The sequence below is a fragment of the Xyrauchen texanus genome, chromosome 31 (genome assembly GCF_025860055.1).
Source record: "Xyrauchen texanus isolate HMW12.3.18 chromosome 31, RBS_HiC_50CHRs, whole genome shotgun sequence".
Lineage (NCBI taxonomy): Eukaryota > Metazoa > Chordata > Actinopteri > Cypriniformes > Catostomidae > Xyrauchen > Xyrauchen texanus.
In genome coordinates this window covers 9,068,857-9,191,124 of record NC_068306.1, presented here as the reverse complement: position 1 = coordinate 9,191,124, position 122,268 = coordinate 9,068,857, and the positions used below count along the sequence as shown (strand labels likewise).

The 122,268-nt window shown below is 40.2% G+C and overlaps 1 protein-coding gene across 8 annotated transcripts; it reads left to right on the top strand.

Annotated features, from left to right (window-relative positions):
• Positions 1-5,188: 5,188 nt before the first annotated feature.
• LOC127624790 (tyrosine-protein phosphatase non-receptor type 13-like) lies at positions 5,189-109,691 on the top strand. Of its 8 annotated transcripts, none has more exons than XM_052099678.1 (48): positions 5,189-5,514; positions 25,954-26,073; positions 37,206-37,372; positions 37,723-37,788; positions 38,106-38,291; positions 41,190-41,283; positions 45,400-45,960; positions 57,237-57,329; positions 57,576-57,666; positions 61,930-62,128; positions 62,267-62,341; positions 62,857-63,031; positions 65,703-65,853; positions 66,437-66,575; positions 67,979-68,131; positions 68,420-68,602; positions 68,996-69,158; positions 69,256-69,622; positions 71,293-71,399; positions 74,718-74,807; positions 75,279-75,386; positions 76,428-76,538; positions 76,795-77,228; positions 78,962-79,090; positions 79,969-80,062; positions 81,055-81,140; positions 81,920-82,088; positions 82,277-82,491; positions 83,392-83,490; positions 84,965-85,329; positions 86,696-86,849; positions 87,008-87,163; positions 88,652-88,823; positions 89,817-90,027; positions 90,251-90,336; positions 99,016-99,077; positions 99,419-99,574; positions 99,680-99,839; positions 100,892-100,981; positions 101,098-101,204; positions 101,980-102,032; positions 105,105-105,202; positions 105,806-105,954; positions 106,120-106,210; positions 106,352-106,689; positions 106,933-107,148; positions 108,420-108,482; positions 109,021-109,691. In XM_052099678.1, the coding sequence occupies exons 2-48, from the start codon at positions 25,959-25,961 to the stop codon at positions 109,096-109,098; spliced, it is 7,425 nt and encodes a 2,474-aa protein (XP_051955638.1). In that variant the 5' UTR covers positions 5,189-5,514; positions 25,954-25,958; the 3' UTR covers positions 109,099-109,691. The 8 variants fall into 8 exon arrangements, with proteins under 8 accessions (XP_051955638.1, XP_051955637.1, XP_051955633.1 ...); XM_052099677.1 differs by having other exon boundaries at positions 78,962-79,105; XM_052099673.1 differs by having other exon boundaries at positions 78,962-79,105; positions 90,248-90,336.
• The last annotated feature ends 12,577 nt before the right edge of the window (positions 109,692-122,268 follow it).

Genomic DNA, 122,268 nt, shown 5'->3' with positions numbered 1-122,268 from the left:
AGATGTTTGTAATGCAAGACATAAGTACAGATCTTTCTTCTTGAATGGGTAAAGACAGAAATCTAAAAATAAAAAAATTAAAATCAGCAGTAAAGTCTGACAACAATACTAGTATCATAATTCATCCTTCTTCAGCTCAAATCATGCAAAAACACAATTTTTCAGGATGGTTCAGCTAATCCGCATGCATGTTTCCAAGTAAACTGGCAATGTTACTTTAAAAAAAAGTGATGGCTCTTTAGGGTGAAAATTCAATTCAGAGAGCAGCCATATTCAGCATTAAGATTTCTTCATTCATAGGTGTACCAGTGGCCTACCTCTCTTATGTGATTTGCAAAAGCTTTGGGAATCAGTTTCATGAATCATTGAAGCGAATATGCCCAAAAGAACAATTCATTCGCAAATGAAACACCACTATGTGCCAGTGCTGTGTAATGTGCAAGCTGAGAATAATAGTGAATTTAAATGCAATAAATCTAAACAGAAAGTGAAATTTGGATTTCTATATGTTAGATTTCCTTGTAATGGATTTGATTTCTTAACTACAAAGTCTCTAAGCCAAGTTGTCATTCATAGAGAGCCGCAAATAGAATGACTGCCAGCCCCAATTCTCAGCTAAGCTGTCATTGTTACAAACGTTTCGGGCAATGTCAAGTGGCAGAACATGCTGAATTTGCAAGGTGCCCTGGGTTCCTTTCTCACAATTACAGTCCTTGTCCCTGTGAGTAAATTGCTGGGATCATACCCCTCCTTATTTGGGACTGTATGTCCAACAGGCTACGCATAACAATGTCCTAACCCCAGTTTTAGTCCCGCCCCTCTCTTCCCTCCCAAACTGGGGCCTCATAGAGACACAGTGCCTTTCAACTATGTTGTAGTTGCATAGTAAATGCAACCAAAGATGTATTAAACCTACAATAGGTTTGATGATGCAACAAGCTAAGTTCGCATCCAGACATCTTTAAATATTGACATTGATGGAACATTGTTAGTTCGTGTGATTTACCTGAGAATGATCTTGTTCCACACTGAAAATCAAGAGCATTTGAGAAAATCTTTACATAATATAATTACGGAAATTATTTTTTATGGTAAAAAGTTATTTGTCTGGTCACTTATTGAATGATCCCACATAACTAAGTTTAATTAATTAACACTTTAATTGTTTCATTTAAATTTTTCAGATGCAATATTTGCTTTGAACACTAAAAGAGCTGTTTTAAGGTCTGTAGACTGGCTCATAAAAGGCTTTCAGTGTTATCAATGAAAATCAAATACATATGATTGGTGTCGGTGAAAAACAGATCGCTTCTTCTTGCGTTTTTGGTGAGTCACATTCTTTATGCCTATCGCCCCCTACTGGGCAGGGAGAAACTTTTCAAGAAAGAAAAAGGACTTAAATATTGATCTGTTTCTCACCCACACCTATCACATCACTTAAGAAAATAGGGATTAAAACACTGGAGTCATATGGGTTACTTTTATGATGCCTTTATGTGCTTTTTGGAGCATAACATTTTGGCTCCCATTCACTTGCATTGTATGCACCTAGAGAGCATTCTTCTAAAAATCATAATTTGTGTTCAGCAGAAGAAAGAAAGTCATGCACATCTGGGATGGTTTGAGAGTGAGTAATTGATGATACAATTTACTTTTTGGGGTGAACTATGCTTTTAATGTATTTACGTTGATTTAGTTATAATATGGCACTTTTCCACTGCACGTTACGGTTCGACTCGCCTCAACTCTACTCGTTTACTTTTCTGAGCTTGCATTTCCACTGCAGTTTAGTGCCGCATCAACGTGGGTGGGATTATAGGCTGATCGTCATAGTTGTGCCGCCTCTACTGCCGTGACATCATCATAAACACGACACAATCTGACCAATACAATAACACGACTGCTAGCTGTTAGCTACTAGCTCATTGTGCTGCATAAAGCAGTTGTTGCATGGTGATTTTTACACAAGTGTAACAGTTAAATTGGCCTGGTTGTTTTTGAAGAAAGCTTCCAGTAGCTTGTCAACTAAATAAAGCGAAGCTTTCAAGCAGAGTATAGAGTTAACGTAACAAAACGTACCATCCTCCATCGTGGCTGCGTCCAGGGCACTCTCCCTCCCATTGCTCGATGGTTTAGATAGCATCCATTTGGTCGAACCACTTCCACATTTCCTTGATGGTTCTGTAGTCACTTTTAAACGTTTGTATTTTTACTTTTCCCTACACTGTTGGTAGGTCTGGAGAGACTTTTAGTTTCAGCTCATCGCTAATGAGTGGACCGTCTGCACCGCGTTTATGGACCACGGCGTGATTTTGCGCACAGCCATTTTTTTTCACAATCCGAAAGTAGCTTGAACAAATGATACTGTTATCGCTGTTACTATCTTTAAAATTAGCGGGTTGATGTCACGTATCGGAAATCCAGTGACGATTCTGGTAGTGGTGATTCGCCCTAACCAATCATTGATCTGCAGGATTTTGACGTCACATTTAGTACCGTGCAGTGGAAAAGCCCCATTAAATAATATGTTTGACTTGACTTAACAGGTTTTATTCAAATCATCAACATAACAATCAAATGAATTAGATTACACTTACTAAAGTTATTTTTACGGGCCAAATTAGGTACAAATATTTCCTTATGATACAGACCTTAAAGATGGTTTTCTTTGTACAGTCTACAGTAAACCATAAATGTAATGTAAACTCTGTGGATAAACTGTTTATCTGAAAACTGCTGCATGGAAATGCATTTTAAACCTTCTGGAATTCAGCTTCTTATGTATGAATCAGATGTATAGGATCAGACAGATTTAGTTCTATTTAGCTACTGACTCCTTCTATGTCTGTAGAGAAGAAAATTACAACATTTAGTTGGTATAGAGCAACACATAGTCCCCCAGTCTCAGAAACATGAAGTATTTATATTGTTTTGTAGAGGAGAGTGGTCTCTCTGGGGCTGACTGTTTTACTCAGTGGCCACAGAGGTGTAGCAAAAGTGCAAGGGGAAGCATATTTGCAAAACCATGGCAAACAATTACCAAACCCACCAATCTAGTCTGTCTCCCCTCCTCCCCCTTTTCCTTTCCGGCATCCCCACAGAGGTTTTAATGGCTTGGTTGTGAGCCAGGAGCGTTCCTGCTGAAATGCCCTGTAGGTACAGACTACCAAAGCCCTGACTGGACAAATGCAAGCCCACTGTCAGTCATGATTAAGTCGTGGTAGATCATTTTTAGACACCATAAACAAAGATAACTGAAAAGAATGTCGCTATCTCTTTTTAAATTTAGGACAAAATTACAAAACTTCTTGCTGATGCCAAATGTTTTTTATGGGCAGTACCATACACTTCCTGTCCTATATTCTTCATCCAATTCTTCCTAATCCAGCTGCTCAGGGCCTCTTGCTCTATCCAACAACCACCTCTTTTGCCCCACTTTATGGAGGTGGGCACATCCAGCCCAAAAACAAAAATCTAGAGGTTTGTTTTAAAATAGCACTCATTCTGTCTTAAAGTTCTGGAAGAAGAAAATGTTAATCCAGTAGCACAGCACCTGGCTTGGAGTGACATTTAGTTCATTCGTACCCTGCTATTTGTGGCTTGAAACTTGTTTTTTTCCTTCATTAGTCACATGAGCGGTGCTAACTCTGTTTCTCTAACACAAGCATACTTCCTGTTTCGTCTTGCCCCTAAAATTATCATAAACTAGACCCAGAGGTGTCTACTCATGTCCATTAGGCCCTTATATGTTTGATAGCATATACAGTATCGGTGTGTCTTTGCACCTGTGACCAACATGTGAAGGTATTCAGGAATGTTTTAATAAAACAATAAAGGTAAAAGCAAGATGGATGCAACAATTTATATCCTCTCCTACTCGCAGGAGTCAGATACAGTCTTGTTTGGGGTTCCCTGCAGCCCTAGGTTCTGTAAAGTAGGAACCTCGCTCAAATTTAAAGAAAGACTTCCATGTTCAAAAAAAGGCACAGGGTGAGGAGACTGAAGGGAGGTGAGATTGAGGGTTTGGGAGGGGGAATTTTGAGGTTTGAGATCTAAACTCTCAATCCTGAGTTGCTCTCAGGAAACAGACTGCAAGCAATAGTGTGCATGACTGACCCCTGAACCAAATTTCAAGCAAATTTTGCATGACAGTAGCTACTAACACTGAAGGTATTATAGTATAAAATCAAGTATATATATATATATATATATATATATATATATATATATATATATATATATATATATATATATATATATATGGCCTTTCATTTTAGATCTTGATTTTTAAATGCAGAATTAGTTTTTTTGACTGCAGTTATCTCTTATAATTTTTTATGCACAACACAGATTTGTGCAATTGGTATGTGATGGTGCCTTATGTGCATGAGGATCATAAACAAATAAGGTTTTGTGAGGGGATTAACATAAGAAATCTTTTGACAAATCTAGTTTAAAACATATGCGTCAAGTTCATAGAAATGTAATGTTTGTATTTTGGTTTTACATATTTCTCCAAAAAATTAATAGCATTTATTTTTTTACAAATAAATAAATAAATAATGGCTCTAAAAGTTTCAAATTGTGTAATAATACTTTACTTGCTCCTTGAATATATACACAAAAATGTATGTTCATACACATTTATTTTCATGGTAAATAAATACAATATATATAAAACTTATACATAATAATACAAAAAAAATAATCAAATTACTTCTGCCAACATTACATTTTTCAAAATTTCTTTCAATAATTGTATAGATTGATGGATTTTTACTGTCCCCAGACGGTTACACCACTTGACTTAGACATTTTTAATTTAAGCCCCAATAAAAAATTAAAAATATTAAAATAAAAATATTAAAAAATTAATAAATAACTGAGAAATTGAGGACCTAAAAATCCGGAATAAAAAATGGGCGTCACGTCATTGACCCATATAATAAAAATTTAAATTGACCTAGTTTTTGTGAACTGTTTATTTATTTATTTATTTTGCCACATCGTAACAACTTTTCGTGGTATTTTCCTCCCAGTCGAGGATAGTTTCTATAGAGACGCTTCATGTTGCTGGCGTGACGGTTCCTGCTCCGTTGCAAAGTAACCAATGAGCGACAGGAGTGTGGGTGTCTGGTTACTCCCCCTCTCTCAGCGAGCAGGAGGGCGCATAGACGGATAGATAGACTGCACCTCTCCGGCTGGAAGTGTGAATCGGCTTCCCGAAGGAACCAAAGACGCGCTGTTTGTTTTCAGATGCGTAAAAGACCCTTTCTGTTTGCAAACTACCTGCAGTTTCTACGCGTAAAAGGAAAGGAACCGCGGGCTTGATTTGTTTACGGAGATTATGGACTTTACGGACGAGGGAGGTCTTATGAACTAAAACCTGTTGCCAGTTCGACCCGAGCTGGTTTACCATTTCAGGTTTGCTGTGGATATGATGCTGGCTGCCCGCTTGCGCACTGGCTGGTAGTTGGAGCGAAGCTTGTGATCTGTACTCCACTTATTTGAGAGGTAAGTTTATGTTTTTTGTCGATATGCAAATGTTTTGCAAAGTTTACCAGCTTTTATAGTGGTCTATATAAACAGCGCAAATAGCTTTGCATTGGCCATGAGGCACCGAACTCTTGGTTAAGGGCAGGTTTATGTAGGAGATCTGGCTGAAATACGGCTGTTATGCGAACTTTAGTTACGTTTTATGTATCTGATCTGATTGTTATTTATCTGATTATTATCTGAAAAGAAAAAAGAGGGCTAACCTATGAGACATAAAGTAACAAAATAGCTTTAATGAGTTGAACGTAACCGCAGGTGTTACTTGGAACTGATGGAGGGCCTTGGTCTGCTTGTGGGGACTCTTTGGATGTTTTGGTGTATTTTCACATACAGTTTAACTGCTGGATGCCAAATTAACAATGTTACAGTGACATACTTTTTGTTCATATTAATTGCACATAATTATCTGGGCTTTGTTATTGATTTGGCCTGACCCCCCCCCCAAACAAATAACATAACAATGTCTAAGTCTCATGTGGTAGACATGTACAGTCATTGATGCCTAATGCATGCCTGTTTGGTGGGAGGTTTAAAAGCATAGGGTTTAAAAGGAAGTTGCATGTGCTCATCCACCAAAGATTATTTATTTCACTTTAACATTCAGTTTTTTCACTTTAACAATAAAGTACCATAAAAGGCCATGGCTTTTGAAAATTAAGATCCAAAGTATACTTTTAAGTACCTTGGAGGACAAAACACTTTAATACGGTTAATACATGGTCTTGGGCAGCCTGGAAATATCAGGGTTTTTAAAATCGTGTTTTCTAGGCCCTGAAAAGTCATTGACGTTTCTATAGGTTCTATAGGTATTTTTTCCTAGTTTTCCTCCGCTCTAAAATAGTCCATTATTTCAATCTATTAATTCCAAGGATTCATCCAGTTGTTATAACTGAGTGAAAACATCATGGAAATTAATTGGTCAAAACGTGTTGGAACCCTACATTTAATACCATTAAAATCATCAAAATTCCATGGTATTGCCATCTGATGCTATCACTGTACTATGGTACTTTTATAGCACCATGGTACTTTTTATATGGGTTAGTAAGATGCTTTACTCCACTTTAGATCCTAATGGTGACAAGTTCATGAGTTTGGGGAACAAGCAGCTTCATCTTCAGACATATTCTGTTATGCGTTTATTTTCAAGAACCCTCATTTGAGAGCTCAAACTTGTAATTTTAAGTTTGTTTACATCCCATGGTGCCACTCCTGATCTAATTACAGCCGGAACTGTCTCGTTCCAACAAACTTGAGTAGTTCTTATGAAATTGTACTGTGTGGTTTGCAGTTAACAGAATTAGTTTGAAAGCAGAAGGCCGATGTTCCTTTCTGACATTGATGGTGTCTGATTCAGCCCGCCATCCTTATAGGGGCTGCTACAATTCCTTGTTTTCATTCCTGCGGTGGTCTGAAGGTTTGTTTTATCCTCTGCGCTGAGCTCAATGGATCTTTTGTTTCATTTCTCCATTGCAGCTCATGGCCTTGCACCCATGCACTGCTTACATCTGGGTTGTTCAAATCTGGCTCGGTAATCTTGCACGCCCAATCTCTCAAAGCAAAAGAGCTGAGCTTGGATCAGTGTTCCCATGTCCAATCCGAGGTTAAAATTTTGTGCAAAAGATGAGTTGATTTAAACGTTGAGACACTTCAAATGGAAATTCTGTCTGTTTACCACAAGCCTAGGTTGAATCAAATGTGAGTGGTGCTTGCATGTACAAAACTTGTTGCTGCTATGCTAGGGTGTTGTTGTTGGTTGCCGAAGCATTGCTGTGCAGTTGCAGAGTTGTTTCTAGGCTGTTGCTAGGGTGTTACTAAGGCATATCTAGGTTGATCTAGGTGGTTGCTTACTAGCCCAAGTCGAAAGAGCCAACCTCAAGTCTTTATCATATTCTGGCTCCTTAAAGGGATAGTTCACACCCAAATTTTACTCAACCTCATGCCATCCCAAATGTGTGTGACTTTCTATCTTCAGCAGAAAACATTTGAAGAAAAATAGCTCATCTCAGTAGGTCCTTAAAATGCAAGTGGATGGTGATCAGACCATTTGAAGCTCCAAAAACCACAGACAGTCTGCATAAACATCATCCATACTACTTCCATACCCATTTGCGACCGAGCTTGAACTTCCTGGCTGATGACTTGAGATTTTGCTTCAATATATACACATAATTGTCCTTGCTCATGATGCCATCTGTTTTGTGAAGTGCACCAGTCCCTCCAGCAGTAAAGCATCCCCACAACATGATGCTGCCCCCCCCTCGCTTCACTGTTGAGATGGTGTTCTTTGGCTTGCAAGCCTCATCATTCTTCCTCCAAATGATGGTCATTATGGCCAAACAGATACATTTTTGTTTCATCAGACCAGAGGACATTTCTCCAAAAAGTAAGATCTTTGTCCCCATGTGCACTTGGAAACAGTAGTCTGGCTTTTTATGGCAGTTTTGGAGTGGTGGCTTCTTCCTTGCTGAGCAGCCTTTCAGGTTATGTTGATGTAGAACTTGTTTTACTGTGGATATAGATACTTGTCTACCTGTATCCTCCAGCATCTTCACAAGGTCCTTTGCTGTTGTTTTGGAATTGATTTGCACTTTTCGCACAAACTACGTTCATCTCTAGGAGACAGAATGCATCTCCTTGCTGAGCGGCATGATGGCTGTGTGGTCCCAAGGTGTTTATACTTGCGTACTATTGTTTGTACAGATGAACTTGGTACCTTCAGGCATTTGGAAATTGCTCCCAAGGATGAACCAGACTTGTGGAGGTCTACACATTTCTTTTTCTGAGGTCTATATATATATATATATATATATATATATATATATATATATATATATATATATATGTTCATACTTTCCACAAAATCTGTTTTAATAATTATTTAATATCAGGACTACCGATTAATGTATAGATTAGTGGTAATTTATTCAGGCATTTTATTTGTGTCAAAACAGAAATAGAACTACATGTAATTAAAATCGGTCTTGCAAATTTGTTATTGATCACTTTAACTTTCAACCAAAAAAATAAACATCAGTATTGGTTACACAAGTAATATTGGTCAATCTAAAGTCTTCATGTTTTTTTACACTCTCGAATAAGAATATTTCCTGCTCGTCCTCTTTAGGCGAAGGTCTCACTCACTGGGTTGAGTAACAAGTTGAACGGAAGTCTCAGTTTTGATGGTTGCCTGGATCAGCCCCACCCTCACACCTTTGATGCTAATTCTTTCTCCCTCGGTGTGTTAATTTGTTCTGGTCTTTTTCCACTGAGGAAATTCCATCTTGCCTGTACCACTGTTCACAGCGCTTTAACACCGCAGATGCAGACAGCTCTTTAGTTTGGCTAAATTCACTCTTCTTTTTGACATACTTTGCTCAACTCAGCTTTAAAAGTGCATTTTCTATCTTTTTATCCTGCTTTGTGCTTAATCTACATCTGGGAAACTGTTCTGAAAAGCAGTTTTATCTACAAATCTAAAGACAGATTTAGTTTTGTTGGGGCTGATGGCTTCTCGAAAAAGTGTTTTGCTTTTAAATTATCTTTTGGTGTATATATAAAAGCATATCTAATGTGTGCATGGAATGCTCAAAATGTTTTATTAAGCTTTTGGCAAGAATATTTAGATGACAGAGACAATATTATTTTACAAATACAGTTTTAATTTAATTAAAAATATTTTGTATGTAATCCATGATAGTGTGTAAGCAGCATTATGTATACCTAACATTATTCCATAATTTCAGCATAGCAAATTATTAGCTTTGGTATCACTATCGCCCTGTTCTAGGCTGTTTTTGTTTAAATTCCATAATATAGCACTTTTTAATAACAGTGCTACATTTGAAATGTTTTGAATATGACTTTAAAGTAATATTAATAATAATAATAATAATAATAAAACTTTCAGAACTGAATCATGAACTCGTGAACCAAACTAATTTGTGAGATGAGTGAACCGTTACACTCCATTTTTTAATGACAAAAACTGTACATATAAAAGATTTAGCGAATTAGGTATGCTTTTTTCAACTTGGTCTCATACAATGAACATTTCTATAAATACTTTTTTGCAAACTGACTTTTATGTGCTGAATTCTACGTTTTGTTGCAATTTCCTGGTGAAATAAAATTTGAATGCTTCTATTACAGGCTCACCTACAATTACAAAAGTATTCCAGTGTGATTAGCTGGTTGGTAAAGGGAAAGGATCTCTGTTTTGTGACTACCTATAATTTCTTTTAAGATCACTATTGGCTAGGTGAAAGTTTTAGGTTAGGGACAGTGTTTGAAAATTAACACCCGCCAACCTGCCAAATGCGGGTGAAAAACGGCAGTGGCGGGAAACTGCATCACTCTTACTAGCCACTTTAGCGTGTGATATTTTTAGTTCTTTTTTTCTGCATAGAAAAATCTATGAATGTCGGGTGACTTGGAGCCGCTGCCGAAGCAAATGGTATTTACAATATGGTAAATGGTAAATATTAATTTAGTTCATTATAAAACTAAAATGTAATAAAAAATGGATGACAAATAATAAAGAAAAGGAACCAAAAAGTGCCAAACATAGATGGGAACTCCATCAATACTGTTTAAAAAGCATCCCAGGGTGATACCTCAAGAAGTTGGTTGAGAAAATGTCAAGAGTTTTGGATTTTGTATAGTCACAACATAAATGGAACTATGGGAATTATGTTATTCCATGGTTTTGATGACTTTACTATTATTCTAAAATGTGAAACATTTTTATAATAATAATAATGTATGTCTGTCTGTCTAACCCTAACCTACCTACAGTACTGTGCAAAAGTCTTGGGCACATAAGATGTTTTACAAAAGCATTTGTCTTAAAATGGTTATTTATATCTCCAGCTTTAGTGTATCAATAGGAAATACAAATGTTAGACTCCCAAATATTACTTTTGCAAATAGAAAGATTAGAATAGAAGAACAGGGAGCCCTGCAACAGATGTTGGCCCCCACAAAGCCCCCCAATAAACATAATGTCAGTCTGAGATTACATAAATAGACAGAAGCAATTCGCTCATTAAAACCTCCATCTAATATTACCCCTAAAAACCTTGTCGGATTGACCTTGGCTTTCTTACTTAGTGGAAAAAAACAATGCAAAGCAATTTTAAAAATAAATAAATTAAAACACTTTTGATGCATGATTTTTGAAAGCAGAATTTAGCTGCATGTTTTTGATGTCCCTGCAATTCTGTTTTGGGGTATTTTGCCTTTTTGTATGACATTTTTGAGTTTTTCCATGGTGGAAACTGATTTAAAATGGGATGGTACAAGTTCCATCGCAGTGTATTCAAGTCAAACCAGCCTGTTGTCTGGGATGCAGTTTATACCTTTGGCCTAGGCTCAGCACGTGGCAGTTATTAGTGTATATGACCCTGAGAAGCAGCAGCAAATGTGCTGCTTTATACTAGGGATGCACCGAAATGAAAATTCTGGGCCGAAACCGAAAATCCAGGATGCACTTGGCCGAAAACCGAAACTGAAACCGAAATTTTTACCTATTTAAAAAAAAAAAAAAAATGTTGTGTATAATTGTATTAATTTTATACTTTTTCATTAATTTCATGAATTTAATTAATCTGAATTGAAAAACTACAAACCAATAAAATAAATCACACTTTTATTGAAAGTAGCACACCAAAATTGGACAAAAAATATATTAAAACTATATTAAATATTCTTCTTCTTTCAGTTCTGTAAAAATCAAATTTTACAGATTTTATTAACAATTATCCAAATAATGTAAAGTTTTAGAAAACTATTCTATGCAAAACAAGAGTCAAGTAATGAACTTAGATAACGTCTTTCAAAAAGTTTAAATATGCAACAGTAATTTTAATTAAAACAAAAAGGCAGAACACAGAATGGCAGAGGGCCTCTATTCCACTGATCTATATCTATCTATAATATATAATTATATATATATATAGATCAGTGCTCTATTCTGTTTATGTAAACGTATGTACACTTTAAGTGAAAATGATTGTGCAAAACAACAGTGCAAAACAGCAGTAGTTGAACTAAATCCAACCTCAACTGTAAATGACAGATATATCCTCAAGTGAAGAACAAGTGTAATGTAATTAATCATATTGGACCGCTTTCTATTTAAGAACAAGTGACAGGTTTCTCTTCAAGAACAAAAGTTGCTAAACGTTCTGACAGTCTCTCCTGTCAGAAAGCTCATCAAGAACATGAGATGCTGCACTGAACAGTCTCTCACTCTCTGTGCTGGTGCTTGGGCAGATAAATACCTGTGCGCAATCCGCGCAAGCAAAGGAAAGCGGTGTTTGTTTATGGGACCGTAGTCAAGGGGATTGTCGCTTCTGGCGTAGTTCAGCTATACGTCTCAAATTGTGTTGTAGCTGCGCTAGTTGTGACATTTTCCTGTAGAATCTCTTGCTGTATTCTGTATATATATATCTTGAAAGTTCTGCTGAACAAACACTGCAGATCGCAAATTTGATGTCCTTATCAGAAACTTTGAAGAATTTCCACACTGCTGACATGATCGGCCTTTGTTTGGTAGCGCTGTGATAAGGGCTAGATTGATCCAGATTGAAATCTGAGCACTGAGGGGCGGGGCGAGGAGGTATATATTTTCGGCTCATATTTTCGGCCTTTTTTCTCTTTCGGCCGAAAACCGAAAGTACTGAAAGTGCCGAAATTTCGGTGCATCCCTACTTTATACCAGAGGCCTCTGGTTTTCTCCAGGGCTCAAATCAGAAGCTTAATTACTGATTACACCATTCGGAGAAGGAAAAAAAATCCTCTGTAGAAGCCGAAATCCCCACTGATCTGGGATCAGAGTCCTCTGTGAATTTCAAGTGATAACATAACAAAAAAATATCACAAAACTGATCAAATTAAAGTTAAAAGATAGATCACGCAAATGTTTTTATGGTGAAATGAGTTGCAATTAATGTTGGTTGGTAATGCTGGAGATTGAGGCAAGGCAATATGAATATATTCATATTCACAATACATTCGCAAAGATCCATCAGGTGATGTACATGGGGGATATTTCAATAATTTGTATTTGGCCATTAAGGTTTCTAAAGAACATACACTTGAGTATATAATAAAACCACCTGCCTAATATTGTGTAGGTCCCCCTCGTGCCGCCAAAACAGTGCCAACCTGCATCTCAGAATAGCATTCTGAGATTATAATCTTCTCACTACAATTGTACAGAGAGGTTATCTGAGTTACCGTAGACTTGGTAAGTTCAAACCAGTCTGGCCATTCTCTGCTGACCGCTCTCATCAACAAGGCATTTCCATATGCAGAACTGCCGCTCACGGGATGTTTTTATTTTTTTGCACCATTCGGAGTAAACTCTAGAGACTGACTCTAGAACAATTCCCTGTAACTTTTAACTGTCTTCTCTAATGATAAAATGTTTTTATATAAATAAAAGTAATATCATATACTGTCTGCAAATATGCACATATCTCATGAAAATGTAATAAACCAACCTCACACAACTTGAGCAGATCCAGCATCCAGCATGTATTCTAACAGTCTCTCCTCAACAGTTCCCTGTAACTTTTCTAATGATAAAAGGCAAATATCAATAAAACTTGTAATATATACAGTTTGCAAATATACATTTAGCTAAGTTTCTTAGAGCCTGCTTCCGCTACGGAGGTACAATGAAAATAAGGTGATATTCAAACTCTTCAGAGACCAATTTCCTTGAGTTCCTTGAGTTAAGCCATTAACTGATTAGGCAACAAAGTAGCAAGTCAGCTGCCTACGTTTTCGGATGCAGCCCAAGGTAAAAGGGCTTCACGTGTGCTATAAGTAAATGTCTTATTCACTATATATGTACAATTGGTTTGTTCCTCAGTTTTTTGAGAAAATGCAATTGCAAACGTGGACATGCCATCCCATGATTGCTGGTCTACTGTGTGTACTGTTATTTCCTTCTTCCTAATATATTAACAATTTCTTCATGTGCAAATAAATAACTAAAGTTTGATGACTAAACCGAAATTTTAAGAAACCGCTACCTACCATTTAAAATACAATATAATTATTTTTTTGTGTGTGTGAAATTGAGTACATGCAGTGCTATATAAGAGTTTATTATAATTCTTTAGTAATTTTATGTTTATTATTTACTATCGGCCACCCTGATATCTGGATATCGGCATCGGCCATTAAAAAACCCATCTCGGTCGACCACTTATACATTATATATATATATATATATATATATATATATATATATATATATATATATATATATATATATATATATATTAGCCTAATAATTAGATATTTTGCCCAGCCCTAGTGGAGAGCTCGAAGGCGGGAAGACAATCAGAGAAAAGGAGATGACGTTTGGCATAGCCCTGGTCCCCATAGCAACCCTGCTATTACTGGAAGTTAAGACTTTATGGCTTGGGATGAGCATAGCTTTGATAGACAAGGGAACATAAAATCATGATGAACTTGCATAAGAAAAGTGATGACTAAAAGAAACTAACAATAGAGGGCAGGTCTCTACAAGTAGTGGAATACAATAGGTAAAAAGGAGTTTACTTTGTGAAAGTGTATGTTTTGTTTTCACTGTGCAGTAATAAAAACATGTGGCTCAATGTGACAGTGCTTTACAGAGTCGCTATGAGTGTAGATGACATAAAAGCAATGGCCCGAGGTTCCATTGTTATCAACTTCAAGTTGCTATGATAGCCAACAACTTTACAAGTTGAGCCTGAACTAATTTTTACTTCAACTAACACTTAAAATGGTTGTGGCTCTCCATCTGGGTGGTAGTTTTTACACTGCTTTTTATCAAGACCAGAACCGGCAATCAGAACCCAGTGGATAGTCAGAAAAACTGGGGATAAATCTAGTCTGTTTTTGGCGCTAAAACTTTGCTAACATAATAAGAGGACCCCAGGGAAATAAATTCAATAATAAACAGATTGATTGGATGACCACTTTAAGTGGAGGAAGCACCATTACATAATAAAAAAAAGTCCTGCTTTATGCCATGCAAGCTTTTAAGTATGAAAGCTTGATAGAATTGTAAAAGTTTTCTGTTCCGATACCTGAACTATTAGTATCAACCGATATGTTTTTTTCGTAAAGCTTCACAATGTAAATTTTGGCCCTCTAGCGGTTATAAAATAAAACTGCATGTGCCTTGCGTAAGAACGTTGTTTTGGTTGAGGTTCGGCTTTGCACCTCTGCGCGGATGAATGTGGTTCGAGACACCGGCATACCCATGAATACAGGACATCATATCAGAGTGAATGGACAAATAAATAACGAAAGAAAGAAAAGACGGAAAACATGTAATCTGAGCTGGTAAGTGCCATATCTTATGCTGTTGTTTTGACTTATTGGAAACATTGATGTTTTGAAGTAAATTACGTTACAAAAGTTAGGCAATGTTTGTTAACATTAGACACAATGATTGCTAGTCTGATAATGTCAAACGTTGTAAAGATATTCTGGCCAAATAGACCATGGGAGTAACTAATTTATAGATTGTCATTGTTACCGACAAGTGGTCAACATCATTTCAAGACTCACATGTCCTTGGCAAGCCTTGGACTATAGGATTTAGTTATATAAATGATTGCGTTATAAAGAAAAATACATTATAATTATTGTATTTCACTACACACACACACACACACACACACACACACACACACACACACACACACACACATACACACAGACGTGTGTGATTACACAATTATACATAAAACATATCAATAAAATATCTTGCCTGTTGAGTAAGAAAAAAGCCATCTCTGGGTCGCTTTTAAATCCTTTCAGATCTCAGAGTTGAACCTCTGAAAAGCCAAGCAGATGTTGATTCAGGTTTCATTACGAACTCTGTCGCTTTCACTTTTTGCTTGTAAACTCTGCTCTGTTTGGATTTCTTTGCTTTTACAAAGTGATTCCCTGGAGGTTTGCTGTTTTGAATGATCCATGGTAAATTTTTCTCATTCATTGTGACAACAAATTTTCAGCTTCAGCTAATGCCACACATGTGCTTCAGTAGCCGGATCTTATTTTCACTGTGTATGGATATGACATCGTCATATGGGGGAATGGCGTATGTATGCAATTTACCGCGGAATCCGTCCCGACAGCTCTAATGTATTTTTAATATTATATCATTATTGTAGGTTTATCAAAGTGTATTTGGGTAAAGACATGGTTTGGAAAAAGGGTTTTTGTTGCACGGATCTCATTAATTACATGTAGTTATTTTTTTAACCAAAAAAGTTACATAGTGTAGCGTTAATGAGTTTAGAACATCTATAATTCACTGTGTGGAACTGATAAGGAGAACTCTTTGTGTAAAGAAACAAAAACCTCTAACAATACGTTATCAGATCTTTCTCTATGTGTTATTAATTTATTTCATTTTAGCTTTATTGGTATATCAATCCACTTTTCAATCACACAGTAATTTTTGGAACCCAATTAGTTTTTATTGTAATTTCTAGTAATAATATAAATTTGACTTGGTTGTAATTTCTTAAGGCTTTTATTTTGAAAGTCTGGTTCTGAGCGATTACAGAAGTCTGTGTTTGAGTGTTTGTTTGTAGAGTAATATGCTTCTCATTCAACATCTGGTTAAATGCCTGTAATGTGTTGTTCTCAATGCATGTTATAGGAAGACTGAACTTTTAATCTCTGAGATGGAGTTTTTGTGGAGCGGCCACATAGTGCGTTGAGCAGCGCATCACAAGCCTCTGCGCGTGTTTGTGTGTGTGTTGGCAGAGTGGCTCTCGGTCAGTTAAGCATGGTGCCAGATACTTAGCTGTGCATGCTGACTGTATATTTTTTATTAAACACAGCCTTTTGCAATTTACAAAGCTTTTGGATTACTCTAAGAGCCTGAATAAAATGCAAGAGTTATATGGACTACTTTAATGGTGATTTAAAGGTTATTTATGTCATTATTTGAGCTTGACATCAACGTCGATGACCAACATGCAGTATCGGATTTTGATCGGTCTCGTCAAGATCCGGGTAAAAATGTCAGTATCGGATCCGATACCGATCCAGGTATCAAATCGGTGCCATCCCTACTTTTAAGGTTTCTAGCTATGATCTGTTTTTGGAAATTGCATGTTTGAGGCATTCTAGACTCTCAAGTTTTCCTTATTTTAACAGTGAGAGACGGGAGAAAGGTAGAGGGTCGAGGATTCTGGGAGTTTGGAGCGTTTCTCTGCTTTCTCCTGGCAAAAGCATCCCCAGAAAGATTTTCGGCTCATCTTACTGGCATTGGACTGTTTTTAGAATTACTGATGATTTAACTGGGTCCAACCACAAATTAATGTTATGAGAAAATTCAGCAACCTCTCAATCGGGCTTTGGTGTTTCATTGGGAACTGTTACCCCTGTGCTTTTTTTGTGTTTGATTGCTTCTAGTGTTTTATCCCTGAATGTGTGTTCTGCCAAGTTCTGCAATCGAATGGAAAATACAGCCTGAAATGATGACTCCTGTCTCAGGCATTTATGGGGAAAACAGAGCGCTTGTATCATCTGGAAAACTATTTTAAACAAGCACTGTTCAAGTATCTCTTTAGCCCTCTCTTTATTTGTCTAAGCACTTGCAAAGTCACAGTCTAGCTCCTAAGTTAGGTGTTCAACACCCAGAAAGTTTCTTTTAAGTAAAGGGTAGTCACCCGGGCGTGGGGAGTGGAACGGATATCTAGTTTCAAGGATTAGCCTTTTTTAAATTGGTCACAACTGTGCCCAGGAAAAGCCTGACCATGCACTTTTGTTTTTGTTTCCATATTTAATTTGGGGCTCGGGGAATAAATTGGCCCAAACCTCCTGTCCATTGCCGTTCATGGGCTTAAAGTGTCTTATTCTAAACGGGCACTTTGAATTAAGCCTCGACCATACAGTGTATGGAAAGGAAGCTAAGCTGCAAAAATAGGTCCTTAAGAAATCATCACGTATTGACGTCACGACCGTGAGTGCATTAACATGTAACCGCCCATGTTTACATAGCAATGCCAATCAGTATTAAGCTACTTGACTGGGGTTTTGTTTCTCATTACACACGCAAAGAAGTTAGCCAATCATAGCAAAGCTTGTGTAGTCTTAAAGGGACAGTAGCAAAAAAAATGTCTCTGACATTCACATGCAACCTTTTATTCCCACTACTTGCAGTCGTTATGAACTGTCATTTTGCTCTCAAAGGATTTTATTAATTACAGGTGCACTCAGTAATTATTGTATTTGTGCCATCTTGGACTTACAGTGACACCTTGTGGTGTGGATGCAGCATAACTCAAAATCAAGTTTTCAGTTTCAGATGCCATTGTAAAATTTTGTATTCACAGTCAGCCATAATTCCTTTAATCAATCAATTAAATTGTCAAATAACAGGACGGTTACTGAGATTAAGCGAGTAGTATTCAGCTGGTCTTGTGATTCTAAAATGGTAGCCCCCATGTGCGGACCCTCTCCATGTAGAATAAACTGCATCTAGAGTTTTAATTTCATTTGAGTGGGCATGATTTTATACATATGTTTCTAAGTGACAGGTAATTTCTTTAAAAGTACAAGTTTTTTAATGGGATAAAAACTACCGACTGTGCCTTTAAGGGAGAAGCTACCAAAGGTCACCTCAGTCTGACATTACTCTGTGAGATTTTGTTAGACTTCCAAATATTACTCTTGCAAATAGAAAAAGATTAGAATAGAAGAACAGGGAGCCCTGCAATCGATGTCATGGCCCGCACAAATTCACACCAAATTATTGATTTATGTTTTTTTATGTTTATTGGACTTTTGTATGACATTAAGTGATAAATGAAAACTATTTATGGCATTATTTTTGAAGACATCCTCACTATGCAACATTTTTCACAAGTGCCTAAAACATTTTTGCACAGTACTGTATCACTTGGTCGCATCGGATCCAAAAACGTTGCTTCCGTAGATGGTGCTACTCTCCATCGTCTATTGTCTGTTTGTTTGATGCAGTAAAAAGGCAGCTAGAGGGTGAAATATCAGCATGTAAAACTAAATTATGACTTTTTTGATACCATACAATTTACTAATATTATAAATGGACTTCAGGGACAAAAAAATATACTAGGCAAAATATACAAAATTGTAGAATAAGGCCCCTTTTAATGTAATTTTACATGCCTGGGTGTTACAGAGCTTGAAGGGGTGTTGTTGTTTCTTACTTTTTGGTTGTTTGGATCTAAAAACAAAACCCCAAAAAACAAAAACAGGCTTTTCTTCCTTCTCTTGAAACTTCTTTTTAACCAGAGATACAAGGTTTCTCCTTGCATTGATTACATGCCACTCAACCCAACATTCCTTAGCAATCTCATGCATTCTACTGCTAGTTGATTTATTTTTTTAGGGCTGGGTATCGGCACAGATGCCCTGATTCGATTCAATTTCGATTCACAAGATCTCAACTTGATTCTCAATTTGATTAATTAGACATTGAAAATTCAGTACTACTAATTGGAGAGATGTTTCTAAAGCTGTACATGGAACACCACTTTAATAATAAATAAGTGTGCAGTGTTTCCTACAGGATTCTGAGTAGCAGGGGGAGACCTATAGACTGCCCCCTCAAATTTTAAATATATGTATGTATGTATGCGTGTGTGTGTGTGTGTGTGTGTGTGTGTGTGTGTGTATATATATATATATATATGTATATGTATATATATGTGTGTGTGTATATATATATATATATATAATATATACTCACACACACACATACATATGTATATATATATGTGTGTTTGTGTGTATGTGTGTGTGTGTATATATATATATATATATATATATATATATATATATATATATATATATATATATATATATATATGTGTGTGTGTGTATATATACAGTGAGGAAAATAAGTATTTGCACACCCTGCTATTTTGCAAGTTCTCCCACTTGGAAATCATGGAGGGGTCTGAAATTGCCATCGTAGGTGCATGTCCACTGTGAGAGACATAATCTAAAAAAAAAATCCAGAAATCACAATATATGATTTTTTAACTATTTATTTGTATGATACAGCTGCAAATAAGTATTTGAACACCTGTCTATCAGCTAGAATTCTGACCCTCAAAGACCTGTTAGTCTACCTTTAAAATGTCCACCTCCACTCCATTTATTATCCTAAATTAGATGCACCTGTTTGAGGTCGTTAGCTGCATAAAGACACCTGTCCACCCCATACAATCAGTAAGAATCCAACTACTAACATGGCCAAGACCAAAGAGCTGTCCAAAGACACTAGAGACAAAATTGTACACCTCCACAAGGCTGGAAAGGGCTACGGGGAAATTGCCAAGCAGCTTGGTGAAAAAAGGTCCACTGTTGGAGCAATCATTAGAAAATGGAAGAAGCTAAACATGACTGTCAATCTCCCTCGGACTGGGGCTCCATGCAAGATCTCACCTCGTGGGGTCTCAATGATCCTAAGAAAGGTGAGAAATCAGCCCAGAACTACACGGGAGGAGCTGGTCAATGACCTGAAAAGAGCTGGGACCACCGTTTCCAAGGTTACTGTTGGTAATACACTAAGGCGTCATGGTTTGAAATCATGCATGGCACGGAAGGTTCCCCTGCTTGAACCAGCACATGTCAAGGCCCGTCTTAAGTTTGCCAATGACCATTTGGATGATCCAGAGGAGTCATGGGAGAAAGTCATGTGGTCAGATGAGACCAAAATAGAACTTTTTGGTCATAATTCCACTAACCGTGTTTGGAGGAAGAAGAATGATGAGTACCATCCCAAGAACACCATCCCTACTGTGAAGCATGGGGGTGGTAGCATCATGCTTTGGGGGTGTTTTTCTGCACATGGGACAGGGTGACTGCACTGTATTAAGGAGAGGATGACTGGGGCCATGTATTGCGAGATTTTGGGGAACAACCTCCTTCCCTCAGTTAGAGCATTGAAGATGGGTCGAGGCTGGGTCTTCCAACATGACAATGACCCGAAGCACACAGCCAGGATAACCAAGGAGTGGCTCTGTAAGAAGCATATCAAGGTTCTGGCATGGCCTAGCCAGTCTCCAGACCTAAACCCAATAGAGAATCTTTGGAGGGAGCTCAAACTCCGTGTTTCTCAGCGACAGCCCAGAAACCTGACTGATCTAGAGAAGATCTGTGTGGAGGAGTGGGCCAAAATCCCTCCTGCAGTGTGTGCAAACCTGGTGAAAAACTACAGGAAGCGTTTGACCTCTGTAATTGCAAACAAAGGCTACTGTACCAAATATTAACATTGATTTTCTCAGGTGTTCAAATACTTATTTGCAGCTGTATCATACAAATAAATAGTTAAAAAATCATACATTGTGATTTCTGGATTTTTAGATTATGTCTCTCACAGTGGACATGCACCTCACGATGACAATTTCAGACCCCTCCATGATTTCTAAGTGGGAGAACTTGCAAAATAGCAGGGTGTTCAAATACTTATTTTCCTCACTGTATATATATATATATATACACTCACACACACACATACATATGTATATATATGTGTGTGTGTGTGTGTGTGTATATATGTATATATGTATGTTTACGTGTATGTGTATATATGTATACGTGTATGTATGTATGTATGTACAGTGGGTACGGAAAGTATTCAGACCCCCTTAAATTTTTCACTCTTTGTTATATTGCAGCCATTTGCTAAAATCATTTAAGTTCATTTTTTTTTCCTCATTATTGTACACACAGCACCCCATATTGACAGAAAAACACAGAATTGTTGACATTTTTGCACATTTATTAAAAAAGAAAAACTGAAATATCACATGGTCCTAAGTATTCAGACCCTTTGCTGTGACACTCATATATTTAACTCAGGTGCTGTCCATTTCTTCTGATCATCCTTGAGATGGTTCTACACATTCAATTGAGTCCAGCTGTGTTTGATTATACTGATTGGACTTGATTAGGAAAGCCACACACCTGTCTATATAAGACCTTACAGCTCACAGTGCATGTCAGAGCAAATGAGAATCATGAGGTCAAAGGAACTGCCTGAAGAGCTCAGAGACAGAATTGTGGCAAGGCACAGATCAGGCCAAGGTTACAAAAAAATTTCTGCTGCCCTTAAGGTTCATAAGAGCACAGTGGCCTCCTTAATCCTTAAATGGAAGACGTTTGGGACGACCAGAACCCTTCCTAGAGCTGGCCGTCCGGCCAAACTGAGCTATCGGGGGAGAAGAGCCTTGGTGAGAGAGGTAAAGAAGAACCCAAAGATCACTGTGGCTGAGCTCCAGAGATGCAGTCGGGAGATGGTTGTAGTAAGTCAACCATCACTGCAGCCATCCACCAGTCGGGGCTTTATGGCAGAGTGGCCCGACGGAAGCCTCTCCTCAGTACAAGACACATGAAAGCCCGCATGGAGTTTGCTAAAAAACACCTGAAGGACTCCAAGATGGTGATAAATAAGATTCTCTGGTCTGATGAGACCAAGATAGAACTTTTTGTCCTTAATTCTAAGCGGTATGTGTGGAGAAAACCAGGCACTGCTCATCACCTGTCCAATACAGTCTCAACAGTGAAGCATGGTGGTGGCAGCATCATGCTGTGGGGGTGTTTTTCAGCTGCAGGGACAGGACGACTGGTTGCAATCGAGGGAAAGATGAATGTGGCCAAGTACAGGGATATCCTGGGCGAAAACCTTCTCCAGAGTGCTCTAGACCTCAGACTGGGCGAAGGTTCACCTTCCAACAAGACAATGACCCTAAGCACACCGCTAAAATAACGAAGGAGTGGCTTCACAACAACTCCGTGACTGTTCTTGAATGGCCCAGCCAGAGCCCTGACTTAAACCCAATTGAGCATCTCTGGAGAGACCTGAAAATGGCTGTCCACCAGCGTTTACCATCCAACCTGACAGAACTGGAGAGGATCTGCAAGGAGGAATGGCAGAGGATACCCAAATCCAGATGTGAAAAACTTGTTGCATCTTTCCCAAAAAGACTCATGGCTGTATTAGATCAAAAGGGTGCTTCTACTAAATACTGAACAAAGGGTCTGAATACTTAGGACCATGTGATATTTCAGTTTTTCTTTTTTAATAAATGTGCAAAAATGTCAACAATTCTGTGTTTTTCTGTCAATATGGGGTGCTGTGTGTACAATAATGAGGAAAAAAAATGAACTTAAATGATTTTAGCAAATGGCTGCAATATAACAAAGAGTGAAAAATTTAAGGGGTCTGAATACTTTCCGTACCCACTGTATGTATATATTCGTATATATGTGTGTGTGTGTGTGTGTGTGTGTGTGTGTGTGTGTATATATATATGTATATATATGTACATGTGTTAGTGTGTGTATATATATATATATATATATATATATATATATATATATATATATATATATATATATATATATATATATATATATATATATATGTATGTGTGTGTGTGTGTGTGTATATATGTGTGTATATATATGAATGTAATTACAGCAGATTCAAGATTCTACTTATTTATTATAATCTTACAGTGAAGACCACAAGTAATGAGTCATTTTAAAGCTACTAAAATATCCTAAAATATTTTCTCGTTTTCTTGTTATTGTTGTTTTATTATTATAAATCACATGCTTGACAGCGACAGAGCTGTAATTACACATCATTTAAATATTTTGAAACAACTCAGCCTTTTTTCTGCACTGTTTACTTTAGAAATAACTATTTATTTTTATTTTAAGCATTTTTGAGCATTCTTGCGTGAATCCACATCGCAAGCACTCTTGGAACACACACGCACACGCGCGTACACACGCACACAACTGCTGACTACAGAGCCAAGGAAAAGTTGGATGTTGTCAACATGTGCTACACAGACAGATTTAGCTGTTGCACACTCCATGTTTATATCCACTTCTCCCGCTTCTCCCCAACTGGGAAGAAGGATGTCAGACCGCCTGAGAGTTGTGGACACCTGGGCTGCAGGATTCATGTTAATCAGACCCAGTAAACAAAGATCGATCCACTGCTTTTCAGGATCGATATTGAACGGAGTATAGATTTATGAAAATTAATGGGCACATTGCAACCGGCCTACCCTGGGCCGTGTTCTCAGCTGGATTTTTAAAAGGAAAGTTCACCACATAAAAACAATTCTATTCGTATTTACAGTACTCACTTGAAAGTGAGTAAATGATGACAGAATTTTCAAATTTTGTTGTGAACTGTCCCTATTAGGAATGTGTAGATTAGTGGAATACAAGCGTACTACATATTGCATAGTTTAAGCTACATCATTGCAAACTGCAGTATGCTAGCTACATTGTCACATGGCCTCAGTAGGTTGCATATGTAATTCAGCAAGCAGGACCAAGTTGAAATCTCAGGAATAAATATGTTTCTTTTGTAAAAATGACAACATTTTGTATTCTGATAAAATAAGAGAAAAAAAGTCAAAAATGGTATGAGACAGCTTGTATTGCTTTTGGTTCATTTGTCATATTGGAGATGTCGAGTACATTGCATAGGGTTTACAGTTATCCATGCAGTGCATTCTGTTATATGTATACTGTGCACATTATACTTGGTAGGTACTGTAGAATGCAATTAATATATTCTTACACATGCTCTCCCCTGATCAGTGGCTGAATACATACTGGTGGGAATGACCCAGTGCTCCACAGCACCCTGAAAGATGGGGGAAAACATTCCTCTTAGAGACTGTGTTTCGAATAACAAAAGCTGAGGAAAACAATCTGCAGACGACAGCTTGCCACACTACGGCTAATGAGGCATACTGGAGGGGTCTGGGACACTTTACTCCCCTCATATCCCTCTTTCAGAGAGTTTCACATACCCAGTGTGCATTCCTGCATAAATATATGCTTATTGGTGGTGCTTTTTGTGGCTAATGTGGAATGGCCCACTCTAATTGTTTGTTACTGAGTATCTTTGATGGATTCTGATTACCAGATCTGTTTTGTATTGGTTTTGCTCACTTCAAACAATCTTTAGCTTTATTTTCTGTTGGTATTTTGCACAAATAATCTCTCCTTTTAAATGCTAAAAGCAGTCCTCCCCTTAATCATGGAAAGGATTTTGTAGTCACATGGATGCTTTTTTATTTTCATGATGTTCACTATTTGCTTTTAAAAGCTGTGGTGCAGTGGTTAGTGCATGCACTCTAAATAGGTTGAGCTTTGGTGCTCATGCAGGCGTCTCAGGTTCGAGTCCAGCTTGCAGCATATTCTAATATAATTCATCCTCTCTAGTGGTTTGAGACTAAATGTTGTATTACAACTAGGGATGAACCAATATGTGTTGATACCAATATCTGATTGTGTAACAACATCTGCCAATAAAGTTTGTTTAGTTATTTTATGCTATGTTGTTTCAGTTAACTGATAATTGATTGCATCACTTCTTACCAATTGCCAACTCACAAAACTGAATTATGATGTCCCTTTTCAGCTGAAGCAGCCAACGGTTTAGCTTTGACAAACTCGACATATTTCTTGCTGTGCCGAGCTTTAAGTTGAGTAATCGAAATTTTAGCAGTGCAAAGCCTACCAGTTGCTACTCTGCTGTTATTGTCACCCAATTCAAAGTTTTACACACAGCACGAGTTGTAGGCTAATTGTCTGACACGTTTTTCTGCCCCCTAAATAATCCGCCTTGATCATCAGCTGTTTTTATACAATTGGCAGATGTCTGATAGTGCAGATAATTGCTTTTATCATCTGATACCGATGTTTGGCCAGTGTAATTATGCATCTCTACACTGCATATTTATCAAATGAGGAATGTGGGACCCCCCAAAATTGCTTATGATCCCTGATTTATCAATGACAACTCACAGACATACCCCTCTTTTCTGTGCATATGCAGGCTGCCTGAAAAGTCTGACTCCACAGTTCAATTGAGATGTCACACACAGGTATTTAGGTAGCCCCACCTAATGCCCGTTCAAAAGTAATCCTTTAAATCCTGGGCTTCCCCTGTGTCTCTAGCCTCACATCATGCTACGATTTCCAGAGTTTTATGGCTCTTTGTCACTACAGCTGTGGCAGCAGTGTAGAGGTTTGGACATAATGATGAACAATTTCAACACAAGGAGTGTAACTAACCCAACAATGACAATAAGACCTGACACAACTTGAACAGAGTGCTTGATTTGTTGTTACATTATGGGAATGCTGGACACTTTCCACATCTGAACACTCACAATTACCTACCAGTAATTGTATTGCTTTTTAAGTGTGAATTGTGTTTTTTCCGTATTTGAAATCCTGAGAGATGTTCAGAGACCTCATACATATGCCTCTGTTTCATGTACAGTGCTGAGTACTGAGATTGTATGAATAACACGGATGTCTTTTGTCACTCCACAGGCACCATGCATGTGTCTTTGGCTGAGGCTCTGCAGGTTAGAGGAGGGCCACTAAAGGAGGAGGAGGTGTGGGCCGTGCTGAACCAGAGCGCTGAGACCCTCCATGAACTCCTCCGCAGAGGTAAACCACCATCCTGGCTCGCACCGCAGTGATAACTCCTACGTGCCCCAAGGGTTTGGCTCAGAACTTGAGGCCTTGGGATGGGCGATACAATCAGAGACCTTGGATTACAGTCCGATATCTTTTGGAGTGTGAACAAAATGTTTATAAAACACGACCAGAAGTATTGAGCCTTTTAGACTGCTCAAAATATGCAGGGTTTGGTTATGAAATGACTATCTGGCTTCCTTTTGTATAGGACATAGGGTTATATAAATGTAACCTTTATTCATGTGCCAATATACTTTGTGTAATTTGTTGCAGTGGCTCAAAAACTGGCTTGGAAACATTTAAGAACCTTCTAACTAGTTTTGACACGCACAGATTTCTGGTAAATTTCTAAACACAAGATCAGTCAACATGAACACAATGGAGTGCCAGAGTTGCCACCACACCACCCGTCTTTGCAGAAACATCGCTTTCTTTCTTTTAAAAATAAGTTAAAAACTAGATAAAATATAAAGCCTGAATTCCTTTCACAAAATTCATCATAAAATACAATAACATAGGGTTATCAGTGCCTAGTATGACCACAGATATCTCTGATAGTGCACCATGAATGCAGAATGTAAACATGACAAATTACACATTATCTACTGGATATATTGGCCTATATTACTTTTGAAACTACAGCTTATTTTGCTAATCTATTGTTGATTATAATCAAAGAATGAGGCATGTAGTCATTGATAACACATTTTAAAGTCCCATTAGTTTATGTTTTTCATGTAATCTGTTGCTTGGACCGCATGTGTCCAAATGTTTGCAAACAGTCTACATTGCTCAGCTGTTTCAATCTTCTTTCTAGCTCTGAACGAAGAACAAAGAAGAATTTTGTTGTTAGTGTATTGGAGCCTTGAGGCTCTGGTCTAAAATCTAGAGAGCCCCCTCTGGAGGCAGCATTTCAATGCATCATAGGCATGCTCCTGACATGAAGGTTGTTCCAAAAAGTAGTTTGCATAATTATGCTGCCTTCTAAAATACCTTCTTTTCACTAAATAGGCAGCATCGCTAACGTCCTTTGGGGAGAAGTCAGTTCCCTTGCATTGTGGTAAAAAAATCTAAGATGGTGGATGAAGCAAGATAAATGTCTATTATAAATATAAATGTACTAATGCATAGTTAATCAAATTATTAAAATCATTAAAAAAATACTGTTTTAACCAATATTAGTGCTTGCTATGTATCTGTGTGCAGTTTAGAATATCATGTCATAAGCTTAGCAACATACTAATGCCAAACTCTTTTGAAATCTATTAAAGAGATAGGTCACCCAAAAATGAAAATTCTCTCATTATTTACTCAACCTCGTGACATCCCAGGTGTGTATGACTTTCTTTCTTCACCAGAACACATTTAAAGAAAATTAGAAAGGTATCTTGGCTCAGTAGGTCCTAAAAATTCAAGTGGATTGTGATCCAATTTTTGAAGCTCAAAAAAATCACAGTCAGCATATACATCATCCATACAAATCCAGTTGTTAAATGAAAAGCAACATGATTACTTTTGGTGCAAAAAAGATACATATTTATGTACTTTTTTTTTTACTCTAAATCATGCTTCCGTTCTGCAGCGGTGTGACGTAATCGCATTGCCGTTTGAAATGCACGAGAACTGACACAAGTGCGTCACAGAGAGTAGAGTAGCACTGTTTACACGTGAGGAGGAGGAATGCTGTACTGTAGCTTGGTTGGTTTTAGTTTAGATCTGTATTGATCTGTTTCTTTACTCACAATGGTGCATTAGTGTGAGTGGAGAACGTGAGATTACCTCTGTATCTTGGCAACGTGAATAAGTCACATGAGAGACCACTTTAAGTTAACTCCACCCTCTCGTGAAGCTCGCCGGAAACGATGATTTAGAGTTAAAAAGTACTTACCATTGAAGTCAGAAGTTTATATGCACTTAAGTTGAAGTCATTAAAAAAACTAAATGTAATCACTCCACAAATTTCCTATTAGCAAACTGTAATCGTTTAGGACATCTTCTTGGTGCATGACATGAGTAATTTTTACAACAATTGTTTACAGACAGATTGTTTCACATTTAATTGACTATATCACAATTTCAATGGGTCAGAGGATTACATTCAATAAGTTAACTGTGCCGTTAAGTAGCTTGGAAAATTCCAGAAAATTATGTCAAGCCTTTAGACTCTTTGATAGGTGGTGTACTAAACTGACCTACCTTCAAACTCAGTGCCTCTTTGTTTGACATCATGGGAAAATCAAAATAAATCAGCCAAGACCTCAGAAAAAATTGTGGACCTCCACAAGTCTGGTTCATTCTTGGGAGCTATTTCCAAGGTACCGCGTTCATCTGTACAAACAATATTACACAAGTATAAACGCCATGCTACCACACAGCCATCATACCGCTCAGGAAGGAGACACGTTCTGTCTCCTAGAGATTAATGTAGTTTGGTGCGAAAAGTGAAAATCAATCCCAGAACAACAGCAAAGGACCTTTTGAAGATGCTGGAGGAAACGGGTAGACGAGTATCTAGATCCACAGGAAAACGTGTCCTATATTGACATAACTTGAAAGACTGCTCAGCAAGGAAGAAACCACTGCTCCAAAACCACCATAAAAAAACAGACTACAGTATGTAAGTGCACATGGGGACAAAGATCTAACTTTTTGGAGAAATTTACTCTGGTCTGATCAAACAAAAATTTAACTTTTTGGTAATAATGACAATCGTTATATTTGGAGGAAAAAGGGTGAGGCTTGCAAGCCGAAGAACACCATCCCAACAGTGAAGCATGGGGGTGGCAGCATCATGTTTTGGGGGTGCTTTGCTGCAGGAGGGAGTTGTGTACTTCTCAAAATAGATGGCATCATGAGGAAGGAAAATTTTATGTGGATATATTGAAGCATCATCTTAAGACATTAGCCAAGAAGTTAAAGCTTGGTTGCAAATGGGTCTTCCAAATGGACAACGACACCAGCATACCTTCAAAGTTGGGGCAAAATGGCTCAAGGACAACAAAGTCAAGGAATTGGAGATGCCTTCACAAATCCCTGATCTCAATCTGATGGAAATGTGTGGTCCGAACTGAAAAAGCATGTGCAAGCAAGAAGGACTACAAACCTGACTCCGTCACATTAGTTCTGTCTGGAGGAATGGGACAAAATTCCATCAACTTATTGTGAGAAGCTTGTGGAAGGCTACGCAAAAAAAATAAAACGTTTGACCCAAGTTAAACAATTTAAAGGCAATGCTACCAAATACTAACAATGTGTATTTAAACGTCTGACCCACTGAGAATGTGATGAAAGAAATAAAGTCAGAAAAAAAATAATTCTCAACAAATTTTCTGACATTTCACATTCTTAAAATAAAGTAGTGATCCTAACTGACCTAAGACAGGGAATGTTTTCTACGATCAAATATCAGGACTTGTGAAAAACTGAGTTTAATTGTTTTAGGCTATGGTGTACAAGTATGTAAAGTTCTGACTTCAACTGTAAATATGTATCTTTTTTCGCACTAAAAGTGATAGCATTTCTTTAGAAGACGTTCATTTTAACACTGGAGTCATTTCGATGATGTTTATGTTGACTGTCTGAGCTAAGATATTTTTCTAAGTTTCTACAAATGTGTTAAAGAACTGGTGAATAAATTACACTGGTCAATAACGAACATCATACACACCTGGGATATCATGAGGGTGAGTAAATAATGATCAAATTACAATTTTTGGGTGAACTATCCCTTTAAGATTTGAGTTTCCTGTGCGCTGTTTGTGTGACACATGGAGTTACTGCCTTTGTAAAGAGTTACATATTGGTCACTCTTTAGGTTCCATTTCAGTTATGATGCTGCCTTAGAAGTAGACCGCAAGGCAGGTCACATATATTTTTTGGTACAGGGCCTTCATCCTTTCTCTGCATGTAGCCTGATTTCTGCAGCTCTGAGGATTATTGCGATGATGTGTTTATGATGCCGTAATCATCTAGATCTCTGCTGAACCTAGTCATTTCTGTTGCCAAGTAACATGCAGGGAATATTACTTAATTTTGAATACGTTTAAAGATCGTCTGACCTTGTACGTGTCAAAACATTAGTATTATGCCTTCCAGATTGCTTTTTGTTTTCCTGGCTGTTTTAAATTAGTGGAATATTCAATGTTTGCATTCCGTTTAGTCTATTATTGAAGTGGTCTGTATCGATGACAATCTCTGTCACTCTCTGTCAGATTTTTTTCCTTGTTCTCCTGGTTTCTCTGGTTCGGTCAGGTTGTAGCATTTTCTGTTTGCTTTATGCTAAATTTTCTTTTCTTTTTCCTCATGTCATAATTACAGCCCTTCTTGTCATTTTCGGCAAGTTAAATGATTTGCTGTTGAGTAAGTCTTTATTTGACATTTCAGAGGTATCCATTAGCAATTAATTTACTCTTCATTACCAATCTGTTGATTTTAAAAGGCCACATTTCTTGTACCAATCTTGTTTCATGACAGTATGACACAAATGTACCTAGCTACAATTTCTATCAAAATACCAAGAGTATAATTTGCTATGGCAAGCATCACTATTACTAGTCCTTATACTTGGGGTTAAGGATTTGAACAAATCTCCAACCAAAGAAATACAGTGCAGTGTGTTACTTGTGTCCCACACTATTTGTGCTAGATATGTTAATGATACTTCAAATCATGCGGTTTGTTGAGGCGTTCCGATCAAACTTACAATGCATTCTAGTCAATGTTAAATATCCCATAGATTTGCGGGGACTCAAGCCATATCTAAGGACTGAAGTATCATAGAGAGATAGAAGTGGGCTCTTTTGACTTAAGCCAGAAAGCAGCCACCTAGAAACCACCCAGTACATCCTATCAACACCCTAGCAACCACCCAGAACATCTCAGCAACCACTTAGCAACATGCTAACAACTCATAACAACTTAGAAACCTCACTGGGGAGCACTGCTCACTTCTTCAGTGTGAAATTTGAAAATCATTTCATTTATCTTAGCAATAACTGTTGTAACCATGTTATTGTGGCAGAAACCATGGCTAATTTGGTAATTTTTGTACCCCTAGTCACAAAATATGTGGCATGCAACAACATAAAAAACCCACCATGCCTAAAAGCCAATGCAGTTACCTTACAAAAATGTGGAAAATATTTTACTATGCCCACATTTACTCTATTGTCCTTAACATGCGAATGGTTCAAAACCATTGCAACCCTTCCGACTGTATCACAAGCCACAGCAGTGACGTTATCCCTTGGTTTGACTTGACTCTTTGCTTAAATGGGTTATTCAATCAATATGTGCGTGTTTAGCATTCTCTTCAACCAATTCACACTTGTTTAAGAGTGATTAGAATATATCTACATCCTCCTCTAGAGCTGGCAATGACCATAAATAGCACCAGTCTGTTTCAAAGAAGTGTGCTGGTGCAGATAAAACATTCTATCTCTGTCTCTGGAGAGAAGGGTGACACTTCAGTGACATTTATGGGAAGGCTTACTCAGCCTTATGTCTGTCCGCTGTCTCACAGTAAGACTGTGTGAGCTAGTGTTGTGTGTCACCGCTGTGAACAAAAGCCTCTTTATTATCCCTGCGGCCGGTTTCCTAAAGAGCAGCTTGGTGGGCAGTTAGGGGCATTTTGAGATGTTGCCAGCTCTTCTCAACCTGAGGTCTGTTGCCCAAGAGTTGCCGTTTACATCCAAATGCAAAGATCTTAAGTTTCAAGACTAGATGTGGAGGAAAAATTTAGATTTCCAAACATCTCAACTGTCTTTCTCACAGTTAGTAGACAATTCTCATTCTGTCAACCTTCCAGACAACTACTGTACCCTTATTCATCAGACCTGGCCTTTTGTTTTCAGGGTCGGGAGAATGATGATGATAAAGATGATGTAGTCGCTTCGGTATGCATTTGCAGAAGGAAGCGTGACTATCTTGGTCTCACAGTAGCTTGTTATCTGGCCTTGAGCTGCTCTAGGGGAAAACTCATTGGCAAAGGTCCCTCTTGACAATTTTTGCAGAAATTCTGCACCCTGGACTGGAGTCATGGGATGTGACTTAAAGTCAGCAAATGATTTCATTCATTTAAAAAGTCTGAGCACATATATTTAAGAAATCCCAAGCTTGCATTTGAAATCATAACCATTGTGTTGGTCATTGCCTCAAGTTTGTAAAGCAATGAGATTTACAATTTTGGAAAGCAAATCCACTTGCAAAACTAGGTTCGGGCGCTGTATCAGAAATGTACAATATATTTGATTGTATTTGTTGCCTATATTGTTAACCAACATTGTAAATATTGCTATGATTTTAATTCTGCCATTTAAGTTTTGTAAAGAAATAAAAAACCAGTTCAAATAATATGAATTCAAGATAGGTATTACATGTCATCAAAAGCTTAAAAAATAGATATTGTTTTAGCCATGTCGCCCAGCCATAGGCAATAAAAATCTAGGCTAAATTTGATTGTGGTTTTTCAATGTATAATACGTGTGTAACACTGTTAAGGATGGGCAAGGAGGAGGCGAGAACCGGCTTGTCAACATAAATCATAATTTAATGAAAACTCAAACCAAAAGCACAAACATAAACACACACATGATGGACATGCCCGTAACTCTCTCTCTCTCGAACCATCATCACCGGCCGCCTTTATCCCTCGCGCGCCTCCTCCAACCCCAGGCGAACTGGAGTCAAACCTTCGACCCCCAGCGGGCAGAACGCCCCTCCGCTTTTCTGGCAGAAAATGGGGACACTCCTCCGCCCCTAGGAACGGGCCTACCGCTCCCGGCGGTCGGAGTGTTTCTTCCCTCCTACCCTCGCGGATGGCGGTCTCCCTCGGCGGCCGTTCCCCGCATCCGGGCGGTCGGGCTACTCCGTCACCCGGCAGATGGCAGCGGCGCTCCCCTGGGTGGACGGCAGTGTCGAGGACTCTGCAACGGGCATCCCTCCTCCTTCCTGGGTTTCGGCACCAATGTAACACAGTTAAAGATGGGCAAGGAGGAGGCGAGAACCGGCTTGTCAATATAAATCATAATTTAATGACAACTCAAACCAAAAGCACAAAAACATAAACACACACATGATGGACATGCCCGTAATTCTCTCTCTCTCGAACCATCGTCACCGGCCACCTTTATCGCTCGCGCGCCTCATCAGGCCGATTGGGGACCGGGCATGTGATATTCCGACCCGGCCCCGCCCCCCTCCGCTCCACAACGTGAATTATAATAAAATGGTAGGCCCTTTAAAGTATTAGCAAGGTTATTTATTATGGTATTCATTATGCAAAATGTCCATGTCTTGCTTGGTTTAAAAATAGGTATTTAGGTCATTGGTTGGTAGTACTTGCCCAATAATCTTGACCATCTAAAATAAACAGATACTAAGTAAATAAACATACTCAGTCACTAGACAGAAATCTGGTCATATTTACACATTTGACCCCATAATTATCATTACCATAACACTTCTGGGCATTTTACTTTTACTATTCCCATTGTTGTGAATGATGATTCTTATTACCGTAACATATATTATTCCACATATTACAGTTAAAGATATGCTATTTTACATTGATTTTGTAAATTAAAATCGGTGCAAATGAAGGGAAGTACTACAGTACTTTGATTTATAAATGCATAATTCAAATATTATATAATTTTTTCACTTTGCTGTAATAAAAATATCACAATGACCATCTTATTTTGCATTAAAGTAATGCAAATTGGGAGATAAATGTGCACAACTCTCATGAATATAATTTCATAATGTAAAAAACCTTAATAGCCTTAAAAGTAGGCTTCATTTTCTATATGCAAAATATATTTTCCAATTTGCTTCTTTTGATTTGGGAGTAAAATAGGACATTTTCTTAAAAGGTTTCATGACAATCACCCACATGTTTGATAGAAGTTTGCTGGAACTCGAATCTGTCAATCCAAGCACAGAAAACTGGGAAAAACATTTTTTTGCAGTTTGCAATCTTATTTTTGTGTAGCTACATGTTGTGAACTTATGAACTACAGCTGGTCTAGTCTCTGATGGATCAGATAAAGGCTTATCAGATGCTCTGAGATATTTCTGACCGTGCTTCAGCATCCCACTAGAAGACACCATGTCATAGCACACCAACTCCTCAAGCTTTTTTAGCAATTATTGCTGTACGAGGCAAGAAAGTGAAATCTAGAGATGTGATCTGTGTGCGATGTGGCATGGAGATTATTTTAATATAGTTTTTGGAATAGCCACTGTGCTCCAACCCAGAACAAGAACACTCACTGCTAGATTTTTTTACAATAAGGTCCAACCTTGGTCAGACGGTTTCCACAGGAAACGTGTGTTTACTTTGGGGATTCCAGTGCTTTATAGCATTGCCGCTTGAATTTAGTTTCTTCATGTGTTTTTGTTTTGTTTTGTTTTGTTCTTTGTGTTCTCTTGAACACTTTTTGACAATATACAAATGCATTTTTGTTATTTACTGAGCACATTGCACAGATTATTTAACAAAGACATAATTGTGGATATACCAGAGGCTTAAACAAAGTGATGACTGGGATTACTGTATATGCTATTAATATTAGATAGATGATGAATGTCAATATTATAGATGCTGTTTACTTTCAAAAACTTAATTTAAAACCCCTAACCCTAGGTATTAAACTTGGCTGCACTTTAAATGTTAGAACTTGCTCAGAAGCAATTCCACATTTCCACTAAATGACAATATGGAGTGGATGATTCATCTCTGTACAGCTGCTTCAGCCACAACCGCAGGGCCGTGTTCACTTAAAGAACTCAGCTGAACTGCAAAAGCCCCATTGTTTTGCTTCTGCAGTTCAAAAGAAGAGGAAAAAAAGAAAACTGCAAAAAAGACAAATATACTGTCGTGAACCATCTTTTCAAAGAAAATCCCAGTGGCCTCGTTGTTCAAGGAAATTGCACTCTTTCACAGAGAAATGTAGGTCTTTAGTACGTGCAAATGAAAAGAATGTGATTTCTGCCACCAAATCTCTCAAGAGTTCTTTCATTCCTGAAACGTGTGTAGTCAGATCGTGCTGTACTCGTGTCGAGGAAATGATCTTAGTCCAATGCCATGAGCTACCTAACTAGTCTAGTAACTTTCCCATGCCTGAGCGTGGGAAACTAGTAATGGTACTTGTAATGGTACTTGTAATGGTACTTGTAATGGTACTTGTGCAGATTTGCTAAATGCAACCTAGCCAAATGTTGGAAACTTACACCTTGTCTACACCAGACACGAGCGTCTCATCGCGTCAAAAACAACAGAACTCCATTATAATCAATGATGCCACCTACACTGGAAGCATCCGTTGCGGCGGTTCTGTCGCACTGACGATAAACGGGTGTTGAGTTCCATTTTGTGCTTCATCCGCTGGCGCTACTACACCAATTAAATGGTTTAACCTGTTGATATGCAATTTCCCCACACTCGGGAGTGACGTCACTCTGCATACATTTAACATATAATTTACCATCTATAAATGTAGTTAATGTTAACAACTTCTACATATTTTCAAAGGTCTAAGGGTTCAACATTGATATCCGTTCTCTGTTTCAATGATAGCAATGCTCCAGAAACAGCATTTAGTTATTTGTGCCAGGAGTACAAATGCAAACATGAAATATCAAAACGGGACTTCATACCTTTGAATCCAGTTCAACACACTTGGGTCAATTGTCCATGTCAAGCGTTCATTGAAAAACATCTAATAGCACTTTTTGTCCATAAAAGTGATCAATCTGGGTAATATTGATTATATTCTCCATTGTTTACATGAAAAGAATTGAAAGAATTACCCTTTGTCATCGTTCTTCAAAAAACTATGCAATCTGAGCAACATTCATGTTGTAAAACTGTATATTATCTTATATTAAACTAATTGAGCCTGTCTCCAGTCTATTTTTAAAAATGCGCTGTAGTTTTATTCAGAATAGCCAAGCAATTTTCAGAGGAAAAGCTCGCAGGAACCACATTTTTTGTTAATCATCTTCTTTAGACTTGTAGCTTTGAGAACATTGCATTTCTGGGTTGTCTTGGCACTTTTATTATTGTATTTTTAGATTATAAAAACATGCTCAGCACAAAATATTTCCATTACTATAAACTTCAGCTTCTCTAACTTTATAAAATACAACATATATTAATTCTGAAACTTGGGAAATAAAGCCCAAAGTGTCTTCTTTCAAAAGATACTACTGTGTTCATACAACCATTTAAGTTCAGTTATGCCATTTTCATGGTTTGTGCTCAAAAAGGGGGGGGCAACAGGTTAAGATGTTTGTGTTGACGCATCCAGTGTGGACCGCTTCAAGCTGTTGATGCGAAATGCAATGTTCCAAATGCAAATAGCACACTTGAAATGAACTCTGGACCTTTTATCTGCTCCTTGTAAATGGGATAATGAGGGAATAACACACACCTGGCCATGGAACAGCTGAGCAGCCAATTGTCCCATTACTTTTGGTCCCTTAAAAAGTGGGAGGCACATATACAAACTGTTGTAATTCCTACACCGTTCACCTGATTTGGATGTAAATACCCTCAAATTAAAGCTGAACGTCTGCAGTTAAAGCACATCTTGTTCGTTTCATTTCAAATCCATTGTGGTGGTGTATAGAGCCAAAAAGATTAGAATTGTGTCGATGTCCCAATATTTATGGACCTGACTGTATATGTGATTACATTCTGATATTTAAAATGCATTATTTTGGCCTTCGAATAAAGCATTAAAAAGACAATACAAAAAGTGGCTTTTTAAGGCAATATATTGTTTATTCCATATTACTGAACACAAGCCAATCATTGGCCTACAGTCCATAACAATCCATTTTATTATAATGACTTTTCTAAGGATGCATTGCTGTACACCTGCTTAGCTTATTTGTTTATATAAAACTAAATTGTATGTTTGTAATATGGGCAAACTGGGTTTTTGGTACAGTACACCGACATTTATTTAGAGTGTACTAAGCATGATTCAAACTGAGTGTGAACCATATTTAAATCAGTCTGTTTTCTCACTTTACACCAAGACTTAATGGTATTATTACGTTTATTTAGTGAGTTTTTTGTAATTCATCCTCCACAGATCCATCTGCGTTGGGTTTCATCATCTCTCCATGGTCACTGTTGCTCATGCCTTCCGGAAACATATCGTTCACTGATGAGAACGTTACTCAGAAGGATCTGAGGGCTTTTACTGCCCCAGAGGTGCTGGATGGCCACAATCTCTCCTCACTTTCTGATATGGAAAAGGTACAGTGTGGATTTTGATGATCTGGGGACAAGCTATGCATAAAGTGTATGTTTAGAAGAAGCTTTTCAGTGCTTGTGTGTTCTTTTTAATGGGATGTTCAACAGAGTTGTACTTCACGTTACAGACTATTTGAGCAATAAAATGTGATCTCGGTATTCGCTGATTTTTTTTAAATAGCCATTTATTAATTTACATTTATATTTAATCTACAGATAATAAGCCCCAAGTCATTATGAAAAGGCTGCCTGTTGATTTACTGTCTTATTGGGGATTTGAAATATTAAATGCAATCATTAGCTATTCTTTATTTTACGTGCCATAACATCTCAATTTGTTTTTTTTAACTTAGATGCACATGTATTCACTCGGCATGACACTGTTTTGGGGGGCTGACTACGAGATTCCCCAGAGTCAGGTGAGTCCTTCGGGAAATGAAAACGGATTGTTCACACAAAAACGCAAATTGTGTCATAATTCACTCATCCTCATGTTGTTTCAGACCTGCATGACTTTGTAAAACACCAAAGGGCCTGTTAGGCAGAATAACAGTCACTATTTACTTTCATTGCATGACTAAAAAATATATATATAAGGCAAGTGAATGGTGACTGAGGCTCCTTTTGTATCTAAAGATGAATTTTCATTTTTGGGAGAACTATACCTTTAAAGGTTTAGCAACTTTCTTTTACGGTCTCAATGGTCTTTTTACTGACCTTAATGTGTTTGTTTTAGCCAATGAAACTAGGCGAACACCTAAACAGCATTCTGCTCAAAATGTGTGATGATTCGACTCTCTCCCGACTATCCATACGCTCAGTTCTGGATACCTGCAGCACTCACATCCGCAGCTCCAACTGTGATCCTTCGTTTTCCTACATCAGAAGACTTGTGAGGCTCGTTCTTGGCAGCCTCTCTCAGGTACATGTCTTCATTTTCATGATCTATTGCTTTGTTTCCTTTGACTTTCCTTTTTTCCCCATTTGTTTTTGATGATGTACTATTTTAAGTCATTCTAAGGCACTTCCTCCAACGTCCGGTGGTTTAAATGAATCATGTTTTCTCAAACCGTTTTCGAAGATTGTATTTTTTTTTTTTTTAAGATTTATGTTTAGCCTTTAAAATGGCAGGGCCCAGTTGCAAGAAGCCCCTGGTCACCATTCACTTTCATTGTAGCTTGGACATTCTGTTAAATATCTCCTTTTGTGTTCTTTTTGTTTGTCATCCAACAATCATCCATGCAATTATCTAATCAGCCAATCGCGTTGCAGCAGTGCAGTGCATAAAGTCATGCAGATACGTGTCAGGAACTTCAGTTAATGTTCACATCAACCATCAGAATGGGGAAAAAGTGTGATTTGGACCGTGGCATGATTGTTGGTGCCAGATGGGCTGGTTTAAGTATTTCTGTAACTGCTGATCTCCTGGGATTTTCACACAGAACAGTCTCTAGAATTTACACCGAATGCTGCCAAAAACAAAAAACATCCAGTGAGTGGCAGTTCTGTGGATGGAAATGTCTTGTTGATGAGAAAGGTCAACAGAGAATGACCAGACTGTTTCGAACTGACAAAGTCTATGGTAACTCAGATAACCACTCTGTACAATTGTGCTGAGAAGAATATAATCTCAGAATGCTATTCTGAAATGTGGGTTGGCACAGTTTTGGCAGCACAAGGGAGACCTACACAATATTAGGCAGGTCTATCTATCTATCTGTCTGTCTATCTGTCTGTCTATCTGTCTGTCTATCTGTCTGTCTATCTGTCTGTCTATCTGTATGTCTGTCTGTATCTGTTGGTCGGTTTGTCTGTCTGTCTGTGTCATGTATTGAAAAGCTAATTTTCAATACATATCCTTTTAAGATTCAGTTTTCATAATTTAACTTTTATGAAAAAAGGTTGTGCATATGAGCTGATATCACTTCTGTAACAGCTTTATCTTTTGTTTTAAGTCTGTAGATTTGACTGCACACAGCAGCTAAATCATTTACATAAATGCATTCGAGTGAATAAGACACTATAGTGAATAAAATGTGCTCACCCAAAAGTTGCTGATTCATGTTTTGGAGAAGAGTGTAACCGAACTATGCCAGACAAGCTTAAACCTGCACGCTCTTAAGGAACTTGTCCACGGATCGCTTGACGACCACTAATGCTGTTGCACGTGCTGAGTGTTGTTAAACTCACCGCTGAGTTATGCGCATAGAGCGCTCTGATATTTGGAAGGTCATATAAAAGTGATTGACTGGTCTTATCAAATCACTGACTTATATTTAATAAAGACATCATATTGCATCTTACCGGGAGACTCTGGGAAGTCGTGGTACGCAAGATAAACTACCGGTACTCTGTAGACTAAATTAGAGAAGTACAGGTACTGCGTACCGATGAGTACCCGCCCACTTCAAGCACCGACTTAACCTGAGTATTTGTACTTTCACCCACTCACTCACTGTCCCTTGCTCCAGCCTTTTAAATATTTGTATTGTTCATGATATAAGACCTTTACAGTATAACATTTTACCACAAACATATAAACACACTGTTTCTATTAACTAAAGTGCCTCTGCTCCGCCTAGCCCTATAAAAGAGCTTTCAATTTAAAAGGTAGTTAATAGTCTTTCCTGTGCTTGTTTTCTTGCATTCCTGTTCCTCTGTGGTATGCTCCCAGTAGCTTAATTACAAAGTGGTACTTAATGATCATATTGCCAGGAACAGACCTCTCTTGTGCCTTATTTTCTACATAACATACCTTTTTTATTTTTTTCCTTTCCCACACTGGGGATGTAAATGTCAAGTAGTCCATCTTGTGATTATTGATGACCTGGGGTTTTCCTAAATGATGACAGCATTTTAATTATTGGGTGAGCTATACCTTAAAGGGGACCTATTATGCAAAATTCACTTTTACATTGTGTTTGTACATAAATGTGAGTCGGCAATGTGTGTACACAACCACTCTACAATGTTAAAAAGTCCACCCACTCCTCTTTCTTATATTTCTATTAATCAAAATCAGTGTGTCAAAATGATTGGTTTGACACAAGTGATGTCACGTTAGAGCTGGCCTCGCCCACGACTGGTGACTGACTCCACTTTATTATCATAGATCCTCCCCTGAGTGATCTACACACAGTCCGCCATTTTTTTCCGCACTTGAGCAGATACAGTGAGAACAATAATGTCTCGGCTTTGTAAGCGTCATAAGAGTCTTCATGTACTCCCAGCATCAGAGCCACTGAAGTAATGGACAGGTTTTGTTTTTGAAGGAAATGTGCCCCAAAACATACAAAAATGTGTGTATGTTTGTGCAAATCATTTTACACCGGACTGCTTTGTGAATAAGTGTCAATATAAAGCAGGAAATTTGATTCTCAAGCATGGATTGGTACCAACTGTTTTATCTTGAACTAATCCTGAAGATGTAAGTATCGCACTTAATAGTTTGTGAATGTTTGCAAATCGCCTTTCCGAATCGTGATTCGTTAGCTGATTCCACGGCTAATGCAGCTGAAGTTACCATTGTCTCTGATTGTATTCACGGAGACCAGTCGGGGGCGGGGAGCAGCAGCTCATTTGCATTTAAAGGAACACACACACAAAATCAGCATTTTTTTTAAATTTTTATTCCACCCAAAAAGAGGCATTTACAACATGGTATAATAAATGATCCGTGGGGTATTTTGAGCTGAAACTTCACATACCCATTCTGGGGACACCTAAGACTTGTAAAATGGGGCATAATAGGTCTACTTTAAGCTGTGACTACCTCTGTCGATTTGTGTCTCTCTTATTCTCTCTATTTGTATGTGTTTAGCTGGACGGTCTTCTGTCTCAAACTGAAAAAGAATCCCTTCCTGAGCGAAGTAAAGAGATCCGTGAACGTCTACGAGGGAAAGGCCTGCCAGCTGGTAACTACACACACACACACACACACACACACACACACACACACACACACACACACATAAAACTTTTGGTATTGTTAGATGTGAAATAAGACATAATGCAATTCCTTATAGCAGCCAGGGGTTTCCCTTTCCTGGTGGGGAGTTTATCCCAAAAAATTTTTGTTGTCTTTGCGTCAACCATACACTTAGAGTCCCTGTTAATAAACGTGAACTTTTCAGTGTGATTATGTTACCTTATAATGCTGCTGATGATTGTTTGAAAACCATAAAGTGCACTGATTCATGCTGACTCATATTTCACCATTGGTCCAGTTCTGAAGCAAGTGACTCAGAATGTAAACAAAGCAGGGTTCAGTACTGACATGATTCTGATTTGGATCTTCAGGGGTCAGTTCTTGTCAGATCAGAAGAAATAAAAGATCCCTCCCTGTCACAGGAGACGAGTCAGAACAGCACCAGCAACAGTGCATGAAAGTGCAAAACTGAAACTAAAGATTGCTAGAGGAGTTTTCCGATTATCATGAGATTTCAGGATCTAGGGAAATGTTTTTGAGATTTTGTGATTTGTACTTTTTTATAGAGGTTCTGGAGAATTGCTTTATCAAATACCACAAATGTGCTGATTTTGTAGACTTTGGCTGTGTTTGGAATAGCATTCTTCTCGTACTAGTTCTGCATTATGCAGTGTGTACAGTATGTTGCTCACAGCATGGAAATGTCTCTGTACATGAACTAGCCAGTGTGAAATAGATGTTCTATTGCCTAAAGTGACCATAGATTTTGTAGAATGTAGATGTTTTTAGTTGTTTTGTAGTTAATTTACTATTCTGGAGTTAAATTGTTTCCTTCACGTCCAGTGTTTTTAAGAGCTGATTTTAATTTTCTAAAAAAAAAAAACACTTGATATTAGCATTACACACCTTACAGAGATGGCAAATAGTTTGTTGACAATTAAGGTTGTCTGAGATCATAAAACGTAGAAATTAAGATTTATTTATTTTTTTTTAACATGTGCCAAGTTCGTAAAAATATTATATTTATATCCATGTTGGTTTCATATATATATATATAGCTACTTGATAGTTGGTTACACCACATAAATTAGATTTATTGGTGAATTTGTTTTTATATTTACAACATTTAATATTAATATTCAATATATCTAAATATTGAGCTAAAATGTAATAATTATTATTTAATAGTACATATTAATAATAATAAAAGATTATGCCAAAATTTCAAGAATTTCAACTTTCAACTAGACTTTAATTAATTTATTATTATTATTATTAAAATGTTAGCACTTTAGTCTTGTTAGCACTAGACGTTTTTTACTTAAAAATATAAAATTACTTTAAAAGTCGGAAATTGAAAACTTGTTCATAGTAGTGTGAGGTGTAGAGTAATTGGCTTGTGTGAATTGCATTTTAAATACTTTATAAATAACTTAATAGATCAGGACAAAAAATTAATAAATCATAAAATTGACCAAAATAAGAATAATAACTTTATTTTTATAGAATGTTTTAACAATTTAGTGCAAAGTGCTTCACTAAAGTACAACACAAGGTAAAAACTGAAATTCAAAAAGCAATAAGCAATAATGTATTTTAGACTTAAAATACAGATATCTAACGGCTGAATGGCACTCCAGAGGCACTAAACCCATAGCTAGATAAGCCTAGAATAGAATATATTGAAAGATATCAAACTTCATATAACTAATACATTTCAAATGTCACTATTGACATCAATGACAGCAATTCATAGCTTGGGATGCCTGATACTACAGTTATTACTTTTCTGCTGAGGTTTGATTCCATCTGTATGAAGACATACAAATAAACCTGTGTGAAATGAGTCACCATTTAAGCAGGCTTGTCTTCTCCCATCATGACCCCAAAGTGTTGCCAGATACCACAGCATGAAAACAAAGTTTTCTACAGAACACACTTTAAAAAAAACCCTGAGAAATATCCATGACTGATTGATGCCATGCCACAGTTACATAAGCAGCCAATTTTTTTGTTTTGCGTGAAGAACTGCTGTAGCACCAATGAAACCACTGGGAAGATTCGGTCATATTTTCCAAAATGAAACGCTCTGGTTTTGGTTTGTGGTGATGCTTGTCTAGTTTCAGTTCAGACTCTTATGCTCACTGTGCTTTTGAAAGTGTCCTGGAAAAGAGGGCAAGACAGAGAAATGGATAGGGAGGTGGAAAGTTGGGTGGAATGTTTGAACCAGCAATGGCAGACTTTGGTCCGCCGCATAATAAAGTAGTTCCATGCACAAATGCATGTTGCTATATGGCCCAAAATCAGCACTGCTGTGATTACCTGTGGCCGAATCACAGCAGTGCTAATGTAGGGCCATATCGCACTCTTTGCTCGTGTGATATTGCTTAAATATATATATATAATTTTTTTAATTTAAAACTTTCCCCAATTTGGCATGCCCAATTCCCCAAGGCTTGAAATTGTACCAGCTTTGTCTTTGCCTCTACGATATACTAAACTTTTTCTTGGAACCCAAGAGGAAAGGTCACTTGTCAAGTGGTCCATTGCTTAAACAGTCCCTGAAGACTAAAACATGTGGAACATTCAAGTCTTTCTGACTGACAAGGACTGGAATTGGCGTGGCTAAAAAGCATGTCGCTGGGAGCTCGGGGTGAAATCAGAGCGGTTTTAGAGAATATCGTAAACACTAGAAGACATCTATTTTCCCTCTTTTCTTGCAGCCATTTAGGGTTCATTTTAATCTCAGACCCAGACAAGGGGATCCAATAAAATGCTCCTCGAAGACAACACTGTTAACAACAAGTATTCAAAAAATATATCACATGTCAGAGCACTAAAATCATTATTCAGTATATCATAAATATCCAATCAGGTGCTACTATATTATTAATGCCATTTAATCGAGAGATATTTAATGAAGATGTTTGATTTACACCTTGTCTTGTAACTCGTGCTATTACCGAGATGCCTATGCCTGTCGGAGACCGAGAAGCTACCGCCATGAACGATAATAAGGACTGTTTCACAGCTCGTGCTGTTTTCATATTTGCCATACCTCTCCCACTGCATCGTTCTTAACTGCTGAATCAAGTTTGTTGTATTACAACACAATGCCAGTATTTCCCACCCTCCGTGATGCCATAACAGTGCTGCTGAAGTCTTAAAGGAGCCGCATGTCTTTTGCAACATGAACAATCGGTTTATTCGATCGGCCAAATTACCAATCACCGATCGAGTCATAGGACGTGAATATCGTCCAATGCCGATCGATCGGAGGCTCCCTAGTGCTTACCCATGCAACAGTCACCACTGTGATTCTAGGGTGTTGTGGGTGGTTGCCAGGATGTTTTGTAATGTGGCTACTCTGGTGTTTGGTTGTTGTAGGTGTTTGATGGTTTAACTTGCCCAACAGTTAGAAAGACAGACAGACAAATATATGATTACTTTTACATTTTTTACAGTTGGCCCATTTCAACCTTTGAGAACAGTCTAAAGGTATGTGCCAAGTTTGGTGGATGTAGATTGAGAGCTTTAGGAGGAGTTAAAATTGATCATTTTGGTCTTTGTTTGGGGATTTTTTTAAAAACATAATCAGCCTAACACTGTGTCCTAAATCAAGGCATAATCCACACTTGGCCAAAATGGAGTTGTTTTGAACTGGCTAGTTAGACCCTGGCTTAATGTATTTTTAACTAGTGAGAAGACGACTTTAATGTACTGTTATGAGAAGGATTTTGGACTAATGAGAGTTCACAGTGTGCGGACAGGGCTTCCCGGTGCAACAATGATGAAATAGAAACCAAACCATCTATAGAATGTACTGTAGCTTCTTATCGTTGCAGCTGGTTAGGGAAAAAAATTTGATTAACATGGAAAAGCACACATTTTATTGTGTGTCATGCTGTTGCGTTGCATCTGGTTAGGACATGCTTTGATGTGTTGAAGAGTATGTTACAAGCAAACATAATAATATTCAAGCTAAAAAAGTCAACTAGATTCATACTTCACTTTTTATGCAAATTCACATGCTGTATATTCAACCCTTACATTTTTTTTTTACCTTAGAGTGACTTTTTGGTACTTGTGTTTTTCATCCTAGGACGAAGTGCAGCCCATCGTGTGTTGGAGCGTTATCGAGCCCGGACCCAGGAGCAGGCAAACCTGAACCGTGGACTCAGCCGCTCTATGGGCTCTCTCTCTATCCAGGACATTGTTAGAGCGGACGTGGGTCTCTCTCAGTACCCCTCATCAGAGTACCAAGCAGGGTCCGACACCTCAGCCAAAGTTTACCACCAACGTCAACAACAACTTCAGCAACAACGCGGCCGACCCAAGGAAGTGGACCAGCGTTCTCTCCCCCATCAAAGAAACAAGAGCTGGGCTTCCTCAGCAGACCTGGCCTTCCTCGACCCACATATGCTCCGGTTTGGGGCCCTGGATGATGCCCGAAGAGGCAGCAGTGCTTTGACTACTCACTCAGCTGGTAGACATAAGTCTTCAACAAGGGACCAAGACTCTCGTTACTCTGAGTTTGGAAGCCTGGATGTATGGAAAGTCCATCACAACTCGAGCCAGCCTGTGGGGTCGCCGTTCAACAGTGCTTACGACCAGATCAAGGAGAAGCATAAGAAACTGCAGGCGCTCAAACAGGCCATGGATGGTGAGTACTGATTTAGTTTTGGATAGACAAATTATTTTGAAGTCTGGTGTACATTGCAAATTATTCTGACAATGAGCTGCCCACTTAGAAAGGAAAATATAAATATAAAATGAACAAGCACAGATTATTTTGTGTTGTTTTAGGCGAAAGTATAGTTTTTCTGCATGCCGTTACGTCAAGCATGCTAACCTTTCAAAGTATACTGGTTTGACTTTGAGCCTGTATGTAAGCATGCAGAGCTTGCACACTACAACTGCATTGTGATACTCCTTTAGTACAGTCACACCAGGTTCATGCTCAGATAGCACACAAAGAGGCTGTCCGTGTGCTTAGATAAACTGGGCTGCATGCAGACAGTCCGCGGTGGACAAAAGTTTTGTAGCAGAGACTATAGGTAGACCGATATATCAGTTTTACCGATAAAACTGATATATAAATTTGACGATAGTTGCTTTTTGGAACTATAGGTTATAGTGGTCAACCAATAAATCGCCGCTATTCTGACTTTTTTAATTATCTGCATCTATCAATTTTCCGGTTTAGCCCATTTTTTTTCTTTCTTCTTTTTTCTTGAGGGTGCCAAAAATCGCTTGCTTGCATGTGAAGCAACTGAGACATGTAAACGACTAAACATGCCCTCACGTTACTACAGTAATAGACCGGTGCGTAACACAGTGTCATTTAAACTGTCCGCATATCAGAGCCGCGGCAGCCGCATTTGAGCTCATAATGCTAAAGTGTTCACCTGTTTAATTCTCCCTCTCTCTCCGCAACAGTTCCATGTAACATTTAACTGTCTTGTCTAATGATAAAAAGGCAAATATCAATAAAACTAATATCATATACTGTCTGCAAATATGCGCATATCTCATCTGAACAGATGTAATAAATAGGGATGCACCAATCCAATACCTGGATCAGTATCGGCTCCGATACTGAAGCTTTTAGACAGATCGGGTATCGGTCCGACGAGCCCGAACCAAATCCGATACTGTGTGTAAGTCATGTTTGTTACTGTCAAGCTCCAAAAATGACATAAAACAACCGTTAAAACACCATTCAAGCAGTTCATATGACTTGTGTATTTTATTCAAAGCCACTTGAAGACGTGTGATAGCTCTGTGAATCACAAAAGGCTGGGTTTAATAAGTAAATATAGTATGCGCAGTGCCAGCACGTTAATGAGTGGCGCTGCTCTGTTTACACACACACACACACACACACACACACACACACACACACACGCCTATTTTTTGTCTAATATTTGAGCGCTACTCAAAAACAGCATTTCATATGTAGATGCTCAATAGTTCGGTTCACTTATAATATGCATTTTTGAACTACACCGGAGGTGCATTTTACCAGAATTTGATTAAGAAGTGAATTAAACTACTGTGAACTGGCCTACAAACAGGCACATACAGGACTTCCTGGAAAGTTTAGAATGTCAAAATAAAAGCGTGAGGGTTTAAAAAGTGCACAATTTAAATATATTACTTTTGTATTTAAAATTAAAAGTCAATAGTAAAAAAAATATTAATAACCAACAACTTGAGCAGATCCAGCATCCTGGACGTCTGCTGTTTATGGAGGTACGATGAAAATAAGGTGCTTTTCAAACTGTTCGGAGACCAGTTTCCTTAAGAGTTCCATTCATTCAAAACAGAGGTCAGTTAAGCCATGAACTGATTAGGTATCAAGTCTGCTGCCTACGTTTTCGGATGCAGCCCAAGGTAAAAGCACTTCACGTGTGCTATAAGTAAATGTCTTATTCACTATGCACTGTATGAACGATTGGTTTTATTCTGTATTTTTTTTAGAAAATGTGATTGCCAACGTAGACATATTGCCAACAGAGCCAGTATTGACACTATTCCTATTAACCCCTTTTTAGTCCATGATAAATTAAGCCTGTAGCTTAACATAGTGCTATGAAAGTTACAGAAACAAATTCCACTCCAAAGTATTTTGTTCTTCAGGCTTCAAGCCAAATGTTAAATCGAAGTTGAAGTGACAGCTAAAACCATGCTTGACATAATGTAAAAATACACATCTTGCAGCATTAAAGTGAGGTGTGTATATCAATACATGTGTGTGGGAGTGAATTTTAAAGTTATGAATGGGTTTTGCGTGGTTTCTACACATACCGTGTGTTGCCAGGTTCTTTATGACTCAATCTGGCTGAGGGCACCAGATTCCTTGAACCAAGTGGAGAGATGGATAATTCTAGCCCTTCAAAGATCACATACTTTTGAAAGCTTTTTACTCTCTCTCTCTCTTTGGTGCTTTCACACCATTTCCCATTTGCATTTCATTCAAAACTTTCCACTGCTCTCACATCTATTGTCCTTCTGTCACCCTATGTGTATCTTTGTTTCTATGTTTATCAGTGGCTTATTGCCTCCTTAAAAACCACATGAAATGGCTTGATGAGGACAGTTTGCTTATCATTGTTGTGAAACGGGAAGTTGGACACCCTTATCATGAGAACCATGATTTGATACTTGCTTTTGCTTTTTAGAGGCACATGACTTTCTCATTCTAGAGAGCATTTTATTAGAAAAATGTATTGCATATGCCATGAGTGCAAGATGAGTTATCATTATGGTGATTGGATAATTTTCCTTGAGAACATGTTTTCAACTGTTAAGTGTACATTAGCATACAGATGTTTCCAAAGCTAACATACATGGACTAAAAGCCACAAAACTCAAATTTAGATTTCCTGGGGTCTTGAACAGAGTTTGAATTCTTCAAACTTTTATGCAGTCATATGTGCGACATTCACGTGCCCTTCACCTGGCCTCCATCTGGATGGAGTGAAGCTTCTCTTCGTAATAATAAACCCGGCCTGGCCCAAACTGAGCCCACAAGCTGTGTGGCTGCTATTTTTACCACAGCCTGTGCTCAGAACCAAAAACATTATTTTCCCAGTTCGTCCAGCTTTGCTTGGACTCATTGATCCATTAAGCAGTTCTGTCTGGGGCTGTTGTTTTTACAGGGGTCATGACATTACTTTTTTATTATTTTAGCATGTTCCTTGAGGTTCACTTATGTTAGTAAAGTTTTTTGCACAAAAAACAATCATACATTTGTTAAACACCCTTCACCCTTTTTGTAAAAAGTGATATGATAGGTGTGGGTGAGAAACAGATCAATATTCAAGTTATCTTTTGCTAGAAACAAGTGATATGCGTGAAGAATGTGAATCACCAAAAGCACAAGTAGAAGAATTTGAAAAGTTAAAGTTAAAGTTAAAGTGGATACTGACTGAGCAGGGAGGAGTATTATTAGTAAAAAATGACTTCTATATTGATCTGTTTCTCACCCACACCTATCATATCACTTTTGAAGACATGGATTAAACCACTGGAGATTTATGGATTAATTTTATGCTGATTTATGTGATTTTTAAAGATTCAAACTTTTGGCACCCATTCACTTGCATTGTATGGGCCAAAAGAGCTGAAAAAGTCTTCGAAAAATCTTCATTTGTGTTCAGCAGAAGAAAGTAAGTCATACACATCTGGGATGGCATAAGGGTGAGTAAATGATGACAGAATTAAACATTTTGGGTGAACTATTCCTTTAAGTTAGACTTTCAAGAAAACAAGGATTTTTTTAAGTGGATTAAATTGCTGTCTGTCTGTCCACTCTTGAAATCGTGAGTCACACATATTTCCCTGAGAATAACGGGCTGCATTGGCCACAATCATGAAAAGATGGAATGACCAACTCCATTAGAGCAGAAGCCACCATGTATGATGGCATAGAGCGCATACTTTCATTGTTTTGGTGGCTGTTTTATCTGCAAAATGAAGGTAATTGAACACAGACTATTTATAGAGGCACAGAAATATGTTGTTCGGTTTCCTCAGAACACACAGATACCCTTGAATGGTCATCATTTGGTTAAGATACATTTTTCTCCCATGTTATTGTTACGGTGTCTACCAGCTGGGGCTAACTTGTTCATGCTAACTAGTCAAAATTTGACCCCATATTTGTTTTTATATTTTTAGTCGGACATTTATGAGTAGAATTGCACATGGTTTTGTGATTTGGATTCTTAGGAAGCCTGGAGGGTTAGATTGTGACAACATATCCAAGTAACATAAGGAATGGATAAGACCAGAAAGGGATTATTTCATGTTAATGCTCTGTCCATCTGTTTGGATTACTTTTATGGATGGTCTCTCACCCTGTAGGTCAGTAGGCTATGTGGATCTAAAGGCTTTTTCCAAGCACGTCTCCCACGTTCCGCTAGAGGCTGTGTAGATTTTTCCTACATCTCTTTTAATGTAATTCACACATTCTATGAAATCAGCCACAAAATTCCACAGGTTTTCATTGTATGGAGTATTTATTTTGTGTTAACATGAATTGTGAATTGTCATGATCTTATCTATTAATGGTCTCGTTGTTGATATTACATTTACATTTACATTTATGTATTTGGCAGACGCTTTTATCCAAAGTGACTTACAGAGCCCTTATTACAGGGACAATCCCACCAGAGCAACCTGGAGTTAAGTGCCTTGCTCAAGGACACAATGGTGGTGGCTGTGGGGATCGAACCAGCAACCTTCTGATTACCAGTTATGTGCTTTAGTCCACTACACCACCACCACTTCTATATTAGATATATCTGATCAGATATTAATCTCTTTCTCAAATCACACATATGCATAATCTGCATTTCCTGTAGCATCTGAGGAGTTGTACTTCCTAGGATCAATTTCAGAGGTATTTGCTTAGCTGTTTTACCAACAATTTATCAACGAATTTCTCGAAATTTGCTCTGATCTCTTTCACTGAGGTACAGAAAGACTGTCACCAGTGGCCTGTGAAAGTCATTTTTGGAACTCTTGTTTTGAGTGCAAAACAAAGCAAGTTTTCTCACGACACTGTAAACTAGCATCTCTTTTTTTGAATGTAATGGATGTCAAGATTTTTATACTGAATAATGATTTAAATGCTGGGTTGTTTCTCAGAAACCTAGCTTACGTCTTCAGAAGACTTGTAATATGATGCACGAGTTGCACTGACTGCGTTTAGGGTACTTTTGGTTCCCCCTTTTAAACGTTTTTTTTTTTTTAATCTTGAAAGTGACTGATTTTTGTATTTAAGGTTGAACTGTTCCTTTAACACCAGAAGATCTAATGATAAAAGAAAATTGTGAGAAAGTCTTTGTGCTGTTCCTGGCTTCTTAAAGGCACAGTAGCACCAACTGCATGTTTAATTCTAAGGGCTAGTGAGTAGATGGAAAATGTTCATGAAAAACAGAATATTGACTTCATTAACACTTCTAATTGGACATTTATAAAATAAAATAAATAATACATGATATATCCCTATAAGACCGTGTTTGTGGTTCATTACAGGCTATGTGACTATGAAACAATAGAGCAAAATAAAAGAGAAGGCATAGATTTGAAAAGTATCTCAGAGGGGGTGTTTGCTGAAAAACCACTGACCCTGAGGCTGTTTGTCTTTTACATTTGATCAATAATTGAAAGAATAAGACAATAAAGCACACAGATGAAACACAAACCTGCATGTAGCCAGTTTAAAAATGCTGTGCTGATACATATTTTGCTTGACACCCTCTAGCAACACATCTAGAGCATCTCATGGCATCTCACTACATGCATATTTAAGTACTGTCAGGAAGCACAACAGATTTGACTTAATCTTAAAACCATTTAAAACCACTGCTTTACTGGGCAAAACAAAGCAGCTTTAGTCATCAGAGCTTCTGTGTTTTCTGGCCCCCTAAGAGCTAATTATAAAGATGAAATAAACAGGGCATTCCTTCCTGTTTCTGTGAATCAGGCTGAAATTATAATACTGTACCTCATTAATCCCTTGTTCTTTCTCTTTTTCCTGTTTTAAGTGGAAATCTATTTGCATTTATGACTTTCAGTGGATATAATCACCAACGTTTTTCTCCTAACTGTCCTAGGCCTCTGAACATCAAGATCAGAGGAGCAGGGCTGGATTATGAGGCCATAATCTGGCCAATGAGGCCATATGGGCAATTGGGCACATGCCCAGGGGCACCACGTCCAGGGGGCACCAAGCGACAGCATTTTATTATCTTCGGTCCATTATTATTTAAATGGTTATACATTTTTTTCAGTATAATTAAAAAGAGGTCCAGAGGTCCGTAACGTTGCAGAAACAGCGAGTAGACGGTGCTGTCATGTGGTAACTGTTAAGCGCTGGCCAGGAAGGGCCAATCACAGTCATTTATTATTACAAGGTGAGGATGTTTATAAATGCTTTCCTTGATACTGCTGAGGCAGATTTCTATTCACAGGTATGAATCCTTGCAATTATACATTTTTATTAAAAATCACTATGCAGTGTTAAAATGGCTCCAATGAGAATTTTTTTTCCTGAGATTTCAAAGAACAATTACTGGAGAGAGATTAGGAATATGAGGAAGTGTTGACGAGAATGTTGGATTGGGAAAAGGAAAATGCTTGTCCCAACTTGTCCCAAGTTGCTCCCAATGGCAGGCTAGTGCCTTGCATGGCAGCTCTGCCGCCATTGGTGTATGAGTGTGTGTGTGAATGGGTGATTGGGACACAGTGTAAAGTGCTTTGGTAACCTCTAAGGTTAAAGCACTATATAAGTGCAGACCATTTACCATTTGTTTTTATTCCGTGGCACACAGAAATGATGTTTGGCCGAACAGCCAGACTTGTCTTTAGCAGACAATAAAAGTGAATGGACACTGTCTGGGGGTGGTCCAGCTTCAAAAGTGCAGAGGAACCATTACAGTACCATAAAAGTAGTCCATAGGACTCATTTCATTTTTCATTACTGCATCTTTATACCTCAACATTTGTACTATGTCTCATAATTGCGTCTTGATATTTGACAATTATGACTTTCTCGTAATTGTGATCTTGTATCTCGCAATAGGTCCATTTCTCGTAACTGCATCTTAATATCTCACAATAATGACTTGTATCTTGTAATTTGCAACCTTGTCTCACAATTGTGATTTTCTCGTTATTCCGTCTATATATCTCAAAATGGTGACTATTTCTCGTAAATGCGTTTTTATATTTCACAATTGTGACTTTGTAATTCCGTCTATATTTCTCACAATTATGACTTTTTATCTATGTAATCTCAATGCCATATTATTATTATTCCAAGACAGGATCAAGGCACCATATCTTTGTGTTTTTGTTGCACAAAAGCAGGAAAAACCTTTGGGGTAAACTATCACTTTAAGGCTACATAAAGGAAATTAATTTGGTTTTATTGAGTTAACAAGGTAACTAAGAACAAGTTCTTGTGTGTGAATTAATTTTTCTGAACATTTCTACTAAAATGGACTTAACAGAGGATGAATTGATGCAAACTCAAAGACATGGGATTCTTCATGAACTACTGTCTGAAGCATGGCCTCAGGATGGAGTTCACCAAAATGACCTGCCATAAGCTTCCAGCCAGACTATAATATCATCTTGGTCAAAGGAGGGACAACACTCTCTTAAACTTCATAGAAAATGAATTATCCACTAACAAAAGCCTTCATCGGCCAAACTCAATGGACAATGCATCTACATGTATTTCCTCAGTTAATTCGGAATGACTTCAAGGACTTTAACACTAAAACTTCCAGTTCATACAAAATCATTTTGTTTAACCATTGACCCACAACACTTACTTAGTTTACTAATTTTAATCACTAATAGTTCTAAACCATAAATAACTAATATTGGCATTGTATTCATTCATTTTCTGTTATAGCATAATTTCAGGTACAGCTGCTTTGAAACACCGTCTGTAGTGAAAAGCGCTATGAAAATAAATTTGACTTGACTTGACAGATCAACATTATTGACCACATTTCAAAGAGTACAGGGTTCACTGCTGAGGTGTCAACAAAATGATTGCACCTTTGTTTGACAGATCACAAGGTTTCTCTTCCATCACTATCTTTCAGCTTGTGGTTGGCATCAGTCCAGAGGCATTTTCTCTTTAGCTCACATCTGCAAAGTGCCGTGAAACGCAGCAGGAAGTTGATTTGCATGACAGGACGTAATCTGTACACACTGTCCTGCTCCCTAATGCACTCCGTTTCTGCAGTCACAGATGTATTTACTACATTAAGAGCTGTATAATGAATTACTGCATCTGAACAGAGAGAAATCACACATGCAGACGTTGTATAATGCGGCTGTTCCCAACTTGCCCTCGGAGGCTTTGAGTAGACGTGCTCTCACACCTACAATATTGTAGATGTTACCACAGGCCAGTTTGATAATTGTGTGTGTGTGTGTGTGTGTGTGTGTGTGTGTGTGTGTGTGTGTGTGAGTGACTCAGTGCCTGCTAAACTCCCACTTGGCTCTGATAACTGCACTGCGTGGGCAGCATTTTCCATTGTAACCTTGGCAGAATTTGTGTGCATGTTTGTTTTTGTGTTTTGCTTGGTGTGTGTGTGTGTGTGTGTACTGGTTGTTAACTCCATTTTCCTTTGACACCAGGTCATTTTCTTGCTCGCTGGGTTTTTGTAAAGATATAATGTGGGGTAAAAGTGTAGAGCATGATGCTAGCAACACCAAAGTTATGGGCTCGATTGTCAGAGAGCACATTTTCTGATTCAGGAACTATAGTATAAAATTAAATTTGCTTTGGATAAAACCATATTGGACATGCATAAATGTAAATCCCTTGAACCCTGTCAAAAGCATATCCTAGAAGAAGCCTTTTTTATGATTTAAGATTTTATTCTCTTTCTCCTAGTCACAAAAATCATCGCATGGTTGGATTTGTTTTCTGTAATACAGTGAAATTGACTATATTACACCAAGGAAAATCTAATTAGAATCATCATTAAGAATAATGGGATTAACCAGCACTAAAACATTAAAAAGTCTGGATATAATATGGTATTGGGAATATTTTTGAAGGGGAATGTGCTTAAATGTAATGAAAATAATTTTCAGTGTAAAAAAGATCCTAAAATAGGCTTCAATTTATTTATGCAAAACATATTTGGGGGTGAAATGTGACATGGACATGTTCTCATGAGATTCAAATTTTTGGAGTTCTGTACCCCTCAACTGTATCAAGATAAAATAATTTACCTAATTTCTTGAAAGCACAATGATGGTATGGGCCAAGAATGCTTTTTGTTTAATTTTATTTACCCTTTTGCTTAAGCCAGTGGTTTTGTTGGACTGGTGTACTTCTCGGTTCACTGAATTGATCAAACTGTTTAGGGGGCGGCTGTGGCTCAGGTGGTAGAGCGGTTTGTCCACTAATCGCAGGGTTGGTGGTTTGATTCCCGGCCCACATGACTCCACATGCCGAAGTGTCCTTGGGCAAGACACTGAACCCCAAGTTGCTCCCAATGGCAGGCTAGTCCCTTGCATGGCAGCTCTGCCATCATTGGTGTGTGAGTGTATGTGAATGGGTGAACGAGACGCAGAGTAAAGCGCTTTGAATATCACTAAGGTTAAGAAGATGCTAAATAAGTGCAGACCATTTACGCATCTTTCAGCATTTCGTTTTGGGACCGTTTCAGAAAAGGACAATTGCTAATGTTACTTCAAACTATTGTAAATATTGGATTTCTTGGCATAGCTGGCATTGTTTGAAGTTTCACTTGAGGCTGATCATGAGGCAAAAGCTTTGTCTCATGATTGTTGAACTGCCTTTCGAAACTCCTGGCTTGAGAAATCCTCCAAGAATGCTGTTTATGCCAAATATGCAGCACTGAGAGATCGAGGCGCATGGACTGGATTTTCTGGTCCTGACAAACTTGTTAAATGGTGAACAGAGGTAGCACGCCACACACGTGGGATGCTGTCATGTCCATAGTTTGAATAGTGATGTAATGCGCATACACTTGTGTAAAGCAATGATTCAGTGTTTCCTGCCTGAGCTTTGTCTGGAAATGCAAACGCCTCGAATATTTGAATAAGAACACGTACAAGCAGTGACTATTTTTGAAGGATAAAACCTCAGACCAACAAAATGCACATTAAAAAAAAGTTTATATTTTTAGGGCTTACAATAAATAAAAATAATGAATTTTGAATTGATTCATTTTTTTTTTTTTTTTTTTGATAATGTGCTTTAACAATTTAGTCTTTTAAGGGCTTTATAAGTTAAAATATATTCTTTTACTTAAAAAAAATATATATATATATATATATATATATATATATATATATATATATATATATATATATATATATATATATATATATATATATATATATGAAAAATATATTTATTTTGTAATTTTTTACATGTAATTTTATTGTTAATTTATCATTTAATTTTATTATTATTATTATTAATCATCATTTATTATAAGCCAAGCTATTATTCTCATGCTTTTATATGATTAATATAATATGTATTATATATATTATAGTGTGTGTGTGTGTGTGTGTGTGTGTGTGTGTGTGTGTGTGTGTGTGTGTATTTGATGTGAAGTCTTTAATTGTAAAGGTATCTTATTTGAAAATCGAGCACACTGAGGGATTAAAGGACTTCCATGTGTTACTGGTACATTTCCCTGGCATTTTTTTTTATCTGGAGACCTACAGGGGAGTATTAAAAGTTCAGGTCTTAGCATATAGAAGCACTGGACTCTTGCCCCATAATAGATGGGTTGAAAGTTACAGTAGTTTGACCCTCTTAAACCTCTTAAAAAGAGCTGTATGCTAGAATGCTAATCTGTCCAAATACTTTCAACATTTGATCAGTTGACCAATCTCATTTCTGGCTGAAGAACTGGAATCCAATCATATTTGGGGTTTCAACTGATTTAAGTAAGGTTTTATTGATAAGCTTTAAAAAAAGTGCTGTTATTTTATTTCACCCAAATGACTTTGGACATCTCTTACTTGCATTTTTGGATCGTAAAACATGACATATTTATGAACATGATTTGCATACAGTGTTTTCATACCAAACCAGCACATGATTCAGTACTGAGTATCAGGAAACCCTTTAAACATTCTCCTGGAAAGTTTCTTAACACCGTTTTCAACATCAGTGTTATCAGTGTTTTTTGAAGGCAATAAAAGGATTTTTTTTTGTAACACATGGTGAGGGAAGACCTGTCCCTGATTTGGTCATAAAATGAGAAAAAATTCACAGATTAACTCTTTTTAATGCTGTATGCTATTGTGGTATAATGGCCTGCAGTGAGTTCTTAAACCCAAACAATATTGATTTATTTCTTTGCATTTACATATCTTATATATATTTATATTGTTAATATCTATTCTCAGATCCCCTGCATACTCACAGAAGATATCACAGCGACTACAGTTCCTCCAGCGAAAGTCCCTCTGTGACATCATCAGACCCTGATTATAGACAAGGTTGGTGTGCTGATGACCTCATCAATCTGTTTCGGTATTTTCAAACACACCAGGTGTATAAACCTCTCTCCATATGTTATTAACCAATAACAGCATTTGTGAATGAGATCATATGTATCAACAGTTCAAACGAAAGCGGGCAAAAACATTTTTAAAGATATGTTGTGCTGTGCATGTTACTGTACTGCGGATGGCACATTCTACAGGGTCTCGCTCTGTTTTTCTCTGTCTCTTCTGTAAACACAGCTAAGAAGCCTGAAGATACGAGACGGTACAGCTCACAGGTCGGACTGGTGGAGCATGATGCAGTGTCACTCAACAGTGCACAGAGACACCGGTAAACTGACACTCTTCCCATGATTTTTCCTGCATTGTGCCGATCAATTGTGCATGCACAGGTTGTTTTAAGTAAGGACCCCTTTTTGTGATCTTTTGTGCTTTCGGACCCCAGCCAAGGTTAATAATCATATAAACCCTGCCTGAGTTAATTTCCTCTCAACCTGTTTGAGTTTAGTCCTGGTTACACGAACTGCAGCTGTGTGGGGGATTTCTTAGCTATACTTTGGAGACAAAAGTGTCCCTACATATTTGCCATATCTGACAAAACATCCCTGTGGAGACACCCTTAAAGCTGAAAATCATTATAAAGTCTGATGTAATTCGAATGAGCTGTATATAAATAACTATAGAAGTCTATGGTATGGCCTCATGAAGAATGCTTGCAGCGTCTGTTGCTCGTTGTATGGGGGAAATGAATAGAATTGCTCAATTAATAGGATGTTTGGTTTCTGGCAGTGAAAATGTGAGCATTTAAATATGTCCATATACCACCTACATTATCATAAGAGCAGTAAATGTCTACTGTGAACTACTTGGCACTTTGCTTTGTTTCTCTCTCTCTTCACATTGGGATGCTTCACCCAAAAATGTTAATTCTCTCATCATTTACTCACTCTCATGCCATCCCGGATGTATAAGACTTTCTTTCTTCAGCAGAACACAAACAAAGATTTTCAGATGATCTTGGCTTTGTTGGTAAATACAATGCATGTGAATGGTGACCAGGCTTTTGTAGCTCCAAAACAGTGAGAAACAGAACAAAATGTAAGTATTTTTTTTACTCTAAATCTCCACTTTAACTTTCACTTTCAGATTTGAAAGTGATATTAAACAGGCAACACATGCAGGTTTCAGATGTAAAAGTGAAAGTGAAGATTTAGAATAAAAAAGGACTTAAATATTGATCTGTTTCTCACCTACACCTATTATATTGCTTCTGAAGATATGGATTTAACCACTGGAGTCTTATGGATTGCTTTTATTTTTCCTTTATGTGATTTTTGGAGCTACACATTTCTGGTCACATTCACTTGGAGTGTGAGGACCTACAGAGCTGAAATATTCGTATAAAAACCTTTGTTTGCGTTCTGCCGAAGAAAAAAAATGATACTAATTTGGGATACATGAGGGCGAGTAAATCATGAGAGAATTTTCATTTTAGTTGAACTATCGCTTTAACTGCTTTTACAGTGATCTCCTGGCAACATTTGTCACATTCAACCTCACTTAATCCCTGACAAATTAACAAAGCATTTACAAAATGTTCCACAAATTAGTGTTGATAGTGCAAATTCTCCCATCTCATGTGTTTTAGTCAGTGTCTCTTAACTCCCCCTGCTGGACAAATAGATGCACTACCCACCACAATATTTCCCTGCAGTAAATGTTATGTGATCATGGCAATGGTTGCCAAGTGCTGGTAGTGTTTCAAGGAAGCTTTAGGGTTGGGGTTTGTGTATCTGATTCCCAGAGGATGCCCAGAGCTGCTGCTTTTCCAGATTAGTATAATATATGTCGGTTAAATGTTTTTAATCATCCATATATTTTAAATTCAAGAGACTCTTGTCACATTATTTTGTGTTTTTGGTGCTGATGCCAAAAGAAATAAAACTTTATAAAGACATTGAGGGATGACTACATTTTATATATATATATATATATATACACACACACACACACAACATTAAAACAACCGGCCTAAAATTGTGTAAGTCCCCCTTGTGCCAACCCACATTTCAGAATAGCATTCTGAGATGATATTCTTCTCACCACAATTGTACAGAACGGTTATCCGAGTTACCGTAGGCTTTGTCGGTTCAAACCAGTCTAGCCATTCTCTGATGACCTCTCTCATCAACAAGACATTTCCATCCACAGAACTGCCGCTTACTGGATGTTTTTTGTTTTTGGCGCTATTCGGAGTAAATTCTAGAGACTGTTGTGTGTAAGAGTCCCAGGAGATCAGCAGTTCACAGCAGAACACATTTTTAACCCATTCTGATGGTTGATGTGAACATTAACTGAAACTCCTGACCCATATCTGAGTGATTTTATGCACTGCATAAAATATATATATATGTACATATACATACATGCATACACATATATATATATATATATATATATATATATATATATATATATATATATATATATATACACAGTCAGGTCCATAAATATTGGGACATCGACACATTTCTAATCTTTTTGGCTCTATACACCACCACAATGGATTTGAAATGAAACGATCAAGATGTGCTTTAACTGCAGACTTTCAGCTTTAATTTGAGGGTATTTACATCCAAATCAGGTGAACGGTGTAGGAATTACAACAGTTTATATATGTGCCTTCCACTTTTTAAGGGACCAAAAGTAATGGGACAGATTAACAATCATAAATCAAACTTTCACTTTTTAATACTTGGTTGCAAATCCTTTGCAGTCAATTACAGCCTGAAGTCTGGAACGCATAGACATCACCAGATGCTGGGTTTCATCCCTGGTGATGCTCTGCCAGGCCTCTTCTGCAACTGTCTTCAGTTCCTGCTTGTTCTTGGGGATTTTCCCTTCAGTTTTGTCTTCAGCAAGTGAAGTGCATGCTCAATCGGATTCAGGTCAGGTGATTGACTTGGCCATTGCATAACATTCCACTTCTTTCTCTTAAAAAACTCTTTGGTTGCTTTCGCAGTATGCTTCGGGTCATTGTCCATCTGTACTGTGAAGCGCCGTCCAATGAGTTCTGAAGCATTTGGCTGAATATGAGCAGATAATATTGTCCGAAACACTTCAGAATTCATCCTGCTGCTTTTGTCAGCAGTCACATCATCAATAAATAGAGAACCAGTTCCATTGGCAGCCATACATGCCCATGCCATGACACTACCACCACCATGCTTCACTGATGAGGTGGTATGCTTTGGATCATGAGCAGTTCCTTTCCTTCTCCATACTCTTCTCTTCCCATCACTCTGGTACAAGTTGATCTTTGTCTCATCTGTCCATAGGATGTTGTTCCAGAACTGTGAAGGCTTTTTTAGATGTTGTTTGGCAAACTCTAATCTGGCCTTCCTGTTTTTGAGGCTCACCAACGGTTTACATCTTGTGGTGAACCATCTGTATTCACTCTGGTGAAGTCTTCTCTTGATTGTTGACTTTGACACACATACACCTACCTCCTGGAGAGTGTTCTTGATCTGGCCAACTGTTGTGAAGGGTGTTTTCTTCACCAGGGAAAGAATACTTCGATCATCCACCACAGTTGTTTTCCGTGGTCTTCTGGGTCTTTTGGTGTTGCTGAGCTCACCGGTGCGTTCTTTCTTTTTAAGAATGTTCCAAACAGTTGATTTGGCCACACCTAATGTTTTTGCTATCTCTCTGATGGGTTTGTTTTGATTTTTCAGCCTAATGATGGCTTGCTTCACTGATAGTAACAGCTCTTTGGATCTCATATTGAGAGTTGACTGCAACAGATTCCAAATGCAAATAGCACACTTGAAATGAACTCTGGACCTTTTATCTGCTCCTTGTAAATGGGAAAATGAGGGAATAACACACACCTGGCCATGGAACAGCTGAGCAGCCAATTGTCCCATTACTTTTGGTCCCTTAAAAAGTGGGAGGCACATATACAAACTGTTGTAATTCCTACACCGTTCACCTGATTTGGATGTAAATACCCTCAAATTAAAGCTGAAAGTCTGCAGTTAAAGCACATCTTGATCGTTTCATTTCAAATCCATTGTGGTGGTGTATAGAGCCAAAAAGATTAGAATTGTGTCGATGTCCCAATATTTATGGACCTGACTGTACATGTATATGTGTATATATACGGTAACTTGGATAACCATTCTGTACAATTGTGGTGAGAAGAATATCATCTCAGAATGCTATTCTGAAATGTGGGTTGGCACGAGGGGGACTTACACAATTTTAGGCTGGTTGTTTTAATGTTGTGTGTGTGTGTGTGTGTGTGTGTGTGTGTGTGTGTGTGTGTGTGTGTGTGTGTGTGTGTGTGTGTGTGTGTGTGTAATAGCATAATTTATTTAGGATTTATTTGTCCTGGGATATATTTATACTATTTTTCATTTTTGCTTCATAATGGATAAGCTAATGTTGATGTATGTAACTTTTACAAATAGATCAACATATTATCCAAAAATGAAAAGTGCTGTAAAAGTATTGTTACTTTGTCCAATTACAATAAAACATGTACCAGATTATAGCACATGACAAGCAATTTCCTTCTCTGCCTTGTGTTCAGGCTGTTTGAAGCTGGTCAGGACGAGCTGTCGGGCACAGAACTTCTGATCCAGCCAGAGGAAGAGATGCACAGGCTCCAGGCCCGGCTTTCCCGGGCCTCCGTTTATCCTGAAGAAGACCGCAGAACCTCCTTGCTGGACCTGGTGGAACCCCTCCGTAGAAGTTCGTTGGATGCAGGCCTCCATCCACGCAAAGCTAAAGTAATCCAGTTCCACTGAATTCACTTTGACTTCACATAATACATGTTACAGTGTGAATGACACAAATATTATATGAATGTGGAAGCACTTTGAATTGTTTTACATGTATGTTTAACAATGTATTTGTTGTTGATGTAGAATTTCTTGGGCCCTGAGTTTGTGAAGATGAGCAGTGAGCCATGCGTTCTTCTAAAATTGCCTTCATCAATAACGGTGAGACCTTGTAAAAAATGAATTCTCATACGGAATTTTTTTATTTATCCCCTTTTTTCCCCAATTTGGAATGCCCAATTCCCACTACTTAGTATGTCCTCATGGTGGCGCCGTTACTCACTTCAATCCTGGTGGTGGAGGACAAGTCTCAGTTGCCTCCGCTTCTGAGACAGTCAATCCACGCATCTTATCACGTGGCTCGTTGTGCATGACACCGCAGAGACTCAAAGCATGTGGAGACTCATGCTACTCTCCGCGATCCACACGCAACTTACCACGTGCCACATTGAGAGCGAGAACCACTTATCGGTACCACGAGGAGATTAGCAGCCATGTGACCTGGCTGGAGTCACTCAGCACACCCTGGACTCGAACTATCGACTCCAGGGGTGGTAGTCAGCGTCAATACTCGCTGAGCCACCAGGCCTCCTGGACAATGGCTGTCTTAAATATTTAGCTGTGTATTGCTACATCTCTGTACAGGTATGTGTTCAATTATCTTTGCGTTTTGTCAGAATAAACATGGAAAGGTGGAGGAGAGTCTGAGGAAGGTGGGGGTGGTCTTACTGAATGGTCAGAAGTTGGAGCTCTGCTGTGACGTGAAGGCTGTTTGTAAGGACGTATTGGACATGGTCGTAGCTCACATCGGCCTGGTGGAACACCACCTTTTCGGCCTCGCCTACCTTAAAGGTGCATAAAACCCTTTCCTTCGAAAAATACTGTTGAACACAAACAAACCAGCTTAGAATTGTGTTGAAAAACTCTTTACAAAGCAGAAAGGTATTGTCTGTTGGGAGAAGTGTTGTTTCCTAACAGTAGAATGACAAAGCTACAGTAAAATTATTTAAATGATTTTAGTTTGAATTTACTTCACACAAGTTACAGTGTGAATACAGAGGAATTCTGAGTAATAAAGTGCACTTTCCAGTGAAAAATTGGAGGTGTGTAGTTTCCTATGGGTAGGATGACAGAGCTAAAGTAATCTGATTCAAATGAATTCAGTTTGAATCCACTTTAAGCAAGTTACAGTGTGAATGCAGAGTAATTGAGAGTAAAAGAGTATTGATTAACACTAAAAAGCAAAAGTATCTTGTTTTTAGGAGGAGTGTAGCTTCCTTTGGGTTGGTGACAGAGCTACATTAATCTGGTTCAACTGAATTCAGTTTGAATCCACTTTAAGCAAGTTACAGTGTGAATGCAGAGTAATTGAGAGTAAAAGAGTATTGATAAACACTAAAAAGCACAAGTATCTTGTTTTTAGGAGGAGTGTAGCTTCCTTTGGGTTGGTGACCTAGCTACATTAATCTGATTCAACTGAATTCAGTTTGAATCCACTTTAAGCAAGTTACAGTGTGAATGCAGAGTAATTGAGAGTAAAAGAGTATTGATAAACACTAAAAAGCACAAGTATCTTGTTTTTAGGAGGAGTGCAGCTTCCTTTGGGTTGGTGACAGAGCTACATTAATCTGATTCAACTGAATTCAGTTTGAATCCACTTTAAGCAAGTTACAGTGTGAATGCAGAGTAATTGAGAGTAAAAGAGTATTGATAAACACTAAAAAGCACAAGTATCTTGTTTTTAGGAGGAGTGCAGCTTCCTTTGGGTTGGTGACAGAGCTACATTAATCTGATTCAACTGAATTCAGTTTGAATCCACTTTAAGCAAGTTACAGTGTGAATGCAGAGTAATTGAGAGTAAAAGAGTATTGATAAACACTAAAAAGCACAAGTATCTTGTTTTTAGGAGGAGTGCAGCTTCCTTTGGGTTGGTGACAGAGCTACATTAATCTGATTCAACTGAATTCAGTTTGAATCCACTTTAAGCAAGTTACAGTGTGAATGCAGAGTAATTGAGAGTAAAAGAGTATTGATAAACACTAAAAAGCACAAGTATCTTGTTTTTAGGAGGAGTGCAGCTTCCTTTGGGTTGGTGACAGAGCTACATTAATCTGGTTCAACTGAGCTCAGTTTGAATTCACTTTACTCAAGTTACAGTGTGAATGCAGAGTAATTCGGAGGAAGAAATTGCACTTTATGTAGCATAAATATGGGAGATTTGGGAGATGTGTAGTTTCTTGGGTGGAATGGCAAAGTTAAAGTAATCTGATTTAACTGAATTCAGTTTGAAATGACTACGCCAGTTACAGTGCATATACAGAACAATCTAGTGTAGTGAACGCTTTACCAAGCACCGATAACTTGTTTTTTGGGAGTAGTGTAGTTTCCTATGGATGGCATGACAAAGTTATATAATTCAACTAAATTCAGTTTGACTTTAGACAGATTACAGAGTGAAATCAGGGTTATTCAAAAGTAATACAGTATTAAAAAATGTTATCAAGCTATATGTATATGTAACAAACCTAAAGTAATCTGATTCAACTGAATCGATAAGGTGTATAGTATTCGGCTGTTCATGTAATCTAGCCATATGACAAGATTTATCATCTCATTTAAATCTACAAAATGTAACCACAATTATCAAAAGTTAGGGCTGTCAATCGATTACATTTTTTATCGAATTAATTACATGATTAACATGATTAATTAATTGCGATTAATCGCATATAAAAATATTTGCTGAGAAAGCCCTTCATATAACAATAATTCAATATGTAATGATGAAATAATTATACATATTTATCTTTAAATATAAAAAAATGTACTACCATATTATTGAACATAAGTCAATCATTGGCAACAGTTCACAGCAATCCATTTGGAAAGTGAATTTGTTAATCAGTTTGAGATTTATTACGAGGGCTTGTTTAAGGACCCGTCAATTTCAACAAGCGTCAGACATGCTTGTGTAGCGTCTCGGGTGCGTTGAATCATAAACATACATTTTTAGGTCACTGTGTCCAGTTAAATATAGTTTAATGCTTAGAACACATCTTGAGATCGCTTAGTTCGCATTTGCGCTCCAAGTGTTTTGAACGCAAGAACGTAACGCATGTTTGTGTTGTTCTGCTGCTGAAGGTTGTTTTGTTCACTGTATAAACTGCACGTTACCCACACAGCTGAAATTTCCCTTACTGCCCTCTGGAGTAAACAGGTGGTACTACATCCTTGCATTTCTCATTTATTGCAGCTTATGTAATGGTACCTGTTCCAGTTAAACAGTACAGTGCTATTTGATTACAAAACAATGCAATAACAGAATAAATAATTCTGTTGTTTCCTCTCTGACACGCTGCTCCTCCATGACTCCGCTCTAATGGACATGGACAGTTTGTGTCCATAGATAGTTCAAGTCCACTGACTCATCCTTCCCAAGCCTTCAGCACCAATTCAGAGGCTGTTTTGCTTGTTATGATGTCTTTAACTCTTATAATCAGTTTGTCCATTTTCTTTTCTTTAGATGACGAGTTCTTTTTTGTCGATCCCGATGCCAAACTTTCAAAAGTGGCGCCTGACGGTTGGAAGGACGATCCTAAAAAAAGGAAAACAGATGTCAATTTGAATTTGTTTCTGCGTATCAAGTTCTTTCTAGATGACGCCAATCTGATACAGTAAGTGCACCTGCAGTGTTCACTCACACATGTCCAAACATGTGCTGGAGTTCAGCTTCATGTTTGATTTGCTAATTTATCTGCCTTAGAATCCAGCTAGTTTTGCACTGCAAAAGAGGAATCATTTTTAGACTTAAAGGAATAGTCAACGCAATTTTTACTCATCTTCGTGTTGTTCCAAACCAGAATGACCTTAGCTGTTTTCAGTGTAATGAGAGTTGATAGACTCACTTTAAAGCTTAAAAAGGACCTGAAAATGTCATAAAAGTAGTCCATGCAAATCGTGCGTCATATTCCAAGTCTTTTGAAGACATATGATACGTTTTTGTTTAAAAAAACAAATTTTAAACCCACAATTTAATTTATTTTACTGTGAATTCAGATAAGTACAGAAAATATTGACTTCCACCAAAGCTCTCGCACATTTATGAATGCATGAGAGATGCTCATTGTAAATAAAAACAAACAAACAAACAAACAAACACAAAATCCTTTAAGTGTATTTCAGGCATGCAGAGTGCAATAGGACATCTGTAAATGTATCTTTGAGTTAACCCAAATGAATCAATGTTATTTTGCGTAGGCATGCAATGACCAAACACCAGTACTACTTGCAGTTGCGCAAAGATATCCTAGAGGAGCGGGTGCGCTGTGACCTGGAAAATGCCATTATCTTGGCGTCTCTGGCACTGCAGGCAGAGTTTGGAGACTATCAGCCTGAGGTACAACTAACATCTGAAAATATGTTTATTTTTTCACTTCTTTTACTTTTTAGGAAATCGATGTAAAGATGGGCTGTCAATCGATTAAAATTTTTAATCGATTTAATTAAATGGTGTTCCGATTAATTAATCACATTTAATCGCATATACAAATATTTGCTGAGAAAGCCCCTCATGTAACAATAATTCAATATATATTGATGAAATAATTATACATAGTTATCTTTAAATATTAAGTTGTTTAAGGACCTGTCAGTTTATACCTGCATCAGTCAGCGTCTCGGGTGCGTTGTTTCATAAACATATATTTTTAGGTCACTGTTTCAAGTTAAATATAGTTTAATAATTAGAACACGTCTTGAGATCCCTTAGTTTGAATTTTCACTCCTTCAAGTGTTTTGAATGCAAGAATGTGACGCATGTTTGTGTTGTTGCTGCTGCTGAAGGTTGTTTTATTCACTGTATAAATTGCGCGTTGCCCACACAGCTGAAGTTTCACTTACTGCCCTCTGGAGTAAACAGGTGGTACTACAAGCTTGCATTTCTCAGGAATCTAACTTAATTCCATCCAGGGGCATTGCGATTATTTGCGTACATTTTTTTTATGCGTTATTTTTAATAAAATTAATTGCACTGTATTAACGCGTTAAATCGACAGCCCTAATTGAAACTTTACCGCCTCTTTTCTTCTTTACCTTTAATTTTTTACATTTTCTCCTGGTTAATGTCTGGTCGAAAGCGAGGAAGGAGCTTGTTTACATATTTGTTTATTTGGAATTTAGACGAACTCTTCGTATTTTTTATTTTAATTTTTTTAGCAGTTCAGCCTCTTACAATGGGTTATTGTATACTTAGGGCAGTGGTGGCTCAGCGGTTAAGGCTCTGGGTTACTGACCAGAAGGTCAGGGGTTCAAGCCCCAACACCACCAAGACACCACTGTTGGGCCCTTGAGCAAGGCCCTTGAACCTATCTGCTCCAGGGGCGCCGTATCATGGCTGACCCTGCACTCTGACCCCAGCTTAGCTGGGATATGTGAAAAATAAATAATTTCACCATGTATATGCAGAAATGTATGTAAAATGTGTGACAATTGATCAATTTATTTTTTATTTATTTTTCTATTCTTTGTGATTCTTCCTGTTTGTAAATATGATTTTATTTTGACAATATATAGTAAAGAAATGGCAAATGTGACTTTTTGGTCTCGCCCCTTGAGAGTTTATTTGTATTTATTTTTGTAATACGTTTAACAAAAGTATAATTTACTGTATAAAAATAGTATAACAATAGGAAGTATGATCTTTGTGCAACAGAAAGTACAATATTTCCTCTTAAAATACTAAATCAGATTTTAAAGCACCTTCTTTCCAAAGTACATGTTTTCTCCTCCATGTTTTGTCAGCTCCACGGAAAGACATATTTCCGGACAGAGTACTACCTCCCCGCCTCAGTGCTGGATAAGATTGATCAGACCACCATTAAAGAAGAGCTGCCCAAACTCCACAGCACATACTACAACACCTTGGAGGAAGAAGCTGAGCTGGAGTTCCTAAAGGTCAGGAACAACCAAAACATTTATCTATACAATTAAACATTATGTTGCAGATACTTCAAAAATAGCAGTCTTGATTACAGCTTTTAAGATGTGGCTATTTGATTAGCAAGACCATACTTTGTTCTTTGACATTTCTTGCTGTTTTTTCCCCTCAAGAGAAGTACAATGAGTTGTCAGCTATTGTGTAATAAGCTGCGATTTGCTCCTGTTCATGACACCAGATTTGGTATCCTAATTGCAGTTGTTGTAGTCTTCATGTGATTAGATCTATTTCATTGCTGTGAAAAGGTGAGCCAGCGGCTGACGGAATATGGAGTACACTTCCATCGTGTGCTTCCAGAGAAGAGGTCCCAGACTGGCATCATGCTGGGCATGTACTCCAAGGGTGTCCTCATCTTTGAGGTCCTGAATGGAAATCGAACCCCTGTGTTACGGTTCCCCTGGAGGGATACCAAGAAGATCTCTTTTAATGTAAGATGTTCAAATGTGCATATTGTATTCGATTAAACAATGTTTTCAAGATTTACACATTTCAATTTCATAACAAAGTTACATCAAAATAAATCGTGTAATGTTCAAATATTTCGTTTTTTTATTTGATTAAATATTACGCAATTCAATTCGATGGAGTTTTGTTATGAATTTGAAATGCGTAAATCGTAAGATTAGTTTTTTTTTTTGAGCATATGTTGGGTAAAATGGTCACAAAGCTGTGCTAGAAGATTCTGACCCTGAAATTCAGGATTTACATCTTTTAGAAGCTTCATTTTCCACAGAAAAAAGGGGAAAAAAGACAGCGATCCTCAGCTTTAAGTAGTTTCTCATGGAGTATTTTCTTTGTGTATGTGTGCTTCTATATGGCAGAAAAAGAAGATTTGCTTGCAGAACACTTCGGATGGGATAAAACACCTGTTTCAGACAGACACTCAGAAGACCTGCCAATATTTGCTGCAGCTCTGCTCGGCTCAGTACAAATTCCATCTGCACATGAAGGCCAGACAGAACAACCAAGAACTGCAGGACTTGGGTGAGGGACAATCGGGACAGGAACCAGAAATAGAGATACATAGTTTTTAAGTGATCCGTATTTATTTGCAATTATATTCTCACTGTCTTCCCTCCAGAGAACTCTCCTATAAGCAGTCTGCAGTACACCGATGGGATGGGTGCTATCAGTCTGTCCCCCGGCACTGACCCCGAACTCTACAAGAGGATCTCATATGCTGAGATGTCCCTCAGCAAGGGCTTATCGAGTCGGATCTATGTCCCAACTGACCCGTCCTATCCCGGGTACAACATCAGCTCTAATGCCAGGATGATGAGTCGTTCCCATCATAATCTGGGTCAGCTGCTTGAGCCACCAGAGCACAGGATGATGCCTTTTAGTAGCCAAACACAGAGCGGCATAGGCCGATCCCAAGTGCTCGCAACATCACACCAGCGTGCCAGCTCTGACACCGACTCCATCGCGGTCAACAGACAGCAGGAGAGGTGAGAGATACAATTGGAAGACATGTTTATCAAAACAAATACCCAGTTGTAATCAGATCCCTGTCTCACTTTCCTACACTGCTGCAGTTTGTTTTCTAAAGCCTTTCCACTGGCTCACTGTCTTGCTCGCATGTCTGTGTTGCTCTATCAGTCTGGCACTGAGCTGCTCTGGGCCAACCGCAGTCATCAGATCTCAAGAGAGACAGACTTTGCGTAAATGTTTGTGTGTGTGTGTGTGTGCGCGCGCAAGAATAATAAAACTAAGTTCACACATGCTTGCAAACATTTTTTTATCCTTCAGTGTGAAGATAATTTGATTGTTTTGCTCTTTGTGGTGTAATGCACAGTCAGCACAACTGTGGTCTTGCAATTAAAATAAGTCTTAATAAAGCAGATTGCAATCAGATTATGATTTTATGAATTGTGTTTAGTTTTTGTTCTTAAAGTCAACATGAAATACCGTTTGTGATTTATTTTCAGATTGAAACAGGATATATATATATATATATATATATAATCCATTGAGATTTGAATATTAAAGGGATAGTTCACCCAAAAATGTCATAATTTACTCGCCCTCATGTCATTCCAGGTGTGTATCGTTTTTTTTTTTTGGTTCTGCTGAACACAAATAAAGATTTTTAGAAGAATATTTCAGCTCTGTAGGTTCAAAGCAAGTGAATGGTGGCCAGAACTTTGAAGCTCCAAAAAGCATATAAAGGCAGCATAAAATAATCCATATGACTCCAGTGGTTAAATCCATGTCTTCAGAATTGATATGATAGTTGTGGGAGAGAAACAGATCAACATTTAAGTAATTTTTTATTATTAATTCTCCTCTCTGCCCTGGTGGTGATACGCAAAAAGAAAGCTAATCGCCAAAAACAAAAGAATGTAAAAAGTGAAAGTGGAGATTGATAGTAAAAAATACATAAATATTGATCTTTTTATCACCCTGTTCATTTTTCTTTTTGTGTTTTTGGCGATTCACATTCTTCATACAGATTACCACCTACTGGTCAGGGAGAAGAATTTGTAATAAAAATGGATCTACTGATTTGTCTTTCACCTACACTTATCATATTGCTTCTGAAGATATTCATTAAACCACTGGAGTTATATGGATTATTTTTATGCTGTCTTTATGTGCTTTCCGAGATTCAAAAGTTTAGTACTTATTCACTTGAATTATATGGACCTATAGAGCTGAGATGTTCTTCTAAAAGTCTTTGTTTGTGTTCAGCAGAAGAATGAAAGTCATACACATCTGGGATGGCGTGAGAGTAAATGATGAGAGAATTTTCAATTTTGTGTGATCTATTCCTTTAATAGTGGGTGTTACGTATCAAAATAGAGACAGTTGGAGGGGAAGGGTTGAGAAGTTAGAGGGCTTGGTGATGTCAGCCAAAAGGAAAGTTGTTTAAGAGGCAGAGCGAGATATTACATTTTCATGAAAGATTGCAATAAGCATATTTTCTTTGGAATGTTCTGCACAGATCACCTTGCTACCGTGCTGTTTTGCTATATTAGAGTCCCCTCCTCCCCTTATATGTATGGATGGATCAGAGGAAAAAAAAGATCTTGCTTTGCATTCATATTGCTCTGCTGCTGGAAGTTATTGCTGCTGCTCTGTTTTTCATCATCATTTTCTCTTTTCCCTGCATCAGCAGTGTGTTCAGCTCCTCAGCCCATGGCAGTCCTAGCTGGAGCCCCAAAAGCCTGAAGAAAGAATCTGACTCTTCCTCCTGTGAGGACACGGGACAGGCATATGTCATAGGTGAGGACAGAGAGACACACATTCAGCTGTTTCTGTCTGATCTCAACACACCTGCCTAGAAAATTGGTGCAAAATGACATATTCATAATTGACTAGTAATTGGGTTACCTGAACAACTAAGTTTTACAGGATTAGTTCACCCAAAAAATGAAGATTCTCTCATAATTTACAATCCCTCATGCCATCCCAGATGTGTATGACTTTCTCTCTTCTTCAGAACACAAATTAAGATTTTTAGAAGGATATTTCAGCTCTGTAGGTCCATAAAAATGCAAGTGAATGGGTGCCGAATTTTTGAAGCTCCAATAAGCACATAAAGGCAGCATAAAAGTAATCCGTTCAACTCCAGTGGATTCATTTATGTCTTCTAAAGCAAAACGGTTTTGGTACCTATTCACTTGCATTGTGAGGACCTACAGAGCTGCAATATTCAGTGTTCAGCAAAAGAAAGGAAGTCATACACATACGGGATGGCATGAGGGTGAGTAAAGATCATTTTCATTTTTGGCTTGAACTTTCCCTTTAAAAAGAATTGGAAATACAATAATATTTAAACATTTTCAAACTGTCTTGCAATTAGCACAGCATGCTATTTAAAGTGCCATTGCAAACATTTTTAAATGGATTTAAAGGAAATCTATATAAACTAGTCAACATCATTAATGATCCAACAACAAGTCTGCCATCATGACTCCGTGGGAGTCCCTCTCTGCTTTTGAATGTTCTTTTGCTGTCTCTAACGTCCTTTCTTTTGAGTGCTTTCTCTCTATCTCTCTTTCTACTCTTCTCATAAAGTGGGTGGAATCTGTCTCCATCCCTCTCTATGGATTCAGAATATGTCTGCTTCTATCTTTTCATCTTTTTAACAGCTCTCTCCCTCTGTTTCCTCAATGATCTTATCATTTTACCCCTCCATTGCGTCTGCTGTCAGATCAGAGCGAGCAGAAGCCCAAATCCTTGCAACATCTTCCTCTGCATGTGGAGAGCTGGCATAAAAAGAGATTAGAATCTGAATTTATACACTTGGTGTCATGTATTGGTACATGCATCTGTGCTTGTTTTTATGCAATAGATAATGTACAGTCAGTCATCGCAAAGTAAACCCAGAGTCCCAAACAGGACAATTATCCCATCATTACCAAATTTCAGCCAATATATCAGTTTAACCACTAGAAAATATATACAAAATATAAAAAAACATATAACATCTGCTGTATGACCAAGCACACACAGTTATTGGCCGATATGGGGAAATCAAAAAAACATTATATATCGGGCAATTTATCGGCCTGGCCGATATATCGGTTATGTTTACTGCAAATGGTAAGACAGTCTTTGTCCTAATGTCCCTTTTTTGATACAAATTATGTTTTTATATATTAGCAGAGACAATTTTTTTTTTTTTTTTAGCATCTTTTAGCGTCTTCCTCAGGTGTTAGCATGCAGGCTTCCTCCATAGGAATCAGTAGTACAGTATATAATTTGTGTTTGGTTAAGCTTTCCATCATCATTTAGCATGGCTCTACAAACTATTTCACGTAGTCATCTGTCTTTTCCGTCTTTTCAGTGGTCGAATTTAAAAAGCCTGAAACTTGGGAGGAAATGTTGTTGCTCATCTGCTGAAAGCATAGTTGACTTTTAGTGTAGCAGACATGTTTTGAATGTCAATAACAGTTGTTTTACCTCACAGTGACATCAGCCTCAATTTAATCAGAGCTCTCAATCCCAGTGCCTGAGGAGATATTGCCAAATCCAGCATGCTTCAGATTACTGTGTCCATCCTGCTGTTTTAAATGACATGGAGAACGTCTTTTCTAATGCACTGCATTTCTCTCTCTCTCTCTCTCTCTCTCTCTCTCTCTCTCTCTCTGTCTTGGCTCAAGTTTCATTGCCCTCTCTCCGACTCAGACACATGCTGTTGTGGGCCATTAAAAATGCTCCGCTAAGCTGTGTGTTTTAAGTGGGTTTTGCAGCTCTGATATACTGCCATGCTTTGGTCTAATCTCCCTGATCCCAGAGTATGAGCTGCAGAGTACTCGCCATGGCACATTAGTATAGCACATCAGAGGCTTAATGCTGACTGTTAGCACAAAGAAAAGAGTTACAAAGATTGATTAGTCTTGTTAATGAAAGGTGATTGATACGTTTCATACGCACACACAAACTGACTGCTATCAGTTGCTTTCCCTGGGGAAACAGCTGTTCTTTATTTTGTAAGATGACTTAAAGGGATAGTTCACCCAAAAATTAAAATTATCTCCTCATTTACTCACCCCACGCCATCCCAGATGTGTATGACTTACTTTCTTCTGCAGAACACAAATGAAGATGTTATGAAGAATATCTCAGCTCTGTTGGTCCTCACAATGCAAGTGAATGGTGAACAGAACTCAGAAGGTCCACAAAGGACATAAAGGCAGCATAAAAGTAATCCAGATGACTTCAGTGGTTAAATCCATATCTTCTGAAGTGATATGATAGGTGTGGGTGAGAAACAGATCAATATTTAAGTCATTTTTTACTGTAAATCTACTCTTCCACATTCTGGTGTGGAAGTGACTTTTACTTTCACATTCAGCCACCTACTGGTTGAGGCTGGTCAAAGTTGGAGTTTTACAGTACTTATGCTGCTTAATGTCCTTTTTGGACCTTCTGAGTTCTGTTCACCATTCACTTGCATTGTGAGAAGAAAGAAAGTCATACTCATTTGGGATGGCATGACGGGGAGTAAATGATGTGAGAAATGTAATTCTTGGGTAAAATATATCTTTAAAGAAATACATTAAATACGTAAATTAAATTAATAAATAAATAAAATGTTTGGCACCATTTACAGCATCCGTTACTGTCGCATTCAGAAAATGATTTATCTCAGTTCAAAAACAATTAAAAAAAAATTAGCTCTAAAGTTTCATAATTACCTGGAAAACATTTGGATAACAGAATGTATAATTGAACATTTGAACAATAAAAACATTTAACTTGCTTTTGAATTTTAACATGACGAATCATTGCAGTACAGTAATTCAGACTCTGAATGAAGGGGTTTCTGGAGATGCAGTGCTTCATTCTAAAAAAGCTTGATGTGCAACTGTTTTATGCAGAACATTTTGGATCTGTGAACCCCCCAAAAAGTAACCTTCTTCAGAGGCTTTTAGATTGTTGTGTGTGTGTGTGTGTGTGTGTGTGTGTGTGTGTGTGTGTGTGTGTTTTCTAGAAAGCTGTAAGAGTTGAATTAGAAATACTGCCTACTAGTCATTATTTTTGAGTGTGTACGGACACAATTCTAAATACCTCTCTGGTATTTCCGACCCACAGATTCTCTGAAAAAGAAGTTACATGCCTTACCCTCCCCAGAGCGAGATATACAGACCATAAATCTGAAGAAAGACATCAAATACGGGCTGGGTGAGTAAAATACACTGCTTCTGAAAGAGAAGGAGCTCTTTTGACACAAACATGCTGCTAAACACCTGGCGAGGGTAGTAAGGATAATCAGCACACATGCATATAAATGACAGGAATGAAGTGTAGTGTGATAGAGTGCAGACGTCTGGCAGCCCTCATCGTTCAAACAGTTATTCATGAATCCTGCTCATGGACAGAGAGTTCTGTTTTACGTTCCCCACTGAGCGAAAGTGACTTAAACTGTATTATCTTATCAGAATTGGCTTGACTGATTGATTAGTCATTAGAGAAAATATCACTCATTGATGAAATTCATTAAACGGACAAGGGACAGTCTCTATAAATTATAAATAAATAACTTATTTTTGAACCCAGGAGCATATGTAAAAGTATTTGGAAATGTTTCTTTCTGTTGCTGGTGCGACTTTGTAAAATGAAGTGTTTCAGGCTTGTTTGTGTGTTGCGTTTCAGGCTTTCATGTTGTTGGTGGAGAGAACTCGGGGCAACATGACCTGGGCACTCTCATCAGCTCCATCACACCTGGTGGACCTGCTGATATGAACAGCTGTCTGAAACCAGGTATGAAGCGAACCTACTAGTACTTGGCTACTAGGGGCCATGTGGAATCAACTGCTTAAATCTCTTAAGCCCTCTTGTGGTAAAGAGGAGAGGTGCTTTATGTGCTTAAAAATGACTCTAGAGTGCTTGAAACGATTTTAGAGCATGTTAAATGATTGTAGACTCCATGAAAAAATGATTCTAGAATACTTCAAATGATTCTAGAGTGCTTCAAATGATTCTAGAGTGCTGCTTTGAGAGTGCTTCTAATGATTTTAGACTGCTCAAACAATTCTAAAGGCTCAGCCAATTTGAAAATGCTTAAAAAGATTCTAGAATGCTTAAAACTATTCTAGAATACTTGAAATGTTTGTAGAGTGCTTCAAACGAAATCAGAGTTCTTCAAATGATTCTAGAGTCCTTTAATGAATCCACATTGAGTAGATTTAGTAGATCTACATTGAAAGCTACAAATGAGTCTGGAGTGTTTCAAAATATTAAAAGGACTTTAGACTTTTTTAGAGTGCTTCAAACTATTGTAAAGTGCTTCAAGCCATTCTAGAATGTTTCCAATGATTTGCTTTAAATGGTTCAAGGTTGCTTTTATTCTAGAATCAGAGTGCTTCAAACAAATGTTTTAAATGATTGTTGAATGCTTCAATCTATTCTAGAATGTGTCAAATGATTTGAGTCCTTTAAACGGGTTCAGAGTGCTTCAAGTGATTCTAGAGTGCTTCAAGTGATTCTAGAATCAGAGTGCTTCAAGTGATTCTAGAATCAGAGTGCTTCAAGTGATTCTAGAGTGCTCCAAATTATTCTAGAGTGCTTCAAGTGATTCTAGAATATTTGCAACTATTCTAGAGGCTTCAAAATATTCCAGAGTGCTTCAATCTATTCTAGAACCAGAGTTCATCAAACGATTCTAGAGTGCTTCAAATTACTCTAAAAAGCTTTTTGGACAATTTTAGAAAGCAACATTTTCAACAATTCCAGAATGTTTAATGTAAAGTTTTTACCACTTACTGTGTACTGTGCACTTTTACTGTATGTGTATACTTGCAGGTGATAGGCTGTTGAGTGTGAATGATGTCAGTCTGGAGGGCCTATCACACAACACTGTGGTGGAGATTCTCCAGAGTGCTCCTGATGATGTCACGTTGGTGGTCTCTCCAGGTAATGCAAATAATATACACGTTTTTGGCCCTATTCTAAGAACTAATAAAGTTAAAGGTAAATTTCACCACATTCAAATTGGCCCATGTTATAGCTGTTTTTGGGTGTGTTTTGTCTCCTACTGGTCAAAAGCAGATGTTGCAAGACTCTACCTTGTGTGGTGGCAGGGGAAGACATACAAGTTTTCAAGATAAACTTCTGGAAAAGTTGTATAGATGATAATATTGTTATCAAGCTTTCTTTCTTTTTCTCTTAGACTCTACTTCAGGAATCCAACAGTACAAATCAGGCTCAGCCACACAAGAACAAGATATTGATGTTGATTATTCCTCAGAAGAGCATGCAGACTCTCCAAGCCCCTCTCCCACCTACAGCAAAACATCTCCACCTCAGTCGGTCCGACAGGAGAGTGTAAGTTCGCAGGATTCTCGAACAGAAAGCGCTGGTCACTTGCAAGCTAATCTCAATGGATTCCATCGCAACATTCCTACTGAGTGTACCACTTCAGCCCAGTCGCTATTTGCTGACAGTAAACCCACAATTGAGGCCATCCCACCAGCTTTGCCCCCTAAAACCAGGAAATCCAAAGTCCCAGAGGTTCAGAAAGAGCTGGAATATTCAGACAGAGGGGATTCCGACATGGATGAAGACACATGTTCAAGTAGCCAAGATAAACAAAAGACTAAAAAGGTAGAATCAGTCTCTGTAGTGATTTGAAAGAACTTTGATTCACGCCTATAGATCAAGTTTTGAATAAAATTTCTAGTTAACGGTTTTGATATGAACTTTAACATACAGTTTGTGAATTTCAAGTGTCACTTCAGTGTTTTAACTTCACAAAATATATTAAAATACTTTTTTTTTTTAATATTAGGAATTAAGATTTCTTTAACTCATTGTATCCCTCCTTTGAGTTCCCTACATGTCAAGAGATTCAGAACGTAATTTGGGATATACAAACATTTTTTACATTTACACTGTGTTCTAACTAGGGGTGATGCAAGAGATTTTCTGTGAGAAGTAATTATGTGTAAACAATATACAGTTATGTAGAGTGGGATATTGTACCAGTGAGATATCAAGAACTCCTGTCATTCGCTGCTTGTTGCAATCGCCAATTTGGTTTGGACAAAAAATGAATTGCATCACCACACCCAGTTAGTACACAGTGTTACACTTTCACAGTGTAACAAGGTTCTTAAGATGGGCAAGGAGGAGGTGGGAACCAGCTGAACAGTCAATGTAAAATCTGAATAACAAACTGAACTCAAACATAACATCAAATGCAAATCAAATAAAGATGCACACACAGCTTTGTGCATCTCTCTCTCTCTCTCTCTCAACTGGGATCTCAGGCCTCCCCCTTATCTCTCTCCCACTGATTATTTAACTCGGCGCCAGGCATGCATCATCACAGCCCGGCCACGGCCTCCTCCTCAGCTCACACCTCCACCACCAGATTCAGGCCATGGAGACCTCTGGCCTAACTTACTCTCCACCCTCCTTTCCTGGAAGGGGCGGTGTTGCCATTTCATCCGCCCTTCCTCCAGCCGGCCTTCCCCGCCTCCTGGGAAACTGAGAGAGATGAGGAGAGGTAGAGGGGAGAGAGAAAGAGCGAGTGGGTGAGAAAGAGAGTTTAAAGAGAGAAAATGTGGCTTGCCAGTCACCGGATACGCTGTCACCTGGTCCTCAGCCACTCCTCCACTCTCTGGCAGATGACAGCTGCTCCTCCCCTGGCGGACGGCAGCGGTTCCTCCGCCTCCTCGTGGATGGCTACAAGTCTTCCGTCCCCTGGCAGATGGCAACGGCTCCTGCAATTCCTGGCAGACAGCAGTGGTTCCTCCGGTTCCTGGCATACAGCAGCAACTCCTCCGTACCCTGGTGGAGAGCAACGGCTTCTCCTTCACCTGGCTGGCGGCAGCGGCGGCGAGGACTCCACGACAGAGCATCCCTCCTCCTTCCCGAGTTTCGGCACCAAATGTAAAAGACCTCTGTTCTGTCGGGAAAGGAGGAAGCTGGGACTTTTTCTCTCTCTCCCGCTGATTAGGTGACTGCTGGCCGAGCACCCTCACGGCCCGGCCACACCCTCATCCTCGTCACACACAGACATGTGAAATATATGTTCAATATGTGGCTCTGCGTTCATTCCAAGTTGGTTTTCCAAAAGACTTTTGCTAACTTCTTATATGCAACTTGGATACACACACTTGCCAAGCAAACACGTTAAACATGGATAAAACCATTCTTTCTGCTTGTTACCATTTTCCCCTCCTTCCTCCTTGACCAGTTGCATTTCTCAATGTAAATGCAATGCATTTTTGCATGCCTACACCAAACAGCGACCCTTAACCAGATACATTCAGCCCATAACCTTTGACTTCTTGCCCCTTGCATGTATTTACCCAGCTCTTCTCTGTTCACAGGGGGTTTCTCCCAACAACGACATGGAGACTTTAAGTGCTAGTAGCCCAGAAGTTAATAGCCTCCAACCTGGAGATCTATTTGACGTTGAGCTGTCCAAAATAGATAGCAGTCTGGGCATTAGTGTCACGGTACTGTTTGGAAAGGTTTCCGCTCTCTCTCTTTTCTTCTTTGTTTCTTCTTTACTCATTACTTTGTGTGTGCATGTGTTGTTTTTGTGCCCGTAGCTCTCGCTGCTTTTTGAAGCTCCTCGCTTGGTTTCTGTTTTGGGAAAGTAGGTTTTGGCTCTTTGAATGCAGATTTTTACAGGCATATCAATTGGCTCCTTTGCTAACGGTAAAACCAAAACCACAGTAGGTACAGTAGGGTATTTGAACACTTGCCCACACCCAACAATACAATACATTATTTATTCTATTGTATTTATATAGGATAAAGACTAATGCCTGCATGGATTTGCATTTGCTTGACTCCGTTTGCTGCGGTGTGATTTATACAATGATCCTTTGCTGAGATTCGTAAGCATGCCACATTTGTTTTGTAGACTTTAGTCATGATTTTATGACTAAAAGGATTTTAAGTCATTTTAATTTAGGAATGAATGCAGGTTTTAGTAAAAAGCATAGGCAAAGTTCACCTAAAAAGGAAAATTCTGTCATCATTCACTCACCCTCATGTTTTTCCAAACACCTACGACTTCAATATGGGTTTGGAACAACATCTTTGGGAGAACATCTTTGGGTCAACTGTCCCTTTAATCATACATTTTCAAACTCAAGTACTTTTCTGTATGTAAGGGTAGGTGATGCTTGGTTCATATGGTTCGATCATGTAAGCTTAGTCATTGATTTATAATACATCACTCATAATCTATATCATGTAAATGAAGGTGTTCTATTGAGCACCTAATAAATTAATACAGTGATAAAGAACCAGAACATGGATGATGGACTGTTTATTTCCATAATGCATCTCTGAATGGGTGTATTTATGTGTTTGTTTGTCACAGGGTGGCTCGAATACAACGTTGAGGCACGGAGGGATATACGTCAAATCTCTCATCCCTAAAGGAACAGCTGAGCTGGATGGCAGGATTAAGAAAGGTGAAAAAGAAATGATGGACATCTATTTTTAAAGTGGCATGTTCACCTTATTAAAGAAAAACTAGTTCTTAGGTTTTGCATTTACCTTCTCATGTCTATCACATAGTGAGTCTCACAAAGAAATAAAGGTCATATTTCAGGTCATATTTAATCCTAAAATCAAAAGAAGACATAAGATTATCTGTACCACAATATTTTCTGCAGTGTTACATTCTTTTCATGACAATTATGCACCCTCTTCCCCCAATATTTAGTAGCCTACAATAATGCCAAAAATCTCATAATGGTAGTTTTTGTTGTACTTCAGTAATATAATTGTACTCATTGTAAACAATTAGTCTCAACAGTTGATGTTCATAACTGTTTTATAGTAACCATGCAGTAGCCATTTTTACAAACAATGGTATATGTACCAGAAATTAACCATGGAGTCACTATAGTAAAACTAATCTTATTTTTTGGCAAAATGGTTATGATTTGTATTGCCATAGTTTTGTTTTCCCTGTATTATTGTTTTGGATGGACCTCGAATGTCATGGTTAAAATATGGTTACTGTTGTATTAAGACCATTGTGTAATAATTGGTACTGTAGTAAACCATGGACATTTTTCATGGTTACTAGTTTTACACAAACACCATGGTTGAACTATAGTAACTTTAGTTAAACCATGGTACGTGTTGTGGCTACTACTGCTATGGTTGTACTACAAATGCTATAGTTGAACTATAGTTACTGTAGTAAAACCATGGTAAATGTTGTGGTTAATATTGTCTTAATAAAAATACCTTTGTTGAATGATCATTGTAGTTAAACTATGCTAAATGATAAAATGCTAAAGTATGCAGCATTTGAGGGAATGCAGGACTATTTTAGAAAATACATCCCGTCCCTGTCCTCTAAGGGGCTCCATTGAAATATGACCTGGACATTTCTTTATGAGATTCACCCAGACATCTTAAGAAGTTAGCATGTGGATTTTATTTCCTGTAGGAGACCGTGTAGTGGCCGTAAATGGGAAGAGCCTGGATGGTGCCACTCACAAAAAGGCAGTAGAGCTGTTAAGAGACACTGGGCAGGTGAGAACACTGGTGAATGCTGCATTGCGATCAGAGTCTTTCTAGCAAGTCAGTCCACTGTCAGCCATCTTTGGAATTCTCCCTAAAAGCTATTTAAATAAATTGATCAATTGTCACACATTATACATACATGTCTGTATATACATGGTGAAATTATTTATTTTTCACATATCCCAGCTAAGCTGGGGTCAGAGTGCAGGGTCAGCCATGATACGGCGCCCCTGGAGCAGATAGGTGCTCAAGGGCCCAACAGTGGTGTCTTGGTGGTGTTGTGGCTTGAACCCCTGAGCTTCTGGTCAGTAACCCAGAGCCTTAACCGCTGAGCCACCACTGCCCTAGTCATGACTTTCCAGTCAAAAACTTCTTGCCAAGCTTATATTTAAACAACATATTTCAAATCAGCAGTAAAATCGGACAACTCCTGTATCATAAATTGTGCTATACCTCATATTACGTTAAAAAGCTACATTTTCCCAGCTTGTATTGCTAATGTGCATGAGTTGATTGACAGGCGATGTCTTTTATCATGTGATTGGCTCTTTTACCTGTAAGGTGGGTCTTTCTTCATCCATTGACCATTGGGTGCAAGAGCTTCTTGGTTGGGCATTCCAGTTTCTTCCATTCATTTGAATAGAAGTGGCCCATCTCTCATAAATAAATAGTCTCTGATATTGGTGCAGCCTGGTGCCCCAAGAGGCCATTTTCTGTATTACAATTTTCACCAGATTTAATTCAATTTCTCACTTTTGTTTTTCTTGTGTCTTTCTGCCTCTTCTCAGGCGGTCCATCTGTTGATGGAGAAAGGTCAACCCCCAGCAGACACCGTTCATGCCCCCCTGACCCCTCAAAGTACTGCCAATCCCCAGAACAATCCCTCAGAAACACAGAACACAGGCACAGAAGAGCCTACACCAGTGAAGAAAGCAGATTACAACTTCATCACACCAGGTGAGAGGTGGAACGCACTGCCTCCTGCAGGCAGATATATACCAATGCGGTTTCAAAAGCTTAGTGGTTGAAAATCTGTATTAGGAACCCAACAGTTGTAGATTTTAAACCATGAATAGTTAGAAAGTTTTTACCCGTACTTTATTGGGTGTGAACTTGCTGTAAATCGTCTTTTTTATCCTCTCTAGATAACACGTTTGAGGTGGGTTTGGTGAAGAACACATCCGGTCTGGGCTTCAGTTTCAGTCGTGAGGATAATGTTCCCGGAGAGCCGGTGGGCTCCAGTATGGTCCGGGTCAAGAAGCTGTTTCCCGGGCAACCAGCAGCCGAGAGCGGCCGTATCCAAGTGGGCGACGTCATCTTGCGTGTCAATCAGACATCACTGAAAGGATTGTCACAACATGTACGTTAACCCTATACTTTGGTCTGAGAGGATTGAAACCCCCCCCATGTTGTGAATCTTTGGCCATGTCCACACTGAAAAGCCAAATAAGTTGACTTTACTCAATTGAATTGAGTAATGGTGCCTCCAACTGTTATTAAGTTCACTTAACTTTGTGTTCATATAGAATTAATTTAACTTTGCTTAAGCACTATCGTCTGCAGCCATATCACCCTGCAGCTATTCCCTGGTTGCCCAAAAGCTAAGCAGGTTTGAACCTGGCCAGAACCTGGATGGGAGACCTAATGAGAAAAACTAAGGTTGCTGCTGGAAGGCCATCAGAGGGTCTTCTCCCTGTGGTCTGTGTGGGTCCTAATGCCCCAGTATATTGGCAGCGACACTATACTGTAAAAAAAGTGCCATCCTTAGGATGAGACATTAAACTGGGGTCTTGACACTCTCTGTGGTCATTTAAAAATCCCACGGCACTCCTCATAAAGAGCCAGGGGTATACTCTGGTGTCTTGGCCAAATTCCCCCCACTGGCCCTTATCTATCACAGCCTTCTAATAATCTCCATCCCTGAACTGGCTACATCACCCTACTCTCCTCTCCATCATTAGCTGGTTGCGGTGAGCACTGACGCACTATGGCTGCTGTCACTGTCGCATCATCCAGGTGGATGCTGCACACTGGTGGGGTTGAGGAGAGTCCCCCTATACTATGTAACATGCTTTGAGTTCCTAGAAAAGCACTAGATAAACATAAGAAATTATAATTATTAACTTATTAAGTTAAGGTAACTAGATGCAAGTAGACTTAACTCCGATTTGCCATTTAAATATAGTTGTTTCCACTTAATAATTTTAGTTGAATTGACTCAAATTTAGATCATACTATAACACTTTGTGGTGTTTTTCAGGAGGTGATATCTGCTCTAAGAGGGACTGGGCAAGAGGTGACCCTTCTGTTATGTAGACCTGAGTCGGGGGTCTTACCTGGGATGGACCCTGCCATTAAGGTAAGACTTTTGAGTTTTCACATCACTGTTAAAAAGGCATGTCTATTTGACTTAAAAGACAATTCCAGATTAACTTTAGATTAAGATTTATCAACAGCATCTTTGGCCTGTTCTTGAACAATAAAATAATTTTGACTCATCCCTCAGTTTGTAAAAACAAACCAAGTTTGTGTTTCATATAATGTAATTACAAAGGAAACACACTGAGTGTGTTAGCATGAGGCAGATGCGATAAAATTGCTTACTAATCCTGTTGGTCCAAGTTTAATAATCTTTTATCATTTACTCACCCTCATGCCATCCAAGATGTGTATGACTTTCTTTCATCTGCAGAACAGGCAAGTGTGCCGCACAAGCCCTCAAAAGTGAAGCCAAAACGTCTCGATCGCCCCCCGGTGACTGGTCCTAGTATAGGTCATAAACCCCGCCTCCCCATGTTATTCAACAGGACGTGAGACCAACTAAACAATTAAATTACACTTCACATATCTTTTTTTCCAAAGATAGTTTCTGTCATTTACTGTCGTTTCTATCATGTTGATGTAATTTCAAGTGTTTGTTTTCAAAATAAGTTTGTTTTTAGTTAGTTATTTGATGCTATAAAAACGGTGCTGTGACATCACGCTGTGATTGACAGGTTCTCTGAGCGAAGTAGTCACTGAAGCACCAACTGACTTTTTTTCGGGATCTTCGGAGGACTGAGGAGATTGGGGCTTTAAATTTAATATAAAAATTTCTATAATTAATTATTTTCACACCTTCATAAGTCAAAAGTGCAGGGGCGTGTCCTTGCGATTGATTCAGCGAGAGTGAGGGCGGGGCCTTGATTTTGCGGCTTTAATTCCTGCTCACTACTGCGCAGGTCTGGTCCCGAAATCGTAACTGCGTAGACTCAAGTCAGCGCCATATCGGGGCTTCAGTTCTCACCAATGGAAAAGAGCGAAGGGGCGTCGTCCATCTTTTTTTAGTCTATGAGAACAGGTCTGAATATTTTTAGAAGAATATCTCCACTCTGTAGGTCCATATAATGCAAGTGAATGGATTATATGGACCTACAGATATTCTTCTAAAAATATTCGTAAAGGTTATCCATGTGGCTTGTGCGTCATATCCCAAGTCTTCTGAAGGCATATGAAACCCAAATGTATTTGTTCTTCACTGAAAATCTTGACATCCATTGCATATTTGTAAGTTTCATGAGAGAAGCTTGTTCACAGTGGCTTGTGTGTTCATTTGAAGACTTGTGTTGTTTAGCAGTTTTTTATGATAATTTTGGGTAATTATTTAAACTTTAAGTAAGGCAATATCCACAGGGCTGTGATATTTAAAACATTTCTTTTTGTGTTCCTCGTTAAAAAGTCATACAGGTATGAAACGACATGATGGGGGAGTGAATTATGACTTTTAATTTTAGCATTTACATTTTTGGGTGAATCATTCTTTTAAAATAAAACCTCAAATTCACCCTCCCCAGACTCCCGTGCCCTCTCCACGAAAACAAGTCAACCTTCAGCCCCAACCTGATCCCAAGACCAGCTCTCCCCCTCAAGCAGATCACGAGCGGTCGATCGATCTGTTGGAAGAAGCTCTGGAGAGGTCGCTGATGAAGTCGCCCACTCGCAGGGACAGTTACAGCGACAGCACAGACAATGACGAGCTGGAGGAGGCTTTCAGTCCCAATAACCTGGAGCAGGTCAGCCAAGCCTGGGACCGCATTCTCTACCAGACCCCCATGTCTACCAAATTCGGTCAATACGAGAGCACCAATCTGGAAGACACCATACGATCGGCGTATTACTCACCCAGACAGTCAATGTCTAGACAAGAGGTCAAAAAAAGGTCAGCAATTAATTCTTGGGTAATAAGACTACATAAAAAATAAGGGGATTTGCTGGATATATATATATATATATATATATATATATATATATATATATATATATATATATATATATATATATATATATGTATATGTATGTATAAAAAGAAAAAAGAAAATAAGGTAATCAAATACAAAATAGGGAAAAAAAAACAGTTTATACTTTTAGACTTTCTCAAATGAGAGGGGGCCTGGGTAGCTCAGCATGTACAGATGCTGACTACCAAACTTGGTGTCACGAGTTCGAATGCAGGGCGTGCTGAGTGACTCCATTCAGGCTTCCTAAGCAACCAATTGGCTCAGTTGCTAGGGTGGGTAGAGTCATGTTGGGTTAATCTCCTTGTGGTCGCTATAATGTGGTTCTCGCCCTCGGTGGGGCACGTGGTGAGCCGTGCGTGGATGCCGCAGAGAATAGCGTGGGCCTCCATACGCGCTAGGTCTCCGCGGTAACGTGCTCAACAAGCCAAGTTGCCAGATTGACGTTCTCAGATGCAGAGGCAACTGAGAGTCGTCCTCCTCCACCCGGATTGAGGCGAGACACTACATTACTATGAGGACCTAGAGCGCATTGGGTATTGAGCATGCCAAATTGGGGAGAAAAGGGAAGAAAATCCAAAACAAAAACAAAAAAAGTTTTTTCAAAGGAGACATTTTGATTTATCATCATTAGAGTTAAAAAGCTGTTATGACATAAACAGACTTGTTAGTTGTTTAGTTAGTTGTAGCCCTGGTTACTGAGTTCAGGTGGGAATGGGACTAATTTTCTCCTGTGGGAATGTCTTAGTCGGTCTAGATCATGTGACTTTGTATGTGTTATACAACACTGCGGAAAACAGCAAGAAGACTGTTGTTTATGCTGCTGAATGCAGCGGTGTGATAAAGATCAGTCAAAACAAGCCGGATTTTATTGATGTAATTTTATTTTTATTTTTGTACTGCAGAAGACCACGGTGACATAAGCTCTATCACCTTAAATAATAATAAAATAAAACAGATAAAACATCGATGTCTTGAAATTGTCATTAGGCTTGAAAAGTCACTGAAAGGTACATTAGTCTGCTCACTTTCTAGTTTGTATTTCTCATTTTAATATGAATTTCATAAACTCCCACCCTGTATTCAATAATTGTGAAGTTACTTTATTTCAATATTACTTTATTTAAATTATTTTTAAGAAATGGATAAAAAGTGGGGACAAATATCTACAAAGTTTATTGTATGTAAATTATAAAACAAATAATTTAATTTCATTTATATATTTGTGTCCACTATTTCCTGTCTGTGTCATCATCTACTTCCTCCTCATCTTCATCCTTCTTCATTCAGTGATCTGGACAGCTCCGCAATGTGCATATCGTCTTCTCCTGCCCTGTCTGAAGGTGGTGTCGTGAGCCCCAGTCCAGACCCTCTTCCTCCACCGTCGCCAAACCCAGTTAACCTAAGTCTCCAAGACCACGCCCATGAGGAGAAGTTTATCCCTGTAAGACCTAGGGGTTCTATATATTTTTTTCATGTGATAAACCAATCTGTTTCTGATCTGGATGTGCAATTCTAATGGAATGTCCTGCATGGATTGTTGGTCTTTCAAAGTCACTGTATAGAACCAATGTGTGACCTCTCGACCATTTTCATTTTCAGGAGGTGGAGCTGAAGGTCTCTCTGGGGAAGTCTGATAAAGGAAGTTTAGGCTTCACTCTCACTAAAGGAACAGACAACAACTGCTACATCCATGACATAATCCATGATCCTGCTAAAGGAGATGGCAGACTGCGGCCTTTGGATCGCATGATAATGGTACAACATTACTGAGCGGTAGTAACTCAATTTTTTGTGTGGGATTGGATGGGCCTCTCAAATGAACAGAGCAATATTTTGAAAGCACCACAATGTTTACTCCTCAGGAAGTAGGACTTCTAGTGGTCTCTGCATGTTGAACAGGGTTAGGAGAAAGTATACAAACTAGGGCTGTTGATTTAATGCGTGCAAAAATAAATAAAATAAATGCAATTAATCATGCCCCCAGACCTTTGTAAGGAATATATCTACCACTGGAGCAAGTCAAGCTTGAAGTGCCTCCCGTTTTCAGCAGGGGGCAGTAAGCGAAACTCCGGCTGTGCAAACAACATGACGATGTGTTCTTGCGTTTATACACAGCTGGAGAGTGTGCAACAGTCTGGTTTCGGAAGTAAAAATCCCATTCATTTGTTACATAGACTTAGTGATTTTCAATAATAACTTACAAACCTTTAAGATAGACCTACCTATCTTAAAGGAGCTTCGAGGTTGTTCATCGATATATATACTTCCAATCAGTCTGTGTTATTTCAACTTCATTGTTTTAAAATCTTGTTTGATTGTGAAATCCCTGGTAAACAACTACATTGCCCATGGTAAAGCAGAGAATGCTTCACCAATCAGAGAACCATGGCCAACAAAGCTTGCGAAACATGCCTTGGAGCGACCCACTCCCATGATGCACTGTGAATGACTTAATCGAGTTGGTCTCCCTTCGCCCTTAAACTACTTGTATATATTTGGAGTGGTGGTGGCGTAGTGGACTAAAGCACATAACTGTTAATCACAAAACTGGTAATCAGAAGGTCACTGGTTCGATCCCCACAGCTACCACCATTGTGTCCTTGAGTAAGGCACTTAACTCCAGGTTGCTCCGGGGGGATTGTCCCTGTAATAAGGGCTCTGTAAGTCGCTTTGGATAAAAGCGTCTGCCAAATGCATAAATGTAAATGTATTTGTACATATCTGAATATTTTGCTCTAAACGTAAAATATATTGTTTCTCTACTTCTAATCAACAACCTAAAATCAATAGTTTTAAATGTTCCCAGAATTTTTTTTATTCACTTACATCATTTGCAAAGCTTCAAGGGATTTTAGTTTGTGCCCTCTTGAAAGACTGTAACAGTCTTGTACCTTTGTCTTTTTTGCCTCAAAACAAAGTTTGTTATGTTGTGATTCACGTCAGAGCTGGTTGGTTTGGTTTGGTTTGGTTTATGGCTTATGCCTCTTTTATGGAAGAATTTCTAAGATCCCTAAAAAAAGATTATGGGAAAAATACTACCAGAAACAAGATGGCTGAAAAATGGGTGGGCACTTTTGCCAAATTTTTCAGCCATCTGGGTTTCAGAAGTATTTTTTACATTAATGTTTTTGTATAGGGATTTTATAAAATCCTATTCCGAATGTTGGGATCTTTAGATGTGCTTTTCAAATAGATTTATAAAACCCATTGTTTTGCATCTCTACTTCTCTTTCTAAATTTTAGGTGAATAACACAGATGTGTCTGGCATGAATCACACAGAGGTGGTGAACCTGGTGCGTGCCGCCCCCAATGTCGTGGACCTTGTGGTGGGCCGCGTTCTAGAACCACCCAAACCACCAATAGAGGCCCATCTTCTGCCTGACATCTCATTTCAGTGCCACGACGAGCCTCTGGGTAATTTCTTCATTATGTTTATTGTACATTATCCTGTTAAAGGTGCGTTCAGTAATTTGGGGCTAATTTAAAAAGTTGTACACATTAATAAATAAATTGTGTTATTGTGAAGAGTGATCTGAATGGTGTACACTCACATGTGAGGAAGACTGTACCCATAGTAGTTCTAATTCTATAAAAAGTTTTTTTTATTATACATGGTGCGGGTCACCCCTTTAATGTGATTCACCATGTTGAAATGACATGGTCTGCTGTGTTTCACTAAACGTCACAGAAGAAAATCCTTGTGCTCCTTGGCTGCAGCCTATGTAGAGACGTGTCTATCCTTAGCACAGTGTTGTTTAGTGACGCGAAGAGCGAAAAGAACACAATGGAACATACTATTATTGTGCTTTTAGAAGGGGAGACAACAGGAGATTCGGTAGCTGTACTGCTGAAAAACCGAAAAAGGTCTGATGCAAGTCATCTGCTGGGTTCTCCTGAGCTCCTATCCATCTATCAGAAGTTTTGTGCTCATCATATATATTCAGTATAATACTAGAGTCTTCCAAGGCCATTTGTACTACAGTAAGCTAACCGTGAAATTGGTGTTCTTGGAACCTCCTTGAATCCTACTGATCTAGTCAAACAGCAGTTGATTTGTAGATTCCACTGGGTTTGACCAGTGCAAGTGGAGCATTAGTGTTATCTGACTGGCAGAGGTCAACAGGACCTTACTGGGTCACGCAAAGACACAATATCCATCACTATAAACAAAGTCCAACTGCACTTCCCTGGAAAGAAAGAGCTCATGGGGTTAGACAACAAGTGAGAGAAGAGTATCAGATTTCAGCTTACTGAGAGACAAAAGCAAAAGAAAGTAAGACAGCCTGTGCTTAGCCTCTGCTGTTAGAAAGAAGCAAGCACTGTTAGGGTTAGCAGAGCTTGATCACACGGCTGTAGACAGCTGATAAAAGTGTTTGTTTTCTGGGTGTGTGTGGACATCTATTGTAGGGCTGGTTCTTGATGGAGGAAGTGACAGTGGGTTGGGCATGCTGTACATAAAAGACATTATCTCCGGGTCTGTAGCCTCTACAGAAGGCAGTTTGAGGCACATGGATATCATACATTACATCAACGGAGCTCCGACACAGGATCTGACTTTGAGCGAGAGCTGTAGACTCCTTCAGCTGTCATTGAGGAATCTAACGCTCAAAGCCACCAGGTGAGTTATAGATTTATGCGACGTGACAGTGATGATGGCTCGAGAGAGAAATCAGAAATATCACAACAAATTTAATCCAAAGATTAATATCGGATGAACTGTTGGAACCGTTGGCACTATGAAACAGAAAATATGCTTTTTGATAGATGTTTTTTGTCAGCTGTTATCAAAGAATGTATTATTTCTGGACGGATGCCACTGTCTTAACTCTGTATGTCAGTAGGAATGGAAAGCCTGTTTTTCCGGGTGAAGAGCAGATGTCATTACTGAACAATAACATCAGTCCTAAAGTCTTTCAGAGTATGAATGGTGAGCTTACTGAAACCTATTAAAAGTTCCTCATAATCTGTAATCCTTGTTGTCAGTGCAGGTGCTGCGATGTGTTGAGCTGTCATGCTCGTGGGGGGCCTGGGTTCGGTCCAGGTTGTGTTGCCATGCTGGTCCCCTCTCTTCACACACACACCTTGATTTCCTGTATCTCTAGTCTCCTCTACTGTGTCTATTAGTAGTGGCGATAATTAATAATAACTTATTAAAAATAAGATATTATATATCTTATATATAATGTTAGTTAAGGTATCTAACTCACGAGAGTTAGGTGAGATAGGTGAGTGAGGTGAGATAGGTGAGTGAGGTGAGATAGGTGAGTGAGGTGAGATAGGTGAGGTGAGTGAGGTGGGTGAGGTGAGTGAGGTGAGATAGGTGAGGTGAGTGAGGTGGGTGAGGTGGGTGAGGTGAGTGAGGTGAGTGAGGTGAGAGAGGTGAGGTGAGGTGAGTGAGGTGAGGTGAGATGAGTGAGGTGAGATAGGTGAGGTGAGGTGAGTGAGGTGAGGTGAGTGAGGTGAGATGAGTGAGGTGAGATGAGTGAGGTGAGATAGGTGAGGTGAGTGAGGTGAGTTAGCTGAGGTGAGTGAGGTGAGGTGAGAGAGGTGAGGTGAGGTGAGGTGAGATAGGTGAGGTGAGATAGGTGAGGTGAGGTGAGGTGAGATAGGTGAGGTGAGTGAGGTGAGTGAGGTGAGGTGAGTGAGGTGAGTGAGGTGAGGTGAGTGAGGTGAGGTGAGTGAGGTGAGGTGAGTGAGGTGAGGTGAGGTGAGTGAGGTGAGGTGAGGTGAGAGAGGTGAGGTGAGATAGGTGAGGTGAGGTGAGATAGGTGAGGTGAGGTGAGATAGGTGAGGTGAGTGAGGTGAGATAGGTGAGGTGAGTGAGGTGAGATAGGTGAGGTGAGATAGGTGAGATAGGTGAGGTGAGATAGGTGAGGTGAGTGAGGTGAGGTGAGATAGGTGAGGTGAGATAGGTGAGGTGAGATAGGAGGTGAGGTGAGGTGAGCTAGGTGAGTGAGTTTGTCGGTTTGTTTGTTTGCTCATTTTGGTTTTTAGTTTGCTTTTGTTTGTTTGTTAGCTTATTTGTTAGTTTTATTTGTTACTTAGTTTATAGTTTGATATTTTGTTAGTGATTTGTTTGCTAGTTTATTGTATGTATAGTGTGTTTAGTATAATTTGTTTGTTTATTTGTTAGTTAGCTTATGTGATCTTTAGTTTATGGTGAGTTAATCAGTTTATTTTTTCATTTGCTTTTGTTTGATTTTAGCATGTTTGTAGTTAGTTTATAGTTCTCTTACGAGAGGTTCTCTCGTATTGCGTAAGCTAGCTTACGCTACGGGAAAGATTCATCTTTTCTGAGATATTGAAGCCAAAAATATATCCTTAATTTTTGTATCCATTGTCAACGCAGTGCGGCAGCTGCAGACCTTGAGCGGGCTAGCTAGCGAGCTCATAGGTTGCTCTGCGGCAACTGCTGCAGCCTATAGACGAGCTTGGGCGAACTCGCGATCCAATGAGAGGCGTCCGGCGCTCACTGCATCAAAGCCCGCCAAAATGGGCGTGACTAGAGTGCATATAAGCGTAGTTCGTAGGCTGGAACCCTGATTTTCATCTCTTCAGTGAAGCTCTTCGCATCGCTGACCTGGAAGCCGCATCGCCGTTCGAGGGGCATCAAGCAAGCGTGGACAGCGCTAGAAGAAGCCGGCCGTCTCAGCCACCTTCAGCCATCCTGCGAGCTACGCCATCCGACGACGTATCCTTTTTATTCAGCAAGCTAGTTCTTACGAACTATTCACAAAAGAGTACGAGCGTCTTTTTCAAGATGCCTCGTTCCACTTGCGCCTCATGTCGCGCCCTTCTCAGCACCGGAGACCGCCACATCATCTGCGCTCTCTGCCTGGGACTGGGGCACGCAGAGCTCGCTCTCACTGAGGGCGGATGCGATTTCTGCGAGGAGCTACCGATGTCGACCCTGCGGGCTCGACTCGAAGCGCTCAAAGCAGAAGCCGCCGCGCCGCCTTACATTCCGCCATGCAGAAAGAAGCGCCGCTCCCACAGGCTGTCGGAAACTGTGGTTGAAGCGACTGCCTCGCCGGAGCCTCTCCCTCGAGCATCGCTTTCACCCTCCCCGCCCCTGGGACGCGCAGTTGCGGCCGAGCGGCCGCACTGCTGCCATCTCGGATGATGAGGCGGAGGATAAGGGCTGCTGTTCCATCATGGCTTCGGACAGCGAGGAGTGGTCAGGCTCTCAAGCCGCCTCCTCGGCCCAGGAATCCAGCAGGACCCGCGCCGGAGTCGAAGGGGAGTTAACACGCCTCCTCACACAGGCCGTCGACCGCCTCGGGCTCGAGTGGTCACCGCCCCCTGAGCAGGCACCCAACAGACTCGACGGCTGCTTTCTTCAAAGCCATCGCCGCTCTACACCCGCGGCCCGGGCCGCTCCCTTCCTGCCGGAACTACACACGGAGCTTGCAAAGTCGTGGAACACTCCTTTTTCGGCCAGGTCCCGTTCCCACGTCTCCACCTCTCTCGCGTCGGTGGACGGCGCCACCGAGAGAGGCTACTCCTCCATCCCCCCGGTCGAGGACTCGGTAGCAGCACACCTTTGCCCGCCCTCCGCGAGATGGCGGTCTAAGCCTGTGCTCCCGTCTAAGGCCTGCAGAGCGACTTCCGCCTATGTTGGCCGCACCTATTCCGCCGCCGGCCAAGCCGCATCTGCTCTGCACTCCATGGCCGTTTTACAGATCCTACAAGCGGACCTTCTTCAGGAGTGGGATGAGAAAGGCAGGCACCCAGAGGCTGTTACTGATCTACGAAGCGCGACAGACCTCGCCCTTCGCGCTACCAAAGCTGCAGCTCAAGCTCTAGGGAAGTACATGGCCTCGCTGACTGTGACCGAGAGACACCTGTGGCTAACGCTAGCCGACATGGGAGAAGCAGAGCGCTCCACGTTCCTCAACGCACCGCTCTCTCCGACCGGTCTCTTCGGCTCCGCGGTGAGTGGCATTGTTGACCTCTTCTCAGAAGTCCAGAAAGCCACTCAAGCCATGAACCTCTTCCTGCCGCGTCGCGCTAGCTCCTCTGCAGGCCGCTCACGTGATCGGCCTCCTGCACGAGCCTCTTCACAGCGCCCAGCTCAACAAACTCAGACTTCTCAGCGTCGACAGGGCGGCCGCCCTCGATCGCGCTCAGACAGCTGCCGCAGACCGCCGCCCCCCCGCGGGCCTCGATTTAAGGTAACGCTGAAACCAGAGCAACCGAAGTCTTTCTAACTTTGTTGAACAAACGACGGCTCAGTCCTGCCGCGGCCGGACCACCGTCAAAGCTTCGCCCCCTGTCAGTCCCCTTCTCTCAGGCTACTACAGTGGTGAATTTAGCAGCCAACAAGCCGGTGACACTGCCCGCTTGCCTGCACTCAAACGCCGTTTTCACGGTGACCCAAATAAATCTTGTAAAGAGCAAACATGACTTATGTGTAGAAAATGTGCCCACAACCCAGTGTTCACCCCTACACACAAGCATAACACATTCCGTGCCCCTATCAGAGCATGCTCGCATAAAGCGGTTACGAACCGCTCAAGCGTCAGAGTCAATGAAGGCGCCCACGAATGCGTGCGCGCGCCCATTCTCTGGCCGCTCTGTTACACGGCCAGCAAACATTCCTCTGTGTGTAAGTCCCGTGCCCATGACTATGCTTGCGCATCAAGTAACAGATGTGACTCTTTCCCCATTCATTCCAATCGGGAAGTCACTCACAAAACAGCCTGTCCATGCTGTCTGCGAGCAATCATGCATAAACACACTAAACGCGCTCACACATTTTGTTCAGCGCTCTGTGTGCGGCAATCAGAGCGAATTGGCCATTCACCCTCTAGCGTTACGCTTCAAAGCGTGGGAAGCTATTCCAGGGATATCCAAGTGGGTGTTAAGCACAATACAACAGGGCTATTTGCTACAGTTCGATCGCCGCCCTCCTCGCTTCAGAGCCGGCTCGAAACCACTGTGAACACGGAAGCAGCGTGCATGCTTCGTTCAGAAATAGCAAGCCTTCTGTGCAAAAGGGCCATAGAGAAAGTGCCACCCTCTCTGAGCGAAGTCGGGGCTTTACAGCCGTTATTTTCTTGTTCCCAAGAAAGACGGCGGCCTCAGACCCATATTAGATCTCAGGGTTTTGAACAAGGTGCTTGCAAAAGACCATTCAAAATGCTTACAATCAGGAAACTCCTCGCGCATGTGCGCCAGGGGACTGGTTTATTTCTCTCGATCTGAAAGATGCATACTTTCAGATTCAGATAAATCCCGTCACAGGCCATTCTTGAGATTCAGCCTGACGGCCAGGTTTATCAATACACCGTCCTCCCGTTCGGCCTGTCCTTAGCACCCCGTACTTTCACGAAGTGCATGGATGCGGTGCTCGCACCCCTGCGGAGTCAGGGTTTGCGAATTTTGAACTATTTGGATGACTGGCTGATTATGGCACAGTCACATATGGAGCTTCTGTCTCACAGAGCAGTTCTCCTCAGCCATCTGAACAGTTTGGGTCTTGCAGTCAATTGGACCAAGAGCTCACTATAGCCCAGTCAGACAATTTCCTTCCTTGGAATAGAACTAGACTCCGTGGCAATGACGGCTCGCTTGTCTACACAGCGTGCGCGCCGTGTTCAGCGACTAGCCGCATCTTTTCAGATGAACAGCCTCACGCCTCTGAAGAAATTCCAGAGAGTGCTAGGTTACATGGCCTCAGCCGCAGCAGTACTTCAGCTGGGTTTACTGCACATGCGCCCGCTTCAGCATTGGCTAAACACCCGCGCGTCTCGCCTGGCTTGGGCCACAGGCTGCCAGCCCATCAAGGTGACTCAGACCTGTATTTCAGCTCTGCAGCCCTGGACAGTGGCCGAATGGTATCAGCGGGGAGTGACAATGGGAGCTGTATCTCGCCGAAAAGTCATCTCGACAGACGCGTCCAACACGGGTTGGGCGCGGTCTGCGAGGGCTCTCCGGTTTTCGGCCTATGGTCAGTTCAGGAAAAGCTCCTTCACATAAATTGTCTGGAAATGATAGCGGTCGAGTACGCGCTGCGTGCGCTTTCTCCCGGTCATTCAGGGTCACCACGTCCTGGTCCGTTCGGACAACAGATCTGTGGTATCCTACCTAAACCGTCAGGGCGGTGTCAGATCCAGGAACCTCTTCCATCTGATGAAACGCATACTGAGTTGGTCCCAGTGCCACCTGCGCTCGCTGAGGGCGACACCGCGTGCCAGGCCACCTGACGATGGCCCGGACAGACTGTCCAGAGACAATATTCCCCCAGGGGAATGGTCCCTGCACGCTCAAACAGTCCAGACGTTATGGCACCTATTCGGCAGAGCAGAGATAGACCTCTTTGCGTCCAAAGAGAACTCTCACTGCCCAATATTTTTCTCGAAGCGAGGACGCGCTGGCCCAGGACTGGCCCAGACGCCCGCTTACGCCTTCCCTCCCGTCTCGCTATTGCCACAGGTAATGCAGAGGATCAGGGAAGCGCGTCACTCGGTGCTCCTCATAGCCCCGCGTTGGGAGAATCAGACATGGTTCCCGGAGCTTAGCAGCTGTCACTGACAGCGCCGTGGCCCATCCCAGTGAGAGCAGATCTCCTCTCTCAAGCTCGCGGCACAATCTGGTATCCCCACCCAGAGCGCTGGGCTGCATGCGTGGGTGATCAACGACTACCCGTCGCTCTGCCAGAAGGAGTAATAAACACCATCATACACGCTAGAGCCCCTTCCACGAGAAGACTCTATGCGTCAAAATGGTCTGTGTTCTCAAAATGGTGCACCGACAGAGACCTGGACCCGCGGACATGTGGGGTGTCGTCGCTGCTCGTATTTCTACAAGAGCTGCTGGATAAGGGCAGATCCCCATCCACGCTCAAAGTGTATGTGGCGGCCGTTGCGGCGTTCGCTGAACCCCTGCACGGCTAGTCATGGGGTAAAAACGAGCTGGTCATCCGCTTCCTCAGGGGAGCTAGAAGGATGAACCCCCCGCGCCCCCCATCGGTTCCTATCTGGGATCTTTCTATAGTTCTCGAAATAATGAAAGCCCCCCCTTTCGAACCACTTCAGTCCGTGGATTTGAAATACCTTTCACTCAAAACTGTTTTTCTGATGACTGCCCTGTCATCAGTCAAACGTGTGGGAGACCTTCACGCACTGTCTGTCAGCGCTGTGTGTCTTGAGTTTGGACCAAGTGACTCCAAGGTCATTTTAAAGCCTAGACACGGCTATGTTCCCAAGGTGATCGGTACTCCTTTCAGAGCACAGGTCATTTCCCTATCGGCGCTGCCAGCACCCGATAGCGAACGCGACGCCAATCTCCTTTGCCCGGTCAGAGCACTGAGATTGTATACTGCACGCTCCGCCGCTTTCAGACGCTCTGAGCAGCTTTTCGTTTCGTTCGAGGGCGCACCAAAGGTCTCGCCGCCTCGAAACAGACACTATCTAGATGGATAGTGGACGCTATTGCTGCTGCATACGGCGTCAAAAGACCTGCCATGCCCGTTGGGCATTAGGGCTCACTCCACTAGAGGCATGGCATCCTCGTGGGCATGGTCCAGCGGGATTTCCATTCACGACATATGTGTGGCAGCGGGATGGACTTCCCCCTCCACCTTTGTCAGATTTTACAATATGGAAGTGCCCGCTCTGCAGGCAAAACTACTAGCGGTTTAATACGCTACAGCTCCCCTGGTGAGCTGCACTGATGGGACACATTCCACACAGACCGGCACCGCCGCTCTGTCGTTCCCTTCCCACTATATGCTTATGTATTACACAATCAATGACCCGCATTCTTGCCGGCCAAATATTATTTCCTCACTCATAAGGGCTCCCCCGGGTCCCCCCTTAATTCCCTGGGGCTCATACAGTGGATGCTTGGCGCGCACGCCGTTGACAATGGGTTCCCGTAGCGTAAGCTAGCTTACGCAATACGAGAGAACCTCTCGTAAGAGAACGTATCGGTTACCTAACGTAACCTCGGTTCTCTCTAGATGAGGGAACGAGTATTGCGTAGCCGGCCGTGCTTCGCGCCACGAGCGACTTTTCGCTTCAGTCAATGAAAACCAGGGTTCCAGCCTACGAACTACGCTTATATGCACTCTAGTCACGCCCATTTTGGCGGGCTTTGATGCAGTGAGCCGCGGACGCCTCTCATTGGATCGCGAGTTCGCCCAAGCTCGTCTATAGGCTGCAGCAGTTGCCGCAGAGCAACCTATGAGCTCGCTAGCTAGCCCGCTCAAGGTCTGCAGCTGCCGCACTGCGTTGACAATGGATACAAAAATTAAGGATAATTTTTTGGCTTCAATATCTCAGAAAAGATGAATCTTTCCCGTAGCGTAAGCTAGCTTACGCAATACGAGAGAACCTCTCGTAAGAGAACGTATCGGTTACCTAACGTAACCTCGGTTCTCTCTAGATGAGGGAACGAGTATTGCGTAGCCGGCCGTGCTCGCGCCACGAGCGACTTTTCGCTTCAGTCAATGAAAACCAGGGTTCCAGCCTACGAACTACGCTTATATGCACTCTAGTCATGCCCATTTTGGCGGGCTTTGATGCAGTGAGCGCGCGGACGCCTCTCATTGGATGCGAGTTCGCCCAAGCTCGTCTATAGGCTGCAGCAGTTGCCGCAGAGCAACCTATGAGCTCGCTAGCTAGCCCGCTCAAGGTCTGCAGCTGCCGCACTGCGTTGACAATGGATACAAAAATTAAGGATAATTTTTTGGCTTCAATATCTCAGAAAAGATGAATCTTTCCCGTAGCGTAAGCTAGCTTACGCAATGCTCGTTCCCTCATCTAGAGAGAACCGAGGTTACGTTAGGTAACCGATACGTTTTTTTTTGTTTGTTTCTTTATTTTGTTAGTTTGCTAGTGATTTTTTTTTAGCTTCTTAGGTTGTTTGTTAGATGGTGAGTTTGTTAGTTTTTTACTTATTTGTTTGTGTGTTGCTTTTTTGTTTGATTGTAGCAAGTTTATAGTTAGCTTGTTAATTTGTTAGTTTGTTTATTTGTTAGTTGGCTGTTTTGTTTTTTGTGAATTTGTTAGTTCATTTATTTGTTTGTTAGTTATCTTATTTGTTAGTTTGAAGTTGGTTTATAGTTAGTTTGCCTGATTGTTTTAGTATGCTTGTTAATTTATTTTGTTTGTGAGTTTGATTGCTATTTTAGGTTTTTGTTTATTTGTTAGTTATGTGTTAATTTGTGGTTTTCAGTGAGTTTGTCTGTTAGTTTGTTTTTAGAGTGCTTGCTTGTTTAATTATTTATATGTTTGTTTTTAGCTTGTTTGTTTGTTAGTGAGTTTGTTAGTTTCTTAGGTTGTATGTTAATTAGTTGGTTTGTTTATAGTTAGTTTGTCTGTTAGTTATTTTTATTGTTAGTTTATTTATTTGTTTGTTGGTTAGTTAGCTTATTTGTTTGTTTGAAGTTGGTTTATAGTTATTTTTTATGATTGTTTTAGTATGCTTGTTAGTTTGTTTATTTTATTTTTTTTTAGGGTGTTTGTTTGTTTGTTAGTTAGTTTTGATGCTCTAGTAGCAGTGCTACTCTAACTCTTCCAGTTGTAAAGAGAATAATATATTTTATGCCTCCTTTAACACTATGGCCTCATTTCCCTTTTGGATTCTCTTTGTATCATAGGTTATCTCCATAGCAACGATCATAACGACATAGAGGCCCAATCCTGTATCTGTCCAGCTGAGGTAAGAACCTGTACTGCTTGTAGTAAATGATTACCTAATATTGATTTTTTTCTTTAAATACACCGACAAACAAACATTCTCAGAATTGTCAGAGACATGTTGTGGTATGGGTAGTATTCGGTGTCTAATGAGATGGGACGTAAACTGCCTGAAACTTAAACTGAGGCAGGTCAGATTTCTCCAGTCTGTTACAACGAAACGGGTAAGGCCAATTGGGCTCATGTTTCAGGAAACACCTCAGTGAAAGGCTAACATTGGAGCTAGTACCGTCACTGAATGCTGAGTTAGTCATTATAATTTCGGCTTCCTTTTATTTCACTCTCCTCTTATATTTTGCATAGGAGCAGATGATAAAGCTGCAGTTGGTGAAACCGCCAGAAGGGGGCCTGGGCTTTTCTGTGATTGGTGGAGAGAGGGGCATTTTCGTGAAGTCCATCACCCCTGGAGGCACAGCAGACACGGCAGGCACGTTACAAGTTGGCGATCGTTTACTAAAGGTACATTATTTGGGGGAGTTCATTAATTAATTTATTTTCAATGAAGGCATCAAATTTCAGAATTGCACTCATGAAAGCTAACTTTGTGCATTTGTGCGTGTACAGGTCAACGATGATCTGATGATCGGCGTGTCTCACTCTAAAGCCGTTACCACCATCCGTAAAGCGAAAGGCTTGGTGCACATGATCGTTTCTCGTACACCTGATCAAATGCCTGAAATGGGTTTCCTGCCTCTCAAATCCAATGGGGTCAACGGCAACAACGGTATGGCCTACATGTAAACAATCTTATGTTTATTCATAAAGAAAAATAAACGCACACCCACAACTCAAACTTGTAGAGTGACAGGTTACATTTGTCTGATTTAAAAGGGGCCATATTTTACTCTTCTTTTTATTTTTAAGTCAACTTACTATGTTAGTAAAGCTTTCTTGCATGGTGTAAGTCGTAGTTTAGTTTTACACAACCATTTTCCAATCTCTCTCTCTCTCTCTCTCTCTCTCTCTCACTCTCTCTCTGTCTGTCACTACTGCTTTACCTTAAAGGTATAGTTCACTCAAAAATCAAAATTCTCATCATTTACTGACCCCTCATGCCATTCCAGATGTGTTTGAATTTCTTTCTTCTGCTGAACACAAAGATATTTAGAAAAATATCTCAGCTCTGTAGATCCTTTCAATGCAAGTGAATGGTGACCAAAACATTGAAGCTCCAAAAAGCACCTAAATGCAGCTTAAAAGTAATCCATAAAACTCCAGTGGTTATATCCACTACTTCAGTTGTGATATTATAGGTTTGAGTGAGAAACGTACGAACATTTAAATCCTTTTTAATGTAAATCTCCACCAGCTCCAACCAGTAGGTGGCAATATGCACAAACAATGTGAATCACCAAAAAACAAAAGAAGAAGAATGTGGAAGTGAAAGTAGAGATTTATTGTAAAAAGGACTTAAATATTGTTTTGTTTCACACCCACACCTATGTTGCCTCTGAAGACATGGATTTAACCACTGTAGTCTGATGGATTATTTTACTGCCTTTGTGCTATTGGAGCTTCATAGTTGGCCACCATTCACACTTGCATTAAATGACCTACAGTGCTGAAATATTCTTCTCAAAATCTTTGTTTGTGTTCTGCAGAAGAAAGAAAATCATACACATCTGAGATGGCCTGAGGGTAAGTAAATGAGAGAATGATTTTATTTTTGGGTGAACTATCCCTTTAAGGACATCTGAATGTAATCCCAAGGAAAATTAATATTTTTTCATTATATAATAAGTATTGATCTCTATGGTACTGTTTGTACTGCCTCAGATGTGAGTGAAGACAGTGGCGTCAAGACCAAACTCCAGACACCGTCCGAGCAGAGCAAGAGCAACAATCCACCTACCCTCCCTCCAATAGGTACTCTACAAAAAATATCATACGACACAGTCTAGTTTAGAAGATTGTATCTGTTAACTACAGTATCTCTATGTCATGTGCAGATATGCTCAGAATTGTGCATATGTGTGTTCTAGACTATGACACTGGCTCTCTAGGGAAACTGAAGGAAACGGAAGGAAGTGTTGATCTATCAGAGGACACCGATTGTGATGGCTCTTCTTTGCCAGAAGACTCTCCAGAGGTACCACCGTCAGCTTATATTATTTTAAATAATTACAATATTTTTTACAGCAAGCTCTGGTTATGGTCACTTAAATGCTTAAATATGGATTTTTAATGGATGGATAGTACATGTTATTATAAGCTCTTGTTTATTTGGGTAAAGTGCATAATTTAAAGATTTTATTTATTTTGCTAATTGCTCAAATTTGAACAAATAAATTGGGATAGAAAAAGTATTTTTGAAAAATATGTTTAAAATGATGTGTACTCGCATGAGATGAAGACTGTAGTCACGCAGTATATCTAAAAAAATCCCCTATAATTGGATGCTTTAATTTGTGGAATAAATTAATTGTGGCTGACTGAAAATAGTGCATTTTTACAATAACATCATTAACTGAGAAATGTTGCTATTGTGTGTGTGGAAGCATCTATGCCACTAGGTGTCAGGGCACCATAAACAGAAATGTTACTGAGCGTACCTTTGTTTATCCCTGGCAGGTTCTGTATTACAGGGCCAGAAATTAACTTTTTTTTTTTAATTATTATTATGAGGCAATATTTGCATCCTGGATCTGATTTTAAGCGACATTTTTTTACTTGGTGATTCCATTTAACACACACACACACACACACAGAACATTTTAGAAAATATATCAGATGTTACAAATAAAAAAGACCCTACCTACATTTTGAATTGCAGGTGCATTTTAGTCACTTTACGGAATTTGTTTTCCACAAGACCCCATACATTTCGGACCCTGCTTTGTTATAGTATGTTTTTGTCTCTTTAGACCTATCGGAAGGCAGACTGGAAAGAAAATGTTGATTATCCACTGAACAACAGGTGAGAGATATAAACTAGAGCCCGACCAATATGGGATTTTTGAGACAGATACCGATTTTAGAGGGGAAAATTCTCCAATTATTGATATGGTGGCCGATATAGTTAATTTTTGAGCTGGAATGAAAACAGACATTTTCTATGTTGATTGTGCACCAATTTTTCTCCAATATGACTATGCAAAATTACTCAGAAGGCTGCTTTCTTAAACAAATATTTTTATCAAAGAATATTTGACATTATTATTATTATACATTGTCAACAAACTTCAGAAATGAACACTGAGAAAATAAATAATAAATAAAAATACAATAAATAGCTTAACCCTCTGGGGTCTGAGGGTGTTTTGGGCCCTGGAGAAGTTTTGACATGCCTTGAGATTTGTGCTTTTATCAGTTGCTTAAAAACATATTAATGGCTAAAGTCTGAACACTGTATTCAGCACAAACTGGGCTATAATAGGTGAGCAACATGTATGTACATGTTTGTATTTTTGAGAAAATAACGTTTATGTGTGGTTTTTGAAAAAACTAATATTTTAAGTCATTGAAATAAGGCCATATAACACATACATTTGTCCACAAGACCTTTGAGAACTGGATCTTGTAGCCTAGAGTTTTTGCTACAAAATGATGTGAAAACCATCCTGATCACTCATTCGTACAACAATATAGTAATTGAACTTTTGTAAGACATTTTTAGTGTTAGGTAATATGCGAGGAGGCGTGAACTATCATGAATATGGATTGTAAGTCACACCTGAGGAGACAAAGACCCTCCCCTGGGCCCATCAATGAGGAATGTGACAGAGAATGAATGTGAGGAGATTTAATGATCAAAATCAAGTTAAGTTAAAATAAGTAATCTGATTATACATTTTCTTTACATAAAGACTTAATTTTTTACCAACACTACCATATAAAAGTTTTAGAAGTATCTTCTGCTCACCAAGTCTGCATTTATTTGATCCAAAATACAGTAAAAACATTGTTTGAACTCTTTTTCAATTTAAAAGAACAGTTTTCTATTTGAATATATTGTAAAATGCAATTTGGGATCAAAGCTGAATTTTCAGCATCATTTCTGCAGTCTTCAGTGTCACATGATCCTGCAGAAATCATTATAAGATGCTGATTTTCTAATATGGGCATATTTAAAATGCATTTTACGCACACCTGAATAGATATTTGCAAGCACAAGCATTGATGATAATGAAGCAGCATAAACACTAGATCAAATATAATCTAAACATTCATATTATTTTAATATCATATTTATATCCTACAGCATACAATTGAAATACCTGCTTTAGCCGAAACAACATTTAAATGTAACTAAAACTTGCTTATTAGGACATATTTCAATACTCTGAATCCTGGCTGGCAAGTCTGGAAATAGTCCCACTATTAAAATATGTATATGTTTATATAAAATAGCAGGTCAACTAATGAAAACTAAATGACTTACTCGTCCGAAATTGTATCCTCAGCTGGATCAAGTCTCTCTTCAAAATACAAACGTTCATCTGAGTCCCGCTCTTCTTCTGAGAAAAATGTTAACTCTTCCTTCCTATCCAGGAGTTTCCTCACCTGTGTATCATTACAAACGCGCAGTAAAGTGAATTAATTTGGTTTACATCAAACCTCACTGTCGGGGGCATGTACCATTTGCCTTGATCGCTTCAGCACATTAGCGTATGAATGGCGCGCTCTGCTGGTGGGTGTGATCACATTACCTATAATTAGATGAACCAGTAAAAAATGTACATCGCTTTGTTTCATACAGATTACATTGCAGGAGAATATTTGTTTAAAATTGTAATTGTTTTATTTAAAAGTAGAAATCTTAAGCTTTCTTTAGACATATGATTCATGTTTGTGTGATAAGTATTCAGAGTTTCAGTTCATTTTTGTGACGTGTTTCAGAAATATGCTCGCGAACACGGAGACTGCTGAAAGCTCATCCTTTTTATTTTCTTTATTTTACAAAATCACAAGGTTTGTTGTTATTGTGAGTGTACACAAATAAAAGTAGACCCTTTATAGTCTCTAATGATGTCTTACACTTATCTGTATGCCCCAAAATGACGGAGTATTTTAAGTTGTTTCCGCTGTAATGACGAAAATATCCAGCAGGACTCACCGGCGCGTCCGTCGACCCCAGAGGGTTAAAAAACATGAGTACTGAATGTTTATTATCTGTCAAATGCTGACCATTAAAATAAAGAATAAATACAAATAAATAGCTAAATTAACATTTGGACTGTTTAGTGTCAGTCAAATGATGACCATTAAAATAAAGAATAAATAAAAATAAAATAAATAGCTAAATTAACATCTGGACTGTATGTTTAGTATCAGTCAAATAATTACTATTTTAATACTTCCAGTCAATTAGGGACAGTTTCAGGGAAACTTTTAACGGTGGAAAACTAGACTTTAAAATTTTACATTTTATAAATGCAATTTCTGGAATTGTTCAGTTGAAGGGGTACCAAACTGTGAATCCTGAACAAAACATTTTGGTGAATACATGTTTGCACATTAGCTTCCATTCAGCTGACAAGCAATGGAAGTAGCTACGTGGTTAGCTAGTTAGCTATAAGCCCTTTGTCACGGAGAGTAAAAGATGGACCAGCATTGCATTTCACCAACTTGGAAATAACGTAGTGTGAAATCAACACTCAAAAGGCACTACCGCACCATTGTCAACAGGAAATTGTCATTGTCTGAGCTGCAAAAAGATGCTCTGATGTTTACCTTTCAATCTGCTACATAACTTACTGCACTGACAAATTATAGCTGGCTAACAGCAAACAGACATGAGTGACATGGTTGTCAGAGACAGGATTAACATTATATTAGTTATATTGAAAAGGAAAAATGATGGTATCATTGTTTAACTTTCCAGTATGTATTTCACAAACTAGTTAGCAACTTACAGAGAAGACACCGCTCAACTCTGCACCGCTTTACAACCCTCTTGTCAATGCTGAAACTTAAACTTAGAAATACATCCCTAAAAAACTAAATCCCTACATTTCTTTTAGCTGACATTTCTTTGCTCTCTTCTTAGTGCCCAGCAGTCATCATCAGGTCAGCTGGATGAAGATGAGATAACGTGGGGAAGTGACGAGCTGCCCATAGAGAGCATCAACTCTAAATTTACCGAAGGTCGGTCGCCAGTAACCTGTTTTTCCATTCAAGTTTTTACAGACAAATGCAACATTTATCATGTTTTACTCTGTGTGTACAAATTTGTTTTTAGGGTTTGTTGCGATTCAGAAATGATTAAGGTTGTGATGCTTAGGTTGGGTTAATGTAATGATGTGATGAAGAATTTTAAATGTTTTACCTTAAGGTGCATTTAAATTAGGGATGGGCATTTTGAGGAAATATGGAGTCAAGTACTCTGACACAAAAAACTAGTATTCGATTACTTGACATTTTTAATTTAAGTTCAACCTTAAACTTTTATAAACCTGCTAGTCCTATAAAAATTATATATTTTTTTATAGGAAAAAGCATATATTGTACAAAATATTTGTAAAACATGATCCTTTCCCACCCTCATTCAGACCCTCTGTCACAGTGTGACATCATAATGTGGAGGAATTAGCGAACGAGTCATTTTGGCAGCTTAGTTTAAAAAAAAGCTTTTTTTTTCAGTAAGGAGGAAGTTTAAAGTTCTGAAACTTAAAGTGTGTTTTTATAATACAATAACCTCTTAAGCTGAATGAGTACTCGATTAAATGATTACTTTTCTCTGTGTCTCAGATGGACCAATTGTTACAGAGGATGAGTTGACATCTCTTGCACTGGTTAAAGTAGTTCCTGACAGTCATTATACATCCACTGAACTCAACACTGTGGTCCGCATGATGAGGGGTCTACTGGAACAGAAAGTTCCTCTGCAAGAGTTTGAGGTACTCAATATGGAGTATATTTCAATGGATTAATTTTAGTCTATCAGTCAAGTCCTGTTTAATTCTGATTTGCAAATGCACCTGTCAAACTATAGAAATTCAATTGCTAGAAAGACTGTAACCTAGTTTAATTTATTTGTATGTGCAAATATTCTTCCTCCAAAGAATCTGCAAAATTTGCAGCCCTTAGATGACTGTCTAATCGGCCAGACCAAAGAGAACAAGAAGAAAAACCGCTACAAAAACATTGTTCCATGTAAGTTTTGAATAAATTAACTTTTTTGTCTCCTACACCAGTTTTCTGCAGGGAAAACTGACGGTATATAATGTATCAGTTAAGAAAAATGTATCTGATCTTTTGTCCGTTTATTTTCATGCTTGCTCTGTCATTTTGCAGTCGACACAACTAGGGTCATGTTGGGAAAGGATGGCGGCTACATAAATGCCAACTTCATCAAGATGCCAGTTAAGGACGAGGATTTCATGTACATTGCATGCCAGGGTCCTCTGCCCACTACACTGGGCGACTTTTGGCAGATGGTTTGGGAGCAGAAGTCCAACGTGATTGCCATGATGACACAGGAAGTGGAGGGAGGGAAGGTGAAATGTCAAAGGTACTGGCCCGACACGCCCCGTTCACCCGAAATGGTTGATGACCGTCTTCAGATTACGTTGGTCAAAGATCAGCACCTGGACAACTTTGTCATTCGCCTCATAGAGGTCAAAGACATCCAGGTGAGAGACAGTTTGACTCATGGGTTATATATAACCCTAACTAACAGTATACAGTGTATATGTGTGTGTGTGTGTGTGTGTGTGTGTGTGTGTGTGTGTATATATATATTATACATACATACATACATACATACATACATACAGTATGTATACATATACAGTCTCTCACTCTCTCTCACACACGTACTACTAAATATATCTATATGTATCTGAATTTATTTATTTTTTGATATTGTCTTTTAGACCACTGAGATCCAGCAAATCACACATCTGAATTACACTGGCTGGCCTGATCATGGCACTCCGACTCAACCTGAACAACTCCTGACCTTCATTTCCTATATGAGACATATCCATCAATCAGGCCCCATCATCACTCACTGCAGTGCAGGGATTGGCCGATCAGGAACACTAATTTGCATAGATGTGGTTCTTGGCCTCATCAGTAAAGATGCAGATGTAAGTTTCAGTATTTTAATAATTATTTTCTTTCTGACTTCTATTGTAATGGTATGTTTTGTATTATAATAAACTACAAGAAATTGTGTCTACCTGTCCTAAAGCATGCAAAGACTGTATTTGTTTATGTTGCTAGCAACACTTTCATTGATAATTAAGAATTTCCTTGTCACCCCTGGAGTCGCGAGTTCAAGTTATGCATTTCAGAATATAATGTGTATGTTTTTAATCATATATTTTATTGGTTACAATATGAAAATGTACCTCCTTCTGAAAAATCTACATATTTGCTTACCTGACTGTCCAAGAGAATTGGCAATTTCTCTCCAACACTTCTCTTTCTCCTCCTGGTTGTGGTACAATTCAGATGAAACATGAAATCTGGTGCTCCTGCCAATGTTCCACACATTTTTCCTCCATTTCTTCGGTCCAATGAGACTTTCTTGATACCGCAGCCATGCTAGTTGATGTTCTGTTGTAGGTACATCATGACTCCTCCCACTGAAACTTCCTGTGCCCCGTTTCTTTCTCTCTCATTGCCTGTAGATCAACGCTGCTGTTGTATTCAGTCAAAATATATTTCACATTGCACGATTTGGAATCGCAGACGGGTCCAGATATTTAACATTCTATGATATCTCGCCGACATCGGTGATGCCTCGGTGACGTGTCAGCGATCACGTATTTAGTAGTTCATACATTGCACTCGTTGCTCACAGGAGCGAGCTCTAATTTGCCTACGATTTCAGGCTTTTGTCGGCGATATCCACAAAACTGTCTGCGAGCAAAAATTGGGCTAAAAATTGTGTAGCGTAAACTCGTTATAGCCACCAAATTGGCCCGGTTTCTAGGGAGAGTAGAGTCACATGGGGTAACCTCCTCTTGGTCACTATAATGTGGTTCTCGCTCTCGATGGGGCGCGTGGTGAGTTGTGCGTGGATGTCGCTGAGAATAGCGTGAAGCCTCCACATGCGCTCTCAACAAGCCACATGATAAGATGCGTGGATATATGGTTTCAGATGCGGAGTCACTACACCACCATGAGGACTTGGTGTGCATTGGGAATTGGGCATTCCAAAGTGGGGAGAAAAAAAATACTATTTTCTGTAACATTATATAATAATTAATGTTCATTTTATAAAATATGAAAATTATTAATCAAAGTTTCATAACATTCCTATTTTAATTTTTATGGTTTAAATGTTTTTTTATTTGTGTTGGTGTTTCTTTTTTATTTTTTATAATACATTGTATGATCTCCCTTTCATTAGTTTGACATATCTGATGTTGTACGCACCATGAGACTCCAAAGGCAGGGCATGGTGCAAACAGAGGTAATGGTTTTACTATGAAGGTAAAATAGTATCTAAATGATTTGCATGTGCTGAGCAAGATTTGTATACATAAATACATATATACACAAGTCATTTACAGGTTTGCAGTAGTTTATTTTACACATACAGACTGATTCTATGCGGTCGATATGTTTTGCTGTTCATGACACCCTTTCTTTGCTTGTATATCGCTGATTGCAGGTTTGCAATGTTTTTGGACATTGCAAAAACAGTGCCAAAAGTATTGTGTGAGAGCTTTGTTAATATGCAATTACAAATTCACAACACATGAATTACGCTTATGCAAAGTATTAAAGTATTGCTAATATTTTTGTCTTATGCTTGCAACTTGATTTACACCTTTATAAAACGTTCTGTGCGCATGCAGTTTATTACAAATAAATATTATACAAATATTTCTCTGTGCATGCAAATCATTTAAGCACTATTTTACCTTCATACTTTATGCTTTCAAATTAACTATGCATTTAAATAAAGTTTGCTTTTGCATGTAACTTTTTCTGTGTTTGCTCTCCAGGAACAATACATTTTCTGCTACCAGGTCATCTTATACGTGCTCCGATGTCTACAAGCAGAAGAGAAACTCTCAGGATGAAATTGTGGACACACTCTGCCTTTCTGCTGTCTTAAACAGGGTCAAATAACCATGTGCATCAATCAACCAGAATTTTTGGTAGCAGTTTCTTCTTTATTTTCAATGCAGGGCCTCAGCCTTGTCAGCACAAATTTGTCTTACAATGTTTTGGATGTCAATGACGCATACAATTCTTGCAAAATGTAGTGTATACCTATCGCTTACATTCTTGACCATTGGCTGCTACTTAGAAACCATTTATTTTATAATTATTATTATTATTATAATTTTTTTGTAAAACAGTTTTTAAAGATTCCTTGAAGATTATGGATCAAATATAAAAGAAGTAATTTTTTCTGGTACAAAATTATTCTTGTGTGTTTTAAATGAAACGATGCTGGAAATGTTGCCTTGACATAATACGAGACAGTATTTGCTTTATAAATCTTTTATAAATCACTGAGTGACAATGGTAATTGAAGAAAGTAAAAGTGTTATATTTAGTGTGATATTTATCTTGTGAAATCTGTTGATATGTTTTAAAGCTGTTACATACTGGACAATTTGCAATTTGTAAATAAAAGAATATCATGCCTTTTCCTTTAATTATTGCATTTCTCCATTCCATCTACTGTAATAAGTTATTAAAAATATTATGAAAACCAAGTGATTACCCACCACACCGTTCACTTTGAGCTACAGTGGTTCTTTAAAGGAATATTCTGGGTTCAATATAAGTTCTCTTATGAGAGGTTCTCTCGTATTGCGTAAGCTAGCTTACGCTACGGGAAAGATTAATCTTTTCTGAGATATTGAAGCCAAAAAATTATCCTTAATTTTTGTATCCATTGTCAACGCAGTGCGGCAGCTGCAGACCTTGAGCGGGCTAGCTAGCGAGCTCATAGGTTGCTCTGCGGCAACTGCTGCAGCCTATAGACGAGCTTGGGCGAACTCGCATCCAATGAGAGGCGTCCGCGCGCTCACTGCATCAAAGCCCGCCAAAATGGGCGTGACTTGAGTGCATATAAGCATAGTTCGTAGGCTGGAACCCTGATTTTCATCTCTTCAGCGAAGCTCTTCGCATCGCTGACCTGGAAGCCGCGTCGCCGTTCGAGGGGCATCAAGCAAGCGTGGACAGCGCTAGAAGAAGCCGGCCGTCTCAGCCACCTTCAGCCATCCTGCGAGCTACGCCATCCGACGACGTATCCTTTTATTCAGCAAGCTAGTTCTCACGAACTATTCACAAAAGAGTACGAGTGTCTTTTTCAAGATGCCTCGCTCCACTTGCGCCTCATGTCGCGCCCTTCTCAGCACAGGAGACCGCCACATCATCTGCGCTCTCTGCCTGGGACTGGGGCACGCAGAGCTCGCCCTCACTGAGGGCGGATGCGATTTCTGCGAGGAGCTACCGATGTCGACCCTGCGGGCTCGACTCGAAGCGCTCAAAGCAGAAACCTCCGCGCCGCCTTACCTTCAGCCGCCCAGGAAGAAGCGCCGCTCACAAAGGCTGCCAGAAACTGTGGTTGAAGCGACTGCCTCGCCGGAGCCTCTCCCTCGAGCATCGCTTTCACCCTCCCCGCCCCCCCGGGACGCGCAGTTGCCGCCGAGCGGCCGCACTGCTGCCATCTCGGATGACGAGGCGGAGGATAAGGGCCGCTGTTCCATCATGGCTTCGGACAGCGAGGAGTGGTCAGGCTCCCAAGCCTCCTCCTCGGCCCAGGAATCCAGCAGGACCCGCGCCGGAGTCGAAGGGGAGTTAACACGCCTCCTCACACAGGCCGTTGACCGCCTCGGGCTCGAGTGGTCACCGCCCCCTGAGCAGGCACCCAACAGACTCGACGGCTGCTTTCTTCAAAGCCATCGCCACTCTACACCCGCGGCCCGGGCCGCTCCCTTCCTGCCGGAATTACACACGGAGCTTGCAAAGTCGTGGAACGCTCCTTTTTCAGCCAGGTCCCGTTCCCACGTCTCCACCTCTCTCGCGTCGGTGGACGGCGCCACTGAGAGAGGCTACTCCTCCATCCCCCCGGTCGAGGACTCGGTAGCAGCACACCTTTGTCCGCCCTCCGCGAGATGGCGTTCCAAGCCTGTGCTCCCGTCTAAGGCCTGCAGAGCGACTTCCGCCTATGTTGGCCGCGCCTATTCCGCCGCCGGCCAAGCCGCATCTGCTCTGCACTCAATGGCCGTTTTACAGATCCTACAAGCAGACCTTCTTCGGGAGTGGGATGAGAAAGGCAGACACCCAGAGGCTGTTACTGATCTACGAAGCGCGACAGACCTCGCCCTTTGCGCTACCAAAGCTGCAGCCCAAGCTCTAGGGAAGTGCATGGCCTCGCTGACTGTGACCAAGAGACACTTGTGGCTAACACTAGCCGACATGGGAGAAGCAGAGCGCTCCACGTTCCTCAACGCACCGCTCTCTCCGACCGGTCTCTTCGGCTCCGCGGTGAGTGGCATTGTTGACCGCTTCTCAGAAGTCCAGAAAGCCACCCAAGCCATGAACCTCTTCCTGCCGCGTCGCGCTAGCTCCTCTGCAGGCCGCTCACGTGATCAGCCTCCTGCACGAGCCTCGTCACAGCACCCAGTTCAACAAACTCAGACTTCTCAGCGTCGACAGGGCGGCCGCCCTCGATCGCGCTCAGACAGCCACCGCAGACCGCCGCTCCCCCACGGGCCTCGATCTAAGGTAACGCTGAAACCCGAGCAGCCGAAGTCTTCCTAACTGTGTTGAACAAACGACGGCTCAGTCCCGCCGCGGCCGGACCACCGTCAAAGCTTCGCCCCTTGTCAGTCCCCTTCTCTCAGGCTACTGCAGTGGTGAATTTAGCAGCCAACAAGCCGGTGACACTGCCCGCTTGCCTGCACTCAAACGCCGTTTTCACGGCGACCCAAATAAATCTTGTAAAGAGCAAACATGTCTTATGTGTAGAAAATGTGCCCACAACCCAGTGTTCACCCCTACACACAAGCATAACACATCCCGTGCCCCTATCAGAGCACGCTCTCATAAAGCGGTTACGAACCGCTCGAGCGTCAGAGTCAATGAAGGCGCCCACAAATGCGTGCGCGCGCCCATTCTCTGGCCGCTCTGTCACACGACCAGCCCTATGTGTAGAAAATGTGCCCACAATCCAGTGTTCACCTCTACACACAAGCACTGCATGTCTCGTGTCCCCACCAGAGCACGCTCACATAAAGCGGTTACGAACCGCTCGAGCGCTAGAGTCAATAAATGCGCCCACGAATACGTGCGCGCGCCCATTCTCTGCCCGCTCTGTTACACGGCCAGCAAACATTCCTCTGTGTGTAAGTCCCGTGCCCATGACTATGCTTGCGCATCACATAACAGATGTGACTCTTTCCCCATTCATTCCAATCGGGAAGTCACTCACAAAACAGCCTGTTCATGCTGTCTGCGAGCAATCATGCATAAACACACTAAACGCGCTCACACATTTTGTTCAGCGCTCTGTGTGCGGCAATCAGAGCGAATTGGCCATTCACCCTCTAGCGTTATGCTTCAAAGCGTGGGAAGCTATTCCAGGGATATCCAAGTGGGTGTTAAGCACAATACAACAGGGCTATTTGCTACAGTTCGATCGCCGCCCTCCTCGCTTCAGAGCGCGGCTCGAAACCACTGTGAACACGGAAGCAGCGTGCATGCTTCGTTCAGAAATAGCAAGCCTTCTGTGCAAAAGGGCCATAGAGAAAGTGCCACCCTCTCTGAGCGAGTCGGGGCTTTACAGCCGTTATTTTCTTGTTCCCAAGAAAGACGGCAGCCTCAGACCCATATTAGATCTCAGGGTTTTGAACAAGGTGCTTGCAAAAAGACCGTTCAAAATGCTTACAATCAGGAAACTCCTCGCGCATGTGCGCCAGGGGGACTGGTTTATTTCTCTCGATCTGAAAGATGCATACTTTCAGATTCAGATAAATCCCCGTCACAGGCCATTCTTGAGATTCGCCTTCGACGGCCAGGTTTATCAATACACCGTCCTTCCGTTCGGCCTGTCCTTAGCACCCCGTACTTTCACGAAGTGCATGGATGCGGCGCTCGCACCCCTGCGGAGTCAGGGTTTGCGAATTTTGAACTATTTGGACGACTGGCTGATTATGGCACAGTCACATATGGAGCTTCTGTCTCACAGAGCAGTTCTCCTCAGCCATCTGAACAGTTTGGGTCTTGCAGTCAATTGGACCAAGAGCTCACTACAGCCCAGTCAGACAATTTCCTTCCTTGGAATAGAACTAGACTCCGTGGCAATGACGGCTCGCTTATCTACACAGCGCGCGCGCCGTGTTCAGCGACTAGCCGCATCTTTTCAGATGAACAGCCTCACGCCTCTGAAGAAATTCCAGAGAGTGCTAGGTTACATGGCCTCAGCCGCAGCAGTACTTCAGCTGGGTTTACTGCACATGCGCCCGCTTCAGCATTGGCTAAACACCCGCGCGTCTCGCCGGGCTTGGGCCACAGGCCGCCAGCCCATCAAGGTGACTCAGACCTGTATTTCAGCTCTGCAGCCCTGGACAGTGGCCGAATGGTATCAGCGGGGAGTGACAATGGGAGCTGTATCTCGCCGAAAAGTCATCTCGACAGACGCGTCCAACACGGGTTGGGGCGCGGTCTGCGAGGGCTCTCCGGTTTTCGGCCTATGGTCAGTTCAGGAAAAGCTCCTTCACATAAATTGTCTGGAAATGATAGCGGTCGAGTACACGCTCGTGCGCTTTCTCCCGGTCATTCAGGGTCACCACGTCCTGGTCCGTTCGGACAACAGATCTGTGGTATCCTAAATAAACTGTCAGGGCGGTGTCAGATCCAGGAACCTATTCCATCTGACGAAACGCATACTGAGTTTGTCCCAGTGCCACCTGCGCTCACTGAGGGCGACTCACGTGCCAGGCCACCTGAACGACGGCCCGGACAGACTGTCCAGAGACAATATTCCCCCAGGGGAATGGTCCCTGCACGCTCAAACAGTCCAGACGTTATGGCACCTATTCGGCAGAGCAGAGATAGACCTCTTTGCGTCCAAAGAGAACTCTCACTGCCCAATATTTTTCTCGAAAAGCGAGGACGCGCTGGCCCAGGACTGGCCCAGACGCCCGCTTTACGCCTTCCCTCCCGTCTCGCTATTGCCACAGGTAATGCAGAGGATCAGGGAAACGCGTCACTCAGTGCTCCTCATAGCCCCGCGTTGGGAGAATCAGACATGGTTCCCGGAGCTTACGCAGCTGTCACTGACAGCGCCGTGGCCCATCCCAGTGAGAGCAGATCTCCTCTCTCAAGCTCGCGGCACAATCTGGCATCCCCACCCAGAGCGCTGGGCGCTGCATGCGTGGGTGATCAACGACTACCCGTCGCTCTGCCAGAAGGAGTAATAAACACCATCATACACGCTAGAGCCCCTTCCACGAGAAGACTCTATGCGTCAAAATGGTCTGTGTTCTCAAAATGGTGCACCGACAGAGACCTGGACCCGCGGACATGTGGGGTGTCGTCGCTGCTCGTATTTCTACAAGAGCTGCTGGATAAGGGCAGATCCCCATCCACGCTCAAAGTGTATGTGGCGGCCGTTGCGGCGTTCGCTGAACCCCTGCACGGCCAGTCATGGGGTAAAAACGAGCTGGTCATCCGCTTCCTCAGGGGAGCTAGAAGGATGAACCCCCGCGCCCCCCATCGGTTCCTATCTGGGATCTTTCTATAGTTCTCGAAACTATGAAAGCCCCCCCTTTCGAACCACTTCAATCCGTGGATTTGAAATACCTTTCACTCAAAACCGTTTTTCTGACTGCCCTGTCATCAGTCAAACGTGTGGGAGACCTTCACGCGCTGTCTGTCAGCGCTGCGTGTCTTGAGTTTGGACCAAGTGACTCCAAGGTCATTTTAAAGCCTAGACACGGCTATGTTCCCAAGGTGATCGGTACTCCTTTCAGAGCACAGGTCATTTCCCTATCGGCGCTGCCAGCACCCGATAGCGAACGCGACGCCAATCTCCTTTGCCCGGTCAGAGCACTGAGATTGTATACTGCGCGCTCCGCCGCTTTCAGATGCTCTGAGCAGCATTTCGTTTCGTTCGGAGGGCGCACCAAAGGTCTCGCCGCCTCGAAACAGACACTATCTAGATGGATAGTGGACGCTATTGCTGCTGCATACGCGTCAAAAGACCTGCCATGCCCGTTGGGCATTAGGGCTCACTCCACTAGAGGCATGGCATCCTCGTGGGCATGGTCCAGCGGGATTTCCATTCACGACATATGTGTGGCAGCGGGATGGACTTCCCCCTCCACCTTTGTCAGATTTTACAATATGGAAGTGCCCGCTCTGCAGGCAAAACTACTAGCGGTTTAATACGCTACAGCTCCCCTGGTGAGCTGCACTGATGGGACACATTCCACACAGACCGGCACCGCCGCTCTGTCGTTCCCTTCCCACTATGTGCTTATGTATTACACAATCAATGACCCGCATTCTTGCCGGCCAAATATTATTTCCCCACTCATAAGGGCTCCCCCGGGTCCCCCTTAATTCCCTGGGGCTCATACAGTGGATGCTTGGCGCGCACGGCGTTGACAATGGGTTCCCGTAGCGTAAGCTAGCTTACGCAATACGAGAAAACCTCTCGTAAGAGAACGTATCGGTTACCTAACGTAACCTCGGTTCTCTCTAGATGAGGGAACGAGTATTGCGTAGCCGGCCGTGCTCGCGCCACGAGCGACTTTTCGCTTCAGTCAATGAAAACCAGGGTTCCAGCCTACGAACTACGCTTATATGCACTCTAGTCACGCCCATTTTGGCGGGCTTTGATGCAGTGAGCGCGCAGACGCCTCTCATTGGATGCGAGTTCGCCCAAGCTCGTCTATAGGCTGCAGCAGTTGCCGCAGAGCAACCTATGAGCTCGCTAGCTAGCCCGCTCAAGGTCTGCAGCTGCCGCACTGCGTTGACAATGGATACAAAAATTAAGGATAGTTTTTTGGCTTCAGTATCTCAGAAAAGATTAATCTTTCCCGTAGCGTAAGCTAGCTTACGCAATACTCGTTCCCTCATCTAGAGAGAACCGAGGTTACGTTAGGTAACCGATACGTTAGGCTTGATTGTCCTCTTGTGGCTGTTCTTTTGATATTTTTTTTTTTTTTTTTGAACTTATACGGATTGGCCCCATTCACCACCATAGAAAGCGCTTCAAGATTTTTTTTTTTTTTTTTATTTCCAAAATTATATGACAAAATACAATAGATACAAATGTTTCATATATACTATTCTAAATGATTACAAATCATCATAGGATATGAAGAGCATTAAAGATAACATTCATATCAATGAAATTAAAGAACACTCAATCACACATTAGAAAAAAAAAGAAAGAAAAAAAGCGCTTCAAGATGCGTTCAGACCAGAGGTCTCGAGAGCGTCAGATCGACCGGAATTCATTCATTTTCCGAAACAGCCAGCGTCTCTCGTCGGCGAGCAGCATATTTTCAGTTTTCAGTCAACAACTGACATGGCGGAGCAGCAATTTGAGGAGTCTTGCCAAACATGTTAGATAAATGACACTACCGTTCATTTTCGTTGAAGATATTCAAACATAGTGTTATTAAAACAGATAAATAAATACATAAAAATATATAGGAGTGTATTTTGAACCTTATTTAAACAACTCAAATATTTAAAAGATTGTTTTACTTACATTATGACTGAAAGACATTACTAACAACATATTTTTTAAAGAGAAAATACGGCTTGTACTTAATAGTTTTACTTCAGAAGACGTGACGACGTTTCCGGTAAGGTAACATAGACGCTCCCTGGTTTTTACGATGCATAGTGGGACTTTTTAGGGAGCGATTGTTTCAGTTTACTGGAACAATTTAGCGATTGAGACGGCAAAAAATAAATAAATAAATAAAAATGGCGACCCAAAGATTACATTTCTATGAACTTGACGTGCGTTAAGGAAGTTTTTCAAAAGATTTCTTATTTTTTTTTAAATTATTATTATTATTATTATTAGGCTATTACCTCAGACTAACTTTTTTGTGAATGATCCATTTGTTCTCAAAACAACCCTGTGCAAAAAATGCCTGATTAATAGTTTGTTATCATTGTGTTCCGATAGACTGCATGATTTGACGTATTTATTATATTTGCAAATGTGATGTGTGCAACGTGGACTCGTATAGCTCAACCTGATGACAGCTGTTTAGTTAGTCTACAAAACATCGGCTGAGACTTTGGTACATCTGGATAGTTTGGGCATTCATTCTACAGGTAAAACAATTTTTAGTCCCCATTCTTGCTTTTATATAATGTTTACACAATTGTAATAACATGCAAAGATTATCTAGCTTTTTCCTACTGTCTCACTTAATCTTACTACACTGGCTATTGTATCATTTCACTTAAACCTGTCTCTCCCTCATTCATGGCATTTATCAGAATCAGAATCAGATTTATTGCAAAGTATGCTTACACATACAAGGAATTTGTCTTGGTGACAGGAGCTTCCAGTGTACAACATTACAAACAATACCAAAACCAGCAACAAGACATAGGTAATTAAAATAAAAAAGAATACAAAATAAATAATTATACATATACGTACATACACTCACCTTCATGCATACCCACATACACACACGTAGTGCAAATCTATTACAATCTGTTATGTTAAGTACAAAAAAAAAACTGTATATTATGTACAGAGCAATGTAAGTAATGGCAGAAGTGGATATGTTGGATAAAATAAATAGAATATACATAGTATTGGTCTCTATTTTCCTTTGAAGGTAAGAGGAAAGTGAGAAGATGGCTGGATATGTGAACTCCTATCATAACCAAAATCCTTACATCAACATTACATCAATCATTCAAATGGACATTCTCTATGCTGGGTTTTGCTTCAATGTCCTGTTTGGGCTTCCAACACACTCCTACATCTTGTGGCTTATTGCGACTGGAAGAGGAATTGCTTCAGAGTTTCTTCATGTCAATAAAACTTTTTGTGAGATTATTTTTTGTATGTTTTCTCTCATAACATTACTGGTGTTATGGTTTCCAGAACTCATGACTTTGGCAACATTCTCATTAGGACTACTAAACACTGGTCGTCCTCTGTTTCAGTGTCTGATGTGTGTTGAGCGTTACCTGGCAGTGGTTCATCCTGTAACCTTTCTGAAGTTCAAACCTCTCAGATATAAAATGGTCAGTTCCGTTGCCATCTGGCTGACGAGTCTTGGCTCCTGTGTGTTTAACATGTTTACTTCAGTGGCACATGCTAAAGTTTATATGTGTTGGTTACTGCTGCATTTTTTATTCTTTCTCTCTGTAAATCTTTTCTGTTGCTTGGCTGTTCTCTGGACTTTGAAGAAGCCTGGACCAGGAGATAGAGGGAGACAGAGAGAGGAGCAAAACAACACAAAGAGACGAGCATTTTCTCTCATTTTAGTAATTGTTGTGTCCATGGTTATCATGTTTGCCCCAGCAGTTATCACAGGCATCATCTATTTTCTATCATCAAAGTATGTTTCAACCTTAAGATCCATTTGCTTTTTGGGTTTCATTCTGGCTGGTTTGTTGAGCCTGTTATGTATCTCCAAAAATCTGGAAAACTACCCTTTCTCTGTTGGAGCTAAAGCTTAAAAATATAACATACTGTATATTTAATTATTGTTTTCCTAGAAGAGTTGGAGAATTAGCATACATTTCAATGTTAAAATGATCAGTAGTATAATACATTCATTGTATAAATGAGCTTTTTTTGTCCCAGAACAATAACAGACATGTACCTTAAAAAGTCAGATTGTTTTAGAAGTTATTTTGTGTTTTGTTAAAAAAATATTAAAATAAGAGTAAGGTGCTCATGTTTAATATTTTAACCTTTGCATTGAAGGATGATAATTATTTTTATGCAGAAGCCTACATGCATATGCTCAAGCATCAAGGAAATAGATAACCTGTAAATATAGTAGCTATACAGTACATAGCCCATTTGCAGATATATCGGACACATACTAGGCTGGGGTCCAAATGTCTGAGACCACTTGTGAAAATGCTTTTATTTTGCATGTTTTCTAATTTAATTACAATTTTCTATACAAATTAGATCACAAGCATAACCATTTAAATTAGAAGTTTAATGGAACGTTAACATAACTTTCAAAGTAGCCTATTTGGTAAATCAGGACCCTTTTTGTTTTAATGACAGCATGCCTGCATGGCCAAAGTGACGTAAGCCAAAATGTAAAGGTAAACTAAGTTCCCCTTCTATCACTCACTCGACGTTGTGTCAATTTAGTGACACTAGGTGTCTCTCTTGAGAGTCTCGGTTAACTCTTTATCTTTGAGAAAAGGCCAATGAGAATTGGCAAACAGAATTTGCATGCCACTTCCCTGGAAATACGGGTATAAAATGAGGGTAGTGTGCGTCTGTTCAGACAGATATTTTCTTCGGAGCCGAGCGGTTGTGTTTCAGCGAGCTGAGTAAAACTCACTGCTGTTCCACTCACCTCTAAAGAGCATATGCTGTTGGAGATACGGCGCATTTCAGCACATACCTTCAAATGTCACACATATATGGAGCACACGTTCTATTACGACCACAGGCCTTCATGCACACACAGCAAACGTTTGCATGTCAGATATAACTGTGGTACACATCAACAATGTTTACATTGATTACACCTGATTAATGTATACTTAACTTGAAAAAAATATACTACATATGCCAGTGCAGACCAGGCCCCTGGGCATTTCAACAGCCCTCTAAATAAAGAGTATATATTCCTCTAAAAGAGTAAGCACATACGTCTTTTTAAAGACGTGTCTTTTTCTAGATGCCCTTCCATCTTTGTGTCATTCCTGGATAAGGTCGTTACCTCTCCGCTTCTGACGTGCACGGGCGCTGCCTCACGTATCTGGTTAGAGATCAGACGACCGAGGCAGCATTTGTGGATGGTTAATGTTCTCACTGCGAGAACATGACCATGGCGACATTGCGGTCACAGCTTTTCTTATTCCCACTGTAGCTGCACCCCACATTGCGCCTTCAGTGTGGCTGGCGCTGGAGGCGACTTTGGGAATTTAACGGGCGTGGTTTTGCCGGGAAAATCACTGCGGACCACCCGTTCCCCAGCACACTTGTCTGCCACCATCTGGTCCCGAGATGAGACCAGCTCGCCTTACAGCCAATCTGAGGTGTCTGCTTTACTTGCCCGCTATACTTGCCTGGGCTGCCGTGAGTGTGGGGCTGGATTGGAACCCTCCAACCCGTTCCTGGGTTTGGCGTGGCGCTCACAACCCCCCCCCCCCCGTGGAGCAAGATAAGTGCTTCGAACCTCTCCTCAGAACAACCACCTCGGGATGAAGCAACGCTCCCCGAAGTGATGTCGTCTGGAGATGGAGAAGGAATTCTGTTCTGAACCGGGCCTTAAACAGACTCCTGTTAAAGATGCTGATGCAGAAACGTATTCTGACATGCATCCGGCATCAAGATTGAGTCCCCCTACAGCAGGTGTTCAGACTCGTTGTAGTTACTACAGACACCTTTCAGTCGGGCTGGTGCGCCTTCTACGGCTCCATCTCCTGAGCCTCCTACGGCTCTTCTCCCAGAGACTCCCGAGCCTCCTACGGCTCCACCTCCCGAGCCTCCTACGGCTCTTCTCCCAGAGACTCCCGATCCTCCTACGGCTCCGCCTCCGAAGCCTCCATCGGCTCCGTCTTCAGAGCCTCCTTCGCCCTCGCCACCTTCGGCTCCGCCTCCCGAACCTCCCTCGGTTCCGCCTCTGGAGTCTCCCTCAGCCTCGCCTCCGACACCTCCAAGGTCCTTCCCGGCTCCGCCTCTCCCTGCTCGGCCTTCCCCAGCGCCGCCTCCTGAGCCACCCTCGGCGTCGCCACCTGAGCAACCCTTGGCGCCGCCTCACAAGTCTTCTACGGCTCCGCCTTCTAAGTCCTCCTTGGCCCCACCTACCACGGCTCCACCTCCTGAGCCTCCCTCGGCTCCGCCTCCTGAGCCCCCCATGGCCCAGCCTACGCCTCCTTCGGCGCCGCCTCCCAAGTCTTCTACGGCTCCGCCTCCGATGTCCTCCTTGGCCCCGCCTCACATGGCTCCGCCAGCCTCTGTCCTGCAGCCAGCTCCCAGGTCTCCTGTACCGGCCTCTGCCCAGAGGCCAGCTCCCAGGTCTCCTGTACCGACCCCTGCCCAGAGGTCAGATCCCAGGCCACCCAAACCAGCTCCTGCCCCATGGCCCGCTCCCAGACCTCCTAATCTGGTGCTCGCCTCGTGGCCAGCTCCCGAGCCCCCCAGGCCTATCTCCACATTGTGGCCGCCTTCCAGGCCTCCTGAACCTGCCCCTGCCCGGTTGACGAGCCCTAGGCCACTGGACCCGGTCCCCTTCGCACACCCCCATAGACTGCTTGCCTGCCCTCTCGGCCTCCCTGGTCTGCCTGTCTACCCTCTCGGCCTCCCTGGTCTGCCTGCCTCCCGTGGACTGCCTAATTGCCCCCTTGACCTGTCTCAGCACCCCTTGCACCCCCGTGAACTGTCTTTGTGCCCCTTGTTCTCCCCCTGGTCTGTCTGTTTCCCCCTCAGTCTACCCCCTCTCTCCTGGGTTCTTCATTCCTTTTTATTGTTTCTTTTTTTTCTCTTAAGACCGTCTGGAATCCGGTCCTTTTGAGGGGGGATTATGTTACGTTCTCGTGTTGTCTGCCCTGTGTTCTCTGTTTCACTAATCACGATTATGTCATGGTCTCGTGTCGTCCGCACCGTGTTTCATGTCGTCCGCACCGTGTTTCGTGTCGTCCGCACCGTGTTTTCTGTTTCACCCAGCACTGATCCCGTTCCATGTCACGTTTTCCCTGTTGTCCGCCCTGAGTCTCACTGTCCGTGTGTAAACTTCACTTCCTGTCTTTCCCGGTGTCACAGCTTTATTGTCCGCACCTGTTTGTCATTTTGTTATCACCGTGTCTGTCCATTTAAACCCCGCTGTTTTCTCCTTCCCCTATCGATCGTTGACGTTTCTTGTCCGTCTTTACGTCTCACGTTTATTCCTATGACCTCTTGCTGTTCTCTCTGTTCCCCTAGTTCATTCAAGGATTCCCCAGCCCTTCGTGGATGTTCGCTGTTTGTCCCACCTACTGTGTGTTATTTTGTGTTTGAGTTTATTCCCATCATGGACTTTTCATTTGTTCCTGTGTTT

Bases quoted from the DNA above. Each gene is read 5' to 3' on its own strand.
- LOC127624790 (XM_052099671.1), top strand. From the start codon at position 25,959: ATGCATGTGTCTTTGGCTGAGGCTCTGCAGGTTAGAGGAGGGCCACTA. The intron at 66,576-67,978 runs GTACAACTAACA...ATGTTTTGTCAG, and splicing joins TTGGAGACTATCAGCCTGAG to CTCCACGGAAAGACATATTT. The intron at 99,840-100,891 runs GTATGGCCTACA...GTACTGCCTCAG, and splicing joins TGGGGTCAACGGCAACAACG to ATGTGAGTGAAGACAGTGGC.